At 36.8% G+C, this 121258-nt stretch overlaps 1 protein-coding gene across 3 annotated transcripts; it reads right to left on the minus strand.

Annotated features, from left to right (window-relative positions):
- Positions 1-21058: 21058 nt before the first annotated feature.
- Positions 21059-107623, minus strand: Smarca1 (SWI/SNF related, matrix associated, actin dependent regulator of chromatin, subfamily a, member 1). 3 transcript variants are annotated; one of them, XM_060374486.1, is made up of 25 exons: positions 107235-107557; positions 102329-102415; positions 101050-101067; positions 99238-99404; positions 98658-98758; positions 98466-98566; positions 94489-94668; positions 90956-91111; positions 88138-88269; positions 87329-87397; positions 82834-82943; positions 82003-82229; positions 80860-80981; positions 76456-76608; positions 73357-73489; positions 72457-72605; positions 70208-70327; positions 56321-56431; positions 55946-56059; positions 42927-43049; positions 40321-40453; positions 37147-37265; positions 36823-37035; positions 22621-22731; positions 21059-21544 (listed from the first exon to the last, which is right to left on the minus strand). In XM_060374486.1, exons 1-25 carry the CDS (start codon positions 107406-107408, stop codon positions 21473-21475), a joined length of 3195 nt encoding a protein of 1064 aa, XP_060230469.1. In that variant the 5' UTR covers positions 107409-107557; the 3' UTR covers positions 21059-21472. The 3 variants fall into 3 exon arrangements, with proteins under 3 accessions (XP_060230469.1, XP_060230470.1, XP_060230471.1); XM_060374487.1 differs by lacking the exon at positions 101050-101067 and having other exon boundaries at positions 107235-107623; XM_060374488.1 differs by lacking the exon at positions 101050-101067 and having other exon boundaries at positions 21059-22731; positions 107235-107556.
- Between the last annotated feature and the right edge of the window lie 13635 nt (positions 107624-121258).

A 121258-nucleotide genomic window follows, 5' to 3' on the forward strand; every position in this document is an offset into this window, starting at 1 on the left:
AGTAAAAATGGCCATCTTACCAAAAGCAATCTACAGATTCAATGCAATGCCCATCAAATTACCAACACAATTCTTTACAGACCTGGAAAGAAAAATTCTCAACTTCATATGGAATAACAAGAAACCCAGAATTGCTAAAACAATCCTCTACAATAAAAGATCTTCTGGAGGTATCTCCATCCCTGATCTTAAGTTGTATTATAGAGCAACAGTTTTAAAAACTGCACGGTACTGGCATAGAAACAGAATGGTGGATCAATGGAACCGAACAGAGGACCCAGAAATAAACCCACACACTTATGGACACCTGATATTTGACAAAGACGCCAAAACCATACAATGGAAAAAAGATAGCATCTTCAACAAATAGTGCTGGTCCAACTGGATGTCTATATGTAGAAAAATGAAAATAGATCCATACTTATCACCCTGCACAAAACTGAAGTCCAAGTGGATCAAAGACCTCAACATAAACCAAGACACATTAAATCGGCTGGGCTGTTTCAGCTTCTGGATATTACAAATAAAGCTGCTACAAACATGGTTGAGCACATGTCCTTATTGTATACTTGGGCCTCTTTTGGGTATATACCTAGCAGTGGTATAGCTGGGTCGTGAAGAAGCATTATTCCTAATTGTCTTAGAAAGCGCCAGATTGATTTCCAGAGTGGTTGTACAAGTTTACATTCCCACCAGCAGGGGAGGAGGGTTCCCCTTTCTCCACAACCTCTCCAACATGTTGTCACTTGAGTTTTTCATCTTGGCCATGGGTGTAAGGTGAAATCTCAGGGTCGTTTTGACTTGCATTTCCCTAATGGCTAATGACATTGCGCATTTCTTTAAGTGTTTCTCTGCCATTCGATATTCCTCTACAGAGAGTTCTCTGTTTAGTTGTGTTCCCCATTTTTTAATTGGATTACTTGGTTTGCTGCTTTTCAGCTTCTTTAGTTCTTTATATATACTGGATATCAGCCCTCTGTCAGATAAAGGGTTAGTAAAGATTCTTATGTAAGAAGTGGTAAATAGTAAGAGCTGGAGAGGACAAGAACCCCACAAGGAGAGCAACAGAACCAGAAAATTTGAACATAGGGGTCTTCCCGGAGACTCATACTCCAACCAAGTATCATGCAAGGAGATAATCTAGAACCCCTGCACAGATGTAGCCCATGGCATTTTAGTGTTTAAGTGTGTTACATAGTAATGGGAAGAGGGACATAAACTGATTGGCCTGCTCTGTGATCGCTTCCCCCTGAGGGGGGAGCAGCCTTACCAGGCCACAGAAGATGATGATACAGCCACTCCTGATGTGACCTGATAGACTAAGATCAGAAGGAAGGAGAGGAGGACCTCCCCTATCAGTGGACTTGGGGAGAGGCATGCTTGAAGTAGGAGGAGGGAGGGTGGGACCGGGAGGGGAGAAGGGAGGGGCTTATGGGGGGATACAAAGTGAATAAAGTATAATAAATAAAAAAGTTCAATCAAAAGAAAAAAAGTGTTTTAAGAAAACAAACATAAGAATATGAACCTGCTGAAGATTTTGATCACTTTTTCCTCAATATTTTTATTAATTAATTAACTTATTTATTTATTTATTACACTCTTTTTCACTTTGTATCCGGCTATAGCCCCCTCCCTCATCTCCTCCTAGTTACAGTCTCCCTCCCCCCCTCTTCTCCCTGTTATGCCCTTTCCCTAGTCCACTGATAGGGGAGGACCTCCTCCCCTTCTATCTGACCTAGCTTATCAGGTCTCATCAGGGATGGCTGAATCATCTTCCCCTGTGGTTTGGCAAGGCTGCAACACCCAGGAGGATGTGATCAAAGATCTGGCCACTGAGTTCATGTCAGAGACAGCCTCTGCTCCCCTTACTAGGAAACCCACTTGTTTTTCTTCAATCTTAAAGGGATCTATTGGAAATTGATATCCCTAGCAGGAAATGAATGTTGCCCACCATTTTATATTATTTTATGTATTCCACTAAATCCTAGAAAAATTACATTTTTATTAAAATATGTATACTATAATCCAAATTTCATAAAATAGTTCTTTTCACTTATCACCTGCCTGTAGGTATGCAATGATATATATATGGGATTCTGCTAACTTTGTGTTAATAGTAGTCATAGTAGGAGGGCAAGATTTATAGAAGTTTTAGCTCTCAAGTTTTTATTTTGAATTGCTAGAACTTTTTAAAATTTAACTTTATTTATATATTTACTTATTACAATATATTCAACTTTGTATCTCTGCTAAAACCATCTCCTCCCAGTCCCACCAACACTCTTTTCTTTCCCTTATGCCCTTTCCCTAGTCCTCTGATAGGGAAGAACCTCCTCCCCTTCTATCTGACCCTAGCTTATCTCATGAAAGCTGGCTGCATCATCTTCCTCTGTGGCCTGGGAAGGCTGTACCCTACAGAGGAAGGTGATCAAAGGGAGGGGCACTAAGTTCATGTCAGAGACAGCCCCTGTACCTCTTACTAGGAAACCCACTTGGAAACTAAGCAGCCAATGGGCTTCCTTTGAACCAGAGATCTAGGTCCTCTCCGTGCACGGTCCTTAGTATCTGTCTCTGCAGACCCACCCTGGGCCCAGGTTTTTTGGGCTCTATTGTTCTCCTTGTGGAGTTCTTGTCCCCTCCATGTCTTTCTATCTCCCTCTTCTTCCGTAAGGATTCCAGCACTCTGCCGAAAGTTTGGTTATGAATCTCAGTATCTTCTTTGATACCCTTCTGGGTAGAGTCTGAGTGAGGTAACCCAGAAGCAGAAAGACACATATGATATATATTCACTTATAAGTGGATATTAGCCATATAATATAGTATAAACATACTAAAATCTATAGCCCCAAAGCTGCTAAACAACAAAAAGGACCCTAAGGAAGATGGTTAATCCTCATTCAGAAGGGCAAGCAGAATAGACATCAGAAGTAAGATAAGGCAATGAAGAGTACAGGAGCCTTCCACAGAGAACCTCTGTATTGCTAGAATTTTTATAATGAACATGTACCACTTTTAGAAGAACAATAAGATCATTTTTGAAATGAGATTAGATCCAATTGTTTCCAAAGATCTCAGAACTTTTTAACTATGACGTAATGTTCTATGAAGGAAACAGAGATCAATAATTCTCTGACAAAGTGTTCAATAATCTTTTTGAATAAGCATTATCTCACTGATTCATTTATCCTCTGTTGAAGATACAGTTTAAGGCTTGTAAGAAAAATCACTAGATGACCTCAAAGAACCTTAGAGAACAGTGTAGTCTCATCAACTGAAAGTAAACTTTTAAAATAAATGAAAATATAAAAATCATGTAGTTGTTATTATATTGTATTTTTCCTAGATAAATGAAGAAATATTAATTTATATATTATAAACCCTTAGTATTTAATAGAATTTTCATCTCCTTATTTAAAACAAGAGCCCAAATATATTATCTAATGATTAAAATGTTTCTAATTCCCCTAATCTCCCAGCACTTTCATACCTCTACCTTTGCACAAATTCTAAGGTTCGTTCCTGCATCTACATTTGGCCAAATTTAGTTTTCTGCAAAACTCAAAAATTTCCTCCTCCCACTACAAGAATATGGAAAATATCTCTGTCATAACAGTTCTCAGGACCAACATATATTTCAAGGAGTTGAAATCCAGCCTGCAGTCATTTGCCAAGCCAAGCCAGGCTGTACCTTCCTAAAGAAGTTTTTCATGTTAAATTTGCATAGAAATATCTTATAGGTATATACGTTGACATTTATGTCAACTCTTATAGTCATTTTAATTAAAACCAGAATCAGGCTGGGTAGATGTCTCAGTAGGCAAGATCATGAAGATCTGAATTCAAATACTCAAATCCTTAACAACAACAGGGAAAAAAAAATGCCAAGCATGATTGTATGTACCTATAAATCCAGCAATGTTGGGGTGAGTACAAGAGGATTGCTGGGCCATTAGCGACTTGGAGAGTGATAGATGACACCAAGCATCCTCCTCTGGCTTCTATACAAATGCCTACACACATGCACACACACACTCATATGCCCATATACCACACACAAGCAGAAAGAGTGCATTTCTCTAGAGACTATGATCTCAAAGCTGTGCAATATTCATTCTTTCAGTCCTAGGATGCTCTCAGTTTTTGGAATGCAGTAACAACTTAATGTTTGTGTAATGGATACTGAATAAATGTAACATGTAACAAAGATTGCTCAACCTACACCATCAGGACCACAGCCATGACAGCTATGAATGCAGCCCAACATGTTGGTAGATCATGTAACAGTGTCAAATCGTTGTACATTTCCAACAGTTTCCTTATATGTCTTCAGTTCTTTGGGGTGAGAATAAAAAGAAATATTTACTGAGTAACAATTGTGTATCAGGAACCTCACATATACTATCTTATTTTATGTTCTTTTTTAATTTTAATTTTATTTTATTTTTAATTACGCTTTATTTACTTTTTATCCACCCTCTAGTTCCCTCCCTTCTTCCCTCATAATCCTCCCTTCCTCCCCCTTCTCCACACATGCCCCTTCCCAAGTCCACTGGTAAGGGAGGTCTTCTTTTCCTTCCTTCTGATCCTAGTCTGTTAGGTCTCATCAGGAGTGGCTGCATTGTCTTCCTCTTATTTTATGTTCCTAATAACCTTACTTATCAAGTCTTCTTAGTTGTAACTGCCAAATTATTTAATAAAATGAGGATATCATACCCACTGATCAGAATAGACACTGTTTCAGTCAGAACAGAGCTCAACTATGAACAAGTATTCTACACATACTGTAAATATGAGCTGAAAGTCATTCCGAAGCATATAATGTCCATATTACAGGTAGGCAAATGAATGCTCAGAAGTAAGGTAATGTATTAAGCCCACATGCCAGCAAAGTGAAAAAGTACAATTAAACCCCATAGTAGTTTATTCCCAAAAGTTGTACTAGCTATATACTTTAATGGCTCTCCCTTGTCTCTGGCGCTTAGCAGAGTATGAAAAGTAGAAGTGGTTTTCAGGGCATCTAATGTAATATCTATTTACTAGTCTACTTCACACCCACAAGCAAGAATAATCAGAACTTATCACTCTAAAGTAATGATCCTTATTCTCCACATCACATACAAGTACACACATTGCTTTATAGTTATGCTTTGTTATTCTAAAAAATTGAAGCAGTACGCTTTTATTGCTTTATGCACCAAAAGGGTCAGCAACAGGAGACGATTTTTAAATAATGTTCTTTGCTTTCTTTGCATTTCCTAAAGTCTATGTTCTTTAAATGGATTCTACAAAATGGAGCTCCTTTTACCAAACATATTTCAACTGATGGAAAATACACCCACCATGATGATTTCCTGTGGAAGTTCAGAGCAACAGTTTATATCCTATACACTTCACTGTTTGTTGATGAATTGTACATTTTTTTCAAAGGATGTGTGTCCAAGGAATGAATATATATATATATATATATAATAATATCATATTTGGGGACATGGTTATTTACATAATCCTTCATTAATCCATTGCATACCACTGTGGCTAGATATTGTACATCATGCCGAATTTCTACTAGTAATAAAAACATTCAACAATGTTTGATTTGCTCTGATGTTGTTTTCCATTACAGCCCTTTAGAACATTCTAATAGATTTGCTTCTGTTATAAAATCTGTTCTTCTCTGTAAATAATAAAGGAATGTTTTCTTTTTTCAGTTTTGCTGAAATGTCATATTGATATTGATCTACAGACAATGTAATCAATCTTATTTAGAGCCAAATTTATTTATTTTTCAGGCAAAAGATAATGAATCCAAGAATGATTATCATTTAAAAACATTTTTAACTCATGGTCTCTCCTTTAAAAAAAAAACTAATGGTGAATGCTTAAATCAAAGAAGGAAATGCTATATAAAAAAATCAACCAAGTCTATGGCTATGCCACCCTGTTCTCATCTGATCTTGGAAGCTGAGCAGGGAAAGGCCTGGTTAGTGCTTGAATGGTAGACCACCTGGGAATACGAGTTGCTGTAGGCTTTGGGAGCTGCCCTTTTCTGAGGAAAAGGAGAGGAGGGAAGGAAAGAAGGTGGAACTGCGAGGGGCAAAGGGAAGGGGATACAAGGATGTAAAGTGAATAAAATCAGTAAATGAGAAAAAAACTGTACCATTAAAATATTAGAAAATAAAAAAAATCTAACCAAACCACTAAGTGCATTGTTTGCAACTGTGTCAAAATAGCTATACACATTGAACATACTATATGAACATGAGTATTTTTCTCTGTAATGTAAGTTTTGGATCTTCTTTCTATCTAAATCTTAAGAGTGGCATCCAAAATAGCTAGAAATTGGTATGACTCAGACCACAGCAAATCAAAATGGAAGCCAGCCTCAGCCTTAAGTCAGAAACCTGGAGTACAAACAAATCTAAAATAGCAGGCTAGTCAGAAGTTATTAAGAGTTGCAAGAATGGATCAGGTCACTTGGAATTTAGCTCAGTTATTAAATAATTGTTAGTATTATATATTGTATTATATTCAGTAATATATGTTGGTATTGTTAAAACCACCAGTGTGTTCTATTTCATCAAGGAATTAATTTTCCTAGTCAATATACAGTACTCAAAATGTCCATTAGTATTTTCCAAACACCAAGCCCTCTGTCCAAATAACTACTGTCTAGTCATGTATGTTATTTACCATGAGAGTCTGGACTCTACTAGCTATAGCCACTATGACTCAGGATGAACTCACAATCAAAATGAACCATTAAGTACCTGGCACATAAAGATAACATGATCATCTGACCAGATTCCCAGTCTTGGGGGTTTTGATGTTCATGGAGGTTAATCTTTTCATAGCAAGAAATGAATATAAGAGTAGTGCTAATAGTCTAAGATCAGAAAGAAGGAGAGGAAGACCTCCCCTATCAGTGGACTTGGGGAGGGGCATGCATGCAGAAAGGGGAGGAAGGGTGGGATCGGGAGGGGAGGAGGGAGGGGCTTATGGGGGGATACAAAATGAATAAAGTGTAATTAATTAAAAAAAAAGAAATTGAAACCACAAATCTTAAAAAAAAAAAGAATAGTGCTGAAAATATTATCACTAAATACACAGTGGATGACAAGAGATGGAGATCTCTCCAAGTGGCAACAGTTAATCATAAAAGTAGCCCAACCCTAGCAATGTGGCCTTGCCAAGCCACAGAAGAATAGGATCCAGGCAGTCCTGATCAGACTTGATAAGCTATGGGCATATGACAGAGGAGGAGAACTCCTTCTTTCACTGTACTAGGAGAAGGAGATAGGGAACAAAAGGGAGGGAGAGTGGGACAGGGAGGAATTGAAAGAGGGGGCTTCAATCAGGAAATATAATGAGTAAATTGTAAAATAAAATGAAATAAAAATTTAAAAAATAGCCCCAGACTACGACAATCAGCATACAGGGAAGATTGGCAAACCTGTTGCCAGATGGACAGAACACAAGAATCCCTGTCTGGTGTTTATAAAATGAAAGGTTCAGAGAAATGCAACTAACAGACAACCTAGAGAACTTCCTGGATGGAACATAACAATACAGCAAAAACTCACTCCTGCTCAGCCACCAAAGGCCTGATTCAAGCTAACATCCAAGAATGGTGGGTCTTACAGTGTAGTTCTCCAACAATATGAACACCACTTGGAAACTTGTAAGGAATGCAAATCCCCACTGATTTGGAAGTGCATAGCAGTCGGTTTGAACAGACCATCCAGGTGGTTCTGCTCAAAAATCAAAATGGAGAACCAAATCTGTAAGCTGCTTTTGCCCAGGGTTCCAGAATTACCTAGAAGCAGACTATTATTGCCCCTTGAGCTTCTCAGAAGCAGTACCCCTCAAGGCACATTCTCAAGTTTCTCAGAAATGCTGATGAAAGAATTCACTTTTCTGCAATACATTTATGCTTATTGCCTCCAACTGTCAATTAGCCGTGTGCAAGTAACTACATATTGCAATATATACTCTAGGAAAATGGCAGGCCCAGAAAATTGGAACTATGAAGATGTCCTCTAAAGATTACAAACACTGCATCTGGCAGGCACTTTTTAATGTATTCCTTTGACATTACTTTCAAATGAAACTGGCTTGCCTTTCTCCTGGAAGAGAGGTTTTGTGGTTAAGGTGTTAAGAACTGAATGGGACTAGGCAAAAACAACTTTGTTATTGCATTAGGGGTAATCTTTGTGCACTAATTGGTAAAAATAGACTTAAGGGAGGTATCAATTGTGGCCTGATAACACAGTATTTTCCTGCAGCCTGTTAGTGCCCAGTTTTGTATTACATTTTTTCACCCTTTAGCCAGAGAACATATCCCATGTCCTAGCTACAGCCAAGTCAGCAGAGCCATTTACCTATAAGTGACCTTACATAGGAGACAATCTGTACCTATGGGATCCTCTCACTCAGCAGTTAGAAATAAGGGCAAGGGTCTAAAAATATGTACACTGAGGTTAGAAGAAACATGATAAATCAGAATAAGGCAGAAGCAGAATGTATTGCACAACATGGAATTCCAAGAAATAAAATCAGTAAGCCATCCCTTAAGGCAAGGGTGAAGGTGGATAGAGTTTTGTCAGAAGCCATACTTACAAAATGTACTAGGGGAGAAAAATAAAAACTTCAATATTCACTCTACTAACAATTGAGTCATACTCTTTTGCCTGGCATGGTTCTGTGTAAACATATTATATTCAGTCCATGACTACCACCTTGTTGGTATTGTTCTATTGGTTATCTGATGTTTAACTCAGACTTTATTGCCTCTACAAAGCCTTCCGTTGACCACCATCCCTAAGGTTGATTCAGTACCCACGATGGCTAGAATGAGAATGGCCCCCATAGACTCATATGTTTGAATGCTCGGTTCACAGTTAGTGAAGGATTTCCCTGTTTGTGAAGGATTAGGATGTGTGGGCTTTCATGAGGAGGTATGTCAAGGGGGTACACTGTGAGGTTGCAAAAGCCAACCATCTTCCCAATTACAGCTCTCTTCACCTTGTGGTTGTTGTCTCAACATTTAAGCTTTCTCAGCTACTGCTCCAGGGCCATCCCTGCCTGCCTGTTGCCATGCTCTCCACCATGATGGCCATGAACTCTAACCCTCTAGATCAACCTGTGGGTAGTGACCCCTTTGAGGGTCACATATCAGATATCCTGCATAGCAGATATTTGCATTATGATTTTAACAATAACAAAATTACAATTATGAACTAGTAACAAAATAAATTTATGGTTGGAGATCACCATGAGGAACTGAGTGAAAGAGTCACAGTATTAGAAAGGTTGAAAAACACTGCTTTAAACTAATAAATACATATAGATAGTTACAAAGCCACAAAGAGATAAAGACAATGACAGAGACATCAAGATATATAAGCTATGGGACTGGAGAGATGGCTCAAAGTTTAAGAGCACTGGCTGCTCTTCCAAAGGTCCTGAATTCAATTCCCAGCAACCACATCGTGACTTACAACCATCTATGCCTTCTTCTGACATGCAGGTGTACATGCAGGCAGAACACTGTACACAAAATAAATACAATCTAAAAAAAAGAAGAAGAAAAATATATATATATATCCTGCTTCCTAAAAGTAACAGAAAGCATAGCTGTCTACATATCTGATGCCTGGGGCCCTTCTAATAGTTACCCTATTGTGATTTATGTAGTTCAAGTAAGTTACTAGAATGTCTGCAGAGGAGAGACACAGAGAAGTAGAAAAACACAACTGAGACAAACTGTCCATCCCTGTGGCTTTAAAACTTGAAAAACAGTCTGTGGAAAAAGTAGCCATAGCCACAAACTCTCAAAAGAGTTGATCTAAGGTTTGGCTAAAAATTAATGCATAAAAGAATGAAAAGATGTGTGAATGGCAGATGTGTCACTACACTTGAATGCGTGATTAAAGTAGTAACATTCATTGAAGTGGACCAAGGTGGCTCTGGCCAGGGCAGACAGCACAGCAAAGCTTCTGATAGTCAAATATCAGTAATAGGAAGGAATGGCAGCAGTGAGCCTGTCCTTGTCCCAGCCCCTGTAGTCAGATAGACACAAGACTGGATCTATGAGGTGGCATACTCAACAACAATAGTGTTTCTAAGGAGCTCAAGTGTTTAATTTCTAAAACAGACTTTGCTATAGCACCTGTGCTAGATAGTGGTCTCAGTAAGAATCTCACTTAGGGGCAAGTGAGATGAGAGGGACATTTTGCCCCTGGGCATATCGATTTCATCTTAACAGGTGACAATGACAATAAAGCAGTAATGAAATGGCAATCAATGAAATGGCAACAATGAAATGACAATCAAGGGCTCACAGACCTTGACAATTTTGGTGGCAGACATAGGGAGGTATAAAAGGTTGTTCTGAAGTAAAGAACTTGGATAACAGAGTTGGAAGTCTCATGCCTCAAAAGAGATTACTTGAATGTTGGCCTGCTGACAGTAGTAATAGAGTAGTAGGGCCATCTCTGGACCTCAGGGGATTCTCAGACAAAATAGGATAGCCAGTTTGATCTTGCCATTTTGACTGCTGAAACATTTTTTACTGCATTTTGCACCTTCCTCCACTCAGAATACAGCTCACTTGGGTTATAATAATTCAACTTTACTTGGAGTTTCATTTAATAACTACTTTCAACTTATAAGTATTTCTTTGGATGCATAAACAAAGATTTGACAACTTAGGCAACTGAACACATGAGATATGTTTCACCCAAACTGCCAACCTAACACAATTGCAAGTTAAATATTGTTTTGGAGCACTAAATTTTAGGGTGATTTGCTATGCAACAAAATCTGATACAGAGTTTAACTAAAATAAAGCCAAAGCAAACACAGTTGTTGTCAAAGCCTCAGGTTAACAATTCTTAATACAACTGAGGATGTTTGCCTTCAGTATAGTGAGGCAAAACATCCTGCAGCACAATCCCAGGTTCCAGTACAATGAATCGTACACACTGTAGCTTGCCATGTCACAGCACTGTGGAAGATTGCCACAGGGGAAAATTATGCCATGCAAATTATACATGCATATTTTAAGTTTTTTTGGAGAAAACCTACAAAACAATCTATTTGAAAGCCCAGGCATATTAAAATTGCAGCAGATGTGTGTTTATCATAGCTTGTAAAAGGAGCTTGTTTTCTTCTGGTATAGTGACCAGCAGCAATGGCCATCTTTCAGAAGACTCAGAATACTGGCACTGATATACAGTAAAACATTGTTCCTAAAGACTCAAGTTCAGTGAAAGTCTTACAAACACACACAGACACACACACACACCACACATACACACTAGTAGGTAGTAAGAAATCTCATGTAGAGGATATGGTTCTCATTACAAGTTCAACCACACATAGATAGGAAGTTTCTTTTTTCTGATTTGGTAAGTATGATTAATTTTCTTGCTGGAAAGTTATTTTTGGTTTAAGGGACTACTAAGCCACTCATCATGTTTTAGTGCTGAGTTCCATGCTGTCTATATTCTAAGCCCCCTTAATAATCAAACTACATCAGTAGAGTCCTAAACTAAGGTTTGGGGCTAATGTCCCAATTAATAAAATATATGTGTTTTTTGTGTCACCCTTTGGGCACATGCATCCTTTACAAAATACAAATGGATGGTAGGAATAAAGCAGCCCTCAAATATTCCTTGGCTGGCTATCACCATGATTTATCTCTTAACAGCATCTGGAACTCATCCCCACCTCTAAAACAGACTTGATCAAAGAAGGCAAGACCACCTATTTGCACTCATCTTGGAAAATAAAGTTACACAGAATAGACAGCCTTCATACTAGAATCTCTCACTGGTGGTAGAATACTAGGATATAATCTTGTATGTAACTGACAGGTTTGAGTTTTTATGAAAACATGAAGTTTAGAAACTAAGATTGGCTTGAAAAACAAACAACAACAACAAAAGCCTGACAGTGCAATAAAATGTCATAGACATTTATAGTCTTGTGAATCCTTTCCTCAGAATATGGTCTCATGTTGGTTTTAATTTGGATATTGGATAAACATTAACCTACATATTTCTGAAAATAACAAAAGGAAAGAACTTCTAAGTGAACTGCAAGGACTAACCATTTGACAACTAACTCTTTATAATTGCTTCTTGACCAAGAAACTCGGCCAATGTCTACTTATGGTTGGGGATTTCAAAGTCTAAGTGCAACTACTGAAAGAAGGTAGAGAGAGTTCACTAACAAGATGGAATAAGCCTTACATTTACTATGTGTAAAGGGAAAAATGAATTGAGATGGGAAGGAAACAAATAAAAAATAAGAAAGACAGACCAAAAGTAAGAAAGTAAATAATCGCTAGGATCCAAAATGCCTTTATTTTGAGAATTGAGTTGGCCTAGACACACTTTAAGGCACTTTATTAGCAAGCAGTAGCTACAGGATATACTACATAAACAAAATGGCTTGTCCAGGGAGACATCTTAGATGTTTTAGAAATGATAAAAGACAAACCAGGAAAGAATTAGGAAATGGAGGAAAAGAAGAAATCTTGGGATCTTAGAAAACAGACTGGTGGATCAATGGAATCGAATAGAAGACCCTGACATAAATCCACACACTTATGGACACCTGATTTTTGACAAAGATGCCAAATCCATTCAATGGAAAAAAGACAGCATCTTCAACAAATGGTGCTGGTCTAACTGGAAGTCTACATGTAGAAAAATGCAAATAGAGCCATACTTATCACCCTGCACAAAACTAAAGTCCAAGTGGATCAAAGACCTCAACATAAAACTAGACACACTAAACCGCTTAGAAGAATACCCTTGAACTCATTGGCACAGGAGACAACTTCCTGAACAGAACACCAACAGCACAGGCTCTAAGAGCAACAATCAATAAATGGGACCTCATGAAACTGAAAAGCTTCTGTAAAGCAAAGGACACTGTCCTCAGATCAAAACGACAGCCTACAGATTGGGAAAAGCTCTTCACCAACCTATATCTGACAGAGGGCTAATATCCAGCCTGTATAAAGAACTAAAGAAGTTAAACAGCAAAAAATCAAGTAATCCAATTAAAATTCTACCAGAGTGGACGCAGGACTAGCCACAGGATTATCACCATGGATTGCTGCAGCCATGAATCATCTGAAGGAATGGGCGGGCATGGGAGCATTAGCAGGCCTTCTGGTGTTGGTCCCCTTGGTTTGCCTGTGGTATATATGCAAGATTAGAGTCTCACAACAGTGTGATGCAGCCATGATCATTCAGGCCTTTACAGCCATTGAAGCAGGACATTCTCCCCAAGCATGGTTGGATACCATAAAAAGCTAAAATGATACACTCAGGATGCGAGGCTAAGCACTGCACTCAGGGTCAGCCGCTTTCGACCCAGAGAAGAGCATGTCTGATTGCATGCGGGTTGATGCCCCAGGTCCCGCCTCTGAGAAAAAGGTATTGGACTGGTCTGATGCTCTTTGGGTGGATGACACCTAAATGAACATCAGTACAAAGTCCCAATTTATTTCTAATATCAGAGATCAGACCTCTACTCTTGCCTGATGCGTCTAAAACAAAAAGGGAGAACTGTAGAAAGCTGCGGAATGCTATGCCTTAAAGATGGAGCTGGTTTCCGCCTTCCACCTTCCCGATGGTGAGTGCTCTCTGTCATGAACAACTCCACATTTGGCTAAGGCCGAGGATCTGGCTTGCTTCCATGTATGTGGACCTATCTGCATTGCCCACATGGCACGCCTGGGTTGGCTACCCAGAGGCTATTTAAGCTGTGGGCTGGCTTTCCCCAGGGTCCGAGGATTGTTCAAGGTTCCTGAATAAACTGCATTGAAAAAAGAAAAAGAAAAAAAAACTTACAAAAGAAAAAAAAATGGGGTACAGAGCTAAACAGAGAATTCTCTACAGAGGAATATCGAATAGCAGAGGAACACTTAAATGCTCAACCTCATTAGCCATCAGGGAAATGCAAATCAAAGCGACCCTAAGGTTTCACCTTACACCCATCAGAATGGCTAAGATCAAAAACTCAAGAGACAACACATGCTGGAGAGGTTGTGGAAAAAGGGGAACCCTTCTCCACTGCTGGTGGGAATGTAAACTTGTGCAACCACTCTGGAAATCAATCTGGCGCTTTCTCAGACAACTAGGAATAGCCCTTCCTTAAGATCCAGCTATACTACTCCTAGGCATATATCCAAAACATTCTCAAGTACACAATAAGGACATTTGCTCAACCATGTTGGTAACAGCCTTATTTGTAATAGCCAGAAGCTGGAAACAGCCCAGATGCCCCTCAGTGGAGGAATGGACGCACAAATTTTGGTATATCTTCTCAATGGAATGTTACTCAGCAACAAAAAAAAAAAAAAAAAAAAAAAAGGAAATCATGAAATTTGCAGGTAAATGGTGGGATCTGGAAAAGATCATCCTGAGTGAGCTATCCCAGAAGCAGAAAGATGCACAAGGTATATACTCACTCATATAGACATACAATATAGGATAAACCTACTAAAATCTGTACACCTAAAGAAACTAATCAAGAGGGAAGACTCTTGCTAAAATGCTCAATTCCTATCCAGAAAGGCAAATAGGCTGGACATCAGAAGAAGGAAAAAAGAGGGAACAAGTCAGGAGCCTAACACAGAGGAACTCTGAAAAGCTCTGCCCTGCAGACTATCAATGTAGATGCTGAGACTTATAGGCAACCTTTGGGCAGAGTGCAGAGAATCTTAGGAAAGAAGTGGGAAACAATAAGATCTGGAGAGGACAGGAACTCCACAAGGAGAGCAACAGAAGCAAAAATTCTGAACACAGCGGTCTTTCCTGAGACTGCTATTCCAACCAAGGACTATGCATGGAGATCACCTAAAACCCCTGCACAGATGTAGTCCATGGCAGTTCAGTATCCAAATGGGTTCCACTGTAATAGGAACAGGGACTGTCTCTGACAGGAACTGATTGGCCTGCTCTTAAATTACCTCCCCCAGAGAGGGAAGCAGCATTACCAAGCCACAGAAGAAGACAACATAGCCACTCCTAATGAGACCTAATTGACTAGGATCAGAAGGAAGAAGTCCTCCCCTATTACTGGACTTGGGGAGGGGCATGCATGCAGAGGGGGGAGGAAGGGAGGGATTGGGACGGGAGGAGGGAGGGCACCCCGGTGGGGATACAAAGTGAATAAAGTGTAATTAATAAAGAAAAAAATGGAAAAAAAAAAAAAAGAAACCAGAAGACATATGAAAAGAGTTGCTATATACCCACAATGATACACTCAGATCTCAAATGTAGTTGTAATCACTGGAGGCCATCCACTCAATTGTAAATAATACAGGCAGCACACACTGGGAAGCATTAGGTGGAACGTCATGGAAATATTAGTAAAGGAAAGACTAATCATCATATTGTAGCAAGGTTGATTGCCAGTACAAAACTAAATCGTCAGCACATTAAAAATAACACTTGGGAACTTCAAGTTTATTTTATGAGAGGGCAAACCAGAGTGCCAAAGTCACTGATGGTAATTAGTAACATATCAAATAGTATAGTAAAAATGGACCATATGGGACTATATGATCTGTCTTGGATATGTAAAACAGGCTTTGTCTCTGGAAGGAGATACATTAATTCAAAACTGTACTTATGATGTGAGTTAAAGAGTTGGATATGACTAATGTGTACTCTCAACATACTATGTGTGTACAAAGACCCTCAAATTTAGCCCACATTATTTATAAGTCTAACATAATATTGAATTCTAACATTTAAATGACAGAGAAAAATATCAAAGGTGCAAAATACAGATCTTGGAGGAAATACAGAAGGTAAAGTTTAAAACTGATTTAAAATAATTAGGTTGGCTCTGACTATAATAGCCTAGATCATTTTTTTCCAACAGAAAAGCAAATGATTGATCCACTAGACCAATGGATGAAAAAAAAAATAAAAAAGACAGATGGCACAAGAATTCTGTACTGCTTACACTATCCCACAATAAAAAGCTCAAGATCTGGTCCAATTAATGAACCTCAATGAACCACACTGGTATTGGAAAATAGGGCTGGCTAGAATGGAGAACACTTGAGGTGACACAGCCATAGATAACAGAAACAGTGACAGTCATAAAGCCAACACAGCTGCTTGGCAAAGATCCAGCAAAGTTGAACTATGTGATACAATAGTCATTGTGTCTTCCTTTGGTCTTTATCTTCACATGTTGCATGCTTGGGGGTATTTTCATATTTGTACAACTTGGGGATATTGGAATGATGGGAAATTTCTTATAATTTCTTATGCCTTAAGCTTTCCCAGGAAAGTCCTGTGCATATTACCCCTCCCAATTCTAGACAGATATCCTTATCTGGCTCTACCTGAAGGTCTTCCTTATGCCCTGGATGTTGTCATTCACATAAAGATGGCAGAGACCTCCTTGTGAGGCTCTGACTCCAAGATACTCTTGATACATCTGACCCTACACTTACTCAGGAACAAGATAATCCGAACAGTGTAAACTTTAAAAGGTAAACAAGATTTGGTGGGCTAGAGAAGTTGGCAGCAGATCAAATTCAAAGCCTTTTCCTACTACTGATGGACAAAGAATGGTGTGGATAAATGATAAAAAAACAAAATGTCAAGAATCCCCCTTTCTTAAAAAGTTAGCTTGTGCAGGACCACTGTGGTGTCATATGATCAAGAAACAAAATACCAAAATTAAACAAATAAATAAAATAAAAACTATAAATATATAAAAATAAACATTGTATTATGGCAGAAATTAAATAATAACTGCAACAGCTTTGTCCTGAGGATTTTTCTTGGCCCTAGTAACAACTGGCACTCTGATCATTAAAAGTTAATAGTATACTGCTCAGAAAATGGCAATCTGCCCAGGCTGGCTTGAGTTTTTCTTTCTGTCTAATGCCCTTGAAACTGCAAGATTGTTAAAAGCTGGGTTGTGGGACTGATGGGGGAAAATGAGTGTAAAAGATAATTATGTTTTGTTACGGTTTATCAAAAATGATTAAACTGATGACCAAAAGAAAGTTAAAACACATGTCCAGGAATAAAAATGATGTGATCTATGTTTTGGAGAAACAGGCATCTAGCCTTGCCTTCTGAGTTCTCTATAAAGAAGCATTCTGACTGCCATTCTGATTGGCTGGCCAATCCCTCGGCAAAGAGCCAATAGCCTGGACACCAGCTTTGGTCTTACCAAACTTTTGGGTATCTTGTAACCTGTACCTAATATTTTCCAGTATTAAAGCTATTGATGATATGAGAAATCTTTGTCAATGGAGATAAAGTAGTACCCATATGGTGGGTTGGTCTCAATCCAGTCATACTGCCTACTAACTCTTCTCACAGTACTACAATTATTAGAAGAGATCTGTGATTCATTATCTGGTCATCACTATTCTTATACATCTTCCATCTTTTTGTGAATTCACTAAGGGCAAGGAAGAGCTACGCTTACACAATGTCTTGTGTTTTTTCTCAGAAGCATAGCCTAAGACAGTAATTCTAATCCAAGCAAATGTATTTAACTAACCCCAGAGTCAATTGTGCTGTCACACGTGGTGGGTAGTTTTAGCACAAGGGAGGCTGAATCAGTAGGGGCATAAGTTGCAGGCAAGCCTGAGCTACCTAACTAAAGCCAGTAAAAGAAGAGAGAATATGAATGAGCAAAAGAAAAAGTTGAGACTGATACTCCAATCAAGGTCCATTCATGGAGATAACCTAGAACATCTGCACAGATGTAGCCCATGGCGGTTCAATTTCCAAGTGGGTTCCCTAGTAATGGGAACAGGGGACTGTCTCTGACATGAACTCAGTGGCTCTTTGATCATCTCCCCCTGAGAGGGGAGCAGTCTTACCAGGCCACACAGGAAGACAGTGCAGCCAGTCTTGATGAGACCTGATAGACTAGGATCAGAAGGAAGGAGAGGAAGACCTCCCCTATCAGTGGACTTAGGGAAGGGCATGTGAGAAGAAGGAGGAGGGAGGGTGGGATTAGGAGAGGAGGAGGAAGGGGCCACAGAGGCATACAAAGTGAATAAAGTGTAATTAATATAAATAAAATAAAATAAAAAAGAGAAAGTTGACTTGAGGAAACATAAACTGAGTAGTAGCAAAATGATACAATGATAAAATAAAACCATGGTGTCAATTTTAGGATTGGGGAAGCTGGTAATAAAAACCTGGAGAGAAAGAAACGTGAACTTCAGTATTAATTACAGGCCTGGACAGTCAGCAGTGAAATTTAACTACTGCTAAGAAGATGAACAAGTAAAAAAAGCTTGACAAAACTTGGGGAAATGGCATTTTATTTTGGTAATAGTGGGTAATTCTATTGAATAGAGGTTTTTCAAACCAAAACATACAGAGAGTCTCAAAGGATAATTTTTTTTGGTCTTGTTTTCTTTTTTCTTTTTTTCAAGACAAGGCTTTTCTGTGAAGCCTTGGCTGTCTTGGAACTCCCTTTGTAGACCAGGCTAGCCTCAAACTCACAAAGATCTTCTTGCCTCTTCCTCACCTAGTGCTGGGATTACAGGAGTGTGCCACCACTGCCCAGCACAAAGGATAAATTTTTGCAAACATATTTATAGAAAAAAATGTGTAATCAGACTGGGAAACAAGGAGAAACAAATGGTGACAATGAGATATATGGTGAGAATGATGACATAGCACCATCATTCGAATGTAGCCCAGGGCAGTTCAGTGTCCAAGTGGGTTACATAGTAATGGGAAGAGGGACTGCCTCTGACATAATCTGATTGGCCTGCTCTTTGATCACCTCCCCCTGAGGGGGGAGCAGCCTTACCAGGCCACAGTAGAGGACAATGCAGCCACTTTTGATGAGAACTGATAGACTAAGATCAGAAAGGAGAGGAGAACCTCCCCTATCAGCGGACTTGGGGAGTGGCATGCATGCAGAAAGGGGAGGGAGGGAGGGTGGGATCGGGAGGGGAGGAGGGAGGGGCCTATGGGGGGATACAAAATGAATAAAGTGTAATTAATAAAAAATTAAAAAAAAAAACAAAAACAAACGACCAACCAACAAACAAAAAACACCAAGGCCCAAGATTAAGACGGATACTTACAAGGGATTCTATAGATTCCTTGCTGTTATTGGGAGACTTAATCACCTCTTGTCTTCAGTACAGATTGTTAGTGTGAATGGGACTCTTCAAGGTCTCTGTTTCTCCACCCACTTTCTCCCTTGCATGCTTTCCAAACAAAGAATTGGGTTGGCAACCAATTAGAATGCTGTTGCTGGAGAGCAGACTGTGGGGGTCATTGTGCTCTAATAAAATTTCATATGCATATATGACATTATTTTCTGCTTTATTTGGCCTTCAAGCAGCTGATGTGGTAAACTTTTTCCCCTCTGGACCATAGAAGCCAGCTCTAGGGATATGACTCCATAAGTCTAGACCTCTCATTTCACATGTTATTTCTCCACTAGAATATTTAAATCTTCTATGCCAGTTGAGTTTTTCTGTAAAACTTTAAGAACCAAAAGGGTCTTTCTTACAGTCAGACTTAGGGCATTTTGTACCCTCACAGTGACATTATTTAGACTGTGCTATCATCCAGCAATCACTGCATAGAAAGCTAACTTCAGTAATGTAATCACTTATCTTTAAATACAAAAAAGAGGTGTGTGTGTTCTAACTCTTACATAAAACCATTTCACAAGTTCTTAAGAACAACATCTCAAGTTTCCATTGACAGTCTTGGAGAGCTAGATGGCACAACTCTTTGGTCAAAGAAAGAACTATACTGAGTCATGGAAACAGCCTTATGAAAAGGCTTGAAGAACTTACCTGTAAATTCTCTTTCTTAAGGTAGACACATACACTTTAGGTTAACAGAGAAAGGATAAGATATAAAGACTGTTGAATTTCCAAGTGTCCATGCTCCCACCCTTCATTTTCACCCTCCCAGAAAACAAACAAACAAACAAACAAACAAGGTTTCTCTAATTCAAAGAACTTAGGGGCATCATTAAACTTCTTCCAGGAGTAATTGTCTCCATCTCTGGTGACTCGTGGGAACTTTCCAACTCATTTGAGTGGAAAATCCCAAAATCTGATTTGAAGCTTAATTGCTGTGGATTTCAAATTGTGGGTCATAGCATAAGTTAATGAAAGAGTAAGGTAGGATATTCTATTTTTTTCCTCCACATTTGCTTATTCTCTTGGAAATACACAGGGTCTTGTGGCTAGTTGGGGACAATGTAATCAATTAGGTGTGACATGTGTCACTTCTGGGTTGAAGCAGTAAAGCTCTTATATGAAATACTCCAGTCTCTTATACTTCTCCTACAGTGAGAGATGAAAAGCCTGCATGTCCTGGATGGTTAAACTATAAAACAGCAGAACTTGAGTGAGTGTAGACCCTCCAGCAAATATGTGGAGCAGAATACTTCCCATCCCACTCTTCTGACCTGAGTGGGATTTGTAGTGTAATCAAGAAACAAATTGTTGGTGTTCAAAACCCCTGATGCTCTGAGGTTGCTGCATGAGCATAACTGCATTCCTAATGAAAACAGCTTCCCTTCTTCTGCAATGCACAACACTTATTTCATCATCTTATAATTTGTTACTAAATCCATATGTTACATCTCTGTATTGGCTCTGTTGGACAGAAGATCATACACAAATCAACAGGCAAAGTTTTAGCTTCTACCCAAAATACATAGTACTGAGCAATACAATTGAGTAAACACAATTGCTTTCTACTGTACACACACACAAAAAAAAAAAAACTCAGGAAATAATTACATTTCTTATAGACATTTCTTTATTATATTTTCCCACTTGAATATTTAGAGAATAATTTAAATGTAATGCATACTGACAGCAAGCATGATATCAAATATCAAGGTTTTTTTTAATATTTTTATTTTCTCACCCTTTATTTCTTTAGGAAAAAATATTTAGATGACTTCAAAGAAACAATTATTATATTAATCACAGTATGCAGTAATACATATACAAGCCCAGACCCAATAGAAAAGGAAGCAACAAAGAAGTGAAAAAGTCTTTTTCCTCAAATCATTTTAATTCATTTTTTCCACAGCCATACAAATTTTAAAGTCTGAAACAACAATAATACAGCTATAGAATCTAGGTTCTCTTTCAAAGCAGCAGCATATAAAACATAGAAAAGCTAAAACCTCAGCACAAGCTTCAAAAAAACAAGGACTGAGAGGAATTTGATGAAGACATGAAATGCACAAAAAAATACAGTACACAAAATACTAGAATGCGTAAAATAGAAAGTTACACATTTCAGGTAGAAAGCTTTGTAAAATGTATAAAATATGCAAGAAACCAAAACCAAAGAGGTTTTTTTTTTTCCTTAGAGTACCATGAATATACTGGAACTGGCAATTAGCATTTGAAGATGGGAACAAGAAAATAGCAGTTTCCCATTTAAAACCTTATTTCTAGGCTTTAGGATTTCACCTTCTTGACATCCTTCTTTCCAGAGCTCTCAGTAGCTGACTCTGTTTTTCTTTTCTGTGGCTAAAATGGAAACAGATTTAATGTTCTGCTCCAATATGCACACTTTTAAATGGCCCAACAATGTTAAATCTAGGATGTAAATGCATTAAAAAATTTAACATGAATGTTCACTTTAATGTCATACTCACAGTTAATGTTCTATATAGCCCAACAAACTATATAACCCACTGTAAAATAATTTTAAAGGTGTTTCTTTTTATGAAAAGACATAAAATATCCATCAAAAATAGTCATCAAGTATCTACTTATACATGGCTTATAAATGTACTCTTATCTTAAAGAACTACTAAATATTTAAAGTTTCTGGGGAAATTTTTATTTATGAATGTTATTTTACAACCTTAACACAGATGTTAACACATCATATTTCGTATCTTCTATGATGCACATTTCTTTCCCCCTTTAGCATCTCTGACATCAAGATGTATCTTACAACTGATAACAGATGATACTTAGCATCATATCTCTTAGTGGCACAAAAAAAAATGCTGTGTCTTAAAACAGAAAGCATCTTAGATCTGATGAAATATGGTGATCTACTTAACACACTCAAACAGAATATTTTGAATCATAGATATACACAGCAACTCGACAAGATTAAAATCACATTTTTATCCAGCAGTTAAATGTATTGCCAAAAAGGCTGTCTTGTCTGCTCAGAGTTTCCATTTGAATACACAGTTCCACAGAGCAAACAACTCATTTGATCAACTCAGAACTCCAGATTTCAAACCCCACACCATCCCATCCCAACTCATCCCAATTCGAACCTTTTGCTGCCCCCACGGCGACCTAGTCTCAATTCATAGAATCTTGCTTGCATTATGCTTCTGCTTAGATTTGTGAGAGATTTCTTAAATACTGAGTCTTGTAACAAGGGAATTCCTAACCATATATTCTTCAAACAAAAAAGCATGTTTGCAATGTGATTCTTCTTCTGCCTAAAACAAATTAGCACTTCATAAAACCCAGCTTGACAATAGGTACAATTATGGCATTAAGCGTGGTATAAACATTTGTAATTATGTAAAAAAGTGAGATCTACCTAAAAGTTAGGAAAATGCTGAAAATTTTACCATTGGAGTTTTAGTTGCCCGTTTCTTCTTTTCTGCTCTCTCTCTTTCCTCAATTTCCATGTTTTCTTTTTCAATCAAAGAAATCAAAGTATTACAGCGTCTCTGAAATTCCTAAATGAAATAATAAAGAACTTAATTACTAAAAATTATTCTTTTAAGGTATTTTAAGATAAGATACTTCTTTAATTCTATCATTTCTGTAGAAGAGAATTGACAAAATTTGTATTATTTCTCTGCCCTCCCTCCAAACCAGTATTCATTTTTTTCATTTATTTATTTATTTATCTATCTATTTATTTATTTATTTTTTATTAGTTACATTTTATTAACTCTGTATCCCAGCTGTATCCTGCTCCCTCATTCCTTCCCAAACCCTCCCTTCCTCCCTCCCTCATCTCCTCCCTGCCCCTTTCCAAGTCCACTGATTGTGGAGGACCTCCTCCTCTTTCATCTGACCCTGTTTTATCAGGTATCTTCAGGACTGGCTGCAAAGTCCTCCTCTGTGGCCTAGCAGGACTGCTCCTCCCTTGGGGGGTGGGGAGAACAAAGAGCCTGCCATTGAGTTCCTGTCAGATATACTCCCTGTTCCCCTTACTATGGGAAACCAATTGGTTACTGAGCTACCATGAGCTTCATCCGAGCAGAGGTTCTAGGTTATATCCATATATGGTCCTTGGTGAAGTGTCAGTCTCAGAAAAGACCCCTGTGCCCAGATATATTTGGTCCTTGTGGAGCTCCTATCCTTTCCACGTCATACAAACGCCCCCTTCTTTCATATGGTTCCCTACATTCTGCTGAAGGTTTAAAACCAGTATTCTTTAGAACACCTTTCATATAGGGGATTAGTAAGTCCCAGTAAAGCAGAGATGGAGCTAAGTGCCATTCAATATATGAGAAGTTAAGCAAGCTGGTCTGTTTTAAAATAGGACACTACTCAACAATAAAAAAGAAGGTATTATTTATACACAAAACCTCATGGAGTCTACAGAATTATGCTGAGTGGAAAATCTATCATAAAGTTTATGTCTAGTATGCTTCCATTTATATAAAATAATTTTTGAGGCAGGGTGTCACTCTTTAGTCTATGCTAAATTGGAACTCACTACTCTGCAGTCAAGGCTGACTTTAAATGCACAGCAATTCTCCTCCTGTCTAGGCTTCCCAAGTGCTGGATAACAGGTATGTGTCAACGTACCTGGCTATACAACACCATTAAAGGATAGAATTAGAGAAGAGAATAGATTAATGGTTGCCAGATGTGAAGGAGAGTAAAAGAATGTATGTGGCTAGAGATAGGACAACTGACTTGCAGACACTATGGTTCCAGAAATCTACAAATGGTAACATTACATGAAGCCCCACCACACACACATGCAAATGCTTTCTCAACAAGTTCTGATGATTCTACTAATATAAATTTTCATGTTGCAATATTACATTACAACTACTCAAATTGTATCCATTGGGACTGGGTTCCACAACTCTGTATTTTGACTTGTTGTTTGCTAAAACAGATTTCTTTATTAGAGGGCTTTATGGAACCTTCCAGTTCCTGATGCTCACTATGAACCACTAGGAAGAGAATATAAGATTGCTGTTGTTCCCAAAGCTATATAGCCAGTAGAAGTCTCAGCATACATCTTATGGGATTTAAGTTCTGGGAATCAGGGGTGAAGTTCTTAATTCAGAGTAAACACAATCTGAAAAGATTTTTGCATTAACCTTGCCACTACTATATTTTATGGCTAACAAATCAATGCATCTAAACTATGAACAGATTTTATGAATGTATGCTGAGTATTAAAGATTTTATTCATTAATATAGAAACTCATCTATTATTAACCCTATACACTTTGCTGTGCTTGAACGTAAATAATAGATTAATACCAAAGGATAAATAATGTTTAAATATATGATTCCTTTTCTGTGAAAGAAGAAATGCCTGACAAAACATAAAACAGTTAAACACTCAAATCAAAATACAGTTTTCTAGCAGTTAAGAACAAAGTCAAGAAAATAAAAAATGATCAAAGTATAAAAAATAGAAAAGTCAGTAAACTTTCAAAGAATTTTTTAAGGATTATTTTTATTTTATTAATTACAGTTTATCCACTTTGTATCCCAGCTGTAGTACCCTCCACCATCCTTTCCCTATCCCACCCTCACTCCCTCCTTCTTCTTCTCCTATGTCCTTCCCCCATTCCAATGATGGGAGGTCCTCCTCCCCTTCCATCTGACCCTAGCTTATCAGGTCTCATCAGGATTCTGGAGCACTCTCTTGAACACTGAGCTGCCATGGGCTACATCTGAGCAGGGGTTCAAGGTTATCTCCATGCATTGCCTTGTTTGGACTATCAGTCTCAGAAAAGACACCTGTGGCCAGATTTTTTGGTTCTGTTGCTCTCCTTGTGGAGCTCCTGTTCCCTTAAGGATTTATTTTTATTTAATATCTATGAATGTTTTCCTGCATGCATGTCTGTGCAACACATGTGTGCCCTGGTGCCCAGAGAGACCAGAGAAGACATCAGATTTCCTGGATATGAAATTATAGGCAATTGTGAACAACCATGTTCTTTCTTAGGAAGAACCACTGAGTCATCTCTCTGTGGTACAAGAATTCTTCTTAAGTTTCAAAAGCTGAGGATTAGTTCAGTGATAAGGCACTTGAACAACCAGTCTAGCAACATATATGCATGCACACACACACATACAAACACAATTTGTTCTCTGAAACTAAGGCTCAAAAAAGTAGAAAGTAAAATAATGCCATTTCTATCACATTAATTAGTAGTGATGTATCCATGCTGTGTACACATATAGGTGTAGTGGTGTACTTGGTTGCAAGAATGTAAATGAGAACTTTTATTCACTGGTGTTGACTGGCAACGTTACTTCTTATAAATGCAACTTTCTCCCCCAGATTCATATTTTTAAAGCCTTAACTCTCATATTTAGGAAATCCATAAGGTCCAATGACATTTTCTGACTGTGTTTATAGAAGGGAAATTTACAGGATTAGTTAAAGCTAAATGAGTCCAACTAGGTAGGGTACTAACCCTAACATCACCCTCTCATCATGTGCAAAAGATGGTCATTTACCCAACAGATTACCCTTGTTGGCATCTTGAATTCCAATCTCCAGAACAAGACAACAAAAAAGAAGTGCTTCTTACCCCATCAAGTCTGTGATACTTTGTTATAGTATTGAGCAGCAAACTAGTACACTACCTTTCAAGAAAATGAATTAGAGATAGCAAAGAAATATTTTTAAACTTTCATATCCTCTGACTTACCAATCTCATTCTTATACACGTACCATAATAAAGAGATACACGTGCCAGCCTGGTGGCACACACCTTTAATCCCAGCACTAAGGGAGATCTTTGTGAGTTCAAGGCCACCTGGTCTACAAAGTGAGTCCAGAACAGCCAAAGCTACACAGAGAAACCCTGTCTCAAAACAAAACAAAACAAAATAAAAACAAAAACAAAAAACGAAGAGAGAGAAAGAGAGAGAGATTAAATATTTCGAGAAAGTATTTAGAACACTGATAGCAGAAAAATCCTGGAAACAAATTTTTGGTACTGGGTAATAAATACACTGACACTGAACATAGCTGAAAGAATAGTAACTAGTAGTTAATGCCAGCTACCTCTGAAAATAGGATCAGTGGTAAAATTTTCTTTTAAAAATTACGTCTGTTTATTCTATAGAAGATGCATTAAAACCAATGTTCAAAAGAGACTTTGCCACAGCAACTCTATAATTCCAAAATGTCTAAAATGAGCATTTAAGGTCTACAGTAATTAATAAAGTTGTAAGAAATCGCAAAAAAGTTTTAAAACATGGTTTTATCTTTATAAGATGTAGAAAACTGCCACACAACATAGGAATGTTGCAACTGAATATAAAATCAACTACACAAACATTTTCTACTCTCTAATTCAAGACCCCCAAAAAACAGTAAATAAAAGAGAGACTGACCAAAAAGATATTACACATTAACAAATTTGTGTTTTCCACTTAAAAACAATCTTATGTATCACTGGAATGTTCAACTTCCTTGCACATCCATAATTACCCAAGGTTAAATATACTGATAATGAAAACACTGTAATTTTCATTGCTTACCAAAGTAAAGGTAATATGTTTAATATGCAGACCAAATACTCTTCGAAGTTTCATTCAATAATACATGTACAAATTAAACAGCATGTTATTCAATTTAACTATTATAGAAAAGGCTAAGTTGACCCTGATGAGATCTGATCATTGGTTTCTAGGGAGACTGCAGAGATTCTCTATATAAAGCTGATTCTTGAATCATTAAACTATACCCTCTGGCTATTATTATTCTCAATAAGTAACAGTTGCTGTGACTGCAGATATCTTTAGATACATATTAATGGTTCATTTGAATGATTCAGGTACAATTACTAATACTTTCAGGCAGTCTTATATATAAGGAGATAGGATAATAGACTACACTAATAAATTCTCACCATGATTTCTTTGAATTTGTCACTAACTACTCTGAACAGAGAAAAACAAACTTCAGAAAGTTATTAACAAAAGGACAAGCACTTTGTTCTCGCCAGTTTCTGTTTCTTGTCTTCCCATGTAAGTCCCTATTTTTCTGAGGTTAAGGGAATGGTTCATGGAGTGTCAAATGGCCTCTACAGTTCTGTAGTCTAATTATCTCTTTCACCGATTCTCCACTCTTGATTTAAGAATGAATTTGGGAGAAGGAAAAATAACGCAGGGGAGTCAAAAAAAAGATGCCAAAGCAATTAAGGGCAACAGAAGACAATAAAAATGACAAATTAGAAAAGTGTTCTGCTGGGTTGGAAGCTTTGGGAAATGGTTTAAGTATTCTGTGTTCACACATGTGAGAAATTCAACGGGGCAAACAAATTTCTCAGAGCTGTTAGCATTCTAATGTAGATTGGAAGTCTTGGTGGCATGATTCAATGTCAGTCTGTTCCAAATCTATTTCGGCACAAAACGGTTTTTTTTCTGCTTCTGAAATAATGTTCAGTAGAAGCCAATGTGACAAATCATACACAAAGTAATAGCAATGGCTGAAGCTAAGTTATATACAGCTCAGAAAGAAAGAATTAAAGGTTTATACATAATTTAACTGACAAAGGAAACGCTGTGACAAATTTTGAGCAAGATGAGTGATACAAGTAAATGTCCATTTTATGTTCAGAAACTTCTTTATACAGATTACCCCTTCATAAAAATCTTAGATTCAAAATCAGAAAAGGGTTAACATTCAAATACTATCCAATTTAATACATGAATCTCCAATACTAGAGCCTGGCTAATAAGTTATGCAGCCTGGTCATCTATCTGATTTTTTCCAATGTCAGAGTACTTGCTACCTTCAAAGCCTGGCTATCCCAGCCATGAACAACTTGAATACCTTTCCTTGTGCAACATTGCTATTTGTTGCCCTATGATATCTAACAACTGTTTCCATATCTATTTTGTGTAGTCAAAGAGAGCAAGCCAATTTCCTCTCTGCCTAACAAATGGGTTGTAAGTGGATAATTGGGAACTCATGTATCAAAGGCAGCTCCTGTGCCTCAACCAGAATCATCTGTAGAACCACAAACACCCCATGTTTAGAGTAAATATCCTCTCTCTTTACTCATCCTTTATGTAGAACATTTCATGGAAGACTGCATAACACATGAATCTACTTCTGATGGTTAATCTTTTTTGTGGCTTTAAAATTATCTTTACTAGTTTAGAGCAGAGGCAAGTTCCTTACTACATTGAAATCAACTGAGTTTCTTTTTAAAAAAATGGATCTATTTTAAATTAAGTTGATTAAGTGGCTTTAGCATTGGTGGCTCTTGTTTGATATCCTTTGCATAGTACACAAGGCTAATCCAAAATAGTGGTTCCTAAAAACTTTGTTTTAAAAACAAACCAACCAACAAACAAACCAAAAGGCTTATAATCTCTGAATCACAGTTTGGAATAAATGTGCTGTTAAAGGTCTTAAATATTTATACTTTTTTCCCCTAAAATTCAGTATTGCTAAGAGTATTTGCAAATGTTTGAATTGATTTATTTTTTCTAAATTTTCTTCACACTTTATTCATCATATATCTCAATTGAAGCCCCCACCCTCAACTCCCACAGTCCCATCCTCCTCCCCTCTTACCCTCATCCCCTTCCCCTACTTAGTCCATCTTGACTGTCAAGTTGATTGAGTTGAGAAGCATGCAGAAGATTAGTAAAGAACACCACAGCCCTCCTTCTGCCTTTGAGGGTGTTTCCAGAGAGGATTAACCAGGAAAACCTGGCCTGAGTGTGAATACAACTATTCCAGAAGCAGGGGGTCCAGATGGAATGAAAGGAGTCCACTAATGCAGGCATTATCTCCATCTTTGTTTCCTGCTCATAATAAAGGAAGATACTCTGCTCCATAATACCTTCCCTACCTTGATGGGCTGAAACCTCTGAAACTGTGCACATCAATATATCTTCTCTTCCCTTTTCTTTCATGCATTTTCATAACAATGAAAAGTATAATCAAGAAAACTACTACCACAAACATGTAGTCATTTTTTTTACTACCTGATGATGTGATTTTTTTTTGTCAATTTGACACAAACTATAGTTATCTGGGAAGAGAAACCTCAATGCCTTCATCAGATTGCCTGTAGGAATGTCTGCAAGACATTTCTTGATTAATGATTGATGTGAAAAAGCCGAGCACACTGTAGGGCAGTGGTTCTCAATTTGAGGGTCAAGACCCTTTTGGTGGTTGCCTGTCAGATATCTTGTCTATCAGATATGTATATTATGATTCAAAACAATAGAAAAATTCCTATTATGAAATAGCAACAAAAATAATTTTATGGTTGAGGGTCACCCCAACATGAGGAACTGTATTAAAGGGCCACAGCATTAGGAAGGTTGAGAACCACTGCTATAGAGGATGTACTGGGCAGATGGTCCTTAGTTATACTATATAAAGCATACTGAGCAAGCCAGTAAGGAGTCTTCCTCCATAGTCTGTGCTTCAGTTCCTGCCTCCAGGTTCATGCCTTGAGTTCCTACCTTGGCTTCTCTCAGTGGACTGTGAATCAGGATATGTAAGTCAAATAAATAAACCTATCCTTCCCAAGTTGCTTTTGGTCATGGTGTTTTATCACAACAATAGAAACCTGACTACAATTGGTGACAAATATTTTCAATTTTGCAAATGATACAGACTTTGTCACACTATTCTCTTCCATTGTAGCATGTAACTAGTCACTGAAAATACTTAACTGAATATGTATCCATGTTCAAATAAAACCTTAATTGCAACTACTAAACTCTGGGATTTACTATCAGAATTTTCACGTGTCTAAACATTGTTCTGATTTCTTTATAAAATTGCAAAAATAATTCTTAGCCTACATGCCATACAAGTTATGGGATTCAGTTTGTCTATTAGGACTTAAGGTCAAAAATAGATGAATAAGTAAGGAACCAAAAAAAGGAATATAAAGAAAACATCTATATTTTGTGTGTGTGTGCATGTGTGTATGTGTACATGTGTGAATTTATGGATGAAATTCTGTAAGATCAGAATTTTGTTCTAGAATTTTCAGTATAATAAAATGGGTATATTTTCTCCTTTATTTTTTTATGCATTCTCTATATATCCCCCCCCAAAAAAAAAACTAATTATTTGAAATAAATATCTTCATCTGGAAATCCTGCAATATATTTTCCAGATTTGAAGACACTTTTGAACTTTAAATATTAACAAAAACCAATGGCAAAATATAACAGACTTTCATAGCCCAATAATATCTGCAGTTGAATGTAAATTCCGTTCAAGTAAAGGTAAGCTACATTTTCCAAACAGGTTTTGAATGTTATGAAACTCTAATATAAGTACTGCCACTTGAAAACACTGTTATTTCATTCAATATTGCATCACCTTTTCACATAACGATGCACTGGTATAAATACCCAGCAACAGAAAGCTGACTACAATTGGTCCCTGTTAGTGCACTAAGTGGATTTCTAGTTGTCCAAATAGTTTAGGATTACAAATGAAACACTGTATCTAGATATGTGACACACATGACATTTACATTAAAGAGATACACAAACTTACCAATCAATAAAAGCTATGAGACTTAACAGTCAAAAATCTAGACCGTCAGAAATAAACTGTAGCACATTGATGCAATTCCTCAGATCCCATCCAAACCTTGTCTAATTGTAGGGGCTGAAACAAACTGAAGCCCAAACATTCTGTGTTGATTTATTGACCTAATGCCTAGTCTGGGTAAGATCCAATGCTGATCTCCTTTAAGGTTAAAACTGTGGTAGGAAAAATGTCTCAAGGACAGACAATGGCACATCAGTCAAAGGAAGCAAAACAAGATAGGAAAAAAAGTTGAAATAAATTTGAGAAATTTTACTGTAACTGGTACGTCTACAAGAGTTGTATTTTCAATACATAAATCTGATCATATCACTGCCCTGCTAAAATCTGTCTCCTCTACTTCCTACACACTAATGGCCCAAATCTAGTCTTCAAAGCAGGAGTTTCCTCAATCACTTGGCTGTGTTACTACTTTTGCAATATACTGAGTTTATTATTTTTGCATAATATTTCTTCTACAACTTGAAATGTGCCTCTTCTATGAAGCTATTTCCCTGATTTCTTTGCCACATAGCAAAGTTAATCCTTACCTTCTCCATTATAAGACATTTTCAAAATTAAGGCAGAAAGGAAACATTTTAGTCTTTCAAACACAGAGGAAGAAACAGGTTCCTATGAGTTAAAGTATCCTTGACTTTATTGACTTACAAAGAATTAGGTTTTAGTGTGTTTTTCTAAAGAAAATCTGTCTTTGTTGTTTCCCTCTGACTCCATTTTTCCACATCTGTTCATCCCTTTTTCTGCTCTCCTATTCATAGTAGCTTTTTGTCATTTTTTAGGTCACATATAATACCATACTCAAGAAGAACCCATCAGAACAGTTTACAGGTTATTGATTTTGCCAGCGTATTATTAATCTTTAAGAATGAAATTTCCTAAAATATCAAGATTAGATGTTGAATGCAGTTAAGTACTAACATAAAAAGTCATAAGCAACAAAGCATCACTGCAACCAGGAAATTTCTATTTCCCTTTTATTTCTCTAAAATATCTAAGAAGAAACATCCTTTCTGACTAGATTGAATATTTAGAAAAGTATTCTGTGCGGAACCAGTAATCTAATTAACATTTACTAGCCACTGTGATAACCATATAAAGTGAGAAACAAGTTCATAAAATGCCATAGCAATAACTTCTAGAAAGTAGTTTTTCTCCTACAGTTCTAATGAAAAATGTCATTTTATTACTTTTAAATAAGACACAATTTCATTAATAATAAAGTTGTGATTTGAAAACAAACTAATAACATGAAAATTTTATTACCCAGTATTCAACAGCGTGTGATTCTCTGAGATGTTATCTCCAAAACTCATTTAAACTACTACCAAAGACAGGGTAATTGTAATGACTAATTACTAATACTCAGCTTCAACTGTAATGTTCTTGGCCACAGGCAAAACAATACACAGTTTCCTGAGTTGGCTGAAGAGAAAAAAAATGCTCTTCAGCAACTGAAAGGTGATTTTTTTTTAAACTAAAATTAAGAACAAAGCCATCCTATAGAGGAGACAATAAACATTTTATCAATGAATGTTTATTTCTGAGAATTAAGTTTTACATTTTCTTCTCTAAGTACTTAGAAGGAAACTAAGAAAGATCAAGGCACTACTGATTGAAGGCTAGGTTCCCTTCCCATCTGTACTGTCCAATGAACTGAGTAATGTGTTATGGCCTTTGTAACTCTCAGACTCTCCTCAAATTGCTATGTCACATCAGTCACTAATAAAGGAACAAAGATGTCAAGAAAATTAATGAGCTAATGTTGATAAGGGAACAGGTCAGCATCGTATAAAAGACACTACACATAAATATAGTATATTATCATTTCCTTTCATAGCCATTTCATAAGGAGCCTTTTAACTGGGATAGTTTTTGAATGCCCAAACACTAAGGCCCTATTCTAAGATCCCTGAGCCTCAGGATAAAAGAAGTAAGGCAGTTCTCATGCTCTGAGCTTAAAATTTCAAGTTCAACATATGCTTATTATTTGTTTTTGAAGTTCAATAGAGGCTCATGACTCTACTAAGACAACACAGTTTCTCCAAGGAAAATTCGCAATCTTTTAGCACAGAGAGATAGAAGTGAATCTTTTCTCTTTTGTACAGCCAACAGTTTTAAATGGAGAAGAGACTCAGAATCTTCAACCTTTAGCTGAAGACTTTCAAAGTGAAGCATATTTGAAAGTGGAGATTCAGTAATTTAAGTACTTTGTGGATGTTAGTTAAATCAGAGTCATGAATTCAGTACTTTGAGATTTGTGCATAAAATATGACGGTTAAGTTTTTTAGATTTTTTTCCTAAGGAAAAATTTACACTATTTGTTGATATGTGTAGGAAAGAAGAATCTTTTAGTTAGCAGAGTTCAATCATTAGAGAGATTTTAATTTAAACACAGATACAGTCACAAAACAAATCAAATTGCTTCCTCTATCTGGAAGATAGGATTTTCCAATGAAATCAGTTTTTTTTTTATTACAGAATCGCAGCTGCCTCCCTGAAGACTGTAGATTCTCTCCCTAGATTGTGAAAATGATTCACTAAAAACTATTTTAAAATCAAAGGGAAGAAGAATACCTAGAAGTATTAATAATCCATTTCTTCAACTCCATAATTATTGGTATTAACATAATCTAAAAGGGTGATATAAATATATGCAGAAATATAAGTAAAAATTATCCACTATCTACAAAGGAAATCAAATTTCAGCATAATAGAAAATTTACCTAAAAATCCTTACATTAACATATTGAACTATAAAATAAATGACTATATTTTTAAAGATGCTGTTAAAATTAGAAATTTATTTTCAAAATGCTAATAAAAGACATGGTTGTCTCCAACTTTAATAGACAAAATACAGGTTCCAATTTGTAACCACTTATATAGTAAATATCTGCCTTTTGGCAAATATTCTCTGAAGATTTAAATATCCAGAGAAAGAAAAAAAGCATGGAGTTAATGTTTTGAGAAAATAAATAAGGTGGAGGAAAAATAAGATTCTTTACAAGGGAGTTCAGAGACATCTAGTGGTTGTTAATATATTGTAGTTTTATTCCTTGATAACTGAGTAAGACTGTATAGTTCTAAGATCATCTTATAATTGCAAACAGCATGTCTTTTCTTGCACTTTGAACCTCTTCATCCTATTGCCTTAGTTTAGTAACTGCAGAAACTAGACCCAATATCAAACTTTTAACCATTTTAAAATTAGTAAAATATCACTGAAATATCACAGAATTCAATAAATAAATGTTTCAACACATAAAAGGGCAATATTCAAAAGTGTAATTTCTTGAAAAATGAAGTTAAGCATTTTTCTTTTAGAAACTACTGAATCTGCCCTAAATTATGTCATTACATGCATAAAAATCCAAGTGGTTAGAAATCTAAGTGTGTGTCTTTGAAATGAGTTGTATTCATAGATACCCTAAGTGAGATGGCAAACTAACTTATTGCCCAAATCTCATTTCCAAAACACAATTTAAAAAGCAATACTATATTGTTCTTCAATAATCTATTTCAATGATCCAACGAACCCTATCAAACAACTGTTCTTTCCCTAAATCTAATCATTGTCCTTTATCCTGCAAATTAATTGCTATTTTTTTCATTCTTCCTTCAATTCTATTTTATTGTAGTAACATACACACCTTTTCATGTTCTCTTATATAAGTGCAACACTTAAATATTATGCTGCAATATTCAACTGAAATAGTGTTCCAACTGGACTAAGTCCTTACAGAACCTGGATTGAGTGAAAGCATTTGCTAACTCTCCCAAAATTAAGTCATCCAAAAATCTGATGGGTACATGGTAAGGATATGATCCATGCACACTCTCTAAGTGTGTGTTAAAGGTTGGGCAAATAGTATTCAAAAGCCTCTTCCAAAATAATGCCATCAACAGAACAGCTCATATTTTCCTTTTTATTCATCAGTGTGAGCTGAAGAGATAAAATGAATCAAAAAAAAATATGAAGCACTTTTCCATACCCTAAAGAACTTTAGAAAATAAAATATTTATGAGAACAACTTAAGCTATGGATGCTATTTTACAACTAGCCACAAAAGCACTGCTTGGATTGTTAGGTTTGAGTTCTTTTTAGTTTTAGCCTATATAGATCCATTTTTGTTTTAATGGCCTTGGCTCATGAATGAATTTCAATGACAACATTGAAAGTGGTTTCACACGATGCTGAGCATGGCAGAAACTCTATAGTCCCAAAATTTGTGAGGATAATGCAGGAAGATTTTGAACTCAAGGACAGCCTGAGCTACATAGCAAGTTCCAAGCCAGCCTGAGCTACATAGTAAGAACCTTGCCGATAAAGTGATTAATATTAATAAACTACAACTTTTTGAGTGTGATCATTAACAATGCTGTTATATAGCACTAGGTTTTAGTAAGAGCCAAATTCATGTTGGAAAGCAATAGAGGGAATTTCAGAGGATAAAAATAAGATATCCTTTACTAAACTATATATTTTTGTAATGTTCTTATGAAGACTCAATTTGGGCTGCAATCTCTTTTCAATGAAAACAAATTTTAAGTTACCTGAACATTCTCAAATGTCAGCTGGTTAGTTACAAAAAGGAAAGTGTACCATCAAGTGGTGATTCGTGAGAACTATAGCATAAACCAACTGACCAAACTTAGCATCACAAGTAGTGTGACAACCTGACACAACATTGCTGGTGATGCCCTGCAAAAAGAGACTCACAGTATCAATACTGAACCATTTTTGCCCAAAACAGTAAACCTAAATTAACCAATGAACAAATTCTGAGGGAGAGTGTGGATCACTCTACAGGATAACTAGCCCTGCACCTCTTAAAATAGTGACATTTATGTTTATGTATGTGTCTATATACATAAAGCAATAATAATTGAAGAAAAGTGGGTCATTAATTTGAGAAGGATTAAGGGAAATATGGAAGGAGTTGGAGGAAGGGCACATAGGAGATGAAGAAACCTGGAGAGAGGAATGGTTTGATTTTCATTTAAAAAGTTCCACTCTCATGAAAATCAAAACACTATGATTTACAAGAGACTAAAAAGAGCAAATACTCAAGAACAATCTGTGAATTTGCCAGATTATTTTAAAAAGAAGTTATAAGACCTTTGGAGAACTGCCAGAAAAGTCTGTTAATGGGATTTTGTGTTACTGAACCAATGTTAATATTTTCATGTAGGGTTGTAGTTTTTACGTAGATAGATATACTTATTCCTAGGGGATATATATTAATTATTTTATTATTCATTTTAAAGGTTTATAATTATTTGTATTTATCTGTGTGTCTATGTCACATTTGTGTGAGTGCCTGCAGAGTCCAGAAGAGGTCTTTCAAAAACCTGGAGCTGGTGATACAGGTGGTTTTGAGCTACTTCGGACTGAACTCAGGTCCTCTGACAGAGCAGCAAGTACTCTTAGCCAAGGAGTCATCTTTTCAGCCATCCTCATTTTTTTCCCATGAGGAAGGAGTGCATGTGTGTGTGCATCTGTATATACATGTGTGTGTGTGTGCACTGTTTATATGTATGTATGCATGTGTGTTTGTGCATGGATTTTTTTGTTTGCATGTGAGTGGGCCCAATGTTCATGCATTTGCAGTAGAAGCCTGAGGATGATGTTAGGAATCCTCCTATATACAGAAGTATCTATACCGTAGATTCTACAATGAGCAATTACATTGTCTGCAACTTACATTAAAATGATTCATAAATGCATATACATACATAAATATCTCACATAAACAAATATTTACTAATATAAAATGCAGATGCATTTCTGAATATAGATGTTTTGATATTTCTGAACATATTCACATTATATATAGATTACACACACACACATATATATAGTCTGTGTATGTATAGTATATAACTGTATATTGAAAGAGATGGGAAAGAAAACTAATGTAGCAAAATGTTAACAATTGGAGGAGCAAAATGAAGGGGAAGATTTGAAATGTGTACTCTTCCAAAATAAGCAAGTAACATAAGGAATACATACCATGGCAGTTCTGGACTTGATAAACCAGTCAAATCTAAACTGGGGAGCATTCCGTACGCATTGTCTTAATTCTTCATACACATTTTCTCTGTCAAAGCCCATTTTGTGTAACATACAGATCAAGAATCTGTCTTCTTCTTCAGTATAATTCTTTCCTTTGCTGGTTCCATACTGAATACGCAATTGATGAAATGGAGCCTTGTATCTTGCAATCTGAATGTTTTAACAAAATTGCACTTTTAACAGAATGTGTAATAACAAGTCAAAACTAATCACTATAGCAAATAAAATGATATACTAATAAATTGAAATAGAATATACTACTTTGGCATCCAGTGCTTTCTTAATACTGATCCTTCGCTGAATTCTTGCTTCTCCACGTTCAATTTGAGCCATTATTTTCTCAATGTCCTGTAATTCATTGCAGCGTTCCCAAAATACAGCTGAAAATAGGAAGTTATTACTTTAAATTACTACCATTTGATCAAATGAATTCAAGGAATTATAAGATGAAGATTTAACATATAGCAGACATAGTGTCATCTCTGTGTATATAACATGCTCAATTATTTTTTTTTTTTTGTTTTTTTTGTTTTTTTAAGGGTGGAAACACAGTTGTATTTTTTTTAGGTGACAGAGTCACATTTCATCACTGTCAATAATTATTTTCTTTTTTTAAAAAGTAAAAGACTACTTTAAAAACAAAACCAGAAAAAACGAGGGCACGTATGACATGAAAGAAGAAAAGAGACTGAAGGAGGTTGCCAGAGGTTGGGGACAAGAGGCGGGAAGACTGAGGGAGGAGAGTGTACTAAAACTCACTTCGTTCAAAAATGTTTTAATCTAATGTCTCTTGAATTATCGTTTTACCCAAATATGATGCAAAAGAAGTCAAATGCATAAAGTGAAACACAAGTGTGATGCATGTAAATTTAAAGATAGCTTTCTATTAAACAAAACTGAAAATAAACTCATTAAAAGATCATTTACTTTTTTTCCCTATGAAGTGGCAATTTTTATAGAAACTGTTGGTTATGTCTACAAACATTCACTAATCTTATGCTTCCAATCACCTATAGTTTCTTGAAAGACAAGGGATTTTAACTGGAAACATACAGAAGAATATTCAAATACCTGGGTCACCCAATCAAATTTTTGCAGATTAGCCAAATAACCTGCTGTATTAATATATCACAACTAATGACTTCAATGAAAGGTCTTCTAATGACATTATCTATGATTCAAAATTCTTTATTTTTAGAACATATCAAGAACTGTATGTTAGCACTTTATCATTTGTGTAAGCACTTATGTTCATTTATGTATTTTCCTACTTACTCATTCAACACACACACATGCACGCATATACACACACATGCACACACATGTAACTTCTTATGTTAAGATATGATATACTCCTGAGCATCCAATAGTGTGAATTCTTTTCCTACAAATCAAATAAGCCTTGTCAATTGTTCCCACCCGCTGACATAGCTTCCAATGTGATGAACAATAATTAATTAATCCTTCCATCTTCTTGCATTCTGAGGCAAATTCTTCAGAAAGACTGGTAGTGTATGTAGAGCCAGTGTAGGACACTTCTCTGGACTTAAAAGGTCCTGGGCTTTCTCCAAAGAACATCAGAAAAGAAGAAAGAAAATTCTTCAGAAAAATCTAACTGGACATGTCTTTCACACTCATTTCATGGCACTTGGTTTAGTGATAAATTCAAGGAAACATCTGACAGAAAGCCTTTTTGTCATTGTCATTTTGTTTTTTGTGGTGTTGGGAAGCAGACCTAGGACCTTTAGTTTTACCACTGAACTAAAACCCTAGCTCACTGTATCTTTCTTTTCTTTCGTTTTTCTTCCTCTTCATCTTTCTTTCTTTCCTCCCTTCTTTATTTCAGGGCTTTGAGTGGAACATGGGGACCTAGCCATAGTGCCTTAATCTTTACATATTTGAAACATGATCTCCCCAGGCTAGCCTCAAACATGCTACACAGACTAGGCTGCCCTCAAACACCAGCATCTCCTACTGCAGACTCCAAATGCTGCAATGGCAAGCATGCATCACCATGCTTGGCTACCTGGTATCTTTTCGAAACAATGTTATAACTTGCAACTTGACCACACCAATGTCATGTCCCTCTATGTACATGCTGTTTACATGGTTTTCACTCACCTTTCATAAAAATTTTTATCTCTCATCTATTGTTCCCCCAAAGCCCTTAAGTTATGTTTTCAACCCTATAATAAATAGATGTGGCATGCTAGTGTTCAAGGAAAAAGAAGTTTATGAATTCCATGTTATATGAAATTTTGTCTAGACAAAATTAACTTCTAAATTCCCTTTAGATTTCCAGAAGAAAAAAACAGTAGGTGCTCTGTAATTACAACTGTTTCTCATCAAGCACTAACTAGTACTCTAGATAAATTAAAAGTTACATCTTTGATTTATTTATGAGTTCCATAATCTGGTTTTTTGTTTGTTTTTTGTTCTTGTTTTGCTAATAAACACAGAATTTCAATAGTTACCTCAAATAGCTGGGGCTGGCAAAGAAACCATACAACTGCTTTTGAACATGGCTTCTTTTGGAAAATGCTCTCAATTTAAATGCTTGATATTCAGACTAAATTTGAAAGGTCAGCCTATTTGAAATTTAACTACACATAGAAAACAGGTAGATTAACCTATTTTAATAAGATTTCTTTTCAGAAGCCTGAAAGTTTAGATATGCTCTGACACAGGAATTAATATTAACTCCACATGATTCTCTGCAGTTATTCTGATTCTGATTGAGGCTAAAGACACAGCTGAGTAGAAGAGGGAAATGACTCAAGGACCACTGAACAGATTAAGCCAAGAAATCTTTTTAGATCTATTCTAAATTGCCTTAAGTTAATAAGGCCCTTCACTACCTGACTGAATCCCTTGAGGGCAGTTGAGTCTCTAAATGGGCCTGATAAGGACTCTCTACTGCAAAGATGACCTACAATGACTATTTCAAACCATTAAACCAGAAGCCTCAAGACGAAACCTTTAAAAGACCAAATCAAAGAATTGAGAGAATAGAAAACTCATGCAGTAGCCCCTTTAGTTTATGCAGAGTTATCTTAGCTGTCTCCCAGGGACAGCTGTGTAGAAATATAATTATCTCTTATATCTTAACCTATATCTCATTCACAAAAGTTTTAACATCTCTGAACAAAGATACAACTAAATTAAACAGGGGCTGGAGAGATGGATCAGTGGTTAACACCACTTGCTTCCAGAGGACCAAAGTTTGGTTCTAGGTGCCCACATCAGACAGCTCACAACCACCTGTAATTCGAGCTCCAGAGCATCTGCTGCCTTTTGTTCTCCATGGGCACCTGCACATACATAGCATACATTCACATGGACCAACACACACACACACACACACACACACACACACGTAAAAATAAATAAATCTTTTTAAAGGACATGCATACATGTTTCAAATGACATACAAACCTGAATACTCCATGACCTCCTCAGGGGATTTGCCCTCTACTTCTCGAGCTATATTATCAATGTCATCTCTCCCATACTTCTCATTGGCTTTAATAAACTGGTTAAAATCTCGCTTAGTCCAGTTTGTGAAGCCCTATGAATAAAAATTTAAACATCATCTGTAGATGTTAAATTAATAAATTTAGTTATTATCCTACTTGTATCTGTACAATGATGCATTAAAAGCCCTTGAAAATATCTAACATGTACCCTTTTATAAAGCTCATTTCTTTAATGTAGAATCAAAAGTTGTGTTTGAGTTGTTACAGAAATAATTACTTTTCTATTTTAAAGAAAATGTACTTTTCAACTACTTTAAGTTGATTTATAATTCTAAGACATTGCATAGTCTTAATTCCATGTTTTCCAGATGCCTCCAACATTAAAATATAATTCTAATGTAAATTCTTATGTTTTGATATCTCAGTGTTTCAATGACTTTTCCCACAGTTCAGTTCTCATATAAATTAAAAGAGAGAGAGATGTGAATCACCTCCCCTTGGGAGGTGCAGCCTTGCCAAGACACACAGGAAGATAATGCAGCCAGTCCTGATGAGATCTGATAGGCTAGGGTCAGATGGAAGGAGAGGAGGACCACTCCTATAAGGGGACTAAGGGAGGAGCATAGGAGGAGAAGAGGGAGGGAGGGTGGAATAGGGAGGAAAGCAGAGAGGGGGCTAAAGTAGGGATACCAAGTAAATAAATTGTAATAATTAATAATAAGTAATAAAAAAGGGAGAGATGTATTGAATTGAAATAACCCTGAAAAAATACAAAAAGAATGCTAGAAAATCTTTGTAGTTCTTTAGATCATTCTAAACTACAATGAATAAATAATTTCTGTTCAAATAATTTCTGTTCAAAATTATATTTATAGGGCCCAAAAAGATGGAACAGCAGTTGAAACTACTAGCCATACAAGCCTGATAACCTGAGCTCAATCCCAGGATCCCACTGTGGAAACTGATTCTCAAAAGGTGTCATGACTTCTCCATACATACCTCAATATGCTCGTGCCTCTTCTAATAATAGTAAATAAAGTTATTTTTAAAGATTATATTCATAAATAGAATTTCTATAAATATAACATTACTCAGGTATCTGACCTTTTTTAGTAAAATATGTAACAACCAGTGTTTTAAGTCACTTTGCAATTTTCATTCCATCAATGGTGATGTGGCTCAGTTGGCAGAGACACTGTCTAGCAGGGGTAAAGCCCTGAATTCAATGCCCAGTAGCACATATAACAGACACGGTGGCAAGAGATGAAGGCAGGAAGATAAAGCTCATCCTCAGCTACAGAGTTAATTCAAGGCCATCATGGGAAACATGAAATAGTAAAAAAGAAAAATTAAGCACTTATAATTTGTAGCATCAAAAGGATGGCTAAAATTCAACTCTGAAGTAAAAACTTGACTATGCTTCTAATTATAAAGTCAATTATCTCAACTGAGATTACATATTTACATCATACTATACATTCAGAATATATTAGAATCAGTCAAAAGGCCACAACATTATTTTTGTCTTCAGGAAGTAATTTTTGAAATTAAAATAAAAGCAAACATTAATATTTAAATGTTTGTTTGGTGGTAGTTCTTAAAACCCTGCCAGCTGCAATTAACTTTCAAGCTAAATTTGGTAACTTCCAAGCATTTGTTCAAAAACTAATGAAAGTATTTTGTAAAAATTCATTCAATAAAACTATATGCATTAAAAGAAAAAGGTCCATATCAACATATGAATACAAAAACTCTTATTTTACTTTTAATTAACACGTATTCCCGATGCACAGTGTGATATTGTAAAGCACATTCCACAACTAGCATACACATCATTTGAAGCATTACGTCTTCTTTTATGTGGGAAATACTCCAAACTATCATTTTCAATTACAGCGGAACTTCCCTACTACTGTACCTTGCACATTGTTCCAAAGATTGTTGAAGAAATAAATTTACCTGGCTGAGGCAGTGTCATAAATTCACATTCTTTTTATCTTGTCAGAGCACATTTTAGAAGTGTGATACAAAACTTATTAAAGCAACAATGACTTGAAAGCCTTACGGTGGAAACCTTCCCTATTTAATGTTAGTTTTTAATTACACAGTGATGACATTAAAATGCATCAAGTATTTCTCATTATTATATTCAAGCTCTTTCTTGAGAACTCTTCTTTCAAAAGGAATTTTTCATAAACAAGAAAAATGGTGTGGTAGAGTTTCAGAGATCAAGTCAAAGAAATTCAATTTTCAGGTATATGTTGGAAATTATTATTTATCAAATTTCAAATCTGAACTGACTGACCTTATTATAATTGATAAAAAAGTATGTCTTATTTTTAGTAACTGACACTTTTATTTTCCATGTATATGTTCACCCAATATTTCCAAGAAAGCATGTTCTACAAATGGAATTTTCTAAACATTAAAGATATATGGTCAAAATATATGTTTATGGGTATGTCTGATCAGGATAACTGGACCTATAGAGTAAAAAGCAGGTGATATTTATACTTATTTCCTATAGGTTGGCTAGAAGTAGTTCAGTCACTTAAAATGGTTTACTTGTGTGAGAAGTTTATCCTTCTCTTCAGTCTCTTGTGGTGAAAGAGGTTCAGCTCCATCAATCTTTTCTTGCTCTTCTCTTTGAGCTATAGCTGGATTGGGGATCTCGGGGTTCCTTGGGACCTAAGATCAAGAGAGAAACAAATAAACCTAATAAGAAAAATTAATTAGGCAGAGCACACATGCACATATTAATCTAGAGAGTTATTTTAATGGTAAACAGTGGAACCTCAGAAGCAGTTGGCACACGGTCCTCTCAACATTTCTACTACTATGGTTTTACCCTAATAAAAACCATTCTTATACTGCATAGTATAATATTTTAGGATTTCAGTACATTGGTAAATGAATGCCACCTTGCAGACTAATTATCATTATGCTGCGTAACAAAATGAATCCTTATAATATGGCCTTGTGTAGAATATATGCACATTTTGGTATTTACTGAGTCTATGAAGCCTCCTGGTAGTATACATCAGCACTGCACCTAAAGAAGATTTCCAATGTTCTGGTTTTCTTAAGTCATGAAAACCATAGAGTGATTTTATTCCCTTCTAATGGTTGTAAAAATAGAGTATTTAGACTAAGACAGGTAGTCTAGAGAGAATGGCAATATAAAGAAGGATACATGGCAATGGAAAACTTAAAACGTGTATGCAGAGGGAGTGTATGGTAGAGCACACCAACAGCTGTAGTAGAACCATTACTCACAGGAAAAAACTTGTGCACTGGCAGTGACCAACGGAGATTATACTAGTGTTCTTCAAAGTACAGAACTGCAAAAACACTGACAACTGAGAAGAAAACATGAATTGGAACTACTGGGGACAGAAACTGAGATTTCTGAGGAAACCGGCAGTCATAGGTATCTTGAAATGGTAGCTTGGAAGCCCTCACTGCATCATGGTGTGCACACAGTGGTTCAGCAGCACTAGACAGCATTCATTCTATGGAAGAACAAATCTGCTTTCCAGCCTTTACATTTCTTATCATTACTATAAACATCTGCAGCCATGACACAGCTTGGTGATTTAAGAGAGCAGATATGGAACTAGTGTAGAACATTTTATAGCATTCCAAATGAAAATTAAAAGCTTGGCATTAACTGTTTCACCATTTGGAATGCATGCGTAATATAACTGACTCATTCGAAATAGACATACCACTATAAAGTTATAAGGTATATTAAAGGACATTTTTCTTATTGTTATATTTTATAGCATTTAAAACTGTATCATTAATGGTAAGCATTTTAAAAGTGTAATATCCAATAGTTATTCAGGTAAAAACTGTGAATTCTCTCTTTCCCCTCAGATAAATAAATAAATGAAAAGGAGCTATGTCCTATGAGCTAGTGAAAAAGAAAAGCATTATTGCCTAGGAGTTCAACAAGATTTTATAGAAATATGGATTGCTAAATTAAACGTGGCAGCACAGAAAATGAGAGCAGTCACCTGAAATCAACTCCCCATAGTTTAACAGGCAGCCCACAATGATACATTACCAAAGCTCACAAAGTATGTGGAACTTTATCCATTTGTCAAATGTTTATATTTGTCCCTAAAGAAATCTTTTGGGGGGCTAGACATTGGAATGGCCTAAAGCTTTCTGCAACTTTAAATATGGAAAAGTACTTTTACTCATGCTCTTAGATAGACTAAAATGTCCAGGTAACCTGAGCTTTTTTATTCTTCAGATAAAATTTCAATTGTCACCCTCTTCCAGTGATAAGACTTTGGTGAACAAGTATATTACATATCAACTCCTTTAATTTTAGAGAGAAATAAAGCCTTCGAAGATGTCTTACTTAGAGCCAGGTCAAAGCTTAGATGGCAAAGAATTGACACTGTCAGCCACAAAGCGATAACAGTAAAGAAAACAAATGTTTCTCCCAGCCCCAAATCTTACTGGCCATACTACTGTTGTGGCCTTGGTGTACCAAATGAAGGAGGGATAAGTAGAAAATAAAAATGATAATAACTAATAATAAGCAGGCTCTCACAACATCTATTAACAGCTGTTTCAAAACTAGTGAGCCGATACTAAGTGTGGTAGTTCACAGCTTTAATTCCCAAGACTCAGAGAAGCTCACAGATCCAGAGAGGTTGAGGCTAGTCTGATTTACATAGATAGTTCCAGACCACCTAGCATTGCATAGTGACACCCTGTCTCAAAACAAAAACATAAACTACTGAGCCCCTTACTAGCACTTTTCTCAATCACTGCAGGCTAATATTTTGGAGACTCGAATTAGATAAATCATCACCATTAGCTACAGTGCACCAGCTATGGACAATACCAATTTTCTCTTATCCCACAGTCTAACCTGTGGTTATGTACCATATGTGGCCAAGGGGAGCTATGAATGCAGCCTAACACAAAACAGTGAACTTATTTAAAATACAAGATTGTTTTTTTTTTAATAACTCAATTGTATGTGTCTTGAGAGTGAACTTTGTAGATGACAGGACCATGCTTCAACGGCAAAGACTGGACATCCCTGACTGATTATTAATGTAAACATCAAAAGAGGGATGAGTTCCAGTTTTTGAGAACCTGTATGTAAAAAACATCAGGTAAATTTGCAGGCAAATGGTAGGAGGTAGAAAAGATCGTTCTGAGTGAGGTATCCCAGAAGCAAAAAGACACACATGGTATATACTCCCTTATTTAGACTTATAAGATATGATAAACATAATGAAATATATACACCTAAAAAAGATAAACAAGAAAGAAGACCCGGGGGTAAGATGATCAATCCTCACTTAGAAAGACAAATGGGATGGTCATTGGATGTAGAAGAAAACAAGTAACAGGACAGGAGCCTATCACAGAGGGCCTCTGAAAGACTCTACCTAGCAGTGTATCAAAGCAGATATGGAGACTGATAACCAAACCTTCAACAGAGTGAAGGGAATCATATGAAAGAAGGGGAAGTTAATATGACACAGAGAGGATAGGAGCTCCACAAGGACCAAATACATCTGGGCACAGGGGTCTTATATGAGACTTTCTCCAACCAAGGACCATGTGTGGATATAACCTAGAACCTCTGCTCGGATGTAGCCCATGGTAGCTCAGTAACCAAGTGGGCTACCCTAGTAAGGGGAACAAGGACTATTTTTGACATGAACTCAATGGCAGGCTCTTTGAACTCCCCACCCCCAAGGGAGGAGCATCCCTGCTAGGCCACAGAGGAAGACTTTGCAACCAGTCCTGAAGATACCTGATAAAACAGGGTCAGATGAAAGGAGAGGAGGTCCTCCCCTATCAGTGGACTTGGAAAGGGGCAGGGAAGAGATGAGGGAGGGAGGGATTGAGAGGGAATGAGGGAGTGAGATATAGCATTAATAAAATGTAACTAATAATATAAATTAATTAATTAATTAATTAATTAATTAATAAAACATCAGGTAACTTTAAATCCATGATAGCAGCTTTGTTCACATAAAAAGAAATTATTGCTTCATTCATTCTGTAGCTCTTTTTTTGAGTCTTCTAGAGAAACAGGGTAGAGATCAATACTAAATAAATACTTCCTTTTAATTTTTGTTTACATTTATTTTGTGTGTGTTCATGAGCAGGTTAGTACATGCCACAGCATGTGTGTGGGTTTCAGAGGACAACTTGAGAGAGTCAACTCCAGGAAGTTGTACTCTGACTTCCTCCTATGTGGCATAGTATGTACAGGACTACACACACACATACAAACACACACACACACACACACACAAACACACATACATTTCAATCTGCAAAATGTAAATCTGATCATCCTTTATCACTTACAAGTCCTACAACATTAATAAAAGTTTTCTATACCTCAGTTCTTCATTTGTAAAATAAAGATGTAGTTCCTGTAATATTTATACAGAACTTGAAACATTATGAAACACCAAAAAAGCTTAGATCAGTATCATTTCACCCCCACCCACCCACACCTCTGCTTTAAAAGCATCTGAGTGGTTTCCTTTGTACTGGTTACATTTCAGCCTCATTGTGACATAACACATATCACCAACTCTCATCACACTCTATCTCTGGAAAAGTGCCTCCTTTTTCCCACCCCGAAACTCTGCTTGGCACAGGGAATATGGTGGCCTTAACTCTTCTCTCCAAAACTTTACAGGCCCAATTCCATCATCTTATAGGTCTCAGCTTGAGAGCAACTTCCCTAGGGAGCAATGCCTCCATCTTCCGCACCTCTTTCTATACCAATTATACTGCCTGGCAGTCACCCTTTGTTTGCACGAATAATACCCCTGCATTGTGGTGTGTCTGTGTGTGTGTGTGTGTGTGTGTGTGTGTGTTTATGTCTGTCTCTGGCATTGCAAGCCAAATTCTAAGTCTTGTCTTTTCATTTACTTTCTTATCATTGTTGCTGCTGGTATGATTTTATTGCTTTACTACACAGACATGATAGTATTGTGTTAAGCAGTGAATTTGTCTATCAGAATCAGATGGAATTTATTATTCTTTTCCTTTCAGTGTCCCTCAAGATGCCTACAAACAACTGTTTCCTTAGTTAAATAGTAATGATCTTCAGGAAGACTAGGAGTAAATCCTTCAGACGTATGGATTACCATGATTTTATTACCTATCACAAAAGATACTGTTGTACACCATGTGATCCCCTAAAGAGCACACTGAGTTGATGGAGTCAGACCCTTCTCCATCAGTTTGTAAATGTACTGCCCCACACAGGCAGATATCAACCTCATTAAAGTAGCAATAAATGGGCAGTGAACAAGAACAGACCTTTTCCAGGAGCATGTCTGTGACCCATCATGGGAGAAGTCCTACAGCTAAGTTTGTTTATCATTTTCTCCCAAGTGCTTATTACATCTCCTAACACAAAGAAGTGCTCAGTGAACATGTATTAAATGGAGTCAGCCCCTCTTACCACTCTCTAACGTTTTCTGTGAGGTGGGGGAAATTAAATAGTAAAGTACAAAAATGTGAACTCCATAACATCTTGCATCTTCCTACTCATGTTCTTCCTCTCTTCTTATACCTCCTTCTTCGTTTCTCTTACCCCTTGCAGCTGTCCATTCACTGCCCTGTCTTTTAAGGTTTCTTCCCTCCTCCATATACTTCCAGCTAGTCACCACCCAAACAATCATTCTGAGAACTCGCTCATAACCACAGAGTTACTGTACTAAAAGGCACTGTTTACATTCAAACTGAATCTGTGACCAGAATTTAGTGGGCACTGGAATTATCACTGGGGGGAAAAAAGGCACATTATCTCCGAAGAAGAAGCACAAATAGTTCAATCATCCAAGATGATTTTTAAATTTTTTTTAATTTATTAAAATTTATTCACTTTGTATCACAGCTGTAGGCACCTCCCTCATCCCCTCCCAATCCTGTCCTCCCTCCCTCTTCTCCTCTGATGCCTCTTCTAGACTCCACTAATAGGGGAGGATTTCCTCTCCTTCCATCTGACCCTAGCCTATCAGGTCTCATCAGGACTGCTTGCATTGTCTTCCTCTGTGGCCTAGCAAGGCTGCTCCTCCCTCAGGGGGAAGTGATCAAAGAGGCAGCCAATGAGTTCATATCAGAGAGACAGCCCCTGTTCTCCTTACTAAGGAGTCCATTTAGAGACCTGGCTGCCATGGGTTACATCTGTGCAGGGGTTCTAGGTTATCTCCATGAATGGTCCTTGGTTAGAATGTCAGTCTCAGAAAAGACCCTTGAGCCCAGATTTTCTGGTTCTGTGGCTTTCCTTGTGGAGCTCCAGTACCTTCCAAGTCTTTCTATCTCACCCTCCTTTCATAAGATTCAGTGCACTCTGCTCAAAGTTTGGCTATGAGTTTCAGCATCTGCTTTAATACCCTGCTAGGAAGAGTCTTTCAGAGACCTCTGTGTTAGGCTCCTGTCTTGTTCCTTGTTTCCAATTTTTATTTTTTAATTAATTAATTTTGTACTAATTACAATTTATTCATTTTGTATCCTAACTGTAGCTTCCTCTCCCTTCTGCTACCAATACAAAATCCCTCCCTCAGCTCCTTCAATGCCCCCCCCCAAGTCCACTGATAGGGGAGCACCTCCTCCCCTTCCCTCTGACGTTAACCTATCAGGTCTCATCAGGACTGGCTTCATAGTCTTCCTCTGGCCTAGCAAAGCTGCTCTCCACACAGGGAGAGGTGATCAAAGAGCCAGCCCATGAGTTCATGTCAGGGACAGTTCCTGTTCCCATTACTAGGAAACCCACTTGGAGACTGTGCTGCCATGGGCTACATCTGTGCAGGGTTTCTAGGTTATCTCTATGCATGATCCTTGGTTGGAGTACCAGTCTCAGAAAAGACCCTTGTGCCCAGAGTTTCTGGTTCTGTTGCTCTCCTTGTGGAGTTTCTTTCCCCTCCAGGTCTTTCTATCTCCCCCTTCATTCATAAGAATCCCTGCACTCTGCCCAAGGACTCTCAGTATCTGCTTCAATACCCTGGGTAGAGTCTTTCAGAGGCCCTCTGCAGTAGGTTCCTGTCCTGTTCCTTTTTTTCTCCCTCTTACTATGTCAGTTGAATTTACATTTCTGAGTATGAAGTGTCCTTCTCCATCCCTTTTGGTTAATTTTGGTTGAAAATCTATTTTAGTAGATATTAAAATGGCTACTCCTGCCTGCTTTTAGGGTCCACTTGCTTGGAAAACCGTCTTCCAGCCCTTTACTCTCAGGTAATGTCTATCTTTGTGACTTAGGTGTGTTTCTTGTATGCAACAGATTGTTGGGTCTTGTTTACCCATCCATTCTGTTAGTCTGTGTCTTTTCATTAGAGAATTTAGTCCACTGATGTTGAGAGATATTAATGACCAGTGGCTGTTAGATCCTTTGATATTGATGTTGGTTGTGGTAGTGTGTTAGCGTATTTGGCTACTTTTAGTTTTGCTGTAGTGAGGTTATTTATTTCCTGTGTTTTCCTGAATATAGATAGCTTTCTTGGGTTGTATTTTTCCTTCTAGTATCTTCTATAATGCTGGATTTGTGAGTAGGTATTGTTTAAATTTGGTTTTGTTTTTTAATATCTTGTTTTCTCCATCTATGGTGACTGAGAGTTTTCCTGGGTATAGTAGCCTGGGCTGACATCTGTGTTCTCTTAGGTTCTACATGATAATTGTCCAGGCCTTCTGGCTTTCATAGCCTCTATAGAAAACTCAGGTGTGATCCTCATGGGTTTGCCATTATATGTTACTTGGCCTTTTTTCCCTTGCAGCTTTTAACAATTTTTTTTCTTCTCTATACTTACTGTTTTGATTATTATGCGGTGGGAGGATTTTCTTTCCTGATATAGTTTATCAGGTGTTCTATTTGTCTCTTGTGTGCTTATAGTTCTCTCTTTTATATTGGGTAATTTTTCTTCTATGATTTTGTTGAAAATATTTTCTGGGCCTTGGAGACTGGAATCTACTTTTTCCTCTAATTCTATTGTTCTTAAGTATTGTCTTTCCATGTTGTCTTGGATATCTTGGATGGTTTATGTCAGGAATCTTTTAGATTTAACATTTTGTTGACAGTAGCATCAATTTCTTCCATTGTGTCTTCCATACATTAGATTCTGTCTCCCATCTCTTGTAGTCTGTTGGTTATGCTTACCTCTGTAGTTCTTGTTTTCTTCCCTAAGTTCTTTCTCTCTGTGATTTCCTCCATTTATGTTTTCTTTAATTTTTCTAATTCCTTTTTTTTTAATTTTATTTTTCTTTTTAGTTACATTTTGTTAACTCTGTGTCCCAGCTGTATCCCGCTCCCTCATTCCCTCCCCAACCCCACACTCCCTCCCTGGTCTCCTCCCTGTCCCTTTCCAAGTCCACTGATAGGGGAGGACCTCCTCCCCTTTCATTTGACCCTGTTTTATCAGGTATCTTCAGGGCTGGCTGCAAAGTCCTCCTCTGTGGTCTAACAGGACTGCTCCTCCCCTGGGGGGGGGGGTCAAAGAGCCTGCCCTTGAGATCCTGTTAGAAATAGTCCTTGTTCCCCTTACTTTGGAAAACTACTTGGTTACTGAGCTACCACAGGCCACATCCGAGCAGAAGTTCTAGGTTATATCCATAGATGGTCCTTGGTTGAGTGTTAGTCTCAGAAAAGACCCTGTGCCTGGATATATTTGGTCCTTGTAGAGCTCCTATCCTTTCCATATCATACTAACTTCCCTTCTTTCATATGATTCCCTGCACTCTGCAGAGGGTTTGGTTATGAGTATTAGTGTCTGCTTTGAAACACTGCTAGGTAGAGTCTTTCAGATCCCTTTTGTGGTAGACTCCTGTCATACGTTCAATGCACATCCCATTTGTCTTTCTAAATGAGGATTGATCATCTTCGCCTGTGTCCACTTTCTTGATTATCTTCTTTAGGTGTAATTTTTCTAATTCTATCTTCAGATCTTGAACCATGCTGTTGATTCCCTTCACCTGTCTGACTGAATTTTCCTTCAATTCCTTCACCTGTTTTTTGAATATTCCCTTGTTTGTTTTTTTTCTTTCAGTGATTTAATTATTTCCTTTCTGAAGGCCACAAACTGTTAGGCTGCATCTTTCTGTATTTTTTACAGATACTCTGTTTGACTTTATCTTCCTCGAATTCTTTATGGATGGCCAAATTGGTTTAAATTTATCATGCTCTATTTATTTTTTGAATTTTTATTTTTTATATATTACATTTTATTCACTTTGTATTCCATCTGTAGCCCCATCTCTCATTCCTTCCAAATCCTACCCTCCCTCCCTCCCTCATCTCATTTTATGCCCCTCTCCAAGTCCACAAATAGGGGAGGTCCTCCTCCCTTTCCCTCTAACCCTACCCTATCAGGTCTCATCAGGACTGACTACATTGTCCTCCTCTTTTGCTTGACAAGGCTGCTCCCCCCTTAGGGGAATGTGATCAAAGAGTGAGCCACTGAATTTATGTCAGAAACAGTCCCTGTTCCCATTGGTACCTCCTTGGAGACTGTGCTGCCATGTGATACATCAGAGCAGGAGTTCTAGGTTATATCCATGAATGGTCCCTGGTTGGAATATCAGTCTCAGAAAAGACCCCTGTGCTCAGACATTTTGGTTCTGTTGCCCTCCTTGTGGAGCTCCTGTCCCTTCCAGTTCTTACTATCTACCCCTTCTTTCATAAGATTCCCTGCACTCTGCCCAAAGTATGGTTGTGAGTCTCAGCATCTGTTTTGATACCCTGCCGGTGGAGTCTTTCACAGGCCCTCTTTGGTAGGCTCCTGTCCTGTTTCCTCTTTTCTCCTTCCAATGTCCATCCTATTTGTCTTTCTGAGTGAGGATTGATCATCTTACCCAGCATTCTCCTTATTGCTTAGCTTCTTTTGTTATATAGATTTTAGTATGTTTATCCTATATTATATGTCTAACCTCCTCTTATTAGTGAATATATACCATGTGTGTCTTTCTGCTTCTGGGATACCTTACTCTAGATGATCTTTTCTAGATCCCCACCATTTGCCTGCAAATTTCATGATATCCTTGTTTTTAATTGCTGAGTATCATTCCATTGTGTATATGTACCACAATTTCTGTATCCATTCCTCAGTTGAGGGACATCTGGGTTGTTGCCAGGTTCTGGCAATTACGAATAAAGCTCTATGAACATGGTTGAGCAAATATCCTTGTTGTGTACTTTGAGCATATTTTGGATATATGCCTAGGAGTGGTATAGCTGGATCTTGAGGAAGCACTATTCCTAACTGTCTGAGAAAGCACCAGATTGATTTCCAAAGTGGTTGTACAAGTTTACATCCCCACCAGGAATGGAGGGAGGGTTCCCCTTTCTCCACATCCTCTCCAACATGTATTGTCATGTTAGTTTTTGATCTTAACTATTCTTATGGTTGTAAGGTGATATCTCTCTTTATGAAAGGCCTTAATCTGTTTGACTTTACCGTCCTCTATTTCTTTAAGGATGAGAATAGTCTGTTTGACTTTATTCTGCTCTAATTGTTCATGCATTTTATTTGTTTCCTCCATTATCCTCTACATAAGCATAGATGTAAGGTCATCTTCTTGAATTTCACTTATGATATGGTGTCCAAGGCTACTTGCTCCTGGATACCAGGGAGCTGGAAATGCCATATTGCTTTGGCTTTTGTTGGTTGTGTTTTTATGCTGGCTTCTACCCATCTGGCTGTGTTAGTTGTTGACTGTTGGTTTCTGATGCCTGCTGGAATCCTGGGGTGAGGAGAATCCCCTTAACAGGAAGATGGTTGTTCTTGAAGGAGGCCTCCTCAGCTTTTTGGATATGGTCACCGATGTGTGGTGCTTCTCGGGAATTGCCACAGCTCACCTCAGGCATATGGACCTGTGGGCTAACTGTGGTCGTTGGTAATCAGGGAGCTCTCCTCTCAGCAGGAGAAACCCTAGAGACAGCTACCCTACTGCTGGGTTCCTTGCTCTGAATCTAGTGAGCTATTGCTGCTCTTACACTGTGTTTGCTGGGCGCAGCCCTCTTGAAAAACCAGGGAGTCCCTAGGTTTTGTCAGTTTGGCTAGGTAGACAGGTTGCACCTTGGAGCAGTGTCTGTGGCTGATCCTATGGATCCCAGGCTTCTGTAGGTCTGAGGTTGGAGTAATGTGCCCTATTACCCAAGCAGTAATCAATGGCAGGTAAGCTCTTCACTCATGCATGTGGCAGAAACCTGCGTGAGCCCAGAAACTCTTCCAGACCTGATGTTTCCCCCACAGTGGGGTTTCCTCCTGACAGGGAGACCCAGTCTGTGGTGTTTAGAGGTCCACAGTTCAGTCTGGGATGGTGAGTACAGCATGCAGATGCAGGGGAGTGGCTTCATGCTGGTGACTTTGTGCCTGGAGGAACCCAGGAACTTTTCCCCAGAACTTTTGGGGATAGTGGTTCGGCTGAGTGCCCTGAGGTTGGACCTGATGTTTCCTTCATCATGGGGTTTCCTCCTGACAGGGAAACCCAGTCTCTTTTGCCCTGGGACCCACAGTCTGTCTGGGATGGTGAGTCTGTCAAGCAGGCGGGTCTCTGGGCTGGTGGCCGTCCTCTTGCCAGATCCTGGGATCTTTTCCAGGGATTGTCTGGGTGACTTGAGGTCTGTCCTGATTGCTTCCTTCACCGTGGGGTTTTCTCTTGACTGGAAATCCCAGTCTCTGGTGTTGTAGGGCCTACAGTTCAGTCTGGGATGGTGATCAGAGCACCCAGGCCTGTGGCTCTGTGCTCGCAAAAGGGTGCCTGCCAGGAACAGGGAACTCTGCACGTGTTTAGCTGGGTGACCGGAGAATGCACCCAATTGCTTCCCACATCTAGGGTTTTTCTTTTACCTGGTAAACACAATCACTGGTGTTTTAAGACTCAGAGTTCTGTCTGTTTGTCACTGTGAAGTCACCTTTATCCTGCTTGTCAGACACAATGTTCTCTTGGCCAAGATGATGTATTTATTTTTTTATTGCTGCTACTTGACTGCCACTTAACCCACCTCCCAAATGACATGTTACACCACTAATAAACACAGTCCTTATTTAGGACTACAGAAGCAAATGGGGTTATATCACATGCAGAAGTAGCCGAGAATGTCTGGATAAAAAGAACACATTATTTAAACTTTAATAAGTGGGTTTGAGATAGCAGGACAAACTCATTAGCTATGTGACCTTGCACAAAGTAATTGAACTTTGCTGAATTTCAGTTTTCTCACCAACGGGAAGACCATCAAGCCTATATAATGAGATTGTAGGCTCACATGAAATATGTGTTAAATCATTGTGTAAATTATAAAATGGTGTGCGCACACACACACACACACACACACACACATATTAAACCTTCACACATTCAGAGCAAGGAAGACTTCTTTGTTCTGATTTAAATACAAGAATCCCCACTATAGGAAAAAACTGTAAACACTACAGAAGCCCACTCTAGTTCTGAAATACAAATTAATTATCTTAAATACATAGAGTTTCTCTAGGCAAATTACAGCTACTAATCCAAATAATTGATCATGTTTCCAACTCTAATAAAGGTGGATCCAAATAAATTTTGAAGCATAACTTCCAGTTCATAAAACAGAAATTTTCATAAGATTACAAATTCTGCTGATACTTTTAAATTTTTCTTTACATTTGTGATTCTCATACCTTTGGTCAACCATCTCCATTGACTAAGAAGTCTCTTCTCACATACAGAAACAACCTGTACTCATAATCGCTCAAGAATACAAATGTAGTATTACAACCACTAAATTTTAACATTTAACACTAACATTTGTATCTACATATATATGCAGAAAAGAATTTTGAATTCTAAAGATCATTTTATTTTTAAATTATATGACTCATATTCATGCATATTGTTATCTCTGAAATCGAAGTAGCCACTAACCATCAACAGGGCTTTTATTAAATTGTGAGCAATAAACACAAAAATACTGTTTCTTAGTTCTATTAAGGAAAATTATTTTAAAATCATATCATATATCAAAATTCATTTCCAACCACATACGTGCTCTTTCTACACATTCACTGACAATCCAAACACTAAATCTATTGAAATAACATTAGAGATGTTATAGTTGAAATACTAGAGACCAGTTGCTTTCATTGATGATCCTTTTGAGTGACTCAATAGTTTAATCATTACTACAAGTTTAAAACATTGCTACAGGCTATTAAATTCTTTAACATTAGAGTGCATAGTCTATTTTAACCAGTACTTGATGTTCTGTTGTATTTTAGGAACTATGATTTGGCAATAATATAAAAAAATCAGAATAACAAATGATATTATAAGAGAATTCTACAACAGCATGCAAAAGACCACTGAAACAAGAAGAGATGATTCAGTAGTTGAGAGAACTTGATGCTCTTCCAGATTCATTCCCCAGCACCCACACAATGGCTCACAAACACCTGTAACTTCAGTTCCACAGAATCAAAGACCCTCTTCTGGCCTGTGTGGGTACCAGGCACATATGTGTTGCAGACATAAATGATGGCAAAACATCCATAACAAATAAAATAAAATAATTTTTAAATATTATATCTCAGTTATTTGAAAATTACCTTATATCCTATAGTCTTCCGATAATAAAGAATTTCCTTTTCCAGGAGCTCAAACAAGCGTGGTGGGAAAAATTGAAAATCCTGAACATTTGGCTGTTTTGGAGGCCGAGGAGCCTGTGAGAGAAGAATACATTATTACATACATACATACTTGTTTTCATGAAGCATAAAGCTAATATAAGTAACTCTAGTGATTTTTTTTATATTTGGAAAAATAAATACAACAGAATCTATTCATATAGCTAACCTATGTTACGTTCTGGCTGTACTATTATATTTTAAGAACTATGATTTGGTAATAAACATCCGAATTACAAATCATGTTAAAAGAGAATTCTATAACAGCACATAAGAAGCAGTCCTGTACAGTTTTACCTTTGGTATCTTTGGCTCGCTGACTCGCAAAGCCTCTCTAAAGTAAGCATCCACTGCGTAGTTCGCTTTGCGTTCCCGTTTAGGAGGTTCAATCCATTCCACCATGCCAAGCTATACACAACAAGCAAGAACAAGAGGTTTAATTACTCCAAACTATTTCCTTAGCCCCACATGCAATAAGGCAGCAATTAGAGGCAATTAAAACCTGCTTCATAAATCCTAACTCTAACTGCAAAGTTCTACGACACTACTATAAATCAAGTTTAAGAGCAAAGACTTTTTTTTTCATCTTTGAAACTAATTTTAATTTTAATTATTCTTCCTTAATTGAAAATGATCTGCACAATCTTCTTAGTATCTTATACTAATTTAAGTAAATAAATAATGACCCTCACAAAAGGAAAAGAAGTATTGATTCTAGTAAAGTTAAACATACAATAGGTCAGAAAGGGAAATGGCAAGAAGAAGTATGACAGACACATACATCTCCTTCAAATCAAGAAAAATGTTCAAAGAGAACTTTCAAGAAAGGTAAGTTGTAGTGCAGTTGGGAAAAGTCACGGGAACCAGAAAGATTCAGATTTGAATCCGAATCCTAGTATTTCACTGGTCATATGCTTTTGAGGACTATTTCTGCTTTCCATAAAAAGAACATAATTAGTACTTACCTGTAGGATTAAGTATGACCACAAAGGATCTGGGAATCAAACTCAAAAGTACCGTGTATGAATAACTTGTGCAAGGCCCTGGGTAACTTATATCTGAAAACATTAGCTAACTGTCCAATAGTTATATATAAGGTAGTATTGCACATGGAAATTAGTATTATCATTGATTTGAAGCATTACAAAACTTACCCAACTATCGGCTAGGAAATGCATTTTAATAGTCAACAAACAGAACTGACAACACAAAGTTCTGGAGTCCAAGAAAAAGTTTTCTTACTCCTCTCTTTTTTTTCTCAATTTTACAGTGTTTAGCCTAGTGACTTTAAACAAAATGAGCCATAAGGGCCTTTAAAAGACCATTAATCTATCATTAATGGTCCTTATCTCTTATCTTAAGATTGATTTCAGTATGGCATCATAGGCAAAGAGTGGATGGCAGGCTCCATGTGACTCAGTGGTAGAACAATTGCTTAGCATGCACAAGGCCCTATATTCAATTCCCAAAACCACTTTAAAAAAACTATGAATAATAAACTAACATAATGAGGATGATTAGAGATCTCCAACTTCTTACAATGTTCAGAGTAGTGAATCCCATATTAATGCTGATAAATCAAAGTCTATACAATAGCAAAGAGCAGTTTTTTTTTTTTGTTGATTCAAAAGATTCAAATCAATGAGCAAAATTATAAGAAACAACACCATTATACAGTATAATTCAACATGGCTGGGGTTGTAGCTCAGTGGTAGACTGTTTGCCTGGAATACACAAGAGCAAGATGGCAAACAGTGAAAGGAGCTACCCTGAGACAGCTAGGATTCCCAGCACTTCAGAATGCAAACTCAAGCTGTCATCTGTTGAGGGAGCTGTAAATGATATTTTTTAAAATCACATTTATTTAGTTAGTTATTTAATTAGTTATTTCTGTCTGCACATGTGTGTATGTGTGCATGCATGTTCATGCCATGTCGCACCTGCGAAGATCAGAGAACAACTTTTAGGAGTCGGTTCTCTCCACCATACGGATTCCAAGGATTGAACTCAGGTTGTCAGGCTTTCACTGAGCCATCTTGCTCACCCTATAAAGTGAGATTTCTTAATTACAAGTTAGGTTAGAGTAAATGACTTTCAATGTCTTCAAACTCTAAGAAAATATAAGAAAGTATAATGTGGTGCTTTAATAAAATAAATATCCACATCTACGTCTAACGGTGTATGTCAGTGGTAGAGAACTTGCCTAGCATGTAAGAAGCCCAGGGTTCGATATCAAAGTAAGGAAAGAACAGTGGGAGAGAGGGAGGGAGGTAAGGAATAAGGTAAGAAGGGAGATTAATTGTGGTATTTTATAACAAATGAGTCAGTGTGTTAGGTGACAGTAATGGGAGGAAAGGATTCTATAAATAGCTCAGGAGATGCTAACAGAGGATTCCCCAGAGGAAGCTAGCTATCTAGGTTAGCCCAGTCAGTGAACTGGGGGTTTACATGAGAAACCTAGTCACAACCTATAAGGCAGACAGCTATCAAGGAAGACAACAGACAGAAACTTACATGTGCTCCAACATTAATGTGAACACACATACACACACATAAACAGTTGCAAAAAAAAAGATTTTATAAATAATGTATAATTTAATCTTTCTAAAATGAAGTAAAAATGTATACTTGAAACTAACTTTTCTAAGTAATGTATTTGGCCATGCAGTCTGCATTTGTGTGAAAGTCTAGATGTTGAAATTTTAAATAAGTGGTAAAAGGCCAATTTTTGAAGTTTCAAAAATAGAAAAAAAAATATGTTGAATTGGCTTGTTTTAGATGAAAGTATATTAATACTAATTATTCAACTTAATTTAACAAGGATTAATGTCAGCTACCATGATTTAATTTACTAGGCATGCTAGTAAAGTAATGTAAAGGATTCAACCAATCATCTGTGAAAATCTATCTTAACATATGATTTTAAAGCTTTATGAACAATATACCTTCAGATTTTCAATTCTCTTCAGAAACAATGTGAACCTAGTTTATGGTGCTATCTAGAAAACATGAATGAACAGAAATAAAATATAATCACAACTTAGAATACTCAAAAATCTGATTTTGGATATTACTGTTAATGTTAGACATTTGATTATAAAAATCACCATAACCATTAAAACATAACTTATCTGTAAATTATGATATTTTCTAAAAATCAAAACACAGAAAACACTATTATATTATACATACACAAGTATTTACTAATATTATTCTAGAACTGTGAATAGAGGTAGGGATGTAGTTCAGTAATATAGGATATGCTTAGCATGAGGGAGTCCCAGGGGAAAAAAAAAACAGATACTCTAATGATACTTAGGTTCTATTAATATTTTTCTACTTTATAAAACACTCTTAGTATCAATAACCCATAGAAATAATTGTAGAATAAATAAAATTCATATCATATAATTAGATCTAAAAAACATATTAGGCAGGCAATTTCCAGCCTATGCAGAAAGGTCATCACCTCCATCTAAGCAGGATAAGGTACAAAGCAGTCTGAGTTAAAATTGCAAATAAAACAGACAAATACAAGTCAAGAAACAAAACCTATCAGAGGCAAACAACATAAAGAAAGCATTGCCAGTGTAGTGGGTTCGATGCTATTTAAAATGGTTCAGCTTTCATTTGTCAATAAACCTAATATCTAAAACAGTTTTATTTTAATAAAATATCATTTCTATGAGTTCAAAGCTATGTTTTATGGAACAGTTTGAGCAACAACAATAATAAAGCTATCATAGGTAAAAAATAAAGAGACAGGGCTGGAGAGGTTCCTCAGCAGTTAAGAGCACTGGCTGCCCTTCCAGAAGTCCTGAGTTCAATTCCCACCAACCACACAGTGACTCCCAACCATCTATACTGGGATCTAATGCCTTCTTTGGCATGGAGGTGCATGCAGATAGAGTATTCTTACACATAAATTAAATAAATTCATTAAAACAATAGGCAATAGTCTATAGAGATATGAATAAACAAGGGCAGAAATAATTGACAGAGAAGGGGAGCTTATCATTACAGAAATTCCCAAGTAAGAAATATAGATGAAATAAGGAAATTATCCTTAAGCAAACAACATAACAATAATTTCCATTACAGATGCTATGATCATCGGGTACAAGCTTGAAAATATTCTTCCCAACATAGATACCAATTACAAAAGTAAAAATACTAAATTCATAAGAAAGAAACTAGGCATGTGCCATCACCATCTACTAAGTGAATAAGGTTAACATCATCCATAAAATGATTGGTTAATATCTCTGATGATGGGGCTTCAAGATGGCAACGAGCAGTGCGTGCCATATCTGAGAGGCAAAGGATCCAAAACTCAGAAACTGGTGACTGGAGAGGTGGCTGGAGCCAGAATATCAACTTTCAGGATTCCTGGGCTAGAGTGGACAGCCTGTGAGCTGGGATACATTGGAACCAACTCACCCATTGATGTCTCCAGGGTTTGAGAGTGAAGAACTTTCAACCCTCTGAGAAAGCAGAGGCAACGGCTGCCTCAAGAATGGGCCTCCCTGCCCAGTAGTCAAACAGCAAACACCACTGACTGATCTCCCACACATTCATTTGTCCAAGAGGGCCCAAATTAACAATAGAAAATCATGGGGCCCTACACCCCGAACCCCCATGCTTTCCTCATACACCTGCAAGTGAGTGTGCCTTCAAATGAGTTCATGAAGACCCTGTGGTCAGGGATCCCTCTACCTTAGCAGCCAGACATCTGATCCCTCTCAACCACACCCACACTGTGAGCAACATAGGGATCCCTGGGACAGCATTCTCAACATTGAAGCCCCTGTTCGGTGTATCTCCCAGTGGAGTCAGGCAAAAAATTCCTAGAACCAAGATTGTCAACTCAGACAGATCTGAATACCTGGAGGACAATAAGACAGGGCTGTGGGCCACTGAGGCATTGGGGCACCTGTGAATGTGCACTGCACCTTTGAACCACACCAGCACCTCCACCTGTGCATACACTCCACCTTTCCAGGAGCCTACACACACTAGCACCCAGTCCTTCAAAGCAAACTTGCACACACACTACAGTGCTTGTACACAAGCACCTGCAAACTTTCTCCCTTAGCTACATCTGAAACTCAACATCCACTCTCAAAACACTGGATCTCTCTAATATTCCTGAAGACTACTCCAGACACCAGAGACAGATGCACCCAGTCTGAAGTACAGGCTCCAGGAACAAACAGCTAAGGCTACAGACCATCAGAGGGCTAGAGACTGGTGTAAGAACATATACAACAAAAACAAGACATCATGGCTTCACCAGCAACGCCCAAAATCAATGGATATTTTAATTCATTGGAAACATAGGAAAATGATCTCAAACCTATGCTTACACAGTAATTAGAGGCACATAAAGTGGAAAGGAACAAAGCTCTCAAAGAAATACAGGCAAATACACCCAAACAAATAGAGGCACACGTAGAGGAATGATATAGAGATATATAGAGGCACATAGAGAAGAAATGAACAAAAACAATTAGAAGCCATCATGGACAAAAAGGAATCCAAATACAAACAAATAATAAAAATGGTGCAAGACATGAAAACAAAATTAGAATCAATAAAGAAAACACACAGAGAGAAACTCTTGGAGATGGAAAACCTATCGAAGAGATCAGAAACCACAGAGGTAAGCATCACCAACAGAATTCAAGATATGGAGGTGAGAATTTCAGGCACTGGAGACACAATTGAAGAAATCAATACATCTTTCAAAAAAGACATAAAATCAGAAAGGGTACTGACACAAAACCTCCAAGAAATGAAGGACACAATGAAAAGATAAAACCTAACAATAATAAGAATAGATGAAAAAGATGATTCCAGGATCTAAGGTTCTATATTTTCAAGAAAATCATAAAAGAATTTTTTTCTGAACTTAAAGAGACGTCCATAAACATACAAGAGGCCTACAGAACACCAAATAGACTAGATCAGAAAAAGAAACTCCTCATGTCACATCATAGCCAAAACACTAAATCTACAGAACAAAGAAAAAATATTAAAAGCAGCAAGGGAAAAAGGCCAAGTAACATATAAAGGTAGACCCATAAGAATTACACCAGACTTCTCAACAGATACTATGGAAGTGAGAAGGGTCATACAGATGTCATACAGACTCAAAAAGACCACAGGTGCCAACCCAGACTACTATAGCCAGAGAAACTTTCAATCAACATAGATGGAGAAAACAAAATATTCCATAACAAAACTATACTCAAACAAAATCTAAAGAGCAACCCAGCCCTACAGAAGATACTAGAAGGAAAAACTGCAATCTAACGAAATCAACTAAACGTAACAAAACACAGGGTATAGATAAACTAAAAACGAAAACAAAAAAATCAGAAGAAAACAAGCACACCACCAACTCCACAATGAACAAAACTAACATTAATTGGTCAATATTATCTATCAACATCAATGGACTGAACTCTCCAATAAAAAGACACAGACTAATGTTTGTTTGCAGAAACAGGATCCAACATTCTGGTGCATCCACAAAACACACCTCTGCATCAAAGAGAGACACTACCTTCAAGTAAAGGGCTGGAAAAAGGCTTCTCAAGTAAACAAACCCAGAAAACAATCTGGGGAAGCTATCGTAATATCTAATAAAATAGACTCTCAACCAAAATTAATCAAAAAAGATGAGGAGGGACACTTCATTCTCATCAAAGGAAAAATCCACCAGGAGGACATAACAATTCTGAACATCTATGCCCCAAATACAAGAGAGCCTACATTATAATTGTAGCCTACATAATTGTAAATGAAACATTATTCAAGCTGAAATCACACATTTATCCCAACACCTTAATAGTGGGAGACTTCAACACTCCACTCTCACCAAGGAACAGAAGCTAAGAGAAAAAATGACAGTTACAGAGGTCCTAAATCAAATGGACCTAATAGATGTCTACAGAACTTTTCACCGAAACTCAAAAAAGTGTATCTTTTTCTCAGCACCTCACATATCCTTGTGAAAACTGACCATATAGTCAAGCACAAAGTAAGCCTCAACAGACACAAGAAATGCAAAATAATCCCATGTATCCTATCAAACCACCATGGCCTAAAACTAGACCTCAACACCAACTGAAATAACAAGAGTCTACACACACACGGAAACTAAACAACTCTCTACTCAATGACAGCTGGGAGAGGGAAGAAATAAAGTATAAATTAAAGACATCCTAAAATTTAATGAAAATACAGGCACAACTTACCCAAACTTATTGGACACAACGAAAGCAGTGCTAAGAGGAAAGTTCATAGCACTAACTGCCTTCAGAAAGAAGTGTTTTTTTTGTTTTGTTTTGTTTTGGTTTGGTTTGGTTTGGTTTGGTTTGGTTTTTTTTTTTTGGTTTTTTGTTTTGTTTTGTTTTGTTTTTTGGGTTTTTTGTTTGTTTGTTTGTTTTTTTCAATTACCTTGGTGTTAATTTAAACTAAGGGCCAGGTCAAGTTTTCATGGAATACATACTTGGTTCTTTAAATAACAATTGTGACAAACAAAAGAAATAATTAGAGAATGCTGCACTGTGATCCATAGAAAACATCAATATCTTGGGTTGTACATAAAGAAGTTTGAGACATCTCATAAAAGCAGCCTAACAGCACACCTAACAGCCCTAGGGAAAAAAAAGAAGCACACACACTCAAGAGAAGCAGACAATTGGAAATACTCAAACTCAGAGCTGAAATCAATAAATTAGAAACAAATAAAACAATTCAAAGAATCAATGAAACCAAGAGCTGGTTCTTTGAGAAAATCAGCAAGATAGACAAACCCTTAGCAAAACTAACTAAAATACAGACAGAAACTATACAAATCAGCAAAATCAGAAAAGAAAAAGGGGACATAACAACAGACACTGAGGTAATCCAAACAATCATAGGTCTTACTACAAAAGCTTACATGCTGCAAATTTTGAAAATCTAAATGAAATGGACAGTTATCTTGATAGGTTCCATTTAACAAAATTAAATCAAAATCAGGAAAATAGATGCTCAAGTACAAAAAAAGGACATTTGCTCAACCATGTTTTAGCAGCTGTATTCGTAATAGCCAGAATCTGGAAACAACTTAGATTTTCCTCAACTGATGAATGAATACAGAAACTGGTGCATTTGTACAACGGGAATAACACTCAGCAATTAAAAACAATGAAATTTGCAGGCATATGAATGGACCTAGAAAAGATCATCCGTAGTGAGGATGACAGAAGCAGAAAGACACACACAGTGTATACTCACTTATAAGTAGATATTAGACATATAATAAAGGATAAACATACTAAAATCTGTACACCAGAGAAGCTAAGCAAGAAGGAGGACCTTAAGGAAGCTGCTCAATCCTCATCCAAACAGGCAAACAGGATAGACATTGGAAGAAGGAGGAAACAGGGAACAGGACAGGAGCCTACCACAGAGGGCCTCTGAAAAACTCTACTCAGCAGACTATCAAAGCAGATGCTGAAATTCATAGCCAAACTTTTGGCAGAGTGCTGTGAAACTTATGAAAGTTGGGGGAGATAGAAAGATCTGGAGAAGACAGGAGCTCCACAAGGAGACCAACAGATCCAAACAATCTGGGCACAGGGGTCTTTTCTGAGACTGATACTCCAGCCAAGGACTATGCATGGAGACAACCTAGAACCTCTGCTCAGATGTAGCCTCTGGCAGCTCAGTCTCCATGTGGGTAACTGGAACAGGGACTTTCTCTTACATGAAGTCAGTTGCTGGCTCTTTGATCACCTCTCCCTGTTGTTATTGTTGTTGTTTTTTAGGGGGAGGAGGGCAGCCTTACCAGGCCACAGAGGAAGACAATGCAGCCAGTCCTGATGAGACCTGATAGGATAGGGTCAGATAGAAATGGAAGAGGACCTCCAGTATCACCAGACTAGGGGCAGAGGTATAGGAGGAGAAGACGGAAGGAGGGTGGGCTGGGAGGAGACGAGGTAGAGGCTACAGCTGGAATACAAAGTTAATAAATTGTAATAAATAGATAAATAGATATATATCATGGATGCTACAGGACACAACATCCCTTTTGGCATATTCCTGCCAAAAATGCATAATCTCAGTAAAATTATGAAAAACTGTCTAAAAAACAGAAGTTACAATTAACCGATAAATCCTTTTCTAAAGTGTCATGAATGAAAAACAGAAACTGATGAACTCTTACAGAGTGAGACTAACAATATACACAGAAAGAAGATTTTATGTGAGCTAAGAGGATGAATATAAACTAAAAATGGGGAGAAAACATTAGCAAATGACAAATCTGATTAAAGCACCATTATTTAAAATAAACTAAGTATTCATCTATCACCAATACAAAAACAAGCAAAACAATTCCATTGAAAGAAATGGACAAAAGTTTTAAATCAAAGAAGATGAAGAGGTGGTAATTAATTATATGAAAATATGTTCAGCATATCATCAAGAAAATTCAGTTTAAAATTAGGAGAAAACACTCAACACATGTTAGAAATAGAAAAGGGGATAGCAGAGTATAAGAGACATAAAGGAAGGAGTGGGAAAAAGGAGAGGTCTCTTCTTAGAGAAGAAACAGATAAATACAGAAGGGAGGAAGGTAAAAATCACAATGAAGATATTTGAAAAAGTCATAGAGAATCATACATTAACTATTTACATAAAAACACTTATAATACATATTACACTTACATAAAAATACACATATATTGTTTAAATGAAATCTTCCTATCAGAGCTGGCAATGTTTTCCTAAACAGACACAGAGTATCTGATAAAAGCCCCGACATCAGGCATGAGAATTCCTCTTTTGAATTGTTGGTAAGAAGAACCTAAGACCAAAACATTGCATGGTATTGCTATTAACCTTGGTTGTCCCCCCACTCCAAGAAGTGAAATGTAAGTCCCTATTGCTGAAGATACCATGCACTTCAGACACAAAGCTTCCAGAGTTAGAACTGACCAAAATGCCTCCTCCTTGAAGACTAGCTTTCATAGTACTAGAAGGTGCCATGTAAACTTCCAAAGAAGGGAAGTAACCAACATTCCTATGCAGCTATGACACGAATCACAATAATGTCCAGCATGACACAATAACCTTAAGAGTCCAGTAAAAGTATGCATATGTTGACAGCAACCAACAGCTCTTTAATTGGACTTAAGACCCACTCAAGAGGAGGGAAATCATGCCTGGTATTAGAAACCTAGCCAACTACCTGGGACTAGTGAGGTCATTAATATTTGCAGAGAAAATACAAGCTTCACTTTACTAAACCAAAATAAGCCCTAACTGCATTCTGAATATGTAACCTTATATCCACAGATACAAGCGTAGCCAATTTCCCTTTGCAACAGAGACCATCACATAAAGCCATTAAGCAATCAAATTGCAGAGTTGAGAGTTGTGGAGCCTAGTCCAAACTGATACATGTACAGCACAATTCCTGTACTTAAGGCTTTGGGATCATTGGCTTTGGGATCATTGCAGAAGAACGAGATTTAGGAAGAAAGAATTCTTGGAGGCAGAGGAACAGTAAGTTTGCTGTGAGGTTGAGTCTCCTAGAAATGTCAAAGCTACACCCATGAGATTTCACTAACATGAATATCTAAATATAATCTGAATAAAACCAATATCAATAGGTATGCTAGTGCAGGAAGGAGGAAAGCTCATATTGCATCAACCCTACACAAAGAACTACAGGAAACTAAGGAATGCTGCCTGCAGGAGAAATATTCTTCCCGGAGCAAGAGCACATGGGTTGGTTATCTAATACCAAATGGTCAGACCTGAAAACAAACATAGAAATAACATTAAACAAACTGAGAAGGTTGTACTTATAAATATAAGAAATTAATTTTAAAGAAAGCAAGATGGGTATATTGAGGGAGTAGAAAGGAAGGGGGAAATGATGTAATTCTAATATCAATTTTTTTAAAAAAAATTGAAGATTAAAATAATGAGAACCCACCCATTAGAAAGGTGAAAACCCAACACTTCAACTAGGCACGGTAATACAAGACTTTAATCCCACTGCTCAAGGAGGCAGAGGCAGGTGGATCTCTATGAGTTCAAGGCCAGCCTGGTCTACAAAGTGAGTCCAAAAAGGGCAGGGTTTCACAGAGAAACCTTGTTATGAAAATAAATAAATAAATAAATAAATATTTCAATATCGCCAACTGCTGGCAAAGATGCAGACTGAATTTTTATTCACTGCTGGGAGAATGTGAAATGGCACAGCCACTTTGAAAGGAAGTCTGGCACTTTCTTACAAATCTAAACCTACTTATATCATAGGACTCAATAAGCATATCCTCTGATATTTTCAAAGGAATCAAAACTTTGTGTTTTTAAAACATCCTGCAGGGCTGGAGAGATGGCTCAGAGAGGTTAAGAGCACTGGCTCTTCTACCAGAGATCCTGAGTTCAATTCCCAGCAACCACATTGTAGCTCATAACTATCTATAGTGATATCTGGTGCCCTCTTCTGGCATGCAGGCACACATGCAGGCAGAACACTGTATAAATAATAAATAAATTTTTAAAAAAGAACCCTGCACTGAGGTAGCCTATGACAGTTCAGTGTCCAAGTGGCCTCCACAATACTGGGGATGGGACAGGGACTATCTCTGACATGAACTCAGTGGCTGGCTCTTTGATCACCTCCCCCTGAAGGGGGAGCAGCCTTACCAGGCCACAGAAGACAATGCAGCCACTCTTGATAAGGCCTGATAGACTAGGATCAGAGGGAAGAGGAGGAAGACCTCCCTTATCAGTGGACTGGGAGAGAAGAGGGAGGGTGGGATTGGGAGGGGAGGGGGAAGGGAGGTACAGGGGAATACAAAGTGAATAAACTATAATTAATAAAAATAATTATAAAACGCAAAAAAAGTATTCAAGGTCACTCTTAACTACATAGAGAGTTCAAGGTCAGTTTGGACCTACTTGAGACCTTGTTTAAAACAAACAAAACAAAGCAAAAAGATCTCTCTGTGAACATTCTGTGTCACCTTCAGGGTGTACATCAAGAACATCAAAAAGAAAAAAAAAAAAAAAAACAAAGAACCTCCCCCCGAGGGAGGAGCAGCCTTGCTAGGCCACAGAGGAGGACTTTGCAGCCAGTCCTGATGAGACCTGATAAACTAGGGTCAGATGGAAGGTGAGGCGGACCTCTCCCATCAGTGGACTTAGAGAGGAGCAGGCAGGAGATGAGGGAGGGAGGGTGGGATTGAGAGGGAATGAGGGAGGGGGCAACAGCTGGGATACAAAGTAAATAAACTGTAATTAATATAAAAAAATTAAAAAAGAAATCCTACATACAGATGCATATGACAGATTTATTCATATAAAACTTGGATACAACCTTAGTTCCTTAGTAGGTGAATGAATAAACAGCAGTGCATTCAGAATGTGGATTATCTCTCAGTGCTAAAAGAATTTGGGCTCTTGACACATGAAGAAAGACAGAGGAAACTGAAACATATATTACTAAATGAAGGAAGTCAATCTAAGATGACTTCATTTTAATAGTATGACATGCTAAAAAATTCAAATGAGTGTTTGCAATAAGCCGAGAGAGAAAGGGTGAGTAAAGCACAAAGGACATTTAAGGCAGTGAAAATACTTGATATTATAATGGTAGATGTCTACGCATTTGTTAAAAGCCATGGAATATGCCACCCTGAGAGAGAAAACCCTGTTGTAAATGATGGATTTAATGTATTAAATGTATTAAAGTATGTTTATGATTGTAAAACATGCACCACTTAGGCACAGGATGTTGATTCTAGGAGGGATGCTGTATGTCAGTGACAAGGGGTGTATGTTATTTCCATTTGATTATACTGGAAACCTGAAATTTCTCTTAAAAATAAAGTCTAGTTTGTTTTGGCTTTATTTTGGTTTGGTTTGATTTTAGGTTTTTGACACAGGAACTCTTTATTATGTAGCCCTTGGCTGTTCTATAACTCACTAGATAGACCAGGCTGGCCTCATAGAGATTCCCTTCTGCCTCTGCCTCTGCCTCTGCCTCTTCAATTAAAGACAACTGCTACCACACCCTGCTAAAGTCTAGCTTGTTTGTTTGTTTATTTGTTTCAATGATGCAATACGAAATCCTAGAATGAAGCCCCTGGACCAGGGAAAAAACATTAAGGAGAAAAAAACTGATAGTAATTCCTTACATTTCAATAATTCAAGTAGCACATATATTCTTAACATTAAACTCTGTACTATTTTGCAAGATAACAAAAGCATTTATTGTTGTCTTCTTCCTGACAGTAGATGCAATATATCAACTGTTTCAAGCTCCTACTACCTTAATTTCCCTAGCTTGATACACTTATTGTACCTTGCACTGTAAGGAAAAATAAACAACCATCCCTTGTTTAAGTTTCTTTTTCTGGATATTTGATTTTTTTTTAATTAATGGGGAGGGGCAGGTATACAAGTGACAGAGGTGAGGGTTCTTCCTGGAGCTGGAGTTCTAAGAGATTGTCAGCCACCTGACATAGGTGCTGGGAATCAAACTCGGGTTCTATAGAAGAGCAGTACATGTTCTTGACCGTTGAGCCATCTCTCCATCCCCATGTGTTACCTTTGTATTTTGTCACAGCAACATGAAAAGCAAACAAGACACCTGATATTGGGCATAGTGCTGACTGCTTTACAAATACTAACCCATTTGCTGTGAGAATCGCTCCATATACCTACTGTAATCTCTCTTTGGTACTTTAAGAAGCTGAATAACCAAAGGCATTTACCTAGTGATAGAGATGAGATTTCAACATGAGGTTTGGGTCTCAACCACATTCTTATACTTTCTTTCACTAACATAAGTAATAGGAAAGATTAAGCATCCTGATCTAAACAAGAACATCTGAAATCCAACATGCTCCAAAATTCCAAATTTTAAGGAAAGTTTTGGAATATTTTTGGTTTCAAATTGTCAGATGAGTAATGTTTCTGCAAATATTCCAAAACGTAAAACACTCTCCAAAACATGAAACACTTTTGATCCAAAACTTGGGAAAAGAACAGTGACAACAAATATGACCATCATCATATTAAAGCTATTCCTTGCCTGCATTATTTTAATAGATTTTTACAAAGAAAAATGAAAATCTGACAGTCTAATGGCTGCAAGAATAAAGTTACCTTCTGTTTTCCTCTGTAATCTTCTCCTTCAAACTTGTACAAACTTTGTTCAAGGTCCATTCTAAAATTTCTTAGAGACGACTCTCCCATTTTCTGCATGCGTTCATTCATCTCTGCAGTCTAAAGTTGAATATATTGAAATGAGAAAATTATCAATGAATCAACTTTAAAATATGACATTTCTGTTTTTCTGGAATCCAGGTTTGACATGAGATATCTACTCTGCTAAGTGACGAGGGAAAAATGCAATGCTAGAGGCTGGAGAGCTGGCTCAACAGTTTAGAGTACTAATGGCTCTTATAGAGGATTTGAATTCAATTCCCAGCACCCACTTGGTGGCCACTCATAACCATTCCTAACTCCAGTTCAGGTTTATTTGACACACTCTTCTATCCTTTAGGGACACCTCTAGGCATGCACATGGTGTGCAGGCATACATTCAGGAAAACACCCATACACATAAAATAAAATGAAATAAAATAAGGCAGTACTGACAGAGGAGGTGAGAACATACTTTTCTTGACTTGATAGTCTGTGGTAGAGTACTTACATATAAAATGCAAGGCTTTACATCCTATCTCCAGTCACACACACACACATACACGCATGAACACATGCACACACACACACATACACACACTCAGACTCCTAAAAATTTAATTTGTCTCAAATATTTGAAAACATTAAATGTTCCATTCCCAAATATTTTCACTCAGTGCATCTTTAACAAGCAGTTATTACTGAATATATTTGCATTGTATAATTTTTTTTCTTTAAAGGAGTTTTTTGTTGTTTTATAATACTGGGACTTGAACCTGAGTCCTCACACCTGTTAGGTGAGCATTCTACCACTAAGCTATGTCCTACCTACTCATCTGAATAATTTGAATGAGAGAAATAGCTAGTACTATCATAAAGGCAAGGTTAAACTAAAACTCTTTTTGCATATTGATATAAAACATAGTAACACAAGATTGTTCTATGACCTTTAAAACAAAAAACATTTTGAGAATCAAGTTGAACCTTTGCAGGATACTTACTACATTTTTGTTACTTTTTTTCCCCCTCAAAGGCTCATGAGCTATAAGTTTGGTCCCCACTGTAATGGTATTGAGTTGGTGCAATGTCAAAGAGATGTTGTTTATGTCTTCAAGAGAGATTAAGGGTTTTCTTTCAAGAGTAAGTTAGGCCTGCTTGCCAGCTCTTGTGAGACTGGATACATTACCACACAATCAGTTGTCATAAAACCAGGAAAGCTTCTTCTACAGTTCTCCTGTTTCCTCTCTCTTGCACACACATGCTCTCACCATATAATGCTATCCTCCATAAGGCACTCACTGGAAACCAAGGCTCTTGGACTTCCAAAAATGTTTTTCCCCTATAAAATATCAGCTTCGGGTATTATATTCTAAAAAGATCAAAAGAACTAAGACCATCCTGAATATGTTTAAAAGGGCCAGAGATATGTAAGCCACAAAATCTATACAATGATGAAATCAAAAGGCAAACAAATCACTTACTCTTTTTACCAGGTAAATTTAGGTAAAAATACACAAACATATCTGGACAACATATCCATCAACTGCAAAGTACAGGCTTTACATGCACTTTTTTAAGAAGAAAATATTTAAGTACAACTAACTAGCTATGAAACACTTAGAAGTTTGAGTAGTTAGTGGATATTTAATATTTGATCTTATTTTTAAAATACTGAGATAGTTTTAGGAGAGACAAGGCTGTGATGATTGTTTTTTTAAGTGTAAAGGGTGATAAGCACATGGAAATTCATTATACCTTTCTATCTCCCTTTTCTTACCTTTGAAACTACCATAATTTGTGGAATGAACCCATTAGACACAAAATTGCAATACTGTAAAACCACTTAGGGTTATTTGATAAAGAATATTTTAATGTTTCACTCTGTTTACAAAAAAAAAACACTTTCAGTTAGTGTATTGCATCCAATACACTGCAAAAAAAATCACAAAATGCAGTCCTTCCATATATGACTAAGCACAGTATCTTCAAAAAGACATAAAATCACTTAATTTTAAATGCTGCTGCCTAGTGTTGCTAATGTAAAAATTAAACTAACATAAAGCCTTACCCTATGCCTGCAAACACAATCCTACCAGTTCTTAGGAAGAACGTAATATAAAACATGAAGTTCAACATGAATACAACATGTATGTGGAAACTTATGGATTAAAATAACCCATCAGAGAAATATAGTGCAATTTTGAACTAACCTTCTTTTCACCTCTTTCCAGAATAGTTGTAATATCTTCATCTGTCAGCTCACTTTCTTTACAGGCAAAAACATGGGTGGCTCCATGACGTATCATTTGTAACATTTCCTCTTTCGCCAGTTTGTTAGACTGTTGGTCAATGAGTCTTCCTAAGAACAATTAAAATGAAATATATATATATATATATATTCAATTATATTTCAAAGAAAGTACAGTATAATGAATCTGATTAGACACTATTGAATTAAATCACACATAAAGCAGCTTTAGGAGAAATATTGGTGAAATTAATATTTATTTAATAAATGACTGGCGGTTTTTCTTCTACCACATTTTCCATTTCATTATTTCTGTTACTACTTGTTTGTGTTCCAATTTCATTTTTTCAGATAATTTCTCTGTATGGAAATATGCTCTGACATATATTTGCTTAAATTTTTCAGAAGATATTTATCTGCTAAATAGTGTAAGGTACTGCAAAACTCACATCTTTGGCATTCAACTATAACCGAATGAGTTTATTTCATATACTGAAGGCATAGGCTTAAATTACAAAGATTACAAACATTTTTATAAAAAATTATTTACATGGAAGTAAAATTATATAAACTGAGTAGGCTATATTTAGGAATATACATATATGCATGTAATTAACAATCAACTAAAAAAGAAGCCATTAATTTGAAAGTGCAAGGAGGAGTACATACATGGGAAGGTTTGGAGAGAAGAAAGGAAAAAAGAAATGATGCAGTTATAACACAAGCTACAAATAAAAGGAAAACCGATTATTTCATTCAGTTTGCAATTTTTGTTCAACTTTTACTGAAAGTAATCTATTTTGAAGGAAGCTAAATATGTTTTACGTTTCCCCAAATTAATGAAGTTTCCACATAGAAATACCTTGCTGTATAACAATTGAGTCAAGTCTCAGTTTTATCTCAGCTCTCTCTACAATCCTCTCTTCCACAGTGTTGTCAGTAATGAGACGGAAGACTCTTACTGGCTTCCTCTGACCAATGCGATGTGCCCGATCCTAACAGAAAGAGGCCAAGTGTAAGATGCTGGAGATGGCAGACAAGACTTAGACATACAGATATCATGTTTTAAGTATCTAAAAATAAAATTCAGAGTTCAATCTCTCTAAACCTGTCACTTTTGCAAGGAGGAGAATAGATGTTAAGAATATCCAAAGACAAAAAAAAAAAAAAAAAAAAAAAAAAGAATATCCAAAGACTGGGAACAAAAAAAAAAAAACTCTAAGTGTGCTATGCTGCTACTGGGAAACTTCCAGAATGTCATAAAGCTAATCCTCTTAAAAATGAGGACAAATAGCACCTAAGGCTTCTGTACCGAGTTACTAAGTAACTTTAACTCACTTAATGAAAACATCACCAGGAGGAGCAAAGAGTTTTTAAAGGAATAAAGTAGTTAGCAAGAGCTGCTATGTTGACAAAAAGTCTGCTTTATCTCATCATCAAGCAGTTCTTTCTGCTTACCAAGGCAATTCTGGAATACATAGTAAAGGCTCATGAATATAAATGAGATCATCATAATTTTAAAATACTGGAGTGTTTCCAGTGGTTTATAATTAGCAAAGGTGGTAGGTGGCAACTTCTGGTGAAATATAAGCATGTGGAGAGAATGTTTAAAATGCAGAAACTAACAGAGCAAATGAGAATAGAGGGGATATTGGGAGAATCAAAGAAACGGGCTTGAAAATAGTCCTTGTACCAAACATAAAGACACTACAGCCCAATAACCAATTTCTCAATAACATGCTTTCAAAAAGAATTCAATATTCTACAAATATCTAAACATTTAAACTCCAACTAATAATCCCTGAATGACCATAATGTGATAAAAATACACACACACAGACACACACACACACACACACTTTATTTACAGGGCTGGAAAGATGTCTCTGTAGGTAAAGCGCTTACTGTTGAAACCTAAGGACCTAAGTTTGTAAGTTAGTATCTCTAGCCAACATAAAAGCCAGGCAAGTACTCTTAGATCATAACACCCTAGTGGGGCGGCATTGCAGGACACAAAGGAGAGGATGCAGGCAGTCAAGATGAAACTTGATAGGCTGGGGTCAGATGGTAGGGGAGAAGGACTTCCCTTTTCTGAGGATAAGAGGAGAGGGATAGGAGAGGAAAAGGGAAGGAGGGTGGGACCAAGAGGAGACAGGGTAGGGAGCTCCCCCAGGGAAGGGATGTAAATGAATAAATTTTAAAAAAACTAAACTTAAAAAAAAGCCAGGCATGAGTATCAGTATGTCCTTTGATACCATCGTGGGTAAAGTTTATCAGAGGTCCTCTGTGGAAGGTTCCTATACTGTTCCTTGTCTTCCATAGCCAGTGTCTGTCCTGTTTGTCCTTCTGAATGAGGATTAAGCATCTTCCCTAGGGTCCTCCTTGATGCTTAGCTTCTTTAGGACTATAGATTTTAGTAGGTTTATCCTATATTATATGGCTAATATCTACTTATAAGTGAGTACATACCACATGTGTCTTTCTTCTTCTGGATTACCTCACTCAGGATGAGACTCATAGCCAAACTTCAGGCAGAGTGCCAGAAAACTTATGGAAGAAGAGGAAAATAGAAAGACCTGGAGGGGACAGGAACTCCACAAAGAGAACAACAGAGCCAAAAATCCTGGTCCTAGGGGAGGCTACAGATACCAATACTCCAACCAAGGACCTTGCATGGAGAGGACTTAGACACCCTGTTCAGAGAAAGCCCATAGACTTCTCAGTTTCCAAGTGGGTTCCCTAGTAAAAGGTACAGGGGCTGTCTCTGACATGTACTCAGTGGCCAGCTCTTTGATCACCTCCCCCTGGGGGGTACAGCATTACTAGGCCACAGAGGAAGATGATGCGGCCAGCCTTGATGAGATCTAATAGGTAGGGTCAGGTAGAAGGGAGGAGGTCTTCCCCTATCAGGGGACTGGGGAAGCACATAAGGGGAGAAGAGTGAGGATGAGTGGGACTGGGAGGAGACGATGGAGGGAGCTTCAGTGGGGATATAAAGTGAATAAATTGTAATAAATAAATAAATACATACATACATACATAATTTATTTTTAAAAAGCCAGGCATGAGGGCTCACACATACAACTCTAGTACTTGGAGGATTAGACCAGGGGCAGGTTAAGGGTGAGGCACTGTCCAATCCGTTAAGCTAAGGTGACAAGATCCAGGTTTGGTAAAAAAAAAAAAAAAAAAAAAAAAAAAAAAAAAAAAAAAAGTAAAAAAAGTGCTCAAAAATAAAATAGAGAAGCTATTGAGAATTATACCTTCAGATCATTCTCTGACTTCCAAATGTGCCCTCTCAGGAACATCCACCCTTACAAATGTATACAATACCACACGTACACACAGAGAGAGACAGAGACAGAATGTCCTCAAACAGCACATTTTCCATTCTTACATTTTTACCTATCCCTCCCAATTATTTTATTACAAAACTTAAATCTGACCTTTTCCAATTTCAGTACTACAGATTTTTTTCAACATAATCTAACCATGCAGCCCCAGCTGGCCTGGAACTTGCTATGTAGACCAGGCTCGCCTCAAACTCACAGATATTCTCTTGCCTCTGCCTCTCGAATGCTGGGATTAAAGACCACCATGCCTGATCTAAACATTTTAATATGTACTTTTTAAGAAAAATAATGTAATTTATTTTTAATAATTCTCACTAAAAGAAACTCTGGAAGCCTCCTCAATACTCAGGAATAAGAAAAAGCTGACATTTATAAACTATGAGAAATGCAAATATGTGTGTGTATAAGTTTTACATTTATAGTTGAAGCATACTTGTTAGTTTTCATCTCTATTATTTGTTTCTGCAATTAACTCGACATCTTTAACTCTAACTTCTAGAAAAATCACTCCAAAATTGTTACTGTTTAATCATGCATTGCTTTTGTACTGTATAAACAACAGCATTCTGAGCTTCAATAATTTCCAGGCATCATTAAATATTACTAACCATAGCTTGTAAATCAACCTGTGGATTCCAGTCTGAATCATATAGAATAACCACATCAGCACTTGCCAGGTTTATTCCGAGACCTCCAGCCCTTGTACTCAGCATAAAGATGAATTTGCAGCTATTTGGAGCATTGAAGGCCTCTATTGCTTCCTTTTTTAATTAACGAAGGGATATAAAAAGAGAAAACCTGAATTATATTCCAAAGCTTAAGAAATAGAAAAGTTAGCATGCTCACAGAAAATACTTTTATACTTTATATATAATATAACCTACTACTTTATAATAATATTCTTCCCTCTTCAAAGCTATTTTTCTATATACTGCACTGTATAAGTAGCTGGAGAAAAGATGTTTTTATAAATGAAGTTTGCAAATGTTAACCAACAGAAAAAACATAGATCATACAAATAAATTTAACTAAGAATATAATAATTCATTTGTATTCTTTGAAAATAATAGTAAAACTGTTCTAATTGATTAAGAGCTGAAATAAATATTCAGGTAAAATGTCAGAAATATCAATATCATTCTGATAAATAGGATGTGGCTAAGTTCAATCAAGAGAAAGAAGAGTTGAGAAATGTAAATGAGTGTAAGATGATCTATATCAGTATAATGACAAAGGGAAAATGGTTAAGTAATCAAGAAAATCAGAATGACATATCCAGAGATATTTAATAAAGAACTTTAAAATTTAATATGTTGTTAATATCCTCTATACAAAGATCTCATAAACATTAATTAGGAAAATGTTGACTCCAATAGAAAAATGAGTTTGTAAACTGAACAACTTCTATTCACAGAATAAATACAAATATGTAAAAACTACAAGAATAATGTTCATTTCTCACTAGTAATCATATAAATGCAAACAAACAATACAATTGCATTTTAAGGATGAAAAACAATAATAATACTCAATGTTGATGAGGGAGCAGAGGGATATTGCTTCTGGAAGTGTAAATTGGAACAACCTTTCTGGAAAGCAATTTGGCAATATGCATCAAGAGCCTTAATAATGATCATACCCTTTGACCCAGGAATTTCACTTCCAGGAATTTATCCCAAGGAAATAATCAGAGATGTGCACAATATTTATGTATAATAACTTTTACTGTACCATTATTTACAACAGTGAAAAATTGGAAACAACCTAAATCATCAACAATAAGGGAACACATTATGTAGAGTGCATTATGAAGGTTAAATATTTTCCTAAAACTATATAATGATTATTTTTACTGACATAGCACAGTATAAACCTGATTTAAAGTACCAGGATATTGAACTTGATATATAGCACATATATATAATATGGTATCAATTTCTTAGATATTATTTCTCATTAAATCTCAAAAGATTTCCCACAGATAACTGATTTTGAAAATCTCTCTCAGTACTCATACTTATGTAGTCACAAATGCATAGTTTGGGGGTTTTTGTTTTTGTTGTTGTTTTGTTTGCTTTTTTTTGAGACAGGGTTTTTCTATGAAGCCTTGGTTGTCCTGGACTCCCTTTGTAGACCAAGCTAGCCTCAAATTCACAGCAATCCACCTGCCTCTGCCTCCCAAAGTGCTAGGATTACAGGCATGTACCACCACACCTAGCGCACAATTATTTTTTGATGCAGTAGAAAAACACAGTCTCAGGTCTAGTCAGACAAAGTGACTAGCATTATCACAGTCAGTACAGCATGAATCTGTGGAGTATAGACAGCAATAAGGTTTGATAACAGACATCCTGGTGTAGGGGAATTAGTGAAAACCTGGGAATGAAGCACAACTCAACTATGTGTATACATCTGAGACACAAGCCTTTAACTTATCTGAGACACAATTCCATGTGGCAAAAGTTCTATCAGTACCTTAACCAGGCTATTGGGAGAATCATTTGGAAGCTTAAGATACCTAGCTTATAATAATTTCTTGAAAAATGTTGTCTTTTCCCTATAAAAGTGAAACCAATTAAATCAGAGGATGAACGGAAATCTATCTAGCTGAGCTTATCCATAGGGAAAGGGCAAATGTCAGAAATATTGGGGGGGGTCTCCACTGTTGATATATAAAGCCAAGAATCAAATGTATCAAGAAAAGATATAAAATGAATATATGAACAAAAACATAAACAGGGCATTTCCCAGGGAAAAGAAAGAATGGTTCTGACTTCTCTGTATTCAAATTTGATATATGTAATTCAAAATATTTGAATAGAGAACAGGATTTGAAGTTAAAAATAAAACAGAATTTCCACATAACTGGATAATGAACAGGGAAATATGTCAGAAGTGACAATTGGCATTTTGAGGCCAGATAATGCCTACTAAATTCTGCTTTGTCTCTTCTTCATTCTAGCAAGAAGGGACAGCCATTTTGAACAGCACTAGAGATACTGTGTCTAATTAAGAAATGGGTTCTCAGGACTAAATCAACAAAAGTTTCAAGTAACTGTCTTACAGAACTAACTATGAGGTAGGAAATAATTGAAGCTTTTAAACATTCTTTTACATGTAAAAGTTACTGTAGCTGTTTCCTTTCAATAGGTAACAGAAAACCCTTAATGTAAAGGTCTGTATGCTGTTGGCAAAACTGTACTATGTGATACCTAGGCTTCAATAAGGATATGCGTAAGAGACAGAAAGCCTGCCATTGAATTTCCTTCTAGTATCTTCTGTAGGGCTGGTTTGCTGTGTAGATATTGCATAAATTTAGTTTTGTCATGGAATATTTTGTTTTCTCCATCTATGTTGATTGAAAGCTTTGCAGGGTATAATAGTCTGGGTTGACATTTGTGATCTCTTAGAGTCTCCATGACACTTGCCCAGGCCCTTCTGGCTTTCATAGTTTCTGATGAGAAGTCCAGTGTGATTCTGATAGGTCTACCTTCATATATCACTTGCCTTTTTCCCTTGCTGCTTTTAATATCTTTTCTTTTGTTCTGTAGATTTAGTGTTTTGACTATGATGTGACATGATGTGTTTCTTTTCTTGTCTAGTCTATTTGGTGTTCTGTAGGCCTCTTGTATATTTATGGACATCTCTTTCTTTAAGTTGGGAAGAGGAGCAGTTCTGCTAGGCCACAGAGGAGGACTGATAAAACAGATTCCTGATAAAACAGGGCCAGACAAAAGGGGAGGAGGTCCTCCCCATTCCCTGGACTTGGAAAGGGGCAGGGAGAAGCTGAGGGAGGGAAGGTGGAATTGGGAGGGAATAAGGGAGTGAGTGGGATACAGCTGGGATACAGAGTTAATAAAATGTAAGTAATAATAACAAACAATAAAAATTATATAAAATTTTTAAAAAAAGAAACATAAAAAAAAGAGACAGAAAGCCTTGTCAATAGAAGAAGCTGTGGAAGTAGAGGGACATGGGCTGAGATTCCTATAGCCTGAGAAAGTGCTCTAAAACAGATACAAAGTCCTGTGTGCAATTTCATTGCAGGTAATATTTAGTGCACTGTGTAGTTTTAAGCTGTTTGTACCTTTTGTATCCACCAATCTTTAGAATGTCATCAGGAAACATTAGTATTAATTTTATCTTTATGATACTATTAAAGATACCAAGCCTCAAAGAATTTAATGGCCTGTATTGAGTAGAAATTGGTGGTACTGGTTCTAAAAAATCAGGTCTTCAAAGCAACTTCTATGTATTTTCTACTACACCATAAAAATCTTGTTTATTTACCCAGAGCATGAGTATTGACTTAAAAAAAGACATATCCCTAAAGGATAACAGAAAAGAGAAAAAAAATTAATAAAGTCATCAACCAAGTAACTTATGGGTTTAAAATGCCTTTGAACTATGACTTTCATAATGGATAATCCAAAAACTTAAAAGAATTTCCAAATATGGAAAAGATACTGTATGGTAGATAGGTGTACTTACTCATGCTTACAAATCAACATTTTAGCATCCTAAAATCCCAAACTCATAAGTACCTAAACCCATTTTGTCATACTTCATTTATACAAAAGCCCTCCACAGACAAGACCGTTCCTTTCATATTAAGGCTCGTTAATCATTAATCAGCAAAATGGCCACCATTAAACTCCACAAATGGCAAGGGTCCACTGTGGGACACAAATTAAGAAAAGAAAATAAACACATAATCAGAAGGTGGGGAGTAAGATGCAAAACAGTAATCAATGGGGCAGTGGCTAAAAAAGATGAGGATGGAATCAGATAGTGTTCTTAGAAAAGAATATCTTTGAAGAGCCTAGTATGATTTGAAAAAAAAAAATCAGTGGAATAGAAGCTAAGTGTGGAAAAAAAGATCATGATGGCAGTAAGAAAGTCAATATCACTTACCAGTAAAGCCGACCAAAGCTTAAAACAACTGGATAATAAAAAGTATTATGTAACTGAGCTCTGATTTTTGAAGTCCTGCTTCATTTTCTTGACCTCACCTCTCTTTCTTCATGTGGGGTTTGTCCATCCAGTCGACAATATTCATAACCACGCCACATACAATAATCCTCCAAAATGTCTAGGAGTCGAGTCATCTGGCTAAAAATGAGAACTCTTGACCCTAAAGTATTTTACCAGAAAATCGAGTTACATGACTTGTATAAAGTATAAAAATGTCATAATGAAACACATTCCCTCTGTGTAATTAATATATACTAATAATTTCAACTAACTTCAAAGTCAAAAACAAAAAGGCATGAAAAACAATCTAAATAATTTGGCATATGAACATGCCAGTACATACACACACACATACACACACAAATGAATATAGTTACATAAAATTATGGATTTGTTAAACTATAAGGTTTTCTTTAGGTCATCAAAAATCTTATGCACACACTTCCATGACTAAGACTCTGTCTTGTGTTTGTCCCAAGGATCTACAGGTGGTCCATATAATCTCATTTGCACTACTACTGTAACTGCCTTTCACCTTGTCTCCTGGTTTTACTCTCTCATTCCCAGTAGATACTCTGCATAGTGCTTCCAATGTTATTTTCCTGACATACAATTCTGATTATGTTATTTTATTTCACCAGGTCTTCTTTAAGTCCTCTACATCCAAAATAAAAGTCTAAACCCTTTAAAGTACACTACTTTTAAAGACTTTCCATAGTTTGGCACCGTATAACCTTACCAATTTCACCAAATGCCACACTACCTTACATATGATAAACTCTTCTGCTGTGTTCTCTTCTTTCACACCCATTTCACTGCCCTAGAAAAGCACCCCTTCTCCTTATCAATGGCTCACTCCTACTGACAATCCCCAGTCTTCACTTCAAATAACATCACTGTGAAGACATTCTTAATTCCAGTTTTTCAACAGCGCAGTGAAGTGCACTTAGCACATTGAATTGCAACTCTTCTTCCTCACTGCACTGTGAGCTTCTCCAAGGCAAAGCCATTGTTATGTTCATCTTTGCATTCCTAACAAGCAGGAAAATTCCTGACAAACGGTAAGTAGTCAACAATATCTACTAACCAAGTGGATGAATGAAAAGGAAACATTTTATTCACATACAAATCATTTTTGTGAGTTTATTCCATGGTAACTTAAAAAAAAATCCCTCACTCACCTTGCTCTTTAATTCTCGCCAATAGTTTATCCAGAGCCACCATTTTACCACTATTGCTGACAATGTGCTCATCTGTCGTATAAGGTGGACCAGGCTCTGCACCATCAAACAGATAAGGATGATTACAACACTTTCGGAGCTGCATCAAAATATTCAAGAGTCGCATCTTGTCCACCTTGCCAGCAGAGTTTAAAACATCAATATCTTTCATCAGAATTTTTGTATACCTAAAATGTTAAATTATATTTCATTAATTTTAAGGACATAATCCCATAAAGAAATGCCCCCAGTAGCAATACAGTTAGATTCCTATTAAATAGCAATAAAGTAGATAAAGGCAGATTTGAATTGAGTGCTGGAGAAGTTATTCAATGGTAGAATGCATTAACACAGTGCTTTGGGTTCAATCACAAAAATGTCTTTGATTTGAAATAAAATATGATCTGAAAAAAACAAGAAACAAAGATGTGAACATTTCGTTTTCAATGTTGCTTACTTAAATATTGCTTTTGGACCTGTGTCCCTATACTATATTCATTACTAGAAAGTGTCATCAGCTAATAAATTGTTAAACCAACTACATCTGATAATAATCTACTAATTACAATATTTGCTGAAAGTTTACTTGTTTGAGCTATATTCATGTTTAAGCTCACAACAATCTCATTTTCCTTTTTAAATAAAACACATGAATTTTCTAATAAAATATTTGAATAACATGACTACCATTTAAATATACAATTTTATTTTCATAGATGAACAACCACCAAATACTATTTTAATAAATCCTTATATATATAAATAAATGTTATTGGATATAAAATATCTCACCACTCTCTTTGCATTTTACTCAGTCCCAAGTAGATCTTTGTTTCCTTTTTGGGAGGCAGATTCTTCTCTACATCAGTTTTTATACGGCGTAATAAAAATGGTTTTAAAACCTAAAAGGCAATATTTATTATAAAACTGATAAAGTGTTTACAATTTCAAATTATGTATTTCATTAATACTATAGTTTTAACAGTTAAAATTTCATCCTGATGTATAATCTAACAAAAAGCAATAGCTGCCTAATTTCTCAGCAAATAACCACCAAATAATGACTCCTTGCAGAATCAGAATTGAGGTTGGGGTGTTGCATATAAAAAAAAAAAAGAGTGCATGTTCAGAATTCACAAGACTCTAGGTACAACTCCAAGATTCTCTAAAATTAAGGGAGGATAATTAAACATCCGTGACTTGAGAGGAGAAAATAATCTAAAATTTAAGACTATTGAAGAATCATTGAAAAGATTTTAGTTTACATACTGCTCTTAACACAAGATTTTTGAACATAAGGATAATATGAAATGAGAGTTTCTGTTTAAATTCCCTCAAAATAAACTTAAAATCAGTCATTCAAAATAATTAAATAAATGAAAAAAGAACTTAATGTTTAAAAACAGGACACGAATAAATAGAGACAAAAGGTAATTAGTATGTATCTGGAACACAGATTTCTTCACCAGAAAATAATGGTGTTCCAACTCATGGAGTACCTACCAGCAATGAGCCACAAAATGCACCATTAGTGTTATAAGTAGTAGTTAATGTTTATAATAAACATTGAAAAGAATATGATTATTTGTTTTTTAAAATTTTAAGATGTTTATTTTATTTAATATGTGTGAGTATTTTGCCTGCATGTATGTATGTGCAACATGTGTGCCTGATGCACACATGAAGAAATTATTATAGCCAGAAGAAAATATTATAGTCCCTGGAATTAAAGTTATGGATAGTTGTGAGCTACCATGTAAGTGTGGGGAATCAAACCCAAGTCCTCTGTACATGAGAGTACCATGCTTCTTCACCACTAAACTGCCTCTCCAGCTTTGATTTGGTTTAAGGTTGGGTTTTTTGGAGACAAGGTTTCTCTATGTAGCCCTGGCTGTCACAGAATTCCCTCAGTAGACCAGGCTGGCCTCAAATTCAGAGATTTACCTGCCTCTGTCTCCTGAATGATGGGCTAAAGGTATGTGCCATCATGCTAAATATGATTATTTTAATTTCAGTAAGTTCACCAAAGTCACTATTGCTAACAAGTAGAATCAGCTTTAAAGACTCAGACTTTAATTTTTTAACTTTGTTTCTTCTTTCATCTAAAAATAATTCATTTATGTACATTTTAATATACACTATATTTTGCATTGAAAATAACAATACCTATTTCCAAGACTGCTACAGAAATTTATGGTAACTCATGTACAGATATTATTCTTACCAAAATATGCAATAAACTGTAGCCATTATTAATACATATCTATAAGAGATAATAAGACTGGGTTTCTAGTTTGAGTATCTATATTCATCTAAAATTTCATTACCATTTAAGCACTTGTAAGAATTTGAGGCAAAAATCAAAAACCTCGGAGGGCAGTAGAAAGTTAAATGGAGTCATATGAAAGGGGAGAAGGTCCTCCCCTATCAGTGGACTTGGAAAGGAGCAGGGAGGAGATGAGGGAGGAAGGGTGGGATTGGGGAGGGAATGAGGGATACAGCTGGGATACAGAATTAACAAAATGTAACTAATGAGAAAAATAAAATTTAAAAAAATAGAATTCTATATATAATATGATGTCTCACAGTGTATGTGTATGATAAATTTATAAATACAGCATAGAAATTTGGTAACAATAATAATAATAAAATACAATAAGTATATGTATATATATATATAATACAACAATATATTATAATACAAATTATATGAATGTATTTTTTCCAACAGCAGGAATTATTTTGTATTAAAGATAATAATACTCCCTTTCAAGACTGGTATGGAAATTGGTGGTATTTCATGAACAGAGGTTAATAATTGTTTTTCTTTCTATGGTTTTCTATAGTTTTGAACTAAAATTAATCATTAGTAACTGAAATGACAGAAAGCAAAGCTGTAGATAAAGAAGTACTATATATATTTTTCAAGACTATTACGAGACATGAACTTGAGAGAAGTATATAGACTAAGCATATAGGGGAAACTATGAGAGTGGATATCCAAAGAAACTAATTACTACTGGTATACCCTAAATTTAGCAACTGGAAAGTCATGGAAAACTATGTGAAATAGGTTTCACTGATATGAAATTGAAAGCGATCAGTAACCAGTGGGTGTATGAGTAAATAGGAGGTTAGGTAGCAAAGATGTCTAGGTAAACTACTCTTTTAAGAAGTTTGGTTGTCAAAAAAAGAAAATCACAGTTCAGAACCCAAAGTTGGAGGGGCACAAACAGATGAATGGACTAACTGATGGACGAATGGATAGAGAGGGCAAAAATTGCTTCACAGATACGCACTGGAGAACCCAGGGAAAATAAACTCACAGGCATCCTTCAAAGAAAAGGATGTGTAGCATATCATCCTCCAGGAATGCTGGGAATGGATGTGGTTTACAACGTGGTAATCCTTTGCTGTCTGGTGAGCCAGACTCTACTTTTATCTTCCAGAATTTATTTTTTACTATCCCAGACCCTTTCCATTGCTCTTAGGCCATAAAACTTATCCTTGTGAAAGTTGACATTTGTAGTTTACAACAGCTCGTGTGACTTCTATATTATCTTGGGAGGCAGGAGAAATCCTGATTCCCACGGGAATTATGTTTACCTCAGTCAGTCCCACAGACCCTTATCTTGAGCATATTTCCCAGGTCCACAAGAACCCATCTTACAGAAGAAGCCATATGTACTTTGTAAAGATCTTCAATGTAAACATGTACAAAGCTTTCTTTCATGAGGATGAGTTAATTCTTAACATAATTTTTTTTCAAAATTGTGCTGTGTTTAAATATGGCAAAAAAATAAACAAGCTAAAGTCAGAGTCCAAGAGGTCTTGGTCCAGTACTGATTACCTAAAGCATTCTGAACAGAGTTTCATTCCTCCCTTACTCTGATCATTTTTCTTGACTCCTGCAGGGATCTCCCATAGATAGAGAGTAAATCAGATAGGTAGATAGGTAGATAGACAGACCTGTGTGCATGCGTGTGTGCGTGTGTGTGTGTGTGTGTGTGTATTAGGTCAGGTAGGTATGGGTTTAGAAAGCTAGATCCCTTGCACTATGGGCTATAATCCATTTAATATCTTTAGTAAATTCCAAAATTTCTCAAGGACTTCAGGGTAGCTACTTGAGCATGCTTATGTATTGAAGGAAAGGAGACAATATACAGGAAGTAAAAAATTTTAGTTATAGGAATATATCATGGAGTAAAGTCAACAAGGAAACAATAAATGATGAGATTCAGAGTTCATACAGAAAAAAAATGTCATTGAGCATAGAAAAGATAATGCTTCCCCTCAGACAACTGATTAACTGAAGTATTCATAGATTTGAAAGAGAGGCCTACATAAATGAATTACTACCAAGTGGTATCTGTTTTGCCATTCAGAAGAGAATACTGCTACAAACTGAGAGGGGTGGAGGGCAAGAAATACCTGACATAAAATATTGAGGTTGGGAGATCTGTTAGAAGAAAAAGAAAGGAAGGCTATGGAAGATCATGTTGAAGGAATCAATATTATGAAAGTCTATCTTATCCTAGAGAACATGAAATCATAGTAGTTCTCACCTGTAGAACTGTAGAATTGTCTTTGTCAGTACAAAAAGGTCACTATACTCATACAGGGCAACAGCATTACATTAGTCCACTTTAGAGTTGTCAGGACAGGTATAGCAGAGGAACAAGGGTGCAAATAGGCTTGACAGTAAAAGCAAAGGAGTTTCAAGTGCTAGAAATGTTTGTTTTTTGTTTTTTGTTTTCAGATAGATGCCCTGGAGAAGCAAGGTTCTGGGGACTAGAGGTCTTTGCCATGTTACAGAAGAAATAGAATGAGTATATTAAAGAATGGAAATGTTGACCAATAAATACGAGGGCATCACCTGAAGAGTAACAAATGACAAGAATGGGTGGAAGATGGAACCAAAGGAGGACTCATAACTCTAGAGCAGAGGTTTATACATACAGTAGAGCAGCAGTGGCTCAGGGGAGTCACTCAGCAATAAGGAGAATAGTGATGCTATCTACAGGATTGTGAGATATGAGAGGAGTGAAGAGCCTACACAGGAAGGACCAGAAGATCATGGAGACCAAAAAAAAAAAATGTTATTCTGGAGAGGTCAAAGATGTAATGGCTTTGCTGACCATGGAGTTCTTTAAAAGGATATAAGGGAGAAGCAATAAGACTGAGACAAGCAGGAAGCCCACAAGGTCAGATTCTATGAAAGTTTGTTTTCTTGCTCAATTATATTCCGATAAATTTATTGTTGACTTCTATGACCAATATTACTTACTGCATGGAGTCTTTCCACAAGTTTTTGATCACCAAGGCAATTCTTAGTGTCAAACCAAGAATCAAAGTCCTGTGGAGGGTGAAAATTCTACAATAAGTATACTTTAAAAGTACATTTTAATTGTGATAGCCAGTATGTTTTTCTTTTATAATAGGTGAAAATACTGCAACCATTGATAATATGTTAATGGAAATATAAAGGAACACCATCACCTTAGAAAATATTAGGCTGCACTTTATCAGATAACATATCTAGATAAGAAGAATAGGATAAAAATACTAAACCTTAAAACCCTTAAATCGTTTTCAATTTGCTGATCTCATAAAACTGTGTAAAAATAACGAAAAAATAATAACAAGTTTTTCAAATTTAATGAAAAGGTTGAATATACCACTTTAAACTCAGTCTATCTTATCAATGTCACAACAATATAATAAACACAAAATAAAAAACACAATAAACAGAAAGAAGAGAAACACACTATTTCCCAAAACATTCTTATTTTAAAATTTGGGGGCTGTCTTTACTCCTTCTTGAGAAAACTAAAATACAAAAATGAAGAATCACAAATACAAAAAGTATAAATTTTAACCTGTTTTCTCTACTATAAAAAAAGATATCTCAGGCCAGCATGATGGCTCCCGGGGGAGGGGGAGGGAAGGAGTTATGTGTGGCCGGATGGCCCTGAACATTAGGAAAACATTTTAAGATGTATTGCTTGGAGATCAGTAGTAAAGTGTTAGCTAAGCACCCTGGGTTCAACCCTGAGCACCACTACTCCTCAGACATATATTTTGTTTTAAACTTACATCTGCAGAATTAAAGACATCCGGCAATAAGAAGTTAAGCAATGCCCAGAGTTCATGCAGGTTATTCTGCAAAGGTGTCCCAGTTAAAAGTAAGCGATTAGTTGACTTGAACTCACGAACAATCTCTGAAAGCTAAAAAATAAAAATAAAGTTATATAAGAATTGTTCTGGTTTTTGGAATACTCAACATTCAGTTATACATTTCACTCAATATATTCATGATATACTACTTCTTGAAAATTAATTTTCTATGAAAAAAATACTCCGTGTGGCATTGATACAATAAAGGACAACTGAACACTAATATCTTAGACATTTTCATACCTGAAAGAATATAAATCTGAGTAGTATTCCATTGTGTAAAAGTACCAAAATTTCTGTATCCATTCCTCAGTTGAGGGACATCTGGGTTGTTTCCAAGTTCTGACTATTACGAATAAAGCTGCTATGAACACGGTTGAACAAATGTCTTTGTTGTGTACTTGAGCATATTTTGGATATATGCCTAGGAGTGGTATAGCTGGATCTCGAGGAAGCGCTATTCCTAATTGTCTGAGAAAGTGCCAGATTGATTTCAAAAGTGGTTATACAAGTTTACATTCCCACCAAGAATGGAGGAGAGTTCCCCTTTCTCCACAATTTCTCCAGCAAGTGTTGTTACTTGAGTTTTTGATCTTAGCCACTCTGATAGGTGTAAGGTGTAATCTCAGGGTTGTTTTTGATTTGCATTTCCCTGATGGCTAAGGACATTGAGAATTTCTTTAAGTGTTTCTCTGTCATTCTATATTCCTCTACAGAGAATTCTCTGTTTAGCTCTGTACCCCATTTTTAATTGGATTACTTGATTTGCTTTTTAACTCCTTTAGTTCTTTATATATTCTGGATATTAACCCTCTGTCAGATATGGGGTTGGTGAAGATCTTTTCCCAGTCTGTAGGCTGTCGATTTGTTCTGAAGACAGTGTCTTTTGCTTTACAGAAGCTACTCAGCAATTAAAAGCAAGGAAATCATAAATTTGCAAGCAAATGGTGGGACATAGAAAAGATCATTCTGAGTGAGGTATCCCAGAAGCAGAAAGACACACATGGTATATACTCAATTATAAGTGGATATTAAACATATAATAAAGGATAAACATACTAAAATCTGTACACCTAAAGAAGCTAAACAAGAAGGAGGACCTGTGGATAATTGGATCAATCCTCACTTAGAAAGACAAAAGGTAAGGACATTGGAAGAAAGAGAAAACAAGAAAAAGGCAAGGAGCCTACCACTGAGGGCCTCTGAAAGATTCTACCTAGCGGTATATCAAAGCAGATGCTGAGACTCATAACCAAATTTTGGGCAGAGGGCAGGGAATCATATGAAAAAAGTGGTAGTTAGTAAGACCAGGAGAGTACACGAGCTCCACAAGGAGAGCAACAGAACCAAATTATCTGGACTCAAGGGTATTTTTCTGAGGCTGATACTCCAACCAAGGTACATTCATGGATAGAACCTAGAACCCCTGCTCAGATATAGCCCATGGCAGCTCAGTATCCAAGTGAGTGCCCTAGTAAGGGGAACAGGGACTGTCTCTGACATGAACTCAGTGGCTGGCTCTTTGACCACCACCACCACCCCTAAGGGAGGAGCAGCCTTGCCAGGACACAGAGGAGGACATTGCAGCCAGTCCTGATGAGACCTGATAAGCTATGGTAGGGTGGAAGGGGAAGTAGACCTGCCCTATCAGTGGATTTGGAGAAGGGCATGGGAGAAGATGAGGGAGGGAGGGTAGGGTTAGTAAGTAATGAGGGAGGGGGCTACAGCTGGGATGCAAAGCGAAGAAAATGTAACTAATGTAAAAAAAATAAAAATTTAATTAAAAAATACATAAATCTTATTTACATCTGAGATCCCTCCCCAAGCATGAAAAATTTTAGTTTCTCCATTTTGGGTCTCAGAAAATCAAACTTCTTCCACTGGATCCAAGCTATCACTTTATATAACAAAATCTTCTACCTACCAACCATGTTCATCTACATGTATAGCTAAGATCCAACTCCTCCTGCTCACAAATATTCAGTGCCAGAATTGAGCTCATTTTCCCTGATATTATCTATTAACATTTCAAGTTTCAGACCACAAAAAAATATGACAAAAACATAAAATCAGCACTTTTTAAAAATCCTCTTTTCATAACGCTCTTAATGAAGCAATTATCCTTTAACATGCACTCTCTTATCGATGTTTAGCTCCAATGTGAAATACTATGCTCCACCTGGTGGTTTTGTTCCAGTTCTGTCCCTGTTTCTCCTAAAGTAGCCCAACAATCCAAAGAGAGGTTCATTATTACAAGTGAAGTTTTTCCTACTGTTGATGAAGTTGAATGGTAGCAAATAATTGATATTTTTCAACATTAACACCAGACTCTAATTCACACAATTAAGATAACGTAAAAAAAAAAAACCTCTTTTTTCCAATCCATAAAAATACATATAAGGTAAGTAGCTCAGCAATTAAAAATACTAAGTCATTACAAATGATATGTGTACACCAAGTATTCTCAGCAATATTAAAATAATGTAGCATGACAGAGTTAGGCTGTAATAGGGGAGATTGCAAATTAATATCTAATTTGCATTAAAATCAGTGTTCAACTTTTATCAGTCCTGTATTGAATAAATTAGCCTTTATGGATACTTTAATAATTGAATGTCATTCACAGTCTATGAATAAAATCATAATCTTCTATTAATTTTTAATTTTAAACACAAAAAAGTGAACAAACAAGCCTACAAAGTAAATGAAAACTTGAATAAAGATGTTGAGAACTTACCTTAGATTTTTCATTTTTTATTCTGTGAGCTTCATCAATGACTAAGTATCTCCAATGGAACTTTTTAAACACAGATTTTTCTTTAATTACCATTTCATAGGAGGTCACACAAACATCCCACTCTCCTGCCATCATTTCATCACGAATAAAAGCAGCCTAATGCAAAATAAATTTGGTATTATTAGATTATGTTGACAAGGTAATCACCGAAATAAACTGTTGGGAGGACATATTAAAAGTTGTATGGTACATCGCAGACCACTTTGTCTGGTTCATTTGAGAAAAAGGAAAACAAGAACTCAAAGACAACTTTGTGGCTAATAATCTGGCTCTGTGGAGAACATATTTATCAAGAAAAGAGAAACAAAAGCTCATCTTACATGGACCAGAAGATCACTTCATAGCACAAGAGGCCCAAAAGGACTTTGACCAAATATCTGAATAGCTAATATAGTATCATCTAACAAGCATAAAATACTTAATACATACGCATATTTCCCACCTTTGGAGACAATTTATATATCCCTTCATTTCCAAGCAGAGAATTATATATTTTGGTAAGGAGTCCAGAAGCTCCTTAATATTTTTATGAAGTTCTTAATGTTATTATAAGGCTACTGATATAAAGATAATCTCCTCTATGTAGTAAAAGAAGCTATTAAAAACAGTGAGATCATTTACAACTATTTTTAAATCTTCACAGGCATTGGCCGACATAACAGCCAACTTGATTGAAAACATTTTTAAATAATATTAACCTCATTCCAGATGTTAAATGCCCAAACAAAACCACAATATTTTAATAGAAACAGAATATATATGTGGAAAGGAACTACTTGGTACTGTAACTTCTAAGATGCAGTGCATAAACAAAATTAATAAATTATTGCAAAGTCTCCTCTTAATAATTCATAAGCATGCACCAAACACATTGTTGATACATTCAACAACATTTACAAGTATTCATTATGAATTAAAAGACTTACTATACTAACACGGAGGACAGAAAAAAACTTTTGTAGCCACCTCAGTTATAGGCTGAGAAATTCTCACATTTTTAAAAGGCAGCTGAGAAATTCTCACATTTTTAAAAGGCAATTCAAATTTGAGAGGATTGTTACAGGGGAAGGAAACTAGGGATTGGATCTCAGATCTCATTGACTCCTAATAATGCCTTATCTTTCTTTCACTGAGTGAAAGATTTAGGCTCATGACTCCTCAAAAATTTCATGGAATTGAGATTTATTTTAAATTTAACTTAACTCTCTTTTAGAATTTATGGAACTATTGACCAGATTTGGAGTTAGGTTGCTCAATAAAATATTGATGACCACATGACCCAAAAGCTCTGTCTTTGCTATTATTAAAATCCTGCACATTGGAACTCACTCATAACTGCACAATCAGCAGTGATGTTGAAATTAAGACCACATCTGTTTCCATGTCTACTAGATATGAATTCCTCTGTTATCGATGAAAAGAGAATACTGCAGTATATTTCAAGATGACTTTATATAAATCAGGATCAAGAAAATCTCTTTATATAGACAGGATGAAAAATATCTCTAAAAACTTCACAACTAAAATGCCTTTATAGATATAAAATTTTTCATTATTAAATATTATCCCCCTAAATTATTTACAAAAAAAAAAAAGAAAAAACAGAAAAATGGAAAAGTCAACATTTGTCAGTCATGTGAAACCAAGGTTCAAATGGGTCTACAAAGGATCATCTAGAGTTAAGATATATCAGCATCAATCTCTAATAACTGAAGTTAGCACATCAGTTACTTATGAAACTGATAATTGGTAGTTCTGAAATTTTAATGATGGACCATAATAAACCACATTTAGCCTGTGACCCAATACACATGTAGATGTTTGAGTGTGTGTATATAAAAAGCAACTTAAACAATTTCTCAAAGCAATACTTTCGTTTGCCATGGTCTGAAACTCTGCTTGCTTGCTATGATAGTTCCTCCTGATGTTTTAAAAAATTGTCACTACCCACTAAGATTAAAACCACAACCTATTTGTGAGTGATAACTCCAATTTGTAAAATACTGACTTCACAGACTGGCCTTCAAGACTAAGAGATTGTTCCAGTCAGCACAGTCCCTGCCTCCCAGGAGGCAGGCAGGCAGAATTTAAGTACCTCCACTCTCTCTCTCTTTGGATTGCATATATCATATTAAAGATCATTGATTTACATTTTTATGCACTTCACATGGTATCTCACATTTTTAATTCCAGTACTCTGGAGGCTGAGGTAGGTGGAAATGAGTTCAAGGACAGCCTGGTCTACATAGTTCCAGGGCAGCCAGGTCTGCATAGTGAGACCCTGTCTCCAGATATATATATTTTACTATTATTCTGTGAAAAAAAACTACTCTTCTACTTATTCTCTTCAAGAAATAATTTTAGTAAAGTATCAAAACCTTAGAAAAGCAATTTTACATGCAATAGTACTATATTAATTAATAGCAATGACCAGAAAAGAGTTTTAAGTGACCAATTTGCTCCACATAAATAGTAGGCTTCAGGAGAAATCAGCCTTATAATTCTAAATTTATGAACCCAGTATTTCAATATTTAAATTATTTATAAGTTACATTCAAATAAATTTAAGTACTTTTTCTTCAAGCATAATGATAATGATAAAATTACATAATTCATTATGGTACTATTCTACTGAGATTATATCTTGATAATTTGACTATCTAAATACGTGAAACAGTATAAACTTTTATTTTAAACTATATTCTCTGGAGGCAAAATAAAGACAAAGTTAAATAATATACTTCTTAAGCAAATTATGCTTTTTTATTTTTGCATAATTTATTACTTTTTGATTGTTTCTATAGTCCTAAAATAATTATAGCCTACTAACTGGACAAAAATAGTTAATTTAAATACCTCTCCTTCATTGGCTAAAATCCAAATTTCTAATATTATCTGAGAATATATGCAGGTATGTAACAAGTCATGTATAATACAAAATGGCAAGGCTCTCTGAAGCCACAGATTTATATGTGTGGATGAATGTGTGAATGCACCAAGCAAAAGCCAAAACTTCAAACAGCAAAACTTTTTTTTTCTAAGACAGGGTTTCTCTGTGTAGCCTTGTCTGTCCTGGATTCACTTTGTAGACCAGGCTGGCCTCAGTCTCACAGAGGTCTGCCTGCTTCTGCCTCCCTGAGTGTTGGGTGTTGGGATTACAGCACCTGGCTTCAAACAGCAAAACTTAAGTCATTCCTATTTCCATATTTCTGTCTCCAAATTGGCACAAATGATATAGTTACTAACAGTCCACACTAAAATGTAAACACAATTCACAAAAGTGGAAATTAAGTGAGTTGGTATATGCACAATACAACAGAGCCTAGCACAGAGTCAGTACACTGGAAGTATTATTTAGTATCAGTAGCAGCAACAGTCATTGCTGACTTAAGTGTCTTTAACAGGAATTTTATACAACTGAAATCTAGAAATAATATTCTTGACAGCCTTTTTTAAAGCTGTTTTTCACTTACTCTCACATCTTTGTCTCCAACGAAACAAATAACACGGAGAGATGGAACCCAACGTTTAAATTCATTCATCCAGTTGTGTAAGGTAGACTTTGGAACTAAAACCATGTGGGGTCCTGGAATGTTTCTGTGGTGCTTCAGGTAACCAAGCAAAGCAATGGTTTGCAAAGTCTTCCCAAGACCCTGTATTATCATCACAAGGAGAAAAACACATAAATATACTTTTCTTTTTTTAATGAAACGGTTTGTTAAAAACAACATTACAGAAAATACTTGCAACTGTCTCACATTAGGAATTAGGTTTCTCCCAATGAAAGTAAGAAAGAACTCTTAAAAAGAAGACACAAAACCACTTCAATTCAGTATTTGTTGTGAGTGAGAAGAAAAAAACCTGAAATCCTGCAGTCAAAATATTGCTTAATAAATCACCTTTCTATTTAAACTCTACTTAGGAGCAAGAAAACTGATACATAATTTTTTCTAGTAGGTGCAAAACAAGAAATTTTGGGGGGGTGTGTTTCACAAAAATGGACTTCTTTCTTGAGCCTGATGAGATAGTGACCTTTCTTTCCTATTGTCTCCAACATTATTCCAGCCCAGGCATTAAATATTCAGACTGTGCATCTCAAGAGGCTCAAGGCTGTCTACTTACATCTAATAAGCTTAACAGTCTAAAGAATCAGAAAGGAACAGAACACTGTAGTGAGAAAAGACCTTAGAGATCTCTAGTTCAGTGTTTTTGTTAAAAGTACTGTATCAAACACCAAATGAACCTGGGACCCATCCCATGGAAAAGGGAACTATGCAATATGCTGTTCAGCCTGTAAAAGCAAGAGTCAGCTTTATTTAATTTATTTTTTATTTATTACAATTTATTCACTTTGTATCCCAGCTGTAGCCTCCTCCTTCATTACCCCCCAATCCCACTCTCACTCCTTCTTCTCCTCCCATGCCCCTCTCCCAGTCCACTGATAAGGGAGGTCCTCCTCTCCTTCCATCTGACCTTAGCCTATCATGAAATTTGCAGGCAAATGGTAGAAACTAGAAAAGATCATCGTGAGTGAGGTATCCCAGAAGCAGAAAGACACACTGGGTATATACTCAATTATAAGTGGATCTTAGAGATATAATAAAGGATAAACATAATAAAATCTATACACCTAAAGAAGCTAAGCAAGAAGGAGGACCCTGGGTAAGATGATCAATCCTCATTCAGAAAGGCAAATGGGATAGACATTGGAAGAAAGAGAAAACAGGGAACAGCACAGGAGCCTACCACAGAGGGACTCTGAAAGACTCTACCCAGCAGGGTATCAAAGCAGATGCTGAGACTCAGAGCCAAAGTTTGGGCAGAGTGCAGGGAATCTTATGAAAAAGGGGAAAGATAGAAAGGCCTGGAGGGGACAGGAGCTCCACAAAGAGACCAACAGAACCAAAAATTCCGGGCCCAGGGGTCTTTTCTGAGACTGAAACTCCAATGAAGGACCACTCATAGAGATAATCTAGAACCCCCACACAGATGTAGCCCATAGCAGCTCAGTGTCCAAGTGGGTTCCCTAGTAAGGGGAACAGAGACTGTCTCTGACATGGACTCAGTGGATGGTTCATTGATCACCTCCCCCTGAGGGGAGAGCATCCTTACCAGGCCATGGAGGAAGACAATGCAGCCAGTCCTGAAGAGTCAGCTTTTTAAAGAGTTGGAGTGTGGCTCAGTAGAGAGCACATGTTTATATGAAGCCCTGGGTTTGATCCCAACCTCACAAGTAAAAGTAAACACTAAATAATTAAGCAGCTTTTGCTTAATCTCTATGCAAAGCATAAACCTTCATTCTATAAATATCACTTTTATGGGCTATGTCTTATCTGAATAAGTCATTTAAGATGGATTGTTAATGATGTTATCCACCCAAACCCAAAAATGTTTAAGAAAATAATTCTACTTCCAGGAATCCTATGAGAACAATTTAAGAGGCATAGAGAAACTAACAATAAAGTTGTCATAGTAGCACTATTTATACTGTGTCGCTAACAATCCAAATGGGCAACAACAAAAGAGGAGTAGAAGGAAACACTGGGACCTCCTTATGAGTATTAGACAGTAAAAACTTACTTTGACAAAATGTTTCAATGATATGAAAAATACATATGAATGTGAAAAAGTTAGAATTCGAAGTTATACATACAATATAATCTCGGCTACACATCTAGAAAAAGACAGTTTAAAAAGAATCACAGCAAAAATGTCAACTATGGTTATTTTTCAGTGGCAGAATTGCTATGTATTTACTACTAGCTAACTTCTATTTTATTTTTCTAAGTTGCATATATTCTCTAAAATGTCTTCCTCTGTTACAGTAATTAAAACAAGTTAGACATAATATACACCTATAGTCTTAGCTACAGGGGAGACTGAAACAGGAGAATCACAAGCATAAAGCTTGAGCAACATAATAGGACCTTATCACAAAATACAACATGTAAAATACATTGGGATTTAGCACGATGATTAAGCATTTGCCTACACAAGGCCCTAGGTTTAAGCTCCAGTACTGGAAGGAAAAGCAATAAAAGATAAGAAACAATTAAAACTCATATGGCATCAGCAAAATCTTAAAGGATCTTTAGATCATTTGTCTTAGACAGGTTGTAGCCAAGAAGTTTTGGAGGTAAATAATCCTTGTCCTTCTATTGATGGATAAACCAAGACCCTCCTGCTATGAGCTGAATGTGGCTCTCAATAGAATAATGTAAATATAAGGAGCTACCCACCCTTCCTTTTTTAAAAAAAAAAGTTTCTTAGCCATATACTTAAACAGTTGTTCAGCCAAAGATGATTGCCTATGGGATTGTCTATACTAGATATCATAATATGCATTTCATCATTTGGCCATCTGGATAATAGTGATTGAAAATATGGCTCTCGAGTCTCATAAATATTATATTATTGGGTTAAATAGATATATAACTTCCTCTGTCCTCTCTTAAGTATAATTTTATTTATTTTGTCTTAAAATTCAAGTCTGGGCCTTCATATAATCCCCTCATCTACTCAATTAGCATCTTATATGACATTTTTTATTCAGTAATTTTACATGCATGTCCATGATTCATTAGCTTATCAAAAGACTGCCACTTGGCAAGTTAGTATTGAGAGCCAACACTGTAGCTTTGCTTATAATCCCAACACTCAGAAGGCTAAGGCAAGAAAATTGAAACCCATTAGTCTGAGGCTATATAATAACGGTCTATAATAGTGAGTTACAGGGCAACTGGGGTTACATTCATTCATACATGAATTTGTTCATTCATGCATTCATTCCTATACTTGTTGTTTGGTATACCACCTCATCCCCAAGAAGATGTCAGTTTCATAAATTAATGGTAAAACAGAAATGAAAAGTTATCAAGAAAAATTAGACTAGAAGTTAAAGCACAAGAAGAGAAAAAGAAAAAGACATAACACCAAGGGCAAACCTTAAAGGTTGAAGAGATGTTTGCTTTTCACATTGCACTTTTCTCTGGGCTTCTTGGAAGCCAAACTACAAACTAAACCATAAGGAAAGAGGTGTTGTACCACTTCAGGAAATCTCCATATGAACTTTGTGCAATGCAAAAAGCCATGTTCTACAGGTTATTTGAACAATTGTAGACTACAAACATTCTTTTGAAGGCTGGAGAGGTTAAGAGCAGTTGTTGCTATGACAGAGGACCTGGGTTCCATTTCAGCATCCATGTGCTAGCACACAACCATCCAAACTCCAGTTCCAGGGGATCCTATGACCTCTTCTCTCCATTCTGGGCACTGCAAACATGTAGTACACATACAGGAAGGCAAGCCACTCACACACATAAAGTAAGTAAATCTAAAAAGTAAAACTTTTTGGAACTCAATAAAGCTTTCCAGCATAGGGCTTCAGGAAAGTTCAAAACATTAAAAACTTCTAGTAACTGAGAACATACTGTAAATGCCCATGCCTTACCATTTCATCAGCCAAAATACCATTGACTCCATTTTCATACAAAGAGATCAACCAGTTTAGACCTCGGATCTGATAATCTCTCAGGGGTCCTCCTTTAACATCTGAAAACAGAAAAGAAGAACTTCTCATACTTTTACCAGTATACTCAAGAAAATTTATTTTTCTCCAACTGAGCTGTAATAAATTACTCACAGGAAGGCGAGACCTCAAATCTAACACACACATTCGATGTTTTCCTGCTCTCAGACAACAGCTCTTCATCTTCCTCTTGTTCCGTGCGCCTGTGGCGATAGCTAAAGTGAAGAAAAGAAAAAAAAAAAAAAAACCTCTCATATTTGATGTCAGTCAAGGCTGAGGCACCAACTTGGGTTTGCTAACATCTTTTATAAAGAAAGGAATGTGTTGTCTAGTGTCTAGCATAGAATGCAGTAGAAGCAGTCAACATTTTTTTAATTTTTATATTATTTTAATTACAGTTTATTCACTTTGTATCCCATCAGTAGACCCCTCCTCCATCCCCTCCAAATCCCATCCTCCCTCCCTCTTCTTCTCCTATGCCCCTCCCCCAGTCCAATAATAGAGGAGGTCCTCCTCCTCTTCCATCGGACCCTAGTCTATCTGGTCTTTAACTAATTTAGTTCTAGTAAGGAAAAAAAAACACATTTATATTGCTAATAATCATATTATTCACATAAAATTACACTGAGGAAATGAAATGGCAAAGGTAGAGGCAAAAATAAAAAGGGGAAAAAGTAGAAAGAAGTCTGCATACTCTCCAACCGGAATCAAGCTCTGCTTATCATCTTTCTTTACTTGAGGACTTCCAAGTTTCATGTTGAGAGGAGACGTTGGAGACTTCTGTGCTGAAGGTTGAATAAAATGTGCGAAGAGTTCTGTCTGCTTCAGTAAAAACTCAAATCTCTTTGCTCTGTCTGCTTTCTAATTTACAAAAGGAAAAAAGTAAAGATTTTTCTTTTCTTATTCACTTAAAGTTATTTATCAAACATTTACATTATGCTTCATTTGTGAAATATCCTCAGTGCTTTAACATACTAATCTACTGAACTGCCTTCAGAAATCCATGAGTTAGTCACTAGCGTCATACCCATTTTATAGATGATAAAATGGAGGTTCCCAAGCTTCCATAGTTTGTAATTAAGCAAATTTTAAAATGCTATTTCAAATAGTTTGAACAGAAGAAACATGACCTGAAAGATTTAGTAAATGTTCTCAGAAGTAACCCTTGAGATTGGAGGTGTAGGGCATTGAAAAGACCCACAGTTCAATTCCCAGTGCCCATTATGACACTACTAATTTTGACTAATCCTCTTTCTAACCAAGATTCTCTTCCTTTATCGTAGAAAACATTAAGTATCAACTGTGCATGTCCTAAACATGGAAACAGATATAAATTGGAACCAGGCATGGTAGTGCACAACTTTAATCCTAGGACTCAGAAAGCAGAAACAGGAGCATCTCTGTGAGTTCAACATCATCCTGGTCCACAGACCAAGTTTCAGTACAGCCACAACTACGAAAAGAACTTACCTAGAAAATAATAAATAAATAAATAGATAAATAGATAAATAAATAAATAAATAAATAAATAAATAAATGACATGTAAGTTGTGATACATACATACTGTAAACTTAACTTTGAGAATTACTAAACTGTGTTTAGAAATATCAGAAATCTAGTAATATAGTATCAGCTGCTCTCAAAAATATTTTCAGGGTAATGGTACAATAATGAAATTTCTTTCTTTGAATTATGTTAGTCCGGAAGGTTATATTTTATGCTACTAGTATGTAAAGTTCTACCTAAAGGAACAGAACTTAGATTAAAATATTTAGTCACACATATATGTAGAATACTTAATATATATTAAGTACTGAATGCTGTGTGTAGTCTAAAATTTCAGTAAGCTCTGAAGCTTTATATATAACTTGTACCATCAAAATAAATGGCTATTTTATTTAATTATTATTTTTAGATACCTCTTTGTTTTCTAATAAGAGAAAGAAAGGGTGTAGATTTGGATGAAAGTTGAGGTAGGGAGAATCTCAGGAGTTAGAGGAGGGGGAAGCATAGTCAGAATACAGCAAAAAATCTTTTTTCAATAAAATAAAAATAGAAAAAAAATAAAAATAAAATGGTTCACTATAAAACCTTAAAAGACCAAGAAGTGTACCTCATCCTAAATAAAAGAAGAAAAAAAGATTTTCCTTTTATTCAGAGTTACTTTCCTACCATTCAGGAAAGAATACTTGATTACTGGTGAAACATTAATAATAATAATACCAGAAACTTACAAAAGAGTTCATTAGCATAGATACAAGACTTAGAAAAATACATTCAAATCACTAGCTGGAAGGTGGCCAAAACTTTCCAATTCGTGCTATTCTTTCTGGAACGTTGTTTTTAGAACTGTTAAAACATTAACTGTCTCCTTAGATGTGGTCTTAAATGGTAAGGCACTGTCTCTTGTAAAATTGCTATTAGCAACTGAAGCATGTAGTTTCTCCCTGTTTATTTCAAAACTGCAAAAACAGTCCTTCAGGGGAAAAAATCAGTTTCAACCACCTGTTCAGTTCTTGGTGCCTGAAAATTAAAAAAAAAAAAAAAAAAATCACAAAGCAATATACGGGGCTCAACTAAGATTACACTACTTAAGAATGTATTTTCATGCATTGGGTAAATAAGCCAGAATATGCCTCTAAAGGTGTATGTTATCATACTACATATTTCCTTAATGGAGAGCATTCATTTAGATACAAATTAAGAAAAAGAAATACTGATCTGACATTGTGGCTGTGTTTCCCTCAAGGTACAAAGCTTCTCTGATATTGCCACTGATACCTTCATCACTGAGTACACAAAATATTTTTGTTTTTTGGCACCTTAGAGCTGGGTAAAGAACACTGAGCAAAGTAAAACATGACTTCTCATCTCAACTATTCTGTGACCCTTAATTTTCTCCTTTGAAAATGAGATTAATTTATTCAACAGAAACTAATTGTTGGCTGGGGAGACGGTTCAGTAGGTAAAGTACTTGTCACAAAAGCGAAATGCCTGGACTTGAGAGATGGCTCAGTGGTTAAGAGCACTGTTTGCTCTTCCAAAGGACCCATGTTCAATTTCCAGCACCCACATGGCAGCTCACAACTCTCTGTAATGCCAATTCCAAGGGGTCTGACACTTTCACATTAGTGCACATAAAATTAAATTAAATTATTCTTTTTAAAGTGTAATGCCCTGTGTTCAGATCCCTAGCACCCACATAAAAAAGATGTATACAGTGGCATACACCATACTCCCAGTGCAGACAAAAAAAAAAAAAAAAAATAGGTGGATCTCTAGAGTTCACTGCCCATCCAGCCTCACCAAATCTGTGAACTCTTGCTTAAGTTAGTGAAAAAAATTAAATTAAGGTGGAGAGTGATTAAGGAAAACACCCACCCAAACCTTTCCTCAGGTTAAATCAGAGGGGGCCATGATCAAAAAATAAGGTGAATAATGATTGAGGAAGATAACTGTCATTTACCTCTGACCTACATGCATGCACACCTGTGCACACACACACACAATTGTGATAGTTTAATATATTAAATTACATTTGTACTCTGAAATCTGATTATGCATCATAAACAGCCAGACAAGTCTTTTACATCTTTCGCACCTCCATAAAAATTAGCTATAAGCCATGTATGCTAATATACACAAATAATCACAGAAATCAAGAGGCTAACACTGGAGTTCAAGATCAAGTTCAAGATCAGCCTGGGATTATATAACCAGACCTGTCTCACAAACAAACAAACAAGAGAAAGAGTGTTCACTACCTTACCACGAGTATATTTACCATTTTCTCTTCATATTCTGGGTCCATTTCATTTTCAGATTTGGAAGCTTTAGCAGCAAGTTTGAGTTGAAATAAAGAAGTGATTTTCTAGAATTTCAAAAGAAATAAATATCAGCCACTTCCTAAGCAAGGTCTTTAAACTGGTCGATATTTTCCCTTGAAGACAGCCAAAAGTAATTAAATAACTTGATAAATAAGTCACTGAGGGACATGCATGATGAGAGCAAGTTATGAAGCAAGACTTATGATTAATCCAGTTCTGTGCACCTGGGGTCCAATAAAACAAAACAAAACAAAACAAACCTTAAACTATCAGAGAAAGTGGCAGCAATTAGAATAAAAACCAAAAATAAAACACTGAGCTTTTTTATCTTTTTTTTTTTTAATTAAAGCAGAAGAAATGTGTAGCCATAAAGTAAAGGACTTAGAAATCCTGAACAGGCTAATGTTCAACCACAAACCAAAAAAATTCAAGAAATGTAAATAACTCTCCAAAACACTTCTTCATTTACTAGAAACGAGCCAGACTTTCAGCATAAAAGACTCTGGCTTCTGGTCCTGATATAAAATTTTGGAAATTTGTTTTCTTAGACTAATTAAAGCATGTACATTTTCATACAGTGCAACATAAGCTCATACACTTAAAATAACCTAATAGTACCACTTCAAACTGGTCACTCATTTCCTCAGGAAAGAAAGCTATTCTGACTATTCGTGTTACAAAAATACTTTATACAAGTGATTCATCAGAGGTATTCTCTAGTAACTGATAATATTTTTTAAATGGTAAATTAATGAACACTAGCATCAATCAGTAACCCAAGAAGCCTAAAATAACCTGGCAATACTGGCTCAATATCTTGTGTAGCCCACACTTTGTAAAAACAAGCCTATTGATTTAAACATCAGAACATACATAGAGTAAATATTCTTCTCTAGGAGAACTAAAAAAAAAAAAAAAAAAAATAGAATAATATAAAGAAGTCTCTATCCGTGAAGAGCAATACCAAGAATATTTGAGTTTGAACAGAGACTTTGCAGAAATTAAAATACAAATCTTTTTGAGAAAACAATAGAAACGAGGTCACTTTTATCACAGCTTTTGTCAACCTGTCTTTGAAATCTTCCATAATTCCGCACCAGAATGTGACCTTAAACATGAAAAAAAAAAAGCCTCCAATTATTAATGACTGTCTTCTAACATTTACTGAAAGTTTTATCTTGAGGAAATTCAAACAAAGATTATGAAGCTTGACCTTGATCAGAGTCCTACTTTGGAGCACTAATCACATAACAAATACGTTGAGTTAGAGCATCTCACGTATCATGATCAACTATGTAAGATATCATGAATGTAATTCTAGAATAGGAACTGAGAAAGACACTTTCAAGATCATACCTTCAGCATCACATATGCTGTGAGTCGTGGTAAAGATTTTTAATGCCAGCACTTGAAAGACAGAAGCAGGTGAAAAAATGCGAGTTCGAGGCCAGCCTAGTCTACATAGTGAGTTCCAGGACAGCAAGAGCTACGTAGAGAAACACTGTCTCAAAAAAAAGTCTCATACTACAAGTCTCATTTTCAAAAACGACAAAATCTTAGATATCAAAATTCATACCTTTATTTTAAAAGTTCAATGAGGTGGAATTTTCAAGTTTTAAAACAGTAACAATAACTTTGTGTATGTGTATGACAAAAACTTCACATTCAGAGAAATTACAGCTCAGTTTTATTCATTACCTCTGTGCTTTAAAATGAAATAACACACTAATTGAATTCCTCATCTTGAGCAGTACTATTATTAAAAGCTATGGGTAACCACTTCATTGACACTACTCTCCACAACAAATGTTTTAATTTTTTTAAAGACCTACCTTTCCAACCTTCTCATTTATCTACGAGTATGTGTCCCAAAATACATTTCTCAAACAAGAAAAGATAAAAGGTAAATAAGATTTTCTAATGGATTACTTGTAGATTTTACCATCTTGCAGTCTTTTGTGTATTTAAATTTCTTGACCATTTCATACAGGTACACAATATATTTTGGTCATTTTCATACCTCTTTTCTTATTCCCTTCCACTTCTTCATCCCAACTAATGTACCTCTACTTTTCTGTCTTTTTTGTGTGCAGATGTTATAGTTTTGAAACCATGAGAGTGTAGCACAAGATCACCAAAACCTTTTTCTTAAAGACTGTAACCTTGGTGTTTTTACTCCCACAAAATACCATCTTCCTATTTTTACATTCTTAAATTATCCAACTGTCACTTAACCAAGTAAGTTCAAGAATCTTAAGGTAAGAGAAACTTACTCTGTGTGGGCTGAATGTCATAATCAACTCACTGTTAGCTCATCTACTTGATTCATCATGAAAAGTGCTTTACCCTTATTCCTATCCAATTCTACCTCATTTGATAGTCTAGCTTTGAACACCCCAGGAAATGAAAGCAGTAGCAAATGACATAGTAAAGACAACTAACACAAGGTGTATCATGGACACCAGGAATAGATGGCAGAACTCCAGAACTGAACTGCTTGTTCTTCCATAATAGCATCCTTTATCTGTAGGGTTGAACATCACCGATGTTTTCATATTTTGTGGTAAATACTTTCTGCTCAAAGTAGATGAGACCCTTAAAAAATGTAAGTGAATAGCTGGCTACTAAGGAGACAGAAAAAATTATTAAAAACAAATAATCAGAAGTTATTATTACTAAGCAAGTCTGAGAAACGGCATTTAGTTGAGGGGAAACAACCTGCTTAGTGTCAACTGGCCTTGTAACACTTTCAATGTACAGAAACCATTGACTATGAAGAAAGGATAAATGTGTACCTCTTACAGATTCAAGGTAGTACAAAATATACTTAGCCTTTTTAAAGGATTTATGTGGGTGTGTACACATGTGGGCATGATGGTTCTATGCACCAAATGTGGGGGACAAAGAGAACATCAAGTGTCCTCCTTTATCATTTTGCCCTTATTCCTTGAGGCAGGGTCTCTCCCTCAACCAAAAGCTGCCTTTTCTTCACTAGACTTGCAGCCACCAAGCCTCAGCAATTGTCTTGTCTCTGTCACCCTAAAAATGAGGTCTTCAGGTGATGACAGACATGGTATGTTACATGGTTGGTGGAACTCAAATTCTAGTTGTCGTGATTGTGTGTCAAAGGCTCTTAACCCTTTCTCCCATCCCATTCCAAACATAGCTTTTAAGAACAACTGAAAAATTAAAAAAAAATGAGCAAAATAAGAAACTTTAGAGACCCAGGAAATGCAGTTCCTATCCTGAGTAGATAAATGAAGTTCCACCATAATAGTGTCCAAAGTTCATGAACATATAGAAATACACTTCATGTTTATTACACATACTTTTATTAATCCCCAGTCTTTTACAATGGAAATTTAAAAACTTATACAATTTCAAAATTCAGCATTGATTACTATACCAAGGAGAGGAGAAGGAAGAGAAAGAAGAAGAGGAAGAAGAAATTAGCACTTACATTTGCCCAGTCCAGGGAATAAAAGGCACTAGATATTTTTCTGAATTTCTCTACCAAATACTTGGTATTTGGCCCAGCTTTAATCATCAATGTTGTCGCACTGATCCAAGTATCACACTCATCTTACATCCAATGTTTTCCATGGTTTTCACTTAGCACTACAGTTGTCTTTCTGTTTAATCAACCTTGTAACAGTAAACTACGTTCAAGTCAAAGGTTTTCATTTAATCGTAGAGCACTGTGTAATGATTCATACAAAGCCATTTGAGTTCTCAAAAGCATAATTTCAATTACCCACCCTTTTTAAAATCACTATGTGTATTATAAATGGGAAAGAAATCCACCTTTAAACAATCTGTTCTGCAATTTTAATATACATCAAAACTTTTTATGCTCCATCCTATTCTTTGACATCAAATTTTCAAAGCATTTTATAGTTTTACTTATATATTCATGTGAGATAATATTTAATTCTTGGATTTGTCTATAATAGGTGTGACAGAAGTCCTCTCTGGTGTGTCAGTAATATAGTTCATACTACAAAGTAGGACTTTTCAACATGTTTTTAAAATTGCCTGTGTCCAGGAGGCAAGGGAAGTAAAAGGCAGGAAGGCCAAAGGCCAGATAGGGATTCATCTGGGTGGCCTTAAGTGAAACACTATACCATCAGGGGTGGGACAGGAGAGGGTGAGAGTGCAAAGGTTGGACATTTTCCTAAGACAGCAAGCACGGTTCTATTGTGTGAGGATTGTAAGGTAAAGTGTGGAGAGAATGTTTTCTTGACATGACACCCTCCCCTCACCATGAGATCAAAGGAACAAGGGAGATTAATTTTTTTTTCTATAATCCCAGGCAGACATTGCCAATCAAAGCAGGCATTATCTTCCAACCATTCTTCCTTTCCCCTCCTGTCTCCTCCACCACCAGCACCTTGAAATTTAAATTACAAAAATAAGGCCCGGCCAAACCCCCTTCAGCGCCATGGTGGGACTGAAGGGCCCAGATTTCCCAGGCAGAGGCCGACAGGAAGAGGGGGTAGAAGAGCCAACAAGGAGAGAGGTGGAGGGTTTTTCCTGCATAGCCCCATCCCCCAACACTGTTCCCCTAGTTTAGGGAAGGTAAAGGGAGACCCAGGGCTAGGAGAGAGTCAGGGCTCAGGATCCGGACACCCAGTCACCCAGCGGCAACCCGCCCTGCCCCGCCCCGGCCCAGCAGGCAGCCAGCAGGAAAGGGGGAGGGGAGGAAATGCTAGATGATTCTGCTTCCCTAGCTGCCCCCATCCCTACAGTGATCTCGGTACCTGTCGTACCAAAAGGTAGGGTTTGGGACCCCTGCAAGGGGCCAGGCACAAGATGTGTCCAGCACACACAGAGCGAGCACGCACACACCCCTTTCCTATTTACCTCCTTCTTCTTCTCGCCCTTCTCAGTGGCTGTGGTGGCTTCCGTGGCGGCGGCAGCCGCTCCCTCCTCCTTAAAGGTGGATGGCCCCGGTTGCTCATCCTCTATGACCACGATCGTGGCTCTAGCATCCGAGACTGCCACGGTGACTGCCACTGTGGCCGTGTCCGGCTCCATGGCGTTGGAGCGGGAAAGATGAGGGGGAACGAGAAAAGGGACAAGGAAAGCTCCTGGGCGGCAGCAGTGGCTGCACTGGAAAAAGCTAGATAGAGCAGGGATAGGGAATACTATGTTCCAACCCCTTCGCCCGCCCCCCCCTTCTTTAAATAACCCTCAACCCTGCCCCACTTCCGTCCACCCACCCTACGTCATGGCCTCCCCCATCACCCTCCCCTTTCACACACCCCCACCAGCAATCGCGAGACTCCCCCTCCCCACCCAGAGCCCAGGCTGGTCCTACAAGACCAACTGTTGCCTGACTGTGGGGTGCACTCAGGGGTGAAGGACAAAACCTACAGCTCCTGGCCCCTTAAAAATTCTACTTCTCCATATGTTCCCAACAGTGAGCTTGAGTTCCCCTCACAGATGTGATAAGAAGAAATTCTCTTTCCCTGAAATTTGTTCTACCTATTCTGCACCTTTGTACCTTGGGGTTACCTTGGGGTGCACAAAGAACTCTGCTTATGACTGCACTAGAGAGAACTTTTTTTTTCCTTTGGAAAGCCCAGAGCCTCTGGGAACAGCCTTTTCCCAGTTTTCTGAAAGAACTAGATTGATGATACACATCTTCAAAGACTCTGCTGAAAGATAATGTGAATCACTTGTTGGCAATGTATCCCTTAGAAGGCAAAACCTGAGGCAGAGTTTATGAATATGTGTTCTGTTTTCCATTCTGGTTTTCTCAGATAGCCAATACACAGAAATCCTTCTTTTGACTGCACCCCTGAATTTTAAAATTAAAAGGGGGCAATGTCAAAGTCTAGGAAATTTGTGGTACGTTACCTAATATTGGTCATTAAATTAAACAGCTATGATTTTTGGTTTTGCTTCTGTTCTTTTCATGTCTTTGTACTAATCAATGATCACTGATTGCATTTTGTAAGAGGCAAGTGTGTATAAACATAACTATGAATTATTGCTTCTATGTCTCATCATCATTTATCAACAATGGAAAGATTGACATCCTAGCCTTTAAAGTTCAGTCATTAGAGATGATAGAGAACAAAAAATATAAGAAACAGTATACCTGGCAAGGCAGTCCTGATACAACTGGATGTGCTGGGGCGGGTTTGTTGGGGAAGTTCCCTTTTTCTGAGGGGCAGAGGAAGGGATTAGGGGGATGAGGCAGAAGAAGGGGATGGGAGGAGAGGAGGGAGAGAACTAAGATTGAAATTTAAAGAGAAAAACTAAATAAAAAATAAATCCACAAAGATGAATAATAAAAAGAAAGAAACAGTATATCAAACAGTCACAAAACATACTATTTCCAAAATGAAGCAATTGCTTTCCAAAGCAGCTGTCACATGGCTAACTTCCATCATCATACCTTCCTAAACAACTTATCTAAACTAAGGTGTGGCTTGTTCAAATAGTAACAAAGGAGTCAGGTGACCCCAGATATTATCTATTACTGGTCACCCATGCCTTAGTGAAAGGATGAGAGATTCTATCCCTAAACTAGTCTCTCTCTTTCTTTCTCTGTCTCTCTCTCCCTTCTCCCATCCTCTCTCTCTCTCCCTACTTTCCTCCCTTTCTCCCACCTCTCTGTAGCCCAAGCTGACCCTTACTTTGCAGCAATTCTTCTGCCTCAGCCTTTCAAGCACTAGGATTACAGGCATCAGCAACCATGCTCTATTCCACGGTCAAATTTTAAAACCAAAAATTTAAAACAGGCAAAGAAGAAGCTGGTGACTTAAGGGGTATGCCAAAGAGAGAGAAGAAGAACCTGATAACACTATCTTCTCATTTTACCTTCATTATGTGTGGATAACTAAATGGACCCCAGTCTACTGTTTATGCACTCTTCAATGAACATTGGGTATCTCACTATAAAAACAGCAGATACTCCTGAAGCATCGTATTCCATTAAAAAATGAGAAGGATGAAGAAGAAGGAGGAGGAGGAGGAGGAGGAGGAGGAGGAGGAGGAGGAGGAGAAGGGAATTAAGCCAATTAAATAACCATCTGAATATATAAATTTTGTATTAAAAGATGCAGAAACATTAAGAAATACAAGTTCTTACTCCTTCTCCACTGCCTGTACAATCTCCTCAGTCATTAAGATCCTTTTTTGGACAGAAGAACTGAAGGGACACAATAAGACACACATACCTACCAAAGGAAGTAGAGGATTTTTTGGGTTTTTTTTTTTTATTATTCAGACTTTAAATGAGAGAAGATAGAATTCCTCTTTCTATCATCTGCAGCTTGTAGAAAAAGTAGAAAGGCCCAAGAAACATTTGTTACCTGCTGCCGTGTCCCTGCTAATAATGGCACAGTGTGACATTGTATTTTGCTCATTGCTACTATACGTGTTTCTGGTACACTATGGATTAAAGGCACTTCCATCAGGAAATCTTTTTTTGTGTGAACATGTGCTCCATATTCCAAAAGAAGAATCTAGGAATTGATTGAGGTGTGGTGGGGGTGTGTGGATAGAACATATTTATTTGTACTTTGGCAATTTCCCATATATGTATAATGTGATCCTTTTTTTTTGAGACAGCATGGCTGAAAGTACATTCAAGTATACAAATCTGAGTGAAAAGGTTGATGCTTAGTCAATAGACTTTGCCACAGGATTCATGTAAATATTGGTCTTTGGCTTATGGCAACAGCTGCTATTTACAGAGCATGTACACTCCTATTTGTGAATCTGCCTAGAATTCATTATCTGTAGACTTTGTTCTCACCTCCCTTATGATTATCAACACCCTGCTCTAGCAGCTTCTACTTCAACCAAATATGAACTTCTGTTTTGAAATGGGGTTGGAGAAAAAGAAAAAATGTTTCTAAACCTAACCTTGCTTCCAATACTAGATGCCTATTTTGGAAGATATGACCATCATAGAAGTTGTGCAGTTATTACTTCGACAGAGTCAGACATGTCCAATAGCTACCAAAATGCATGTTTACTCATGGTATTCAATTGTTTCACAAAATTCATAAAGGCTTCTTCAAGGGCTTGGTGTATCTGAAATTTGTCATGGGAGCCACATAGTAGCTTCAAACCACATCATTATCTTTAAAAGATAGTACACAGAATTGTGGTCATAGTATCTTGGTTGCAGCTATGATACCGGTCTGCTTGAGTCAGCAATCTTTCTCATCTTTCTTTTTTAATTTGTGGTAGTTGCATTTTTTTAAAGCCATATGTTCTCAGTGCTGATGCTGTTGAGGAAAAACTAACAGTCATATTAAATAGACACTTCTTAACCATCTAATACTGCATCAGATGGTATGCTATACTCTGGTGTTTCCAATAAATTACCCAAACAATAATGATTCTCTGGATAGTTAATACTGAGAGGGGTAAACCCTAATGGAAACAACTTAGATATTCAAGAAGGGGTTAGAAAACAATTATAAAGCACATTCATAAATGTAATATTAGACAAACATTAAGAATGAATATGTGTGGGGGGGAGCAGAGAGATAGTTCAGCAGTTTAAAACACTGCTGCTCTTGCAGAGCACAGTACCCACATGGTGGCTCACCAGCACCTATAACTCCAGTTCTAAGGGATCTGATGCCCTCTGCTGGTAATCCTTGGGACTGCATGCATATGGTGCACAGACATGCAGGCAAAACACCCTAACACATTAAATAAAAATGAATAAATCAAAAACAAAATTTTGAAAGAATGATTATGAAAATATACATTTATTGACTCTGAAATATGCTCTTAATATACAGTTGGATGTAAAGGAAAATCAAGAATAGAAATTTCTCATTTTAGAAAAAAAGGAAAGAAAGAATTTATGTAAACAGTGGAAGCTACAGATGTTACCAGTAGTTGCACCAATGTGATAGGATTATTGGAAGCAGTTTTTTTTCTTTTCTATTATATCTACTTTTTCTTTCCTTAGTGAAGCTGCTTCTTTATGTAGGTAATAAAGAAAATAGTAAAGGATAAAAAGCAAAACATTGCTTGAAGGTAGAAGTATGGGCTCGTAGAAAAAGTCAAAAACTAGAAAGAAAAATGGGAGTGTGATAACATACACCAATAATCATGAGAAAGAGGCTAGAAGTTGGAGAGATTAGGGCCAGCCTGGGCTACATAGTGAGAAAAAGCAAAAACAATACCGTTTTATCCTAAAGAAACAATGTGTCTCAGCATCTGCTTTGATACATTTCTAGGTAGTCTTTCAGAGGCCCTCAGTAGTAGGCTCCTGTCCTGTTACTTGTTTTCTCCTTCTTCCAATGTCCTTCCCTTTTGTCTTTCTAAGTGGGATTGATCTTCTTACTCTGGGACCTCTTTCTTGTTTATCTTCTTTAGGTGTACAGATTTTAGTATGTTTATCCTATCTTATAGGTCTAGTATCCACTTACAAATGAGTATATACTATGTGTGTCTTTCTGCTTCTGGGATACCTCACACAGGATATTTCAAAGCAGATGCTGAGACTCATAGCCAAACTTTGGGCAGAGTGCAGGGAATTTTATGAAAGAAGGGGAAGATAGTAACACCTGGAGAGGACAGGAGCTCCAGAAGGAGAGCAACAGAACCAAAATATCTGGGCTCAGGGGTGTTTTCTGAGACTGATACTCCAACCAAGGCACATTCATGGATAGAACCTAAAACCCCTGCTCAGATGTAGCCCATGGCAGCTCAGTATCCAAGTGGGCTCCCTAGTAATGGGAACAGGGACTGTCTCTGACATGAACTCAGTGGCTGGCTCTTTGACCAGCCCCCTGAAGGAGGAGCAGCCTTGCCAGGGCACAGAGGAGAACATTGCAGCCAGTCCTGATGAGACCTGAGAAGCTAGGGTAGAATTGGAGGGAAGGTGGACCTCCCTTATCAGTGGACTTGGAGAGGGACATGGGAAGAGATGAGAGAGGGAGGGTGGGATTGGGAGGGGATGGGGGGGCCACAGCTGGGATGCAAAGAGAAGAAAATGTAATTAATGTAAAAAAAAATAAAATTTTAATTAAAAAAGAATTAAAAAAATGGAAAAAAGAAACAATGTGGCAATAATGTATAAAGTAACAGAAGCAATATGTTATTTTACTGGTTACAATAATGTGAACTGGGTAAGGAACTGCTATTAACTGTGAACATTTTAAGTTGTATGTATATAAAGCTATATGTATAAAATTTTCTACTTTTAGAAATTATCGTTTAAAACCTAGGTCAGAAAAAAGATACATCAAATTTTTATGTAATTTCCAATCCTGGTGTTTGATCCATCTATAATACCCTAAGATGTAAAACATGCTAAATTACATAATCAGGGTTTATTAAAAACATGATATCATACATGGTAAAAATTATTACTGGGAGAGTAGTGGCCTGCTTTCGCACTACAGTTCTAAGAGCTTAGGTTAAAATTCTACTCAGTGATTTAATCTCTCTGGCCTCAGACTTATATCTGTAAAAGAAATATGATAATATGTAATTTAAAGTGCTTAATGAAGATACAACATAAAAATGGATGAAAATATTTTTTGAATGAATGAAAAACATTTTGGATGGTATTGGTGTATAAAATGCAGTCATCGAATGCTAATTAACAATAAGACAAAACTGAAGGCAACACTTCAAGCTTCGAACTGAGCCAAGGATATATATAACAATAATAATAATAATAATAATAATAGTAATAAACTGGCTGGAAGTCAGCTCTGAACTGTTATCAAGTTAAGTAGGTATATTATTATTTGTACAAGTCAGAAATTTCGTGTAACTGCACTTTTCTAAAAGCAAGTTCCCTAGAACATCAGTAAATTAGGCAAAGAGAGTCAAAACACTTCCCAACTTAGACTGACACTTACCTAAATGCAGGGAGCATGTCCAATTCATCTTTAAAAAGAACATAATTTGTGTATGACAGTATAACTTAAATATCACATACTATAGTAGAATGATTCACTTTTTGAAAATGACATAGGAATGTGTAGTCCAAGAACTGATTGTGCGGCTATATTGGGTCCTTCACTCTCCATACATACCTTTGGACTTCTAGGTTGGCTTTTCATCTTTTTCTCTTCTCCCTTTTATCTTGTCCTAGGTGTCTAGTTTTACCAGATGTCACACACAAAACAATACATGGTTCAATTATTCCGGCATCATCCCTAGTTTCTACTACTTATAACTCACTGAAATACAGTTTGATTTTACTTTGTGTTCAAATTCTATCTTTAACTTGAATGGATGTTTTCCATGGTAGATGTGTTGCTATCAGTAATGGCAAGTTACCACAACTGTTTGTTTCAGGTTTCATGGTACCTTTTAATGTGGGTCATTAATTTTCTAGAGAGCTAGGACATGGTGTTTTGGAATATCTTCAGTCATCCACCAGTATGATTCTTGCTCATTTGAAGATTACTTCAGATCTGCTACTGCATCCCCTAAATACTGCATGTTATAGATTTCTCTCTGACACTATGTCCCTGTACAGAGTCTATTGAGTACAATCCAGACCATGTCATTTGTCCCAATGAATATTCATATTCACATTCTCAAATGACACATCAAATGTATTCATCCTCTTTGCTCTTGAAAAAAAATACAGAACTTGGAAACTGCAACTTCTGGGACACAAAATCCAAATTCAGAGCCTGGGAACAACAAAAAGAAAGAGCCATGCATATATTGTTTTCATGGCTCCTTCACAGTATTGGTTATTTTTCTGCTGTTCTGAGGAAATATAATGAGCAAGTTTTAGAAGGAAGAGTTTAATTTGGCTTACAGTTCCAGAGTGATAAGAATCTATCATGGTGGGTAGGCATGGCAGCAAGTTTAAGACTTGGTAGCTGCAAAGGGAAGCAGAAGAGCTCACATCTTCATTTTTTTAATTAATTAATTCAATTTACATCTCAGTCATAGGTCCCTCCCTCCTCTCCTTCCAGTCCTACCCATCCTCCTGCATCCTTCCTCCCCTTATTTCCTCAGAATAGGGGAGCCCCCTTACCCAGACACCCCAGCTCATCTATTTACATGAGGACTGAGTTCACCTTCCTCCCCTGTGGCCTTGTAGAGCAGTCTCATCAAAGGAAAGTGATCAAGAAGCAGGCAACATAGTCCATGACAGAGATGTCCCCCACTCCTCTGACTGTTAGGCCCCCATGAAGCTTAAGATGCCTAATGAGTATTTATAAGTAGAGGATCTAGGTTCAGACCATGCATTGTCCTTGGGTGGTGCTTCAGACTCCATAGGCCCCTCTAGGCCATGGTTGATTGGCTCTGATGGTCCTTGTTTTCACTCTTCCACCATTACCTGTCTATTCTATTTCCCCTTCTGATTGATATTTACTCATCCTCCATAGGGTCTTCCTTGTTACTCATCTTTGTGGGGTTTGTACATTGTAGTATTTCTATCCTGTACTATGGAAATAAACTAGATGTCCCTAAACCAAAGAATAAATAAAGTGCTAAATTAATGCTGACTTTGAAGTAAGGAGTGTGTGTTCAAGAAATGAGACTTCATTTTGCTATTTGTTTTGATATTTAACACCTTTAGGGAAACTCTAAGCCATTTATCTTTTTCTGTATGAGATTTTTAACAGATCCCTATAAAAAATACTGTGTGTTTCACAGATGCTTATGGAAATGCTACTGTGTGGGTTACTTAGTGCTTACTGTACTTCCATAAGCAATAGAGACTAAATTTTAGACTTCAAACAGCCCAAATCGAGATAGTATTTCTTTCCAAAGGCACCACTCTTCCTGAGAACAATGATTAGGATATCCTCATAAAATTCAGCCAATTCATTATTTGGGAATTCTTTCAGTCATTTCCTACTTTGACTCAATCAAATTTAGAATCTCCCTTTTTTAGAACACTCATAGTGATTTTGAACTCCAGAATTTCTTTAACAAGACTGAAACACTAGTTGGAGAGTAGGGGATGAGCTCATTTCTTGAGTTCTGGCTATATTTTTCATAAGTCTTCCCTGGGGTGTACAGTTAACCGCACAGCTGCCATCTATTAAAGGAGTCATCCTTCTTACCAGCCTCTAAGGGCCGGGCCCCTACTGCTTCCCAGTGCAGTTTCATCCCATCATTCCTACAAGACCTCCATGTTTTGTTTCTCTTCTCTTCCTACGTGTGTTCTTATCACTTCTTCGGCTTTTGTTTGTTGCACCTAGAGAGATAGAAGTGAGGGATGTAACATGTATTTATCAGCAGGAACTCTTCCCAAATACGTTTCTTATACCCCGGACTGAGACTTAAAATGAACACCAAGGATAGGTTCTTCCTCCCTCCATGACACTTGCACTGTAGGTGAGACCAGTCTTGTACTACACTGCCTGCATCAATAAACGCACAAAGTGGTTGCACTCCGGCAGTCTTCCCAGATCATCCTACTATATCGATCGCTGTGTTGATTAAATATTACTTACCCTTCCAGCATTCACAAACGGCAACTTTTCAAAACTGTTGTTTTGTGAGAACAAAACTGAAGGGAAGACTGACCTGGGAAATGAAGAGAGTGAGCTAGTGGCGATACAAGAGAGGGTACTGAGCAAGGAGAATAAATGAGAACAAAGTATAATAATAACACATTTGTATGAAAATGTCACAATGAAACCCTTTACTTTGTATGCTAACTTTAAAAACTGGTAATAAAATGTCTGACATTTAGAACTCATAACTAATGCCCCTTAGCAGTGACTTCTGTTGGTATATTGACCTTATACAGTTAAATTTTACCCAGTCACTGAGTTAAATTCCTGTCTCAAGCATCTGAGTCACCTTTGTTAAAGGATAAAAATTATGGTAAGGATAATAAAAGTCTGTCTCCTCCCCTAAAAAATCTGTAGTTATAAAAAAAACTGACTTGCATATTTTGATAATTTTTGTGTTTATACATGAAATCAGAGATCTTAATTTTTCAAAAGTGGCTAATTTTATTTCCAATAAATGAGTCACCAATTTGAAATTTAGGGTTCTTTTCTTTATGCTTTCCAAAGTACTCAAGAAAATTTTATTTGAATCTGAGAATTTTGATCAGCTTATGGGTTTGATGAGTATCATCTTGACAATTTGTACATGTTTTATCAGTTTATGCTCTATATTTCAACATCACCATCTGTGATTCCTTGGAAAGATATTGAGTATTTTATGACCCTTTTGTAATTTAATTTTCTGTAAAGTGTTGTTTTTTGTTTGGCGGGGTCCTAGAGTTCAGTGTCTGGATGAAGAACAGGGTTCCATCTCTCTCAGGGGAAGCTAGAGCACTTTAGAGAGAGGCTTGATTGCACTAGGCCATAGTACTTTTTTCCATAGAGTGTTACAGCTTGGCTCTTTTAGTGCCAGGTCTCTGGTATCAATGGAAACTCCAGTGTTCCAAAACCTATGGTGATACCAAAGTGTTACAGCTCTTGATTAAGCAGCTGTGCTAAACATGGTAGAGTTGCAGGCAAAAGCCCATGCCTGCTCAGACCCAGATCTGGTGAGGCCCAGGCCTGGGGGCCCAGGCCCAGCCGGCTGGAAGGCAGATCCAGTGAAACATGGCCTGCCGGGGGGATGAATGATGAATCGGAGGTGGTCATGGTGGCTGATGCTACCACCCAGCATGCACCCCAGCATGTTTATTTGAAATCAGGCATTTATAAACCTTGGGCAGTGGGAGGGATTTCAAGGGTGAATGTGTTTGATTAGTTGGGGTCAGGGGATTAGGGATACTTGATTTGCATGTAGTGGTACTGGGTCTTATTTTCCATGAAGTAGCATGAACCTATCACAAGAAGGAGAACATAGGTACTTAATTATCCTAAGGGGAAGGGGAAAATCTCCAAGTATAGTTGAAGATCACTGCTGAAGGCTAAGATCCTCAGCAGGGTGGGTCATTTCTGGGAATTTCCAGATGTTTGCTAGAACTGTTTCTTTATCAGGGAAGGGTCTGACCTATAATCTGCCCTGAAGGCTATATGACACTCCTTATAAGACCTGGGGTCACCCAGATCCTGGGAGACTTTTAGAAGCCCTCTGAGAAAAAGGAGTCTATGATAATAGTACAAGTTCAAATAAATAGTCATCCAGAGATGACTGACTTCAACCTTATCCAGCAGAGCCCCAAAATAAAGGTCAAAACTAAGTTAGCAGTGTTCAAGCAAATAACCAACTAAAGACCAGCTTCTTGTTGCCTCTAACTACTACACATGTTCAATTTCAAAGGCATGATGGCTAAATTGAATTTAATTAAGATTGAATTCAATTAAAGTCTATAAAGAATAGTCTTAACCTGTATCTCTGAAAAGACATATTTGGGGACTGTGGATGAATCTCAGTGGAAGAACACTGGCCTAGCATGTGTAAGCCCCAAAGTTTTTCCTTATTTAATTAAAGAAAAATATATTTAAAAGTCATGTATGGTGATTCACATCTGTAATCCCAGCAGTTGATGGTGTTGTGAGGTTGAGGCAGAAGGATTGCTGTGATTTTGAGACCAGCCTGCTCTATATAGTGAGTTTTTAAGACAGACTAAATGAGAGATCCTGTCTCAAAAACAGAACAGAACAAAACAAAAGCCAGGGCTGATGAGGTGGCTCAGAGTGTAAAGGCACCTGCTATCAAACTTGACAACCTAAGTACAATCCCTGGGATACACATGCAGAAAGGAAATAACTGACTCCCATAAATTGTCCTTTGCTAACCACACATATCACACACATGTCATACACACACTCAAATATAATTTTAAAATTACAAGAAAAATTTCAATCAACCAACTAACAAAAATGCAATGAAGACAGATCCTTGGATCCTAGAAAGACAGGTTGATTCTGTGTTGTTTCAATTGGCTTTCTTTAGCTTCTGTGAGAAGGCAAGTAGGTCTGGGTAATGCCTGACTGTGGGATACAATATGTGCAAAGAAAAGCCAAAGACATGATCTAAAGACAAGAACGATGTACGCAGGAAATGGAGAACTTAGCCAGGAGAGGAGGAAATGCCAAATGGGAGATGAAGCTTAGGGGAAAAGGAAGGTCTGGAGGACGTTATGTGCCCAAAGAGGCTTGTTGCTGTTTGTTGGGCCTCTCACCATGCCTCTAGAGTATACATGACCTCAGGTAATAAACCTTTCTTTGTCCAAATTCTACACAGAAGGAAAACATATAGAAAAAAATGCCTAACTAGAGGTACATCACAGAAATGTAAAACAGAAACATGTAAATAAGAATGAGCTCTTTATGCAGTTCTGTATGGAAAGCAATACCAACCTCTGTATGTGAAAAGCAAGGCTTTTTCTATAGTGGTAATTTAAAAATCAATGAATCATTTATGTCGTGGTTCTGCCTGCCTTCCAGCCTCTGGCTGCTGACTCACCTACATGCAATCTTCCCTCCTGGCCTCATCTGTGTCAGGCAGGCCTGTTTTTGACTTCACAGAGCCTAAACACTCTGACTTGTGAAGCTCCAGCCAGTATCAAATTAAACATATTAAAATGCATCCCGTCCTGAATTAAACATTTATATTTTGCTATAAATTTTTTGAAAGGGCTTTTGTGATTTTGCTTGTGAAATTGTACGTGCATGACTAATTTAATTTATGATGGCTGTGATTTCTCATATAATAATTATGCAGGCTTGGGAAGTACGGAGATCCGACCTAAAAACAGTTTTCAGATATCATAGGCTTCAGGGCTAGGAGCATACCTAGCATGGGTTGAACACTCTGTGGTAGAACATTAAACCAGCATAAGCAAGCCAAAAAACACTGCAAAAACAAAATACAATGGGTTTTGGAAAAATTTAACAGTTTATATACTTGACTGAACATATTATCTTGTAGCTACTTGACTATGAATTATTTTATTTTTGTTTACTGCTTTCATTAGTATTTTTAGCTTTAAGATCTTAAAGATGTAAATTTTGTTTTTCCAGTTCTATAGACTGAATCCAGGGTATCTCAGTTGTTATTCAATAGCTCTGCCACTGAGGTACATCCCTGTCCAAGATCTCAAGTTGTCATTTTGTCTCTGAAAATCCTGAGAGTTCTAATAGACACTGTGTGCTAGATAAAAGGTATACACTGAGCACCCAATCACACTGGGATGCTAGTGAGATTTATGTTTCCTTAAAGCTAAACATACATTTACTTGAACTTTGTTCCATGACCATTTATTTAGCTTTTTATGGAATGCTCACACTTCTAGGCAATTGTTTCATCACTGAGCTACACACCAAGCCTTTGAGTGTCATTTATATGCAGCCATCACTACCTTTATGGAAGACTTAGCTTTTAGTGTCCTAACATTAATATGCCTCTGTTTCTATACAATCCCTTAATTTTCTTTTTAATACAATGAAAAGTTACCTCAAAAATCACTATCTGGTAGACTCTATTTTAAGTGCAGGTGTTACTATAAACTGGGAGGAAACAGAATCTTGCCTTTTCTCCAAAGGTGGTTCCTCCATATCCACTTGGACCCTTGTCCTTCCAAATTACTGACAGAATTTGCATGGGTTCTTGCAGCCTATTTAATCTAACATGTGCTGGTTTCTTTCCCTTTGCTTTAAAGTGCCTTCTGGCTCTGTCAAAATCCTGTTTTACACTTCTAGGTAAGTTAATTATTTTTCTTTTTTTTTTTTTTTTTACTTTTAAAACTCTTTTTTTACTGAATTTTTATTTTTTTATATTAATTACAGTTTATTCACTTGGTATCCCAGCTGTAGCTCCCTCTCTCATTCCCTTGCAGTCTCACCCTTCCTCCCGCATCTCCTCCCATGTCCCTTTCCAAGTCCACTGATAAGGGAGTCCTCCTCCCCTTACATCTGACCCAGCACCCAGCGTATCAGGTCTTATCAGGACAGGCTGCATTGTCCTCCTCTGTGGCTTGGGAAGGCTGCTCCCTCCTCAGGGGGAGGTGAACAAAGAACCAGTCACTGAGAAAGTCCCTGTTCTCATTACTTGGGAACTCACTTGGACACTGAGCTGCCCTGGGCTACATCTGGGCAGGGGTTCTAGGTTATTTTCATGAATGGTCCTTGGTTGGAGTATCAGTCTCTGAAGAGACCCCTGTGCCCAGATTTTGTTCTGTTGCTCTCCTTCTGGAGCTCCTGTCCTCTCCAGGTCTTATTATCTTCCCCTTTTTTCATAGGATTCCCTGCACTCTGCCCAAAGTCTGGTTATGAGTCTCAGCATCTGCTTTGATACACTGCTAGGTAGAGTCTTTCAGAGGCCCTCTGTGGTAGGCTCCTGTCTTGTTTCATGTTTTCTCCTTTTTCCAAAGTCCATCCCATTTGTGTTTCTGAGTAAGCATTGATCATCTTACCCAGGGTCCTCCTCCTTGCTTAGCTTCTTTAGGTGTACAGATTTTAGTATGTTAAAACTCTTCAGTATGTGGTCTCTTGTCTCTACTTTTTCAGGACAGAGCTCCCTCCTTACATTCTCTGTGTTCTTGTTTCTATGCTCACTTCTAATTGAAACTAAACATTTAGTGTTTGCTAGCAGAATCCTTGCAACAGTCAAAGAAAGTCTCTTGTTTTCATTGTCCTTGGCCTAATTTTAGTGTCAGATGTTGCTCACCCTCTCCTAGATTATTTTCTTTTTGTTTTCATTGATTGCAAAGGATTGCTGATGCAGGGAAACCTGTGAACAATAGAACAAATATATATACCCACCACTCAGTTTTAGTTAATCTTACAACTTTCATTTTGTGTTTTAAGAAACAAATATTGCAGGGACACACCATGAGAACATAGCTCACAGAATCAACTGCTCTTTTATGAAGGGAGGGAGGGTGGATCTAGGGGAAAGAAGACATAAGAGTGAGAGGCTAGGAAAAAAGATGGAGGAGAAATTGTGGTCAGGATGTAATATACGAGAAAAGAATATAATTTCATGGGGTGGAGTTTGGTTTT

This window comes from Meriones unguiculatus, chromosome X, assembly GCF_030254825.1.
Source record: "Meriones unguiculatus strain TT.TT164.6M chromosome X, Bangor_MerUng_6.1, whole genome shotgun sequence".
Lineage (NCBI taxonomy): Eukaryota > Metazoa > Chordata > Mammalia > Rodentia > Muridae > Meriones > Meriones unguiculatus.

Excerpts from the sequence above, each read along its gene's own strand:
- Smarca1 (XM_060374486.1), bottom strand. The coding sequence starts at position 107,408 with ATGGAGCCGGACACGGCCACAGTGGCAGTCACCGTGGCAGTCTCGGAT. Across the intron at positions 91,112-94,488 it reads TTGGAGACAAAGATGTGAGA|GCTGCTTTTATTCGTGATGA; the intron begins GTAAGTGAAAAA and ends ATTTTGCATTAG. Across the intron at positions 76,609-80,859 it reads CCCCACATGAAGAAAGAGAG|GAAGCAATAGAGGCCTTCAA; the intron begins GTGAGGTCAAGA and ends TAATTAAAAAAG.